The sequence below is a fragment of the Megalobrama amblycephala genome, linkage group LG19 (assembly GCF_018812025.1).
Source record: "Megalobrama amblycephala isolate DHTTF-2021 linkage group LG19, ASM1881202v1, whole genome shotgun sequence".
Taxonomy (NCBI): Eukaryota; Metazoa; Chordata; class Actinopteri; order Cypriniformes; family Xenocyprididae; genus Megalobrama; species Megalobrama amblycephala.
In genome coordinates, this window is record NC_063062.1 from 15,712,832 (window position 1) to 15,857,010 (window position 144,179).

The 144,179-nt window shown below is 36.5% G+C and overlaps 3 protein-coding genes across 7 annotated transcripts; 1 reads left to right on the forward strand and 2 right to left on the reverse strand.

Annotated features, from left to right (window-relative positions):
* Positions 1-1,732: 1,732 nt before the first annotated feature.
* Positions 1,733-83,942, reverse strand: slco3a1a (solute carrier organic anion transporter family member 3A1a). Of its 2 annotated transcripts, XM_048168243.1 has the most exons (11): positions 83,748-83,942; positions 78,450-78,658; positions 49,032-49,470; positions 17,629-17,727; positions 15,407-15,682; positions 11,807-11,971; positions 10,282-10,480; positions 8,390-8,561; positions 7,553-7,725; positions 5,383-5,447; positions 1,733-4,130 (listed from the first exon to the last, which is right to left on the reverse strand). In XM_048168243.1, the coding sequence occupies exons 3-11, from the start codon at positions 49,303-49,305 to the stop codon at positions 3,754-3,756; spliced, it is 1,800 nt and encodes a 599-aa protein (XP_048024200.1). In that variant the 5' UTR covers positions 49,306-49,470; positions 78,450-78,658; positions 83,748-83,942; the 3' UTR covers positions 1,733-3,753. The 2 variants fall into 2 exon arrangements, with proteins under 2 accessions (XP_048024200.1, XP_048024199.1); XM_048168242.1 differs by lacking the exons at positions 78,450-78,658; positions 83,748-83,942 and adding an exon at positions 58,802-59,353.
* Positions 83,943-85,940: 1,998 nt separating this feature from the next.
* si:dkeyp-59c12.1 (Ras-related and estrogen-regulated growth inhibitor-like protein) lies at positions 85,941-88,657 on the forward strand. 2 transcript variants are annotated; one of them, XM_048169117.1, is made up of 4 exons: positions 85,941-86,098; positions 86,210-86,263; positions 86,345-86,421; positions 86,665-88,657. In XM_048169117.1, the coding sequence occupies exons 1-4, from the start codon at positions 86,026-86,028 to the stop codon at positions 87,088-87,090; spliced, it is 630 nt and encodes a 209-aa protein (XP_048025074.1). In that variant the 5' UTR covers positions 85,941-86,025; the 3' UTR covers positions 87,091-88,657. The 2 variants fall into 2 exon arrangements, with proteins under 2 accessions (XP_048025074.1, XP_048025073.1); XM_048169116.1 differs by having other exon boundaries at positions 86,662-88,650.
* On the reverse strand, positions 88,587-114,135 carry plin1 (perilipin 1). 3 transcript variants are annotated; one of them, XM_048169114.1, is made up of 9 exons: positions 113,897-114,135; positions 112,103-112,167; positions 111,650-111,845; positions 107,850-107,932; positions 107,185-107,449; positions 100,856-101,046; positions 99,598-99,738; positions 98,623-98,814; positions 88,587-89,629 (listed from the first exon to the last, which is right to left on the reverse strand). In XM_048169114.1, the coding sequence occupies exons 2-9, from the start codon at positions 112,145-112,147 to the stop codon at positions 89,285-89,287; spliced, it is 1,458 nt and encodes a 485-aa protein (XP_048025071.1). In that variant the 5' UTR covers positions 112,148-112,167; positions 113,897-114,135; the 3' UTR covers positions 88,587-89,284. The 3 variants fall into 3 exon arrangements, with proteins under 3 accessions (XP_048025071.1, XP_048025072.1, XP_048025070.1); XM_048169115.1 differs by lacking the exon at positions 113,897-114,135 and adding an exon at positions 112,631-112,973; XM_048169113.1 differs by lacking the exon at positions 113,897-114,135 and having other exon boundaries at positions 112,103-112,330.
* Between the last annotated feature and the right edge of the window lie 30,044 nt (positions 114,136-144,179).

Consider the following 144,179-nt stretch of genomic DNA (forward strand, 5'->3'; position numbering starts at 1 on the left):
AGTTTAATTTTGAAAGACCATGGTGATTGTGCTTTCCACTTTCATATCCACAATAAATCAAGCAGTTTCTTTATTTCAGGACCAGCTTAAGGTTATATGAAAAAATGTTGTGTCCTTAAAAACTGGAGCTGCTGGTTGTAGTAGCTCAAAAGAAAGTGAAGCAAGGTCTATAATAGAAGCAGAAGCAGACAAACAGAAATGCAATAAGCCCATTCTGAATCTCTTTTTCCATAAAGTGGAAACTTCACACAAGCAGTCAAATGGCTTATAGTCATCTTCTTTTCATTTTGACCTAGATTTTATAAATAACCAAATTGGGTCCATTTACATCTAGTATAATACATCCTGTATTGTGATGTTTAAAAATTCAGAGAAAAAAAATAATATTAAATATTAATATAAAAAAACATGTTATTACTAAAAAAGTGTAGGGCTGTATATATACTGCTTTTTGCTACATGTGTAAAAAAATAGCATAATTTATTACTCTAAAATAATACTCTCTAAATAAAATGCTGGGTTAAAAACAACCCAAGTTGGGTTGAAAATGTTTGGCCAACGTGCTGGGCAGCTTTATTTAACCCAACTATTGTTTAAAAAATACTGCACTCTAAAAAATGTTTGGTTAAAAACAACCCAAGTTGGGTTGAAATTGGACAAACCCAGCAATTGGGTTGTTTTAACCCAGTGGTTGGGTTAAATGTTTGCCCAACCTGCTGGGTAGTTTTATTTAACCCAACTACTGATTAAAAATGACTATAAGTCTGGCTTAAAATGAATCCAAAATAGGTGAGAAATTAAAAATCAGACACATAATTACTAGAGGTAACAATAATAATCAAAAGGTGTACATTTATTAATGAGAAATTTAATAAATGTTTATTGTTTATTATTTATTATCTTATTAATAAATGCTCATTTATTAAACATATTAATAAATGTTAATTTCCAGCATATTTTGGGTTCATTTTAAGCAAGCAATACAGTAATTTTTATACAACAGTTGAGTTAAATAAAACTACCCAGCACGTTGGGCAAACATTTAACCCAACCACTGGGTTAAAACAACCCAATTGCTGGGTTTGTCCATTTTCAACCCAACTTGGGTTGTTTTTAACCCAGCATTTTTTAGAGTGTGTATTGCTTGTTTAAAACGAATCTAAATGTGTTGGAAATGACCATTTAATTATATATTTAATGAATAATAATTAAACAATAAACATTTATTACATTTATTATTAATAAATGTGTCTGATTTTTAATTTCCAACATATTTTGGGTTCATTTTAAGCCAGTCATATAGTAATTTTTAAACAATAGTTAAATAAAACTGCCCAGCACGTTGGCAAACGTTTAACCCAACTGCTGGGTTAAAACAACCCAATCGCTGGGTTTGTCCATTTTCAACCCTTGGGTTGTTTTTAACCCAGCTTTTTTAAAAGTGTATACGAATTTAAAAACTAATCTTATACAGAAGGGCATCTATTTATCAAGTTTAAATTCTTTTATTTGAACTTTATTTAAACTTTTTTGTTCAAAAAGAACCATAGAGATTTGATTTGTATTATATATTATATATTATTAGTATTACCTATTTTTATATATTTATTATTATTATTGTTATATTTGTATGTGTGTTTAATTATTTTGGTGGAAAGGGTTATTGTTTAAAGTTATAACTTTAATTTTATTAATGCTTTGGAAAAGTTTACAAAAACCATAGAGCCAAATCTGAGATTTTCTGAAAAATAATTTATTTGCAGAATAAAATAAAAATTATTTTGGCATAAAAAATGATATGAAAAGTACACTGCTTTTTTTGTTGTTGTTTTTGCACTCTTTTGTATACAGCACTATAATCTGTTGAAGAACCCACAGTGCCATGTCTTATTGCAGTGAAGTGGGGAAAAATCATTTAATCTCAACCCAAAGCTGAAACACACTTTACATGTAATATTATAAGTGTATAAAATGTCATTCTTCATCCTACTCATAAATACCAAGGCCCAGCCTGAATGTTATTTGCTCTGCAGCGAGAACAGAGCACTACTTCTGAATGACAATGGTCTTCTGCCATTTAATAAAATGGCCTTTTTCCCCAAAACTTCTCTGATGTCAGTCATACTGTCTCCCAAACATGCCATTATTGTCATCTGAATAAAGAGGCATTCTTATATTCATTAATAAAACTATGCATAAACAGTCTCATTCTCTAGTTGTCTTCATAATCCAAAACAAAATCTAATGACAAACATCTTACAAAGAAAAAAATATATTCATAATAGACAAAAAACTTTTTTCAGATACGCTCTCCAACTATTGCACAAATGTATAAAGATGCTAATAATACAGTATCAATAACCGTTACAAATTAAGACATTTTAGGCCTTAAAGGGGCTATATGTAGAATTCAGAAACACTTGTTATTAGTGACACCGGTGGCCGTTAAGTGAACTGCAGTCAGCAACTTATTGCTCGTGCTCGCACGCGTAACGTACAAGAGACTGAACGTGATTTAAGGCCCAGATGTAATCACACGGCGACGTTCTTCGCATAAAAGTCAAAATTTGGAAGTACCTTTGTTTGCAGCAAAAATCACGACGCCCACGCTGCTGAGAGTGACGTTAAGATGAATACGAATATGTGCTGTGCAGTTTTCCTCTCAATAACAAAATATACACACCTAAAATGACAGCGAGAGAAGGCGGCGGTTAAGAAAGCATCTAGTAGCGATGTGAATATGTTTGTATGAGCTCTGCGATTCACCGGCATCAGTCGACAGTTGATAGTTTGATTATAACGTATATTTGAGACTATATAGATCTGGTTATGTGAGACTATAGTTTGAATAACACTTTTCTTTGCATGACACACTACATTACAGTACAGAATAGCTCTTTCGGATTATTGTATAAATATTAATTTCATGTGTCACAGAACGGAGGAGAGGCTCTCGGGAGCGTGCGTAACCGTCACATCCTTTGAATTTTCCCGGTGAAACCGGCCCGAGTCCTTCACGTAAAAATCAGTTTACAGGCTTTCATAGACAACCTAGGAAGTCGTTAAAGGTGTCGTTTCTTAAGTTTAAGTTACAAGATGGTCACACATTGGCAATATAAAAGCGATTAACGCATGAAAATTCTTACATTATAGCCCCTTTAATAATCAATATAAATAACAGCAGAAAGCAAACGCTGCAAAAAGCACTTAGAAAGAAAAACATCTCTTAAACACCCCTTTGAATGTTTTGAGAAATAATTGATATTGTTTTTTATATATAAAATTGCAGTATGCATACAATATAATTAGTATTGATAATTGTGATGTACTAAACGATCCCCAGACTGGGATGGAGCCCGACAACATGAACATTATCAACTAGCCTGATGATGGATGATGAGTTAAACTTTTAAAATTTTAGTTGTATATATATAGCTTTACTTGAAAAATTGTAGAAACAGCCATTTTGTGGCTGCATTTGTGTACGACGTCAGCTAATTTAACAAATTTAACAGTTACCAGTCAATGACACAGTCAGGTAACGAAGTACACGCCTTCAACTAACTACTACAACATTTTACTGGCACTGGAGAAACAGTACTTCTAAAAACAAGATGGACCCAGTAGAACAGTTTGAATGAGTTTACAATAAAGTGCAACAACAGTCCTGCACATCCTGGAATAAGAGCTGAACTCATAGGATGATCGTTCAGTAGAAAGATGCTTCAGTTAGCATGTGGGTGTCTGAACCCACTATAAAACGGACTCCATGTTTTCACACCACTCGTGATCCTCCAGGTTATATATAAATTTAGTCCTGTTGACTTGGCTTTGACTGCTGTCCTTTCCGATACTGTCCAGATTCACGCTGGACGAGAACATTTCCGTGGGCGTAAGGTATCCCTCATTGTTTTTAATGTATTTCTTGTAGTTTCTGCGCAAGCATTGCCAGGTGGTTGTGTAGAGGAGGAACGCCACGACCTTGAGGACGATGGCCATGCTGACGTACAGGTGCCGGTAGGTCACGTTGTCGTACAGCAGACATGCACCTTTCTCCCCGCACTCGGTGCTCCAGAATAGGCATGTGGAGTCGATCCCCGCACCAAATATCAAAGGAGGGGGAATGAACCCTGCAAGATGGTTTATGTTGCTGTCATATGCATAATACATTTTGAATTACATTTTAACTTTACTTAGGGTGTGTTCACACTTGGCAGGTTTGCTTCGATTAAAACGAACTCTGTTAGTGCGGTTCATTTGAATAAGTGTGAACGCTGCCATCCCAACCTTGGTGCGCAGCAAACATGTGAACCAAGACCCACCTTTTCGGAGCTTCTAAATGAACTCTGGTGTGGTTCGGCTTAAATATGAACGCAACATGGACCAAAGACATCTAAACGAACCAAAAACAGGATGTGATGTCACAAGATGTGACCTTAAAAAGGACAGAATGCTCAAGGATGCATGTTTCTTCTCATCATAGGAGATACGTTGCCTAATACAGTTCAGTATAGACGTCAGAACTGAAGTCTCCTTGTGTGTGCAATGGAGGAATTCCTGACACTTTTTAACTACTTTACACATTTTATAAGCTCTTTGTGAGTTCTAAGCTGGTAAAAATATCACACAGCATTGTTGCAGTGTGAACCTAAGCGAACCAGAACATTTTCTTTTTTAACCCAGACCAAAAGAGAACTGAACTACAAGTGTGAACACACCCTTAAAGGCATCTGCTTCTACACATATTATGTGTTTTGCTATATCATGTATATGTGAAGGGAATATACAGTCTTAGGGCCAGATTTACTAACAGCTTGAGCCAGCGCAAACCCTATTTTGGCGTTAAAAAACTGCTGTCAGGATTTACTAAAGATATGCAGTGCAAAATTAGCACTGAAAGGGCGTGGACTGAGTTGTTTTTGCGGCTGACCTTATTGCATATGCAACGTGATTTACTAATCTTTGCGCTGCTCAGTTTATTGGTATTTGCGGCATTATTTAACGCCCAAAAAAAGCATGTCTTAACCCATTTTGCGACATGGCTGCGCATGAGCAGTAGATCGCGTGCAAAACTTGCCACTCTCATCAGCGCATTTGTGCAATTGCGCTCTCACGCTAATTTGCCCCGTTTAGTAAATCTGGCCCTTAGTTTTGTGAAAAATAGGGCAATTTGAGAACTTTTATTGATAGAAAACTATTGTTTTTTGAACAGAAGTGGCAAATAAACTTGTCCTTGTTTCACAACACTTTGGACTGCAAGGAAGTTGAATCTTTAATGCGCTTCTTTTAGCCTACTTTCGGTTTCAGTGAGGCAGATGGATTACCCTACTGAATATACTGTTTCAGTTGTAAATGTGATTGTGCTGTGCTGTGATATCTCACCTAACAGCCGCAGTAACAGAAAAAGAACTCCAAGGGCGTATGACTTCAGCTCTGGGCTCACAGTTCTAAAAGAACAAGAGATAAGTCGACATACTGAGCACAAAAACATGCCAAAAATCTCACACACACACACACACACACACGTCTGCTTTACTATCCTTGTGGGGACTCTCCATAGACGTAATGGCTTTTATACTGTACAAACTGTATATTCTATCTCTTTACACTAACCCTACCCATCGTAGAAAACTTTCTGCATTTTTACATTTTCAAAAAAACTCATTCTGTATGATTTATAAGCTTGTTTCTCCATGGGGACCTCAATTTAGGTCCCCACAGTGACACGAGTTCCCATGAGTCTGTGTGCATTCAGGTTTAAGTCTCCACCAGGATAGAAAAACATGTACACACACACACACACACACACACACAGAGAGAGAGAGAGAGAGACATTACATCCATTCAAACTGAAAATGTCCCCTCTTATTTTTGAACCAATGAGATTTGAAAAAACATTTGAAAGTAAAATAAATAAATAAGCAATATAAACACATGACTGTTAAAACGTTTCAATTTTTTTCTTTAATACTTTTATTAGGCAAAGATGCATTAAATTGATCAAAAGTGACCATAAAGACTTTTATAATGTTACAGAAACATCAAAGAATCTAGGAAAAAAAAAATGTATCACATGTATCAACTGTTTTCTACGGAAAAGGATTAGGGCCAAGCAATAATAAAAAAATAAAACCATCTCGAGATTAAAGTTGTTAAATTTCGAGAAAAATCTCGTTAAATTTCGAGAAAAAAGTCGAAATAAAATGTTGAGAATAAACTCGTTAAATTACGAGAAAAAACTCGTTAAATTTCGAGAAAAAGGTCGAGATAAAATGTTGAGAATAAACTTGTTAAATTTCGAGAAAAAAGTCGTTAAATTACGAGAACAAATTCGTTAAATTATGAGAAAAATGTTAAATTTCGAGAAAAAAGTCGAGATAAAATATTGAGAATAAAGTCATTAAATTACGAGAAAAAAGTCGTTAAATTACGAGAACAAATTCGTTAAATTATGAGAAAAATGTCGTTAAATTTCGAGAAAAAAGTCGAGATAAAATGTTGAGAATAAACTCAATAAATTACGAGAACAAATTCGTTAAATTACGAGAACAAATTCGTTAAATTACGAGAACAAATTCGTTAAATTACGAATTTGTTCTCATAATTTAACGACTTTTTTCTCGTAATTTAATGACTTTATTCTCAACATTTTATCTCGACTTTTTTCTCGAAATTTAGCGATTTTTTTCTCGAAATTGAACAACTTTAATCTCGAGATGGTTTTATTTTTTTTATTATTGCTTGGCCCTAATCCTCTTCTGTAGTTTTCAACATCGTTAATAATAAAACATTTTTCTTGAGCATTAAATCATCATATTAGAATGATTTCTGAAGGATCATGTGACACTGAAGATTGGAGTAATTATGCTGAAAATTCAGCTTTGTATCAGGAATATCTTTTTATCACAGGAAAAACAACGCCTTCCGTATTCAACTGACGAAAAAAGCATAACCGATGTTTAACTTTGACTGGCGCGTAACTTTTTTCGTAGTTTGAATAGGGAAGGTGTAGGACGTAGCGTAAGCATTTTGAACTGCGAGAGTTTTACACTTTCTTCGTAAGTTTAATACAGAAGGTGGTCTGGCGGACACTAGAATTTTTGCTTCATAACTTGTTAAATGCGGATATTCTTCTTACACAAATGCATCGCTTCGCTTCAGAAGGCCTTTATTAACCCCCCGGAGCCGTGTGGAGTATGTTTATGATGGATTGATGCACTTTCTTGAGCTTCATACTCATTGGTCCCGTTCACTGCCATTATAAAGCTTGGACGCGTAACAATATTTATTAATATAACTCAGATTGTGTTCATCAGAAAGAAAAAAGTCATATACACCTAGGATGGCTTGAGGGTGAGTAAAGCTTGGGGTAATTTTCATTTTACAGTGAACTAATCCTTTAAAATAGAAAACAGTTTTACTGTATTTTTGATCAAATAAATGCAGCTTTGGCAAGCATAAGAGACTTCTTTCAAAAACATTACAAGTCTTACCAATCCAAGACTTTTGAATGGTAGGGTAAAATAAATAGACAGATCGTCATCAAAGTCACCTGATGAGGATGATGACGGAGGGCGTCTGGGCCATGGCTCCGATCATACTGCAGGCACAGATCACACACAGGAAGGTGAGAAAGGCTTCCTGGCAGCCGGGGCGTGGGCATTTTCCTGGCACCGCTGTGGCAAACTCATTGTATTCGGAGATGCACGCGCATCTCGTCAGGTTCTGTAAGTGTAAAAGCACGTGATCATGATCACTACACAGCCAGCAAATAACTTACATGTTCATATTCTCCTCATACAATAAAATAGTAATTATGCTAATAATTTTGCCTTCGGATTTGTGCAAATATATTAAAATGTTCTATATATGCCACCATTCAACACTGAAATAAAATTAAGGTTTATTTAAAAAAAATAATAAAATAAATGAGAGTTTAGTGAACTGGTCATTATTAGCTGTCTAAACATACTATATTCAATTTTATCTACAGAGAGCTGACGAACCCTGGCAGGAACAGGCTCATTAAACCCACCAGTTGGTATATTCATGTCGTGAGCCAGTGCTCAATTATGATAATGTTTGTGACTGTTGTCTTGGAATCATCTATTCCAGTTTGAACCATTCGCTTTGTATGGTAATGAGTGCAGAGGCCCATATTGCAGTGGCCATTAAGATGCCTGGCAGGCAGAACGCGGTGTCCTTTTCGACATACTGTATATCTGATGAGCGATGTGGGCTTCAGTTCTAATGACCCACGCTGGACATGTGCTGTCCAGGAAATGAGCAGAGAGCGAGAAAAGCAGTCATACAGGGAGAGAGTGTGACAGCGAATAGGAAAGAAAGGGAGAGAGACAAACGCTGTGTTGGAAATGAGATGGGTAATGACCTGAGAGCGAGGAGGTGGTGGTAGTCCAGGACTGATGGTTCTGGTGCAGCCAGCGAAACAGGAGGACAAGTAGGTCACACCATTGGAGCCACAAACGGGGCTAACGGATGAAGTGTAGCAGTTGCAATGACTCATGCAGGGGGCTTCCGGCTTCTGGCCTACTTGCAGTGTCCTAAATACACACAAACACACATTCACCTGTCTGAGTCGAGTTCCTTTGTATTGCATTGTATATATTTAGTGTCACTGAGTTCATCTAAGCACTGACTGAGCTTCAGGATTTACACCCCTGTTTGTTTATTAGCAGGCCCAGATGGAATTGTTTGACTTTTCTTTGCAGTTTCTTCTCATTTTGAGGGAAAAGCAATTAAAGTGCAATATTATTCACATAAATATTGAATAAATACTAAATGAGTCTGAGTTTTGAGTCTAAACAAATTGGAGCGGCACTGATATCTTATCCGTGAGTGAACTGAATGAACTGGGACAGCTTGTTCGTGAACAAACTGAATGAACAAAACATTTGCTGACTAACCGATCAAGAGGAGGCATGTAGTTCATTCAGTTCGCTTCAGGAAAGAATTATGAAAAAATGTGTAAAAATGACTGATGATTGAAACTCCTAATTTAAGTTAATATTGTCGTTTTTTTAAAATCTGGGATTCAAAAAATGTTCACAAAAATGATTCTGCTAATAACTAACAATAAAATAAATTGTGTTAGATTAGAAAAAAAAGCAAAAAATAGAACAATTTACTGATAAATAAAACAAATTTAATTAAAACAGCAATTAATACATTTAATTAAAAAATAGGGGGTAAAATAGACAACTTTTCTGCTAATAATTTAAAAATCTGTATTAGATAGATACATAGACACGTAGTAACTATAATAAAAAATAGGAGATAAAACTGACAATGTTTCTGATAATAATTTGGGAAAAACAATTTGTATTAAAGTATATAATAATAAAACAAAAAAAATTTTTGCTAATAATTTGAATAATTTGCAATGATAAATTGTATTAAACATAATAAAAAAAAAACATTAGTATTAAAATTAAATTACAAAAAAGATTTTTTTCTGCAAATAATTTGCAATGGAAAATTGTATTTAAAAAAATATTTTTTTAAATTTGTATTAAAATTAATTACAAAAATAAAAATATTTTTTCTGCTAATAAATTGCAATGAAAAATATAGACCTGGTTGTCATTTGAGGGGAACATGCAACAAATCTTTTAATAAAAAAAGAAAATGAGGTATAATATATACAACCTTTCTGCTAATAATTTGGTGGAAAAAAATATTTGTATTAAAGTATATAATAATAAAAAAATGAAAACAAAAACATTTTTCTGCTAATAATTTGCAATGAAAAATTATATTAAAATTTGTAGTTTTTTATATTTGTATTAAAATTAAATTCCAAAAATAACAAGAAGAAGAATTTTTTTTTTCCGCTAATAATTTGCAATTAAAAAAATATAGACCTGGTTTCTTGTCATTTGAGGGGAACATGCAACAAATCTTTTTGATAAACAGATTCAAACATTAGGGTCACTGAAATAAATCAAAATCCACACCACTATTGTGAGTGATGGGTGTACAAACTCTATGGAAATCTGCAGAGTTTTAGAAGCACATATTCCATGTGGGCCTGGAAAATAAATTAGGATGTAACACTTATCCATTCTCTCCTATTCCCCTGAAATACTCAATAAGAAAAGTAGTGAATTCTATAAAATGCTAAACCTGACTCATACATGCTATACTAAAATAGAGGTTTCAGCATGGAGACTTGTCATCCTCTACCCTCTCTGCAAAGACTGAATAAATGGCACAAAAAATAACAAGGCTGTGAGGAGAAAAAAGCAGCTGAGCCGTCCGTACTCGTTGCCATAGGCGACGGTCACCCCAGCGACAGGTCCTGTGTCACAGCCCAGGAAGAGGAAGGACACGTAACAGGCAGTGGAGATCAGATTGACCAGCATGGCCATTCGTATGGCTCCCAGAGCAGACAGGTTCAGCTTCTTCACCAGCAATCCTCCCAAAAATATGCCCAGACAGGCACACGGGATGGCTGTCATCCCTGTTTATGAAGAGAGAATAATGTGGCAGAATAATGTGTTATTTAAAAATAAAGCATTGCTGTACAGTATATACCCTTTATCTTTGTACTTTTATCTTGTATTGTGGCACTTCTGATTCTGTTTATAAAGCACTTTTGTTGTAGTATTCCTCATTTGTAAGTCACTTTAGATGAAAGCTTTTGCAAAATAAATGCAAATTTATGATTATAAATTTCAGTTTTATTGTCTGTGTGGCAAAGATAAGTGTGTCAAGATAAAGAGATAAAGTAGATAAAGTAAGTTTCAAAAGTCTGAGAAAAATCTGGGATTCAAAATCGAATTTGCAAAAAAAAAAAAAAAAAAAAAAAATCAGAAACATTTTTCTCGCAAAAATTGTTCTGCTAATAATTTGAAATAAAACTATTAAATTAGATAAATGAAATAAATTGTATTAAAAATGAGAAAACAAATAGGGAAAAAGACAAATTTTCTTCTAATAAAAAATTATAAATTAAATAAGTAAATAGTAGTACTGTCAAATCGATTAATCGTGATTAATTGCATCTAACGAAAGTTTGTAAATATAATATATGTGTATAAATAATATATATATATGTGTGTGTGTATATGTATATATATATATATATATACACACACACACACACACACATTTACAAACTTTCATGTTAGATGTGATTAATCGCGATTAATCGAATTGACAGTACTAGTAAATAATAATAATAAAAATAGGGGAAAATATAATTCCTTTTCTGTTAATAATTTGCAATAAAATTTATATTAGAAAAATATAATACAATTCATTTAAATTGTAATGAAAATTTAATTAGCAAAAAAATAAAAAAAAAAATAGAAAAATACATTTTCTGTTAATACTTCTCAATGAAAACTGTATTAGAAAAAAATGAATTGTATTAAAAATGAAATAAAAATAATTATAAAAGTAAAAAAAAAAAAATGCAATGAAAAAACAAAACAAAAACCACCATGCATTTTCACAGAATTTTGTTTGTGTGTATGTGCGAGGTAACCACGATTTTGCCATGTTGCTGGATCAACATATTTCGTTGACCCTGGAACAACATTCTTTTTGCCCTAACACCTATCTCTACCCTTAAACCTAACCCTTCCCAACTTATCCCTAAAATCAGAGGGAAATTAGGTGAATAACACTGATATAGAAACACCTAACCCAAGACTTGACATAAACTGTAAACTTGTCACTCAAATCTGATTTGTTGATTGGTATGTTGTTCCAGGATCAACAAAGATGTTGTACTTGAAATCAAGTTCACTGTATACGCATACAGTATGTTTTTTATACACACCCAACAGCTGGTTCGCAGAGGAGGTGGTGAGGTTGAACTGCTGCTCCAAATATTTGCCCAGGAAGGCAGCAAAGCCAGCGACAACAGCAATCTCCATACATGCAGCTAAGACGATACATGTGAACACTGGGTTTGACAGCAGGTGCTTGGTCACCTTGGGAATAACTGGAGTGGAAAAGGAACAGACAGAAATGAGGAGCGTAGAGAGGGGAGGGTGGAAGAGAGACAGAGAGAGTTGAGTTAGTGAGTCCAAAATACAGAGTAATGACAGACTACTCTAGTCTATAACATTCCCTAAATGTGAAGATTGACGTTTGTTGGACTTGAATGAAGAAATAGATGATTTATGATGCAATCAACAGACAATCACCCCCTAATTTCCTGTCTAAAATGCTGCAGAGATGTGGCTACATTCTGAGGAGCCGTCATTTTGATTGATTTATTTGACAGATGTGTCTGGAACATCCTGACGGAGAGTGCATTCACACCAGATGGCAAAACCTTGAAAAATGCATCAACCATTTTGGACAAAACAGCTGCCTACATTATTGCTGCACTGTCTTGAAAGTATGCCTTTAGCTTGTGCTGCCATGGCTACTGTGCTAGTAATGCATCATGTTAGCTAGTATGTAATCAGATCTTACATGATTGATGGCTGCTGTTGTACAAGATGAGAGCCTTACAAGAATAGCACAATACCAGCATAACAATTACTCTATTTACAGACAAACAGATGAGACATGAGAACGGCAGAATGAACCCAGAGAGTGACAGGTTAACATGTAAAAAGTCTTTCAGGCTGAAAGCTGAAAGCTCATGTCTAGCTGGAATCATATTTAACTCCAAAAACAAGACTGAAAACAGAAAATATAAAATAAAATCTAATTCAAAAGATGAACAAAAACTATGATATTATAATCACTGATACTAAAATAAAACTGACGCTGATTTTGGAGGAAAATCTGGAATTTAAAGGGGACCTATTATGCAAAATTCACTTTTATAAGATGTTTGAAAACAGATGTTTGTCCACAGTGTGTGTAAACAACCAGCCTATAATGGTAAAAATCCACCCACTCCTTTTTTAATAATCCCCATAAATCATAAATAGTCTCTCCAAAAGTGCGGTTCCAGATTTACCCCAATTCTTTCGTAATCGTGGACACCGTGGTTGAATTTCATTTATGAAGTAAATGTGCCGAAGAAGGTCGGTAAAGTGTTAAATATTTGCGCGAATCATTTTACGCCGGACTGCTTCAAAAACGAGGGTCAATTCAACACTGGATTTGCACAAAAGTTTAACATGACGGCACATGCTAGTCGATAAGTTGAATCAACTCCACAGCAACTACATAAATTTATCCACTAACCATTCAGAAACATCCAGTTTCATTCTAAAAGTTGTAACTTTTCGTCTCTCCATCAGTGTCGACTCCGGTTTGAACAATGTAAGGCTGAACACCGTTACTGACAATCCTCATTTTGGCTGCGTGAGATTCTCCAGCTTTGTCGTTGTTGAGCAACCGAAGCGCGAGCTGTTAAAGCCCCACCCTCTTCTGGAAAGCAGTCTGAGAGCAGCAGCTCATTTGCATTTAAAGGTGCCATCGAACGTTTTTTTACAAGATGTAATATAAGTCTAAGGTGTCCCCTGAATGTGTCTGTGAAGTTTCAGCTCAAAATACCCCATAGATTTTTTTAATTAATTTTTTTAACTGCCTATTTTGGGGCATAATTAGAAATGCGCCGATTCAGGCTGCGGCCCCTTTAATTTCTCGCGCTCTCCGCCCCCTCCCGAGCTCTCGACTCTATCATTGCATAAACAAAGTTCACACAGCTAATATAACCCCCAAAATGGATCTTTACAAAGTGTTTGCCATGCATGCTGCATGCATACATCGGATTATGTGAGTATTGTAATTATTTGGATGTTTACATTTGATTCTGAATGAGTTTGAGGCTATGCTCCGTGGCTAACGGCTAATGCTACACTGTTGGAGAGATTTATAAAGAATGAAGTTGTGTTTATGAATTATACAGACTGAAAGTGTTTAAAAATGAAAATAATGACGGCTCTTATCTCCGTGAATACAGTAAGAAACGATGGTAACTTTAACCACACTTAACAGTACATTAGCAACATGCTAACGAAACATTTAGAAAGACAATTTACAAATATCACTAAAAATATAAATGTTATCATGGATCATGTCAGTTATTATTGCTCCATCTGCCATTTTTCGCTATTGTTCTTGCTTGCTTACCTAGTCTGATGATTCAGCTGTGCACAGATCCAGACGTTAATACTGGCTGCCCTTGTCTAATGCCTCGAACATGAGCTGGCATATGCAAATATTGGGGGCGTACATATTAATGAGCCCGACTGTTACGTAACAGTCGGTGTTATGTTGAGATTCGCCTGTTCTTCGGAGGGCTTTTAAACAAATGAGATTTATATAAGGAGGAAACAATGGAGTTTGAGACTCACTGTATGTCATTTCCATGTACTGAACTCTTGTTATTCAACTATGCCAAGGTAAATTCAATTTTTAATTCTAGGGCACCTTTAAAGGGACACACAAAAATGGTGTGTTTTTGTTCACACCCAAATATGGGCAAATTTGACAAGCTATAATAAATGATCTGTGGGGTATTTTGAGCTGAAACTTCACAGACACATTCTGGGGACACCAGAGACTTATATTACATCTTGTGAAAAGGGGCATAATAGGTCCCCTTTAAATAATATAAAATATCTTTTATCAAAATGCAATGACTCAATCAATCAAATTTTCACCCTCTCCTCACTGCTATAAAATGGCTTAATTAGTCTTGTTTTTCCCAAAAAAACAAAAAAACATTTGAAAACAAGCCTTAAAGGTACACTATGTAACTTTTTTGGTTCAAAATTAACAAAATTTAAATAATGAGTCAAAACATCATCAATCCTTCTTTGAAAATTGTGTACATATGTCACTCGCCCGTGCTTGTTTCGTCATATCTTTAAATAGAAAAAAGTTGCTTTGAAGCACAACTAAAACAATGTTCTTCCACAAAATGCATGCAGTTTTGTTTTTTAATCGCTAGAGTTACATAGTGTACCTTTAATATCTCACACAGTCAGAAGAAAATTCTGCAAAAATACTCTTAAGAACATGATTTTTTACAATGCTCCAACCACCTAGCTTCATTCTGTTATGTAACAACCACTTTTCAAGTCCAACTTATTCCTGAATTCTATGGAAATCTGCAGGCGTAGATTCTGTGTGGGCCTGCTAATAAGTAAGACTTAACTCTAATTGTCTAACTGCCTCCTCAGTGTACCATTAAGTATAATTATACTTGTGATTAGAGGAACATGTCCGGTACAGTTTACACAGATTTAAGCAGACCAAGCCTTCAATTTAACATACGCATGCCATTTAAGAAAAAGACCCACATCAGGCTAGCATTTCTTCTTATTCTTAAAAGAAAAGTGTAACCTCATTCAGCTAAAACAGACTAATCTCAATATGAGTGCATAGAACATCACATGGTGAATGTGGAGGTGTTAGATTTGTTGGAAAGGAAGCGTTTAGCGGTTGTGTAACTGTGTGCTGAGACCTCGGAGCTGTTGGCAGCAGGACAGGCTGTTGCTGTTGGGCTGGTAGTTCTGCAGGACTCCATTGCTGGGCTTGGATTTCTCATAATCCTGGGCTAAAGATGAGGGAAGCATGGCCTGTTCACTCTCAAGACATCCCTCCACCTCCTTGCAGGGCAGAGACTGGGGGAAACCAAACATGAAGAGGGACGAGAAGAAGAGTAAGGCACCGCAGAGGAGAAAGCCGCCCCACCATGCACCGATCCAGCGGGGGTCATCAGGAGTGATGTTCAGCATAGCTGAGAAAAGCAAATACAGAAAGGAAAATACATAAATAATATGCAGAGGAATGATCATTCTCTCACATATGTAGACATCTGAGAAAATCTACTTCAAAAACAGCAAAACAAAGTACATGATGCAATTCACAGACATCTGACATCAAAACAGTCATTGAGTTATTCTGTCTTATTCTGCTACAAATTTTTGTCTAAAGAGATTTCATGGCTATATTTGATGCAGTGGGTCAGGTGAAATGAAAATGAATTCATTTTTTTAGTATACTTAAGTATATTTTAAGTATACTTTACGTAGTAAGTATACTAATAGCAGTGTACCAGTGGTATATTTGTAAGTGTTCTAATTCAAAACTACTTGGGACTATACCTTTAAGTATACTTTAAGTGTAACAGTAGTAAACTTTGAGTACACAACTACATTTTCCATTAGCTGCAACTATATTACAAGTGAACGTACAGGTATACTGATAGTTTACTAGTTAATATTTGTAGCACATTTTTTAAGTTTATGAAAGTACACTTTGAAGTATACTCTCAGTAAACTACTAGTTTAGTAGTTTTATACTGCAAATATACTTGTAAGATTTCTGAGAAATACATAAAAAGTAGACTGAAAGTATACTTTCTTAATTATTTTTTATTTTTTTTTAAAGTATACTTATACCACACTTGAATAAACTTCTTTTTAGTGTCCTTAAATTACACATGCAACCTGTAACAGGGATACCCTAGTGAAAAACAAGTATACTAAAATGTCTTTTAAATACTTCATTTCATGCTAAGTATACTACAAATACATTTATTATATTATGTACTTAATAAAAAATACCTTGCAATTGTACTTTTGGTATACTAAACTGGTATACTTAAAGGGTTAGTTCACTCAAAAATGAATACTTTACGTAGTAAGTATACTCCGAACCACTGATTCGAAACAAAAGATTCGTAAAGCTTCAATGCTTCATGAAGCAGTGTTTTGAAATTGCCCATCACTAGATATTGTTAAATAAAGTTGTTATTTTGTTTTATTGGTGCACAAAAAGTATTCTTGTCGCTTCATAACAATAAGATTGAGTCACTGTAGTCACATGAACTGTTCTAAATATGTCTTTATCAGAAATATCTTAATTTGTGTTCTGAAGATGAACGAAGGTCTTAAGGGTGTGGAACGACATGAGGGTGAGTAATTAATGACAGAATTTTCATTTTTTGGGTGAACTAACCCTTTAAGTTTGCTAAATTGGAACAACTAATTTTGTATTTAATGCACTTTAATTGTGGGTAAGTAATGCCAAAGTCCAACTAAAGATACACTTAAGTATATTTGATTGTGGTGAAGTGGAACAATTGCAAGTATACTTTTGGTACACTTTAAATATATTGTATTTAAAGACATATTTTATCCAAAGATCACAGTGATCAACAGTGCCATTAAAACACATTTTAGGCTTAATATTAAGAAATGTGCATTGTGCACAAGTAGTATTCAAAATAAAGTTTAATTATAAGTTTTATATCAGTAAGTCTTAATCGATATGTCAGTAAATATGTTAAACTATACTTAGTATGAAATAAATGTATTTTAAATATATAACTTTTTACTAGAGTAGCCAAATATAAATAGCATTGTCTGAAATAGAAAGAAAATGCTATTTACTTTTGACAACATAGTGTAGCAGCAAGTAAGAATGTGCATCCTAAGTGTGAAGGTGTGCACTTGATGTGTAAAATGAAAGCCAAATTCTTTGTATTTTTCCTTTTCAGTTGATCCACTCACTGATTATTGATCATGACAGTGAGACAGAATTTGAGTCCTTGTGCTTTCATTTATTCAAAAGATGCAAGAGCCTTGTTGGTAGGAAACAAAATGCCTTGCAGCAGTTTTCTATTATTCTAAACTGTGTTTGTGGTGTATTTGGATATACAGAGTGTGAACTGACACTTACTTGTGTCGATGAGCAAAACATCCACATAAAAGTTGGTACAGACAGATCCCAGGATGAAACCACATGCAGGTCCAAACACTAGTGTGGAAAAGAGTATACCTGAAATACAAGAATAAAAACGCTCAGGAATCTTATTTCGGAAACATAAAAAGTGAAAAATCAACATACATAAATTGATGCTCATTACACTATCATACAGTTACAAAGTAAATTCCAACAATTGTTGCTATATATATATATATATATATATATATATATATATATATATATATATATATATACACATAATAAACAATTAGTTTAACCCCTTTGCATTCCTAAGGTCTCTTTTGAATGGTACAATGGAACGAGCGGTACAGTGGAACGCTAACAGGATTAAATAGAATTATATAATATAAAACAATCATATTTGTTTTGTATTATTACTTAAATGGTATTTTATAATATACAAATATTATATAAAATGTATAAAAATATTACATTTATATATTATATAAATGTAAATATTTTCTAATTAAGTTCTTACTATAAACTAACTGTAATAAATCTTTCATAATTGCAATCGAAAGAAAGGGTTTAGTTTTTCCACAGCCACAAGGTGGCGCACTCAACCCAAGGAAAAGTCTCATCTAAAGAAGACAGATGATCTCATTTGCCATCAGAAATACATGAAGGAACAAAAACATCCTGCAATGTAATATACAGTGTGAAGTTTTCATTCTTTTCCCATGTTTTTCTCACATTCCAAGATAATATTCAACAAGCAGAGGGTCACATGTCTATTCCTTGATGCCATCGCTATATGAAGTAATTGTATATGCTGTTATTTGTAGATATTACATGTTCCAAGATTAATTAATAATATTGTTAACACATTAAGTTAAATTAATAGTATGTTTTGTAATACTGAAAACACAGTATAATAAAGATGAACATTTAAACACACAACCTTCCCAAACTATGAGCTCAAGCTGCCTGAACAAATATTCCAAGTGAAGAATGAGAACTAAATTCCACATAGCCGGAGTAATTCACCAGTTCCTGACAGGTTTGCATACAAAGCAAGAAAAAAAGAGATTTGCTTTGGAGCAGAGCTATGAACAGACGATGCTGTGCTGGCAGACATCTGGGGCACAAATCCCTATTAATATGCTGTCAAAAAGTGTGACAGCAGCCCAGCAATAGCCCTGTGGGTCACATGCAGCTTCTGAGATTATGAAGCCTTTATCCAGGCACTCTCATCAGCTTTCCCCATCCTCTGCCATTCTCTTATTAAAACACACACAATATTGTTTCATTAAGTGTGCTGTGCTATCACAAAAAGTGGTCTTCCCCTTCTGAAAATGTTCCCAACACAATTATTCAGCAAAGAAAAACATTGAAGGTTCCAGTGAATGTGCCAAATGTGTCTCGCAGAGTGTTACGGACAAAGCAGAACTGGGATTCGACAGGGCAGCAGGACTGAAACTCAAATTCAGTTGTAATTTATGACAATTTATGAGGCAGTGGGGTACAGCTGGCTGAAAAGATGATGACAGAGAGCTAAAAAACACAAAAGGTCAGCCTGTTACAGGTTGCTTGTGTCATTTAAGGACTCTAATATGTGTTCTCACAAATAATAATAATAATTATAATTATTTGTGAGAGTAAAATAATAATACACCAGGGGTTTGTGCAAGGAGACAAGGGAGGGATATATATAAGGGTTATATATACTGTATGTGTGACCCTGGACCACAAAACCAGTCATATGGGTCATTTTTATAAAATTGAGATTTATACATCATCTGAAATATTAAAATATTGAGAAAATCACCTTTAAAGTTGTCCAAATGAAATCCTTAGCAACGCATATCCACCCACAAAAATACATTTTTGACATATTTATGGTAGGAAATTTGCTAAATATCTTCATGGAACATGATCTTTACTTAATATCCTAATGATTTTTGGCATAAAAGAAAAATCGATAATTTTGGCCCATACAATGTATTGTTGGCTATCGCTACAAATATACCTGTCCAACTTATGACTGGTTTTGTGGTCCAGGGTCATTTTATATGTGTATATATATATATATATATATATATATATATATATATATATATATATATATATATATATATAAATCTATAATTATATTCTAGATCATTGACATACAGTATCAGATTGTTTTGTTCTGTTCATTGCTCACTGTTGGTTGTCCATTTATCACTGTCAAACAGATTCAATCGTGCATTTAAATACGGTTGTCAGTCCCCAAATGAATGCAGAATAAACATGAAGGAAGTTTATTTTTAAATACATTTTCTTTGTTTAATTATTTTTAATGGCAAGTGTTATCAAAGCCATATCGCTATACCAATACTGATAACAATATGTCTATTAAAAGGATTATTTTGCCATTATTATGAAATATTAAACTAAATTATGAAATATATATATATATATATATATATATATATATATATATATAATTACACATTTTAATATTACATGCAATTAATTACAGAAAAATGTGATTCATTATTTTTTTCACAGCCCTAATTAAAATAACCTAGATAATAATTTGACTTATATATTTTAATATTTTAAATAAAAAAAAAAAATAATAATAAATTCTTACTTTTATAACAATCAAAAATATTATAACAGATTTATACTGGAAATGCATATATGCCACATGAATTTATATTCGACAAACAACCCAAAACCAATCCTTTCACACCACTGAAAACCTCAATCAACAGCTGGTGACCTTTGAGCAGTGAGCTGGAATTCATCAAGTGCTGCTTAATGTGCCTGATACTGAGACAACTTTGAGTCTCTACACTGGAAAACATTACAGCTCACACATCAACATGCAAACGGATATGCATCCTTAACAAGACCCACACCCAAAACCCACAGTGAAACCACATGCAAAGATATGTCATATCTGAGTGCTGCCTCTGCATCTCAGTGTCTGATGGATGGAGCTGAAGCCACACTAAGGTCATTTGCCCTAGAGGAAGAGGCCTCACACCGAGCCAGACCGACGCTTGAACCGCTTACAAGGCAGAAGCACAGCAGATGTGGCTCACTATCCTCCAGCATCCAATTAATGAGTCTTTCTGGGAAAAATGAGTCACTTTCACCAGTCCCTACATTACAATCCCTCAGATCAAAGCGAGAGTTTAAATGTGTGCATGAATGCTTGTTTGTGAGGACTGTTTCCTGAGCTTCTGGCCATCTAGGTGAGCGTACTCACACATGCACACGTACACACTGCAAACCGCGTGTCCCGTTGGAAACCGCAACCACAAGGTCTGTTCTAGATTTACAGAACATCTTCCAGTTTTCAAATAGGAACAGGTTGTTGTGACATGTTTCCCTTCAGCTTCGATAGAAATGAGTGGTTTTGAAATGTTTTTTTGAAAAAGTAAAAATGCAGAATGTTTTCTGTGATGGGTAGGTTTAGGGGATAGAATATACAGTTTGTAGAGTATAAAAGTCATTACGTCTATGGAGAGTCCCTACAAGTATACTGAACCAGACGTGTGTGTGTGTGTGTGTGTGTGTGTGTGTGTGTGTGTGATTTCAAAACCAGTCATTTCTATCGAAGCTGAAGGAAAACATTTCTTTTGATGGTTTAAAGACATGTGTGTGATATATATACGCATAAAATGTATATTTTGCTTTAATAAAATGTATACATTTTTAAAATGTACCACATATATACATTTTATGTACACGCACACACACACACACACATATATATACACACACACACAAAAAAAATACAAATTGTATAAAATATATATACATTTTATATATATAAATTTTATATATATGTATATCATATATACATTACATACATATATACATTATATATATATATACAGTACAGTCCAAAAGTTTGGAACCACTAAGATTTTTAATGTTTTTAAAAGAAGTTTCGTCTGCTCACCAAGGCTACATTTATTTAATTAAATATACAGTAAAAACAGTAATATTGTGAAATATTATTACAATTTAAAATAACTGTTTTCTATTTGAATATATTTCACAAAGTAATTTATTCCTGTGATGGCAAAGCTGAATTTTCAGCATCATTACTCCAGTCTTCAGTGTCACATGATCCTTCAGAAATCATTCTAATATGCTGATCTGCTGCTCAAGAAACATTTAATGTGTACAATTGTACAAAATATTTGTGTACAATATTTTTTTTCAGGATTATTTGATGAATAGAAAGTTCAAAAGAACAGTGTTTATCTGAAATCTAATCTTTTGTAACATTATAAATGTCTTTACTGCCACTTTTGATTGATTTAATGCATCCTTGCTGAATAAAAGTATTCATTTCTTTAATTTCTTTAAAAAAAAAAAAAAAAAAAAATTCTTACTGACCCCAAACTTTTGAACGGTAGTGTATAATGCTACAGAAGCTTTGTATTTCAGATAAATACTGTTCTTTTGAACTTTCTATTCATCAAGGAATCCTGAAAAAAAAAGTACACAACTGTTTTCAACATTGAAAATAATCATAAATGTTTATTGAGCAGCAAATCAGCATATTAGAATGATTTCTGAAGGATCATGTGACACTAAAGACTGGAGTAACAATGCTGAAAATTCAGCTTTGCATCACAGGAATAAATTACTTTGTCAAATATATTTAAATAGTACACAGTTATTTTAAATTTTAATAATATTTCACAATATTACTGTTTTTTACTGTATTTTTAATTAAATAAATGTAGCCTTGGTGAGCAGACGAAACTTCTTTTAAAAACATTAAAAATCTTAGTGGTTCCAAAATTTTGGACTGTACTGTATGTATATACACACCAGTAAAACCAGTGTGGAGGATTCACAAGAAACAGCTGCACAGTTTCCATCCCAACTGTTGTGCTGCCCAGTGTAAGGCACCGCAGTGTTTTTACAGTGTGTTGCCTAAGAGACTGTGTGTGTATGTTTGTCTCTATGTATGCTGATTACTCATAGCAACGCTTCAGCACTGACTACCCTCACAGGAAACCTCAAAAAGGCAGAAGAAATCTTGCAATCACCTTTAAAGAAGTGTGAGAGTTGATCTGGGTCTGAGGACCCTACTACATTGAAAACAGAAAAACTTCCCATTAACTCCTTCAGAATGCAGTTTGTCTCTATATAAAAAGAAGATAACAGTCAAAAGGTTTCTTGTGATTGATAAGCATCACTTCTAGGGAAACAAACATCATATTTATCGCAATGGGGTTGGATGGTTTTGATAAAAGAAAAAGACATGCCCTAATAAGGGTTTGGCTCATAATCTATCAAAGTGGAGATAATTTGATGGTTTAAAGGCAAAAAGGGGGTGTTGGAAATATGTATAGTGGCAATCACTCTTCTTTATCTCTCCATCCCTTTCTGTCTTTCTGTGGAATCTCCAAAACTGTGTCTCATTCTGAGTGTCCTTTCATTTTTATTTCTCATGGGGACATGTAACATATAGGGTTAATAAAAACCTCCTGACTTCCATGAACACAAAACTGGGCCTTTAGTCACTGGAGGAATGGGCTACTTCCTACATCCTGTCCTCTAATCATCAATGTGCAGGTAATTACGTCCAATTTACTGCACAGTACAAATTCTGTGGTAAGCATTTTTACCTTTACGACTTGAATCTTCATTAAAGAAAAGAGCAGGTATTAAAATGGCATGCTGGGTAAGGTCCATGATTCACTTAAATACCTTTGAAATTGGGTTTTCTTCCAGGAAGTCTTGTTTGTGTAAGAAAAAACATTTATGCGAAGCCTATTCCACCGGCACATTTTAACATCCTTTAGAGCACACTTTCATGGAAAATCTCGACATAATGGGATACTTCTGCCTTTTATTGCCTGAAATGTCTTTAGAGTACAGAAAAGAATGACATTTACTGAGATCTGTGTTCAGCCCTTCAATACTCTCTTATAAGAGATCTTTATAAAGCATTAAAATATTAGGTAAATTGTGTCTATTCTTGGTTTATATTTAAAATCTGGAAATCTTGTTAAAAAATGCAAGTCAGGCAGCAAATGCATACAAACTAAAAGAGCATGTCAATATTTCTAATCATAATTTTTTAAACAGAAATTCTCAAAATATATGATAACTTAATTTTTTTGTCAGTGCATTAAAGGATTAATTCACTTCAGATTCAGAATAGGGCTGTCAAACGATTAATCGTGATTAATCGCATACAAAATAAAAGTTTAAGTTTGCCTAATATATGTGGGTGTACTGTGTATAATTATTATGTATATATAAATACAAACACATTCATGTATATATTTGAGAAATATTTACAATTAAATGTATTTATTTATATTTTCATATTATATATAAATACAAATATTTTGTACATAAATAACATATTTCTTTTAAATATATACATTAATTTGTGTGTATTTATATATATATATTAATTACACATAGTACTCACACATATATTATGCAAACTCAAACTTTTATTTTGTATGCGATTAATCGCGATTAATCGTTTGACAGCCCTAATTCAGAATTAAAATTTCCTGATAATTTACTCACCCCCATGTCATCCAAGATGTTTATGTCTTTCTTTCTTCAGTCAAAAAGAAATTAAGATTTTTGAGGAAAACATTCCAGGATTTTTCTCCTTATAGTTGACTTCAATGGCTACCAATGGGTTGAAGGTCCAAATTGCAGTTTCAAAGCAGCTTCAAAGGGCTCTACACGATCCCAGACGAGGAATAAGGGTCTTATCTAGTGAAACAATCAGTCATTTTATGAAAAAATAAAAATGTATATACTTTTTAAACACAAATGCTCATCTTGCACTGCTCTGCAATGAACTAAGCATTACGTAATCATGTTGGAAAGGTCACACGGTGACGTAGGCGGAAGTACCGATCCAGTGTCTACAAACCGAACGTGCAAAGACTAAGTCAAACGGCCTTTACAAAAAAAGGTAAAACGACAATGTTGGATGATTTTCAAGTTGGAGGACGATTTTCGGATGATTTTCCGCCTACATCACGCGTGACCTTTCAGACGTGATTACGTCATGTGTGGGCACATCGCGGAGCAGTGCAAGACGAGCATTGGTGGTTAAAAAGTATATAAATTTGTATTTTTTTTAGAAAATGAACGATCGTTTTGCTAGATAAGACCCTTATTCCTCGTCTGGGATCGTGTAGAGCCCTTTGAAGCTGCACTGAAACTGCAATTTGGACCTTCAACCCATTGAACCCTGGTGAAGTCCACTATATGGAGAAAAATATTGGAGTGTTTTCCTCAAAAACCGTAATTTCTTTTCAACTGAAGAAAGAAAGACATAAACATCTTGGATGACATGGGCGTGAGTAAATTATCAGGAAATTTTAATTCTGAAGTGAACTAATCCTTTAAAAGCATATGGCAGTGGGTGTTAGATGACTTTAATGAGGTCTAAAATGACTGCAAGAAGCACTACAGTGTGTTAAATTGTCATATGAGACAGTATTATGTGACAGTATTGCACTTTATGATATATCACTAACACTGTATTGCATTTAGGGTGATAAATAAGATAGATACTATTCAATATTCTTATTCAATATCCAAAACATTTGCTCAATTTTATAAAGATCTCATTGAACACAAGATGTTTTTTGTACATCACACAACAGACCGCACACGCACATCTCAGCAGTTCTTCAGCAGTTATCAATTCAATCTTATATTCAGCGTGAGACAGAAAGGATAAATATGCAAAGTGCAAAGAAAACAAAATAGAGAATTAACGTCATTCTTACAGAAGGAGAGTGATAAAATAATGGGCGCTCTCATACTGAAGATATTGCTAACCCTGTTAGAAACAGCTGTTAAGTTGTTAACCAAAGATCTACTGTGTTCTCTGGTTGCATGTTTCACACAGTTCATGCTTAACTCTGGGATAGTTATTCCTAATGTATACTTTTCCACCATCCTACTCAGGTCTGCACAACAAAAGAAGCCCAAAAATATCTCATTACAATCTTCTCCGTCGGGGGGCTGAATTCTCCACTCAATTTGTACGTCTGGGACTCTGGGGGATATGTACGGGGGTGGAAATCAAGCCGCGGAAAAAAAATTAACCGACGGTAACAACTTATTGCTGTTATTTTATTTTATTTGATTTCATTTCAGCGCAAAAACAAAGCATGCACAATATATATATAGGTATTGTTATCAGTCAATGTTTGGTCACACTTTAGATTAGGGTCAAATTCTCACTATTAACTAACTATTAACTACGACTTTTGTCTCAATAAACTCTTGTTATTACTGCTTATTAATAGTTAGTAAGGTAGTTGTTAAGTTTAGGTATGGGGTAGAATTAAGAGATGTAGAATATGGTCATGCAGAATAAGGCATTAATATGTGCTTTATGACTATGAGTACTAATAAACAGCCAATATCCTAGTAATATGCATGCTAATAAGCAACTAGTTAATAGCAAAGACTATAGATATAGAAAGATGCGCAAAATGGCAGAATATGTCCCGCCTTCTAAGTAAAAGAGCCAATCGCTGATTGATAAAGTCATTGCGTCACTGCAGCTGTTGTTAGAAGCTCCAGTTCCCATAGAAACCCGAGACTCGTGCTTAGGACTGCACATGCGCATTGGCTCGTCTAGCTTGAAAAATGTGCTTTTTTAATGCTATTTGAGCATAAGAATCAACATTTATGAGACAGTTCATGTCAGATTTTGTTGCCGTTTTGAAATATGTTATTTAATTGTAAGTTCGCCAAGCAGTTTTTGAGATTTCAGGATTCCCCCATTCAAATAGATATGACGTGGTCTTGCTTGGTCATGCCCGAAATAGCTGCCCGGAGGCATTGCAAAAATGGCCACCGAGTGAACAGACTTTCCTTGAAAGGGACTTTGTTAATAGTGAGAATTGGACCCTAAACTAAAGTGTTACGGAATGTGGTCATGTATTGTATTTTATTTATCTTTGTCTTGTTTTAAAACACAAATAATTTAGTACATCTCAAAATGAACAGCTTTTCATAATGCTGTGATGCCTAAATCCACTTGTAGTATTTAAAAGGATTGATTTTAGTTCCTACTTTTAATTTATTTAGACAAAAAAGTATTTTAATAGGTACCATTTAATGGTTATCGGCCATAATGTGAACATAATTATCATCTTTTTGACATTGGCCACAATTTTATTATCCGTGCAACCCTAACAAAAACAGATTGTTATTATATGCTATGTTTTGGATTGAACCAAAAACGGATTTTTCAAGCATGCAAATAAGTGTTTCTTCAACTTCAGCTATTTTTTGTACAACCCAAGGGTTGTTTAACACTTAACCTTTCTTTAACAGATTTCAGCCTTTTCTTTTTGTTAAATGAAGATCTCCTTAATTGTACAAAGAAATTTTAGTTGAGCTTCAGTGAAGAGTTTTTTGACATGCTTATTATAACCTGCTGCAACAGACTTTTTAGTACATATAGAGTAATCCAGAGCGAGCTTACAAAGCAACTCCACCTGTGTGCATAATTCCACTTGAGCTTACGCGGCATGAACACACACACACACACACACTCCCACAAAATGGCACGGGTAAGCATGCACATATACTGTACAGCTCTAAAAAGAATTCAGTTAACAGATAGACATGTACATACTAAGCACAGTGTTCTGCCTTATTTCAAAAACAATAGATTGTGTGGAATCAAACTGTTGTCTAGAAATTTAACCCTCAGGTGTCAAAACATCTGACCAACACGAGAATGTTTTCAAAAATGGAAAGCAAAAGGAAGCGAGGGAATGAGTGCTTTCCTGTGCATTTTTCCAGTATGTTATGTGTGCCCTTTAGAGTCTGCTGACAGACTGACAGTGAAAAACATCCACAGTGACACTGAAGCGATTAGACTAGACATCTATGCAACGAAGGAATGCAAGAATTACACAAACATGAAGTCAGTTCAGGGACTTATTCATGTAGTCAGACTCAAATTTTCACTTTCTGTTCCTCCTGTTTCAGAATGTGAGTGTGTAAGACTTCGATTTTCCGTAGGCAAAATGAAGATTGTTGCAACGCGGGGTGATTTGTAACAATGTCAGTTCAACCAATGAGTGACAGGGATGAAATCACTTTCAAACGTGACCATTATATATTTTTAGACTGCTGTTAAATGTTTAAGGAGAGTCAGTCTCTTAACAGAAGGGCAGTTTCAAAGGCAAACAGCAGGATAGCGGCAGATGGCCAGTGTGTCCGATGAACTTGATATGATATTTATACCAAAGAATTAAGTAATTAAGTAATACTGACCGGAGACCATGCATTGTAAATCTATATAGAAATCTGAATTCATGTCTAGCATACCAACTAGGAACATAAAGGGGATGGATGGATGGATAAATAAGAACAAACGAATGAGCAAACAATGTAAAAAGTATAATAAAGGCAAAAATACAAATCCTCCTGATCAAATGCATGTGTCCCTTCTCTTGATTTCTCCCCTGCTGTTCAAATATATCAAACTGTCTGTCACTCACAGACTAATGCTACACGCCACTGACCAGAGGGCTGTCAGTCTGAATCTAAGCTCAGATGCTGACGTTGAGTTTTTGACAAAACTATCAAAGATTGTACTAGATATTTTTCCGTTTTCAAATATTGTCAGCCTCAATCTCAAACATTATTACAGTGCAAAAGTGCAAAAAAAAAGCATGTATGTAATGGAGCCACAGTCATGTCAAAGCAAAACCGGTCAAACCCAGCAACCCAGTACAAACAAATAATTTTAAGGTGAAACCAATGCAAATACGTGCTTTTCCTATGGTGCATTATACACACACAAATGCACAAAGACACAAACATCTTTTCCGAGGGACGTTCAGAGGCCAGGAGGCTTTTGATTTCTGTCCAAGTGGTTTAGGACTGTTTGGTTTTCCCAGGGCGTGGGAGGAATTTTCTCAAATTCCCAGTCTAAGACCTTTTCTCAGCTGGCATCTGGAACATGTAGTGAAAAAAGGCGCAAAGGCATAAGCAATCCCTCAGATTATATAATTCACAACCTGCTTGACACACACATTCTGGTTTTATCTGAAAATGGATTTCTATTTTTGACTATCCAGGCTGTTTGATGCTTAAAGATTTATGAGTCAGCCGCCTATAAATAAAAAACCAGAATGCGCACAGATGATAATAATGATTATGATTGTATGATTATGCAACTATAGCTTGTCATGTGATGTAATGGATCTGAAATACAACAGGTCTTTTATTTTGCTAGTCAGATAAGGTGAACCTGTCCACAGCTTGTCAGTTTTTGTTCAACATGCCTCGCATTATCAAAGTGACAGTGAGGAATGAATGTTGGTATTCAAAATAGAAATGTATTCTCTGCAGGGGAGTCAGAGTTTATTGTCCATCAGAGAGATTGGGAGGGGTCGCCGAATGTTCTCCTCTTTAACCAGTCCAGGAGAGACACGCTTCAGGTCACTTTCCACATTTTAACAATCAGTTACTGTGACAGCATTGGTGGGCTCCTGTGGTTTTGTTCTCTTAACTTGTTTCCAAGAAACAAGATCTAAATCAACATCTGAAGATCTAAATCACTTTTACAGACTGACCACAAACTATATTTTACTAGAGCATTGTAAAATAATCTGTACTTAAAGGTGCAGTAAGCAATTTCTGAGAAGCCAATCAGCAGTAGGGGGCACTCAGGATGGGGGAGGGAGAGAGTGAGCAAGAGGGATATTTGAAGAAAGACTGTAGAAAGAGAGGCTGAGAGACATTACAAAAGAGAAAAGTTCAGAGGAATATCACTGGGAAAAGAAGGGTTATGATCAGGCAAGAGCTTCAGGACACACAGAAAAGCTTTCCAGCGCTGGAGAGACCTAAATGGGAAGGCCTGAAAGTGACTGCTAGTGGTGCAGCTAGTGACTAACAATGATCTCTTGCTTGTTCATACTCTTGTGCAAGTTCATTTTTGTTCTTCCTTGTCGTTTGTCATCTTTGCTTTATATTTATCAAATCATTATTTTGCTTTGCATTATTTTGATTAAGAGACATCAACTCATGCACTGTGTGTTTGTGCATTATGGGGGCGTAGCAATGATTGAAGGGGTGTGTTTTTTGGGGTTGATTTCAAATATCAACAGTGTTTCTCAGAAATCGCTTGCTGCACCTTTAAGACAACAAAATATTATGGCTTCAGTGTCGTTATGGATATAAATGTATCAGAAAAGTAAAACAGTGTAAATATATGGCTGTAAATGGGTGTTTTTTCAACTTTAGGTACTTTTGTGACCCAAGGGTTGTTTTTTTTATTAACATTTAACCTTTCTTTGTTAACAGATTTTAGCCTTTCCTTTTTGTTTAATGAAGATCACACCACAACTGCAAAACTTTTTTGTTTATTTCTTTATCATACAAACCTGATTCCAAAAAAGTTGGGACACTGTACAAATTGTGAATAAAAAATGAATGCAATAATTTACAAATCTCATAAACTTGTATTTTATTCACAATAGAATATAGATAACATATCAAATGTTGAAAGTGAGACATTTTGAAATGTCATGCCAAATATTGGCTCATTTTGGATTTCATGAGAGCTACACATTCCAAAAAAGTTGGGACAGGTAGCAATAAGAGGCCGGAAAAGTTAAATGTACATATAAGGAACAGCTGGAGGACCAATTTGCAACTTATTAGGTCAATTGGCAACATGATTGGGTATAAAAAGAGCCTCTCAGAGTGGCAGTGTCTCTCAGAAGTCAAGATGGGCAGTGGATCACCAATTCCCCCAATGCTGCGGCGAAAAATAGTGGAGCAATTTCAGAAAGGAGTTTGTCAGAGAAAAATTGTAAAGAGTTTGAAGTTATCATCATCTACAGTGCATAATATCATCCAAAGATTCAGAGAATCTGAAACAATCTCTGTGCGTAAGGGTCAAGGCCGGAAAACCATACTGGATGCCCGTGATCTTCGGCACTGCATCACATACAGGAATGCTACTGTAATGGAAATCACAACATGGGCTCAGGAATACTTCCAGAAAACATTGTCGGTGAACACAATCCACCTGCCAGCTGTTGCCGGCTAAAACTCTATAGGTCTAGAAAGAAGCCGTATCTAAACATGATCCAGAAGCGCAGGCGTTTTCTCTGGGCCAAGGCTCATTTTATATGGACTGTGGCAAAGTGGAAAACTGTTCTGTGGTCAGACGAATCAAAATTTGAAGTTCTTTTTGGAAAACTGGGATGCCATGTCATCCGGACTAAAGAGGACAAGGACAACCCAAGTTGTTATCAGCGCTCAGATCAGAAGCCTGCATCTCTGATGATATGGAGTTGCATGAGTGCGTGTGGCATGGGCAGCTTACACATCTGGAAAGGCACCATCAATGCTGAAAGGTATATACAAGTTCTAGAACAACATATGCTCCCATCCGTCTCTTACAGGGAAGACCTTGCATTTTCCAACATGACAATGCCAGACCACATACTGCATCAATTACAACATCATGGCTGCGTAGAAGAAGGATCCGGGTACTGAAATGGCCAGCCTGCAGTCCAGATCTTTCACCCATAGAAAACATTCGGCGCATCATAAAGAGGAAGATGTGACAAAGAAGACCTAAGACAGTTGAGCAACTAGAAGCCTGTATTAGACAAGAATGGCACCACATTCCTATTCCTAAACTTGAGCAACTTGTCTCCTCAGTCCCCAGACGTTTGCAGACTGTTATAAAAAGAAGAGGGGATGCCACACAGTGGTAAACATGGCCTTGTCCCAACTTTTTTGAGATGTGTTGATGCCATGAAATTTAAAATCAACTTATTTTTCCCTTAAAATGATACATTTTCTCAGTTTAAACATTTGATATGTCATCTATGTTGTATTCTGAATAAAATATTGAAATTCCACATCATTGCATTCTGTTTTTATTCACAATTTGTACAGTGTCCCAACTTTTTTGGAATCGGGTTTGTTAAAACAGATAAAAATAAACTTGTCCATAATACATAAATCTTTATATGGTAGTGTATGTATATACACTGTTGGACTTAGTGGACAAAGTAAATAAAATAGTGAGACTGTTTGGCCCATAGCTGAAGAAACACCCATATATGGTTATATACAGAACACATGAAGAGGACAAAGTCAGATAATCCTTTAATCTATCTGAGCCACAGAATTTAGGGTCCCAACAGCCAAAATGGGAGTAGATGCTTATATAGATTATGCTGTCTTTCATTATTGCTGATGATTATGGCATGGGTGCATCGTAATGAAACATTTGACATGACACAAAACAAGTTGGTATTTTAAAAAGAGGTCTTTAAATCAGAAATAAACATCTAAAAAATAAGATTCTGTACTATTTGCAACATGACTAGATTAGTTAGCAACAAACAACACAAAATCAGAGGGATATTCTACTATGACTCGAAAACCAATCTCAACTACGAGGCAGCATAAGACGCTTAGAGCGAGTGTCTTTTTTGGAACATTGTGGGTTATCAGGGATCATATGTTAATTAACTTCCTCTCATTAAACTGACAGTGTTTCTGTTCTCCACCATACTGACCTAAATAATCATCACAAAGCCAAAGAGAGTTAAAGCAGGAGCTGAATTCATAGTTAAATGCATATAAACTTAAAGACAATGCTAAGCAAACAAAGAGTGCTTCCTGAGCCAATTGTGTGGAAACAAAGCCAAGTGCATAATGCATGTTACAACATACTTAAAAAGAACACTTTTATAATCCTAAAAAAGCAACATATTGTGCAGTGTTAGCCAGGACATTTAACCAAGAAACTAATAATTGTTTAGTGACATTTATGTAAATATTCAAGAAATTTAAGCATTATGAAATCTTTTTACGTTATATATACTATGGTATACTGGTCTTTATCTAATATTCATGCAGTTACACACTTCTTGACTAATGCCTTGGTGGGATATAAACCTCTTTTAAGGTTGCGACCTCACATTAGACTTCAGTATGAAAGCTGATGGCTCTTTAATGCATTGCCGCTTCAGCGCTGAGCACCGTAGCCTGAAACCGTGACAAATAGCACACATTGCTGCAGGCAAGCATGTAATAGTAACAGCAATTATACTTGAGAAATGGGGTCTTTCAAGTACAGCAGATACGGTTAGGAGCACAAGTGCTCTGCATATCCAAAGAAAACATTGTTTAAAATGAACAAAAACTATTCTTTTATTAAATTCTGGCCTGAGTGTTTCATTCAAGGGTATTTTGAATGCAAATATAAGCAGGATAAATTTGAACAACATAGAACCACATAATGTGATTATACAGTAAAGATGGATCACCTAAAAAAGAAAACATTATTAAAAACAATATGTAGCCTTTTAAGCTTCACTATATAAACCTCTAAATGGTCCAGAGGAAGAATAAAAAAACTATTGTAAATACCCTGCTTCGAACTGATTTGCTTTCTACTACAGCTCATATTAGCTATATTTATTCAGTTGGACTGAAAAAAATCCAGCTGTGTGCTGATCCTGGCTTATCAGTATTCCAAATCTTCAACATCTTCATCAAAACAGATTAGCGGACACACTTGGAAAAGATGCAGTGTGCCACCATCATCGCAGTCCAATGTTAACCTTAAGTCGGGTTCGCAGGAATAAGATAAGCCAACCTGCCTTTTGAAGAAAGATAGAAATCTGCACCTGTGCTCTTTCTTTGACTCACTTCAAAGGAACCCAAACTACCCTGGGGTGGCAAAAACAACTAAATGGCAGGCTTATATGTTCACAAACAAACAGATGCCAAAATATGAATAAGTGGAAAAATGCTCTTGTGGAGAAAAATATTTTAGTGAATGATGATGATGAACATCCATACCACGTCATTCTGTCTTAGTCAGGAATAATAAATGGAGAAAACTGTCAGTTGGTCCATTTCTCACAAAACAAAACAAAACGAAAACAAAACAAAACGAAAGCAAAGCAAAGCAAAGCAAAGCAAAGCAAAGCAAAGCAAAGCAAAGCAAAGCAAAGCAAAGCAAAACAAAACAAAACAAAACAAAACAAAACAAAACAAAACAAAACAAAACAAAACAAAACAAAACAAAAAATAGATTTTGGATGTGATTAATCGTGATTAATCACATCCAAAATAAAAGTTTGTGTTTACATAATATGTGTACTTTGTATATTTATTATGTACATATATAAATGCACACACATGCATGTATATATTTAACAAAACATATATTATATATACAATATTTATATTTATATATATATATATATATATATATATATATATATATATATATATATATATATATATATATATATATATACACACATGCACATATATACAAAAAAAATCTTAAAAATATACATGTATGTGTATTTAAATATGCATAATAAATATACACAGTACACACACATATTGTGTAAAAACACAAACTTTTATTTTGGATCCGATTAATCTTGATTAATCGTTTGACAACACTAATTTGAAATGAATGAATGAATGAATGAATGAATGAATGAATGAATGAATGAATGAATGAATAAAAGAACCATTCTAACCAATCAAACATTGGCCTATCTGTCTTATCAGATGATGGTCAATCATTACATTTCTAAATGAAGTTCAGTAGAAGGAAACTGATAATGAATTTCTCTGCATCTTCTGCATCATTTCACTTTCTTTGTAGCAGTTGGTTGTGTAATAGTAGCTTCACATAACCACAAATAAGATAAAATTATAAAACCAGGGCTGGCATGTTTGCAAACAGACCTGTCTGACTATTTATATTGCACCACAAGGGCAGAGAGAGATGGACAGACACAGAGAAAGATGCAGTGACAGATATACAGTAGAGAAGGCCAGTAGCTATGTCTTGGCCACTGGCACAACTAGCACACTTTAGCTGGTGTGTCAGATGTTTCCCTTGGGCTAAGAGCCAAAAACACAAAGAGCCCTGAGAGCAGATAAGCAGACAGAGGCCTTGAAGGAGCAGCAGGCCTGAAGTCTCCATGGGCCTATTGGTGAGGAGCTCCAGCTGCACTGGAGGAGGGGGCCGCAGTATTGACTACAGCTGGTCCACCTTTCTTCAGCAGGTGCCTTGGCCTAATTACCAGTATGACGGTGCCAACAGCGGGTCTCCAGATACTTCCAAGCTGCATCCAGAGAGGAACCAGGCCACTGAATAAAGAAGCCCCTTAGAGCAAAGCATGCCTGCTATTCGTAATTAGGCACTAATTGTACTGCATGCGGAAGGGAAGCTGTAAACAGACCAGATCTGCCAAGTATAAACTGTAGCATTGGAATAAAGTTTCAGTACTGAGCCTTCAAATAAACATGACTGTGATGAACTGAACTAAGGATGAATTGTATATATACTATGCCATGTCCTGACTAATGGGGTCTGGTATGGGATTTTTATTGGTGGTTGCTAATGCTGATATCTAAAGCCTGGGACACAACAAGCCGATGTCAAAGAACTTGCGGCAAAGAAAGCTGACTGTGTTGTCGCCTCTTGTCGGCTGTGTCTCGTCCAAAACTAGCTAGACTGTCAACTAGCATGTGCGTCTGTAAATATCTGTCTATATCAGCAGGTATCAATATTCTATTTTAGTCATTCAAAAAGAGAAACCGATTCTAGGACTGCAGATATACAACCCATAAACAAAGCTTACCACATCGTAAAACCGAACAGTGAAATTAATTAAATGAAATGAGTTTGTTTCACAAAAGAAAAAAGTTGTGTGAACTCAAAATTTGATTGTAATAAGCTGAACTTAATATGATTGAGTTGAAGCAGATTTCTATGTATAAGGAAAATAAATGTTGAAATTAAGTGTTATTTTGAGTGTTTTTGCACAAGATTAACATAAGTTAGTGTTTAATGTTGTGTTATGTTGGGATTTCTGTTCTGTTATGTTAGTTTTGTAGGATCACCATTGTGGTGGAGAGTAGAGCCTGTGGTTAGGTTGAGGATGGGCGGCAAAACTTTTAAGACCAAATATACTGTATGTTGTTTGATTATATACATTCAAGTATATGATGACAGTTTTTTTGATAGTTATAATAGCATGTGTTATTTGCTATCTAACATTTAACCAAGATCTGAATGTGATGTTTATGTAAATGAACTGTATGTAATTAACATTATGATGAGTTGGGCGAGGCTGAGAACTGTGGGAGTGAATGGAGGCCGGTGACGTGATTGTTAATGAGAGACACCTGTGCACAACACTGGTCTTGCACAGCCAATCAGAGTTCTCTCTCTCACCGACGGCGCCGAGTCACCGATTCAATATGCTGAATCGGCCCAAAAAACCCAGACGGTGTCTGACTAGAGCCAACGGTGCGGAACACAATGAAAAAACTAACCTGACCGATGATCAAAAACGGCCCGACACTGCCCGACCATTGCTTGCTGTGTCCCTGCCTTTAAGATGAGTGTCACATCGCTGATAAAATGGCTATATATATAAACATAGCACTTTAATGAAAACATATAAGACATCTACAATTCCAAATATACCATAAAACAGATGGCGTCTTTGTGAGCATAAGAGACCCAAACCTTTGAATGGCTGTGTATGCAAGAATCTCATCTTTTAATCATGTCAAGATGGTCAAAATATTCTTGATTTATTGGCCTGACCAATATTTCAATATATTCATATTTCAATTTAGCCATGGTCAGTACTGATTTTATTCAATCACTGTAAATAATCTCTATTGACTTAAACTGTGGATAAATAGTGGATTGTGGTTGGAAACCTGAGCTGTGCATTAGCTCAGAGGTGTATGATGTGCAATCCCATCTTGCATATTTACTACCAGTAGAGCTCGTGTTTCTCAGCTAGGCATATTCGGAGCATAGCAAAATGGAGGATGTTTCCTAACAATCAATAATATGAGTGAACACTGAATGTTATAGTTACAGCCAACCCTTATTGATCTACACCCATTTAATTAGACAATCTTATCCTGCACCTCAAATAAAAGTGCTGAACACACAGGAGGGGGTTTAGAGAGCTGCTACTTACAAACCACTCAATCAATGAGTCCAGGTATTTACACTAATGCCAGGGGCAGCATGAATCTGTAAGAACAGGCTATTCTAATCAAATCATCCCTGATTTGAAGTGCCAATGTTCCAGTGTAAGACAGAGATGTCGTGCCTTAGGAGGGACTGAGCATCTCAATCCGATAGTTTCAAGGCCAGACAAGCCACTGATGTGTTGTATTTTATAATGCCGCCCTCCCCCTACGTTTTTCACCCAGCACCAAAAAAAATCCGCTTTGTAATCAGTCTTGTGACCCAGATTTCAGCAGCGACGGGTTATCAAGGTCATGGGGATTGGAGAGTAACTGGAAGATGATGCAGCTTGAGGACCACCATCAGAAGATTCAGCTCTCTGGACCTCATGAGATATTCAGAGCTGCCCTGCTTGAAACTTGAAACTATTTGTTGAAAAGCCAATGCAAAAATTACTCATGCTATGACATTCATTCGATTGGTGTGGCTTAAAGCTTACAAGTAGTTACTGTAGGTCATCACATCTCATGAGACATTTCCAGCAAAATATTCTGGAAAGGGCTGAAAAGCATTGTAGAGCATGTAAACAGACAATCAGCCAGCAGGAGACGTAGGTCTGGCTTGTGTCTGCATGTAACAACACTTGACATTGTGTCCTCTGAGGCTAGTAGAGTAGGATGGAAGAAAAGAATGGAAATCAATGTGCAGAGTCTTGCAAGAAAACAGAATTTTCCACATAATGATACTCTTTATAAAAGAAACAAAATTATATTTATAATGAATAACAAATTAAGTGGTTATTAAACACGACATAAATATGGTCTTGGATTCAAATGCTGTATCCTGTTCCTCCCTACATGGCTGAATGGCAGTTTGTGGTTATAGCACAGATTGTTTGGAAGGGAAAGTAGCTCTTTTCTATTACCTAGGATTTGTTTAGTCTGATTGGCGAGCAGGATTGACTAATGATAGGATTAAGTGAGTGAGTGACGCCAGATGACCCCAGTGATGTTACTCAACCTCATTTTAATGCAGTCTTAAAGCTAATCTTGAAGTCTGCCTATGTTCCATTTAAATTAATCACAGTTTCCTCCAAGTTCAAACGCAGTGCCTTCTCTAAGGTTGGACACACTCTCCTCAACATAATCATCTTAGCGCAACTTTCTGCCCACGTAATTAGTTTCTCTCTAAGTAGCATACATCCCGTCTTTACCTGCTAATATCTGTCTGCATCATACAGATATTATACCCCTTCAAACTACACAAACCCCTCAGGTTTCTGAGCAAAGTAATATTTTATAACACAACTCTCCCCCCAAAAATATTAAAGGTGCTAAAGAGGATGTTTTGTTTTATACATTTTTGCAATATTACTTGAAACTGTCTTTACTAACTGATAAAAGACTATTTATTAGGTGCACTGAAAGAAATAATATTAATATACATCATCTGTGCACGAGGTAGGGCCTTAAAAACGTCAGCCAATCGTTTACGCGATCATCGCGTAAACGATTGGCCCTCTGGCTTGTCAATCACTGCCGTGACGTTCCTTTTGAGAGACGAGCGCGGCTGCACTCTCCAGTAACTTTCCACACTCTACAGGCGCCGCATGCAATGTTTTTATCAGGAGACAGGAGTAACAACTGCAGATTATGAGTTACCAGCGGTGAGTCCGACTTAATGAATCCAAAAAACACGACACAGCGAATGCTGATGGTAAACACTCGTGTTCCAATACGAGTGTTTACGAGTTTTGGGAGGCGTTCCTTTGAAATGTGTTGTGAAGGAGGGGGGTTGTTCTTACGCATGCGCTCATTTCAAAAACTCACTAACAGTCTTTGGATTCTCAGTCGACGAAAAAATCCTCTCTATCACCTTTAAGTAACACAAACATGTCTAAAACTCTGTGATAAATATAACACATTCATGTGTAATTTGGTATATCCATTTGAGTCGCAGATCATTTGCTTTGTCCTCATCTGCTGTCCGTCATGTCAATTAAAGCTCATGGAACAGAGAAGCGTACTACATAGTCACTGTTTGGATTTAAATAGGCAAATACTTTGGAGTCTATGACTGGATCATTATTGCAGGGATTAATATGTTTCTAGCATGTTATATGTTTGGGAAGCTTTTTATTTCTTAAACAACCATGTAAGAAGACGTATCATGGCCATATTACAGGATGACAAAGCCAAGATTCACCTCTTCATGCATCTCTTGATGGAAATAAATGTTGTGATGTTATTTCCATTAAGAGGTGGATACATTTTTGGTCAAGATCTAGTATTGACAATGCAAGAGTTGAGCAGTCTACTCCAGCACATTCAATGAATTTCAATGAATTTAAGGTCTGGACTGAGAGGTGCCAATTCATGTGTGAAAACGGTACTTCATGCTTCCTTCCAACGATTCTTTCACAATTTGAGGCTGATGAATCTTGACATTGTTATCCTGGAATATGGTCATAATGCATCTTCCTCCATGGTTGTTTAAGAAATGAAAAGCTACACTCTCCATCAATTAGAACTGTTCTCAAACATATAACATGCAATAATGATCAATCATGACACCCCTGACAATGTGCTACTGCAAATTATTCTGAAAAAATAAGCACTAAAGCACTTGAGACTAACTTAAAGAGAGGGTTGGATAAACTGATCTTGCAAAATAATGCAGGAGCTGACAGGAGACTGAAAAGAATGGGTTTGTCAGAGTGAGGACTGCTGAAGTCTGTTCTCTCACCCCTGCAGAGTGAGAGATGACAACATTCATTGTTCTCAAATTAAACAAACGGGAGTTGGTAAGGCGCGGTCTTGGCACGGAGCTTATCGGTGAGATGGAAAAACCCATTTAGAATCTAATCCTCCAAGATGACATTACATGTGCAGCGTTTAAGTGGCTTATGAGCATGCGTGGCTGACGGCAGGGGGTGAAGTCGAAACACTGCAGCAGCCACGCTGATATGTCTCTTAAGGATGCATCTGAGATCTCTCGGTTTCAGATAAACATCAACATTGCAGTATAAAGTTCAATGTTCAAAAGATTGTATTTTATTGCATTTGTCAATATTGTTCATTATTATCATAGTTATCTTTAATAACTTCAGAGAGAAGCATCTGAAGACCTGTCATCTGAGTGAAACAGCTTCTTGAACGAGAAAAAAAATGTAGGGCGGGACTTGATTTTGTCCATCAGGATTGATTGTATGGTTGTGGTTTGCTATTACTGTGATCTCATGTGAGTGACTGTGTGCCACGCCCTCACGCCAGTAAACGTCATCAGAGAAGAGATGTTGCTGCGAGAGTTATTTTAATGAAAGTTTATGAGGGCACATGAATTAAAAAATAAAAAATCCATAATTTGATGGCACTCAGAATTTTATCGTTTATGTAGCGCTGACCGGAATGGCAGCCATCTTGTATTTTCAGCATGGATCAAACAAAATTAAAGTTTTCAGTTTCTAATGCTGTTGTATAAGTGGTGCTCAGATTTATTGGCACCCTTGGTAAATATGATCAAAGATGGCTGTAAAAATAAATCTGCATTGTTTATCCTTTTGATCTGTAATTTATAAACTTAGCAAAAATCTAACCTTTCATTGAAGAAAAAGAATTGAAAGTGGGGGGAAAGTCAGATTATGAAGTAAATGTTTATATCCAAAACACATTGGCCACAATTATTGGCACCCTTTTATTCAATAGTTTTTGCATCCTCCTTTTGCCAAGAAAACAGTTCTGATTCGTCTTCTATAATGCCTGATGAGTTTGGAGAACACCTGACAAGAGATCAGAGACCATTCCTTCATGCAGAATCTCTCCAGAACCTTCAGATTCCCAGCTCCATGTTGGTGCTTCTTCTCTTCAGTTCACTTCACTCATTTTCTTTAGGGTTCAGGTCAGGGAACTGGGAAGACCATGGAAGAAGCTTCATTTTGTGCTCAGTGACACATTTTTGTGTTGGTTTTGATGTTTGTTTTGGATCATTGTCCTGATGGAAAATCCAAACATGGCTCATTATAGGATTTCTAGCAGAAGCGGTCAGGTTTTGATTTTTTATCTGTTGATATTTGGTAGAATCCATGATACCATATATCTGAACAAGATGTCCAGGACTTAGGCCCACAGCATTAAAGATCCAGCAGTATATTTAACCGTGGACATGGGGTACTTTTGATCCATGTGTGCACCAAACCCATCTGGTGGGTTTGCTGCCAAAAAGCTCTTTTTTTTTAGTTTCATCTGACCATAGAAGCCGGTCCCATTTGAAGTTCCAATCATGTCTGACAACTTCTGGAGATTGTTTCTGGATGAGAGCAGAGGATTTTTCTTGAAAACCTCCTGAACAACTTGTGGGGGTGTAGGTGCTGTTTGATTTTTTTTATCGCTTTCTGAGACTCAAATTGAGATGGTATTCGGTGTGTTTCGACTGCAGGGACCAGAGCCTAATTGAAGTTCTGGGTAAAAATTCTCCCCTCAGAAAGTCCCTGCTCATGAAGTAGTACTTTTTCAAAGTTCAGGAACTTTCAGGGGTGGGACTTTGTTGCTGAACATGCTGATTGGTTGAAATCGCGCACCATTTTGATTGGTTGACGCCACACAGCATTTTATTTCAACCACCATTTTTAAAAGTCTGTAGCGGTGCGTGCAGTAAGATTTGTTTGCTATTCGAATCAACAATGGAGTTTAAAAAATCCGACCGATGCTTAAGCTTATATGGGGGTTACTAAATCCAGCGGGAACTGGAAAGTTGCGTGCAGTCCTACGTCACTGGACTTAATCTTCACAGTACTTTAACCAAGATGGAAATGCAGACAGCAACAGGTCTGGGGGAAAAAAAGCCCTGGGACAAATTGTTCCAGCTAATTTCGATGGAAAAGCAGCTTGAGAGTACCAATACGTAAAATGAATCCTATTTAAAAAGGACACACATATTAGATGTTTAACAAAAGGCACAAAATGTATTTTTTATGTAAATTAGACATGCCTCAACAAATTGCATTATGTTAATAAATGTTCACATCGTGAATACGATGACTGTGGTTTGTGTTTTATAGACAGTGTCCTAGATCTAAACCAGCAGAAAAAAGCGGGAACTTTGTCTCCCCTGCTTCCAACAGCCACTTGTCATATCATCTTCTGCCTGGGCGGTGTGACGAGGCCCAGAGCAGGTCTGGGTTAAGTCTTCCCAGAACCGCCTAACCAGAGACAAAAACAACAGCATTCACGTCTGTCACTGTGATAGTTACAGTCTGCACTTGACTACATAAAACTGCATATATACTGTAGCTGACTTATTTTATCTTCTGCCACAATTTTTGTTTTGGTGATTCTCATCATCAAATCAGAGTTTCAGTACCCATAGTTCTGTATTGTAGATTTCTGAGAATTTATTGATTTTTATCAGTAACTAAAAATTGCATATTCAAACATGAGCGTGCTAATGTGTTTGAATAAGCTCTGTCTACAGCTGCTGTCCCCTCACTGTCTTTGGGCTACATGAATCCAGTCAACTGAGTCAACATACAGGAATCATGTTACTGACACTGTAAAAGCTTGTAAAGCATGGAGAGCCAGTTCGGTTGGGTTCAAGCATTCTTGACTGTCATAGCAATACCCTGATCCCTGCATGTACATGCTGTGAATTTCTGCAGTCAAGCCCCTGTGGGAAGACCCAAAATTAGCAATGGACTGCAAAAGGCTCTGGGAAACAGCGTCCATTTTAAGTCCTGAACCCTGTCTGTATTTGTATGTTTTAGTCAAATGATCAAATGTTGAGGCACTAAAATCAAGACTATCATACAAATGCTTTGTTTAATGCAAATCTGCTTTAAAAGTCAAGTTGTTCAAAGTTCAAAGCTGATCTAAACCTATACAAGTTTATTTCTTCTGTTGAACACAAAAGAAGATATTTTGAAGAATGTTAACCAGACAGTTGACGGTAGCTATTGATTTCCATAGTACTTTTTTTCCTACTATGGAAGTTCTGGCAGGTCACGTGAGTCAAGCTCGCATCAGCTGATCCACCTATAGGAATATGACACTATCACAGCTTCCATTTATAAGGTTCATTCAGCTAGCAGCTTATCGTGTTGTTCAGGAGCAAATTACCCTCCTCCATCCCCAACTCCACCTCTCATTTACAATCAGGACCTCTGATATTCCTTCATAAGACTCATTTATATTGAATTATGTTACACTAAAATGTCATTAAGAACTAATGACATCTGTTGTTCTGTTCTGTTTACCCTAAGGGGGGTTATTGCTGCTCTCCCTGCTCTTATCCATGCTAGGCTGTATGGATGTGCAGGGAGGTTTTTGCCCAGAACAGAACCATACCGCCAGTCCAAACTGTATGCTGATTGTCGATCACATTTGACGATAGTGGTCCTGACAGAATAATGAGAAATGGAGCTGCAGTTGCGAGATGTGAAGTATGTTTCATGCAGCATTGCAGAAATAGTGTTACAGATGACCTCTAACATTTTGTTCCTATTAAAGGTGGCTACTAACACACCGCTCTGTATACACTGTTTCTTCATGTATTCAACAAATAAAATGAGAAGCGGGGCTAATAGTGACCTAATAGCTTAAATCTGTGCATTTGCTGATGAAAAGCCCTTGGCACGGCGGGCAGATTTGTGGGAGGCTTACTGTAAGGAAGCAGGAAAAGCCAAGCTCCCCCTGTGGGAGTTGTTTTTCATAGGGCTGTGCGGTATGCATGTGCTGCTGGGCCAGTTCAGACCTACCTCATGGCCGGCTGGTTAGCATTCCTGCCTCATTCTGTAATTACGTCTTCACTCATACAGAGATCACCCAGAAGCCTGCTCTAAAAGCACGCATGTCAGTCATTTGAACAACAAACACATGTAAAACAAAGTGCTTATGCCATTCAGGATGGTTGATTGTACGTTAAAATACTTTAAAAATGACTGCTACAGTGACGATGAGCCAAAACATTATGACCACCTGCCTAATATCAAAGACTTTACATATAGAAAGATGGTGCACTTGTGGTATTATGATGGGGAGAAAGTGCAACAAGCAATATGGCGGAATAAGTCCCACCTTCTAAATAAGAGCTAATCAGCGATTGATAATGTCATTGCGTCACTGCAGCAGTCGTTACAATGATTTGAGCATTTATAAACAAAATTTATGAGACAGTTGTTGTCAGATTTCATTGGTGATTTCAAATATGAAATTTAATCAAAAGCTTGGCGAACAGCTTTGGAGAATTTGATGTTTCCCCATTCAAAAAGCTGCACTTGCATGCCCGCGAGGAGTTATAAAGATGGCCACTGAGTGAAATGACTTGTCTTTAAGGGACTTTGCTAATATGCTGTTGGTCCAACGCATACTGCCAATACAGCATCTTCCCACCAATGGACTCTACAAGACTCCTAAAGGAGCCCTGTGGTATCTGGCACCAAGACGTAAGCAGCAGATCCTTCAAGCCCTGTAGGTTGCAAGGTGGAGCTGCCGTGGATCGAAATTGTTGGTCCAACACATCCCACAGATGCTCAATTGGATTGAGATCTGGGGAATTTGGAGGCCAGAGCAACACATTGAACTCTTCAACATGTTCCTCAAACCATTCCTGAACAATGTGTGGAGTGTGGCAGGGCGAAAGAGCCACTTCCATCAGGGAACACCATTGTCATGAAGGTGTGTACCTGGTCTGCAACAATGTAGGTAGGTGGCACATGTCAAATTTGCATCAACATGAATGGCCGGACCCAGGGTTTCCCAGCAAAGCAAGCATCAAACTTTTCTTATTTGGGTATATGCAAAGACATATGCATATGGACACAAATTGCCCTAATTCATTATTAGTCTTGTTGCATATTCATATGAAGTTGTTTATCGAAGCAATTTGCATCAGATAATTCCTCTGTTGCTATGGCCAACAGGTGGTAATTGTCTCATCCAACATTAACATATTTCTCAAACAGCTTTCCTGAGGATAAAAGCTCCATTTAGTGTTCTTTTCAGATTTCAGCAGAAAAAAGTAGGCTAGCACTTATCTTAAGTATAGTACTTGATGGATAATTATAGAGACACTGAAAGCTAAGGTGTGTAACAAAACATCTTTCATAAAGGTTCTTTCCTTCCCTGCTTTCTTTGAGAGCGTTAAAACGCTGAATCTACTAATGAACCATTTTAATAAGATCTCACTGTGTGCTCCACTAATGAAGGCTTTTCACTGTGGAGAGTGCATAGGCGTACAGAAACATATGACTGCAATGTGATGTTCAGGCCGCAGGAGTGCAGATAAGAACGGCAGTCTGGGTTCAGACCGACCTGGAAGCCACATTCAATGATGCTGACAGGCAATAAAAGACACAATGATGTGGTCTGTCCGAGCTCATTAAAGGTAAAGGGTAACTGTGCTGTGTGGTTTTCTATATATGATCTATATAAGGTCGCTTAAGTTCAGAATACAGCTGGGTGATTTAGCAGAAGAAACATTCTCTTTATTGACCCTTTTTTCATATAAAAAATAATAAATAAAATAGAACTTTATAAATAATAACTATATATAAATACATAATGTATAATATTCTAATCAATATGTATATATATATATATATACTTTTATTCAGCAAGCATTAAATGTATCAAAAGTGACAGTAATAATATAATGTTACAAAAGCTACCTTAATATTTACACAAAAAATATTAAGGAGCACAAACCGTTTTCAACATAAAAAGTTTCTTGAGCACCAAATCAGCATATTAGAATGATTTCATGTGATGCTAAAAAAAATTATGCGGAAAATTCAGCTTTGCCATTATAAAAATTACATTATATAACTTTTTTACTGTATTCTTGATCACATAAATGCAGCATAAAACATTTTAATATTTTATGCTGTCCAATGAAATCACTTTCAAAAACATTTTTAAAAAATCTTAGCAACCCCAAACTTTTGAAAGGTATATATACTGTATTATAAAATACCTATTCATTAACCTGATGCCATTTTTATTGTCAAAGTTCATCAGAGTTATTAAAAATGCCTTAACACTCTCATACTATGAGATATGGAACTACTCTTTAAGTCGATCTTTTGGAGACTTAATTAACAAAAGTGTGAATTAAAATCATTGCAGTATTCACAGTAGTGTCCAATTTTGTATTGCCAGCAAAAGGGCGCAATCTTTTCAATAAATCATAGTCCAGAGCTCTCTCAAACACTGAATGAAGGCAAACATACCTGCAGCTACTCTGAAAATATCTTCACAAAATGGTAGACCATTAATCACGTGGCATAAACCACAAACACTAATATGATATATCAAAATGCACTGCTTCAATGTGCATTTTGATTGTACAACCTAACAATGTCTTGTAAGACTATGCACTATTTATATTAAACACGTCATTTGAATCAAGCATTAAGTTTGTGCATTGCAAACAACACTGAACAACAAGAGGAAAAACAATTACACAAGCTATGTTGTTGTGTTGCAAATTGAGAATCTATTAGCAGTACGTAAAAAAAGAAATCTTGGTTGATGTCTGAACAATCTGGCCCATTCATGCAGCACATGCCATGCCTGCAGCACAGGGATTTGGACGATCAGCTGAGTGCAGCCTCCACTACAATATAACATTGTTCTCAAACGAAACGCTGCTTGTTTGCCTTCAAACTCTGTTGTGCGGCTTATCAGAAGAGAACAGCTCCAAATCTCCCTCTGAGCTTGCAAACTGAAATCAGTGTGTGTCCATTTCCTACTGCACACTGTCAAACAAGCACTGCGCTTGCCCAAAAGCCTTTTGAAATGCTGGTTTGTTGCATAAAGAACTTTGAACTGGAGCTGAGGTAAGAAACAGAGATGAACGGGAAAAGGAAGAGAGGATCTTGCACAACTTGAGAATAAACCTGACAGAAAAATACTAGCAATGCCTTATACACTTCCAAAAGAGAAAGAATGAAAGAAAAAATCACTGTGAAACTGTCTGCACAATGTATTTAGAGTGGACCTTTATGTCAAACCTAAATGTATATTTTACGTAACCCGCTCTAAGCGGGACTCGAACCCTGGTCCGGAGTCGTGCGCTCTAACAAGGAGGCTAAACATTTATATAAACCATATGACAAACTATCAAGCAGATATGCTGTTCAAAATGAAGAAACCTTATGATTTTTCACGTATTAGCAGTACATGAAAATGTCTATGATCATTTGTTGTGATATTTTGTATAATGCAATGACGTGACTTAAAATCTATCATTTTAAATTCCACATCCCTTTTAATGTGGAACCTGTGAAGCATCACAGCATCAAACAGGGACTGAAGGCACTTCTTCCTTTTCAACACTTATCGTCTCTCCCTCATCACTGAGCCGCATGCATGTGAAACAAACCATGGCCCGCCTTCTTTGAGACTTGGAAATCTGTGTGTTTTGATAAGATTTGCTGCCTGTACCTATGAGATATGTTTCTTGTTATTTGTGAACATGAAATTAGTCTTGTTCGTGCCACCCTGACAACTACAAAATCAACCAAGTGAACTACAGTCACTCGCTTTTTGTACTGAGAACAATACTAAAATCATGTTCTGTCTTGTTTTTAATTTATATCTAAGATTGTCTATCAGAATTCTCTGGAATTGCAAGCTCAAAAGTTCAGTAATGGTCAGTAAGATTTTTTTTAAAGGGGTCTTTGATTATAATTTCACTTTTTTAACTTTAGTTAGAGTTTAATGTTGCTGTTTGAGCATAAACAACATTTGCAAAGTTCATTGCAAAAGGAGATATTTTCTTTTACAGAAATCGCTTTTTAAGGACTACAACAAACCGCTGGTAGGGACTACAACGAGCTTCTTCCCAGGTTGGTGACATGCATCACTAACCCCAAAATTTACATAAACCATGCCCCTGTGACAACACAACAAAGGGGGCGAGGCCATGTTGAGCTGCTTTAGAGTTGTAGTAGAGTGTTGTTGCCATGCCGTCAATTTACGCCGGACTGCTTCACAAACGAGGGTCAGTTCAACGCTGGACTTACACAAAAGATTAACATGACGGCACATGCTAGTGGATGAGTTGAATCAACTCCACAGCAACTACTTAAATTTATCCACTACCCGTTCAGAAACGTCCAGTTTCATTCTAAAAGTTGTAACTTCTTCCTGAGTCTCTCCATCAGTGTCGACTCCGGTTTGAACAATGTAAGGCTGAACACCGTTACTGACAATCCTCATTTAGGCTGCGTGAGATTCTCCAGCTTTGTTGTTGTTAAGCAACCGAAGCACGAGCTGTTAAAGCTCCGCCCTCTTCTGGAAAGCAGTCCGAGAGCAGCAGCTCATTTGCATTTAAAGGGGCACACACAAAAATAGCGTGTTTTTGCTCACACCCAAATAGGGGCAAATTTGACAAGCTATAATAAATGATCTGTGGGGTATTTTGAGCTGAAACTTCACAGACACATTCTGGGGACACTAGCGACTTTTTACTATTACTATTATCTTGTAAAAAGGGGCATAATTGGTCCTCTTTAATATTTTTTGAAGCCTTTTATGCCCACCCAGGCTGCATTTATTTAATCAAAAATACAGTAAACAAATACAATTTTTGATTTGAATTCAATTTTAATAGTTTCACAAAAATAAAAGTCATATTGTTAAAATATATAACTGTTTTGGCAGCCATTACTCCAGTATTCAGTATCAAATGACACTTTGAATGCTGATACCGATTCTTATTATTATCAATTTTGTTAAAAGCTGTGCTGCTTAATATTTTTGTGGAAAATGTTTGTACTTTTTGTACAAATATTTTTCTGTATAAACGTAACAATTTCTTTTACTGACCATAAACAGCAGTATATATGATATATATTGCTGCACACCCCCAAAACCTGCTATCTACTGCTCCCATAGAAGTCATTATATTGTGTTTTAAGCTCTTTTTCCATGACCTTCTTCCCCACACATACAAAATAAAAGTAATTATGTTTAAAACCCTCCCAGCACTGCTCACCTGCTGATTATAATTGTTAAAGCCGTGGTCACAAACAATATAAAATAAAACACGCTTGCCCACACGCACATGCTTTTTTCTTATTGACTTAGTGGTTTTGTGCACATGCTGCTTTCTGGTGCATAACAGCTCAACCTTTTCTTATTTGCTGTTCCACTTTAATACATCAGTGGTTTTTGGCTTGCCATCAGAAGGCCTGAAACCACAATGAATCACCCTGATAATCATCTACTTTTTTTACTTACTAGGCCCTGGAGGAGATACATGCTTTTCCTTAAATAAAACTGGTGCAATTTACTTATGCATAAAAACTGATGCCTGTGGCTATGTAAACTAAATGCATTAAAACCCCCAGCTTGTAGGAAACATGATGCTTACTTACCTATATAAAGAGAGGAGTCTTTCTTCCGCACATGATCATCTATATAGGACACACCCAGGGGCTGAACAGGCGTTGCACCGATACCCAGCAGCACCTGGGCTCCAATCAGAAGCAGGTACATCATGTTGGTGTTGGCTCTATTCCCACACGGTTCATCAGCTTTAGAGGTGTTGGAGCACATGTCTCGCCCCTGATCCTTGCTCCATGAGTCTGTTATCATGTATTGACTGGTGAGGAATTCAGGTAGTGCAGAGAGTAGCGCTCCCAAAGCCATAACAATGCCTCCGCAGCCAATTAACCGAGGACGGTGGGCTTTAGCACCAAAATAACTGACGAAGAGAATGAGGGCCAGGTTGCCAATCTCAAAGCTGCTGGCAATGACGCCCACATCAGCGCTCTGAAGATTGAAGCGCCGCTCCAGTGTGGTCAGCACGCTCACCTAGGAAATAAAGGAAGCAGAAGAATTACTGTGATGTTAATCTAACAATATTGGAGTTTTAGGTACAATATCACCATTTCACAAATTTCGTTATCTGACCCAGAGGATGATTATATTCAGAACAGGTTGGAGTTCAGGGCAGGCAGTTTGATGTAAAGCGTAAAAGTCAATGTGACATTATAACGGTTTCATTCTGTAATTTTATTTTTAAATCAAAATCAGATGGGATGATTAACAAACACAAGTCATTTCACTTCTTTGTATGGAATAATTTCATTATCGTCAAAGATTGTATAAGATTGTATGAATGATCGTTTTTTTACATTTTTTTTTTTAACAAAGTGCTAGAAACTACTGTTTATAAAGTTATAATTATGGAAATTATTCTTACAAAAACGCATTTCTTCGCTTCAGAAGGCCTTTAATAACCCCCTGGAGCCATATGGATTACTTTTATGATGGATTTTTGGGCTTCAAAAAAAAAAAAAAAAATGGCACATTCACTCCCATTATAAAACTTGGAAGAGCCAGGATATTTTTAAATATATCTTTAATTGTGTTCGTCTGAAAGAAGAAATTCATATACACCTAGGATGGCTTGAGGGTGAGTAAATTATCCCTTTAAACAATTTAACACCAAATCTAATTTAAACTGCGAGTCATCTTGGAGAGGTAACGTGTCACAGTAAAGCTCAGCAGTGAAACTGTATTTATCTTCGCTAATATTTACACAAGATCAAAAAATGAGAGTAATGCTGCATGCTATATAGAAATAGCATGTCAGATTAAAGTTATCAAATCCCCAATCAAACCAAACACAGCTATTCCAACTAGGGTGGAATACAAGGACATTAAACCCATGATAAAGAGAACTAATGACACAGTAAAACAATTGTTTTGACAAATCCTTTCAGTCTGTAAAATCATCAACATGCTACTTGTCACGCATTCATTAACAAGGCTTATGACAGTAATAGCTGGTGGAAGTGAAATAATGCCACCAGGCAGCCTTGAAGAGGAATCACAGGACTTTAATGAAGCAGCTTTGAGCTGGAGCAACACAAATATGCCTTGGCTGTGAAAAGAGCATGTTACTGAGGCCACGCTCTTTACTATAATCCTATTCCTCAAGAGTGAGCCAACTCCAGGCCTTCCTCAGATGCTGCGTATAGTGGTCTCTGCAAATCTCCCCACACTGCACAGATTCCTTTAACTGGAGATTCCTTTAATTTCAATTTGATGGAAAGATAATATTCACTCGATTAGTTACACAGCTCTCCGGAATACTTCATTCTGATTGGTCAGTCGTGGCATTAAGAAATGTTATTAAGTGGAAAAATACTTTTGTATTTTGGCTGTTAAATTATATTTCACTGTTGTCCATGGAAATATAACAATGCCTTTTCCTTTCTTGTTTCATTTCAAATGATGTTAGATAGCTAAATGTAGGCATTTTCTGCTGCTGTTGATTATTGCTGCTGTTACAGAGCAAGTATGGATTGCTATTGCTAATAGAAACAAAGACATGCTGCTGTGAGCATGTAAGATATGCTGCTGCTGCATGAATAGTAGAGATGCACCGATCAACCGGCCAGGGATCGGCCAGTTTCCCACATGGTCGGCCCAGGTCAGTCTCACGTCTTTCCAGTTCTGAGCCGATCCGTTTTGTTACCAGCGGAGCAGGCAATAACGTCAGCTGCATGTGCGTTCTCGCGCTCTTATCACCGATGAACTGACACACACCCACCTCCTCTCTCTCACTCATCTTACTGCACTTAAATGATCAAATACATACAAAATTATGTCAAAATGCCCAACTGGGTGAGTTAATTATAGTTCTTAGAAAGAACTAACTAACAAAAAAAATCGGAACTCGGAATCGGCCAAGAAAATTGCAATTGGTGCATCTCTATTGAATAGACATACATAAATCCAGTAGCAGATCTAGGCAGGTGGAGCTTGGGGAGGCAGAGGGTTTCAGAGGAAATGCATTAAAAAAATTACTTGCATTGCGTATAAATAAATAAAATTATTAATAATAATTAATGTTTGTCTTGTTTTCATTTCAATGAATTACATGTCTTAGCTAAAGCCTTAAGATAATCTACAGCTAAAATGATTTTTTAATATCCATATATTCATTTTTTAGTAATCATGCATTTATTTATTTGCTAACTTGCCATGTAAAAGATGGATAATGTACAGTCAATTAAAAAATGTGTCCAAAAAGGATAGCAACCACTGTACATGCACTTGATAATGGTCTTTACCAGTCTATCCAGTGTTGTTTATAGGCCTCTTTGTGAATAATGGCAATTCTGGGGTCAAATGAACTTCTGGATAACACAGCTCAATGAATTATTTGACATAAACGCAGAGTAAAAAAGCACAATTTCTCTTACCAAATCATCTGTATAGCATAAACTGTAACATTCTGTAAACAGTTAAAATGCCTGATGTGAATAAAGAGTTTAATGTGAGCCTTAGAGATGTGATGTTGTGGTCATAACTATCTGATAACTCAATTTGCTCTAACTCAATTTCCTGTAGTTAGCCTGGTGCAATTTAATTGGAAAGTACCTTGGACTGTCTAACAGACCACTCTGTTTTGTGCAGAACTGATGTCTGTGACACATTTGCACTCCACTACAAGCCTGCCTTAAAGGTGTCTTGTGTTTCATGCAATACACATTGCACTCACTTACTGTTAAACTGCTGGTATATGACTTAGATAAACTGCAAGAAACAAAGTACTGTTCATGCATATACTGTCGACACAATTTGAATATCAAAGTTACTTGCTCAATGTCCATAATCATGCTTTACATTTTATCTTTCTAACAAAAAGGGTAGAGAAGACGACTATACAAGGCATCTGTCATAATATACTGTGTGTGTCATAATAAAATTTGAACAAAATCGCAATTTATGAAATAATAAGAGATTATATCTAACCAGCAACATTCCCATTGTACCAGTAGAGCACTATTTTAAAGGGTTAGTTCACCCAAAAATGAAATTTCTGTCATTAATTACTCACCCTCATGTCGTTCCACATCAATAAGACCTTCGTTCATATTCAGAACACAAATTAAGATATTTTTGATAAAGTCCAATGGCTCAGTGAGGCCTCCATTGACATCAAGATAATTAACACTTTCAAATGCCCAGAAAGGTACTAAAGACATATTTAAAACAGTTCATGTGACTATAGTGGTTCAATCGTAATGTTATGAAGCGACGAGAATATTTTTTGTGCGTCAAAAAAACAAAATTACAACTTTATTCAACAATATCTAGTGATGGGCAATTTCAAAACACTGCTTCATGAACCTTTGAAACTTTTGTTTCGAATCAGTGGTTCTGAGAATTTATCAAACTGCTAAAGTCACGTGATTTCAGTGATTCACATGACTTTGGCAGTTTGATATGCACGCTCCGAACCACTGATTCAAAATAAAAGATTCATAAAGCTTTGATGCTTCATGTGTTTTGAAATCGCTTATCACTAGATATTGTTGAATAAAGTCTTTTTTTTTTTTGGTGCACAAAAAGTATTCTCGTCGCTTCATATTCATAACATTAAGGTTGAACCACTGTAGTGAACTGTTTTAAATACATCTTTAGTACCTTTCTGGGCATATGAATGGTGGCCTCACTGAGCCACTGAACTTTATCAAAAATATCTTAATTTGTGTTCCAAAGATTAACGAAGGTCTTATGGGTGTGGAACAACATGACCTATGACCAATGTCCTATAAAAGTCCCAAGAGCCTTGCCAACATTAGCAACAAACCCAAAAACATTAATCAAAGTTTTTAGGCTAAGAAATGAATATGTGAAATGAGGCATTAAAAAATGTCTGCAACTGTGAAGTCTTTGAAGAAGAAGAAGAAGAAGAAGAAAACTTTTTAATTCTAGTCAAGCAATTTTTTTTTTTCTCTTGAATGACTATGTGTGTGTTCTTTTGTACTATTCACACTGACTCTGGTCAGTTGCCAGGCCCAAAGATATGTGCCAGCCTACAAGTTCTGGAAGCATGACGAAAGGACAGGACAGGCCACATCCCTCATCTGCCTCCACATTCTGCTGGCCTCTGAGTCTGTGCCATCCTGCTGAAACCTGTTGACTGAATAGCTGGGTCTCTCTGCATACATCAGTGCCAGGGCGATAGGGCACATAGGCTGCCACTTTAATGCCAAGACACATTCAGCATGTCAACGCAGTCAGCTAATGCCAAACCTGTCGACTCCACCCTGACATGCTCACACCCATTGCCCTTTAATCCCTCAGCATGAAACCCCATTATTATAGTAGGACTATGAATTATTGAACAATGAGACAAAAATGTCTATCAAGTTATTGTTGAGTCAAGTCACGCTTACATAATAAGCAATGACAAATTGTGTAGAACAACCAGTCTGTATCATTCAAGCATGAAATGTTTTCAAAAACATGTGCAGCTACCAGGCTTCCTTCTGCAATCTGTGTTTGATTTTGAACATGAGAGAGACTCAGCATTGCCTTATCAGTATGACAGGAAACAGATCAACCGTAGTACTTACACTTTCCATGAATTGAGGTTTCTGCAAAGAGACGGTGGACCAATAGAAAACAGTAACTTTTCAGACATTATTCTGGGTGCGGCACAAACCTCTGTTGTTAATTTTATTGATTTTGTTCTTTAGAACGAATTGAAGCAGGAGACTGTATCAGTAGGAAAATCAATTTTTAAACTAACAACAACATTATAAAAAAAGAATAAGGAACATTATAGTATTATAATATTGGTATTATAACGAAGCATGGTTGAATATTGAATACAATAATTTCAAAGAATGAGATAAATAACTGACAGTGAAATATCTGGCTGGTCTCACTGCTAACAGCATCCATCACAACAGTTCAAAAGAAAATGTGATGGGAAGCTAAATGAGGGATGTCATTTACAGTGTCAGCCCATTGTTTGCTGTCAGGCAGAGACTGATTTTGAGTCTTGCACTGTCAACACAAACACATTCTTTTTAATCATTAAAACATTTCACCCATAAAGAAATTAATTACACTTTTGAAAAACAACTCAGTGCACTCATATGAGATGAAAAGTCTGCTCATATCAGGAGCCTAATAAAAGCTGATTAATTTAACTCGGAGCGGGTCGCCTCATGGAGGCTACCTGCTCAAGTTGATCCAAACCTGTATAAATTTCTTTGTTCTGCTGTACACAAAGGAATATATTTGGAAGAATGGAAGAACCAAGCAGATCTCGCCCCCTATTGACTTCCACTGAGTAAATTATGACAGAATTTTCATTTTTGGGTGAACTATCCCTTTAAGGTCAGGAATCGGATACTTGTTAAAAACTCAAATTTCGATTATTGATTCCTTATTCAGTCCTTGTGTATTTTCATGTGTTTTTTGAACCATTCAAGCACAAGAAGACACGAAAGAGAATTCAATTCGACACTCGCGTGCTATTTTCTGTCATGTGCGCATCAAGAGCGCGCACACAAAAAGCCGCCTCTCAAGAATAATTGATTCCTTCTTGGTCCAATTCCGTCTTCTTGCACTTGAACGGACAAATCCACACAAAATTATGTCAAAATATCCTTGTAAACACAGTCGCTTATGTCTTAAGTGAACGTAAACAGTTGAGAAAGAAAACGTATGTGTAACAGTATATTGGATCTGTGCATTCGGTTTTAAAGAGACAGCAAGCTAATAAACCTGCTGATGTCTGTGTATTACTGCTAATCATAGAAAAAAAGAAAAAGAAAATCACTCACTGATCTTGGCTGAATAACTTTAATAAGGATTAATCTATTTGTTATTTATAAAAAGATAATTATTAAGTGTTATTTTACATTTGTTCAGTTGTATTTATTTGTGCTATTGCTAAATTGCTTATCTGTTCTTATTGTATTGCTAACTGTATACTTGTCTTTGATAATGTTTGAAATTTATATTAGTTAATCTAGTTTTTATTAGTCTAGTTAGTTGTTCTTTAGGCTGCTGATTTTTTGTTCATGGTATTCAGCTGCAACAGAATGTTCTGCAAAAAGACAGAATAAATGTGTTTGATATCTAAATGTTTGACTTTTTTTTTACCATATCGGAAACTGGGAATTGATAAGAATCTGAATTGATAAGCAGAATCAGAATTTGCTTATATTCAAACGATACCCAACTCTAGCGAAGTCTGTCTAAAGTCCAGTTATGATTAAACATTATGAGGTGAGACAAATGTAAAAATGAAACACATGCACAGATGAATTGTTCACGATAAGATATATAACACGGATTTAGAAAATAAAATAAAATTAAATTTATTTCATGCAGACTTTAATGGTTCTCTTAATTCCTAACAGAAGAATATTAACCATGATTAACTATGAACTATGAAAGACTACATGTAATTTACAATGCACCATTTTGTTTTACATCATCAAAACCTTTCGTGACTGCTGCATTTAAAGCTGTGCCTAACATCACGTATTTGCTTTTATCCTATTGAAACAGCTAATCTCACAGGCGGAAATATGGCGGTCATACATGTCACACATGCGTCTACATGTTTCTGCTGAGTACTGTATCAAGTACAAGCAAACTGAGCAAGCACAAAGTAAATGAGATGAGGTTAGATGAACAAGATATTTGTTTGGATATGTCACGTGGCATGCCTGCCAAGAGACATTTGCAAATACTGTCCCAGCATTTTTGCATTACAGTCAGAGTACTTTCATATATGCATATTGAAAGATTTACACAAGTTGTGAGAGCTTTCAGGAGATTAAAAAAGACACTGGCTCTCTTAGCACATGGGGGAAGTCCAGACTGCCTATGAAGTCAAGCTCGGGCTGGGGCTAACTTAGGAAACTGACACAATGTCCAGGAATGAGCCACTGAGTCAGTCTATGACAGAGGGTGGAGACTGCATCTCAAAATGGACAAGAATTATAGTTGCTTCTGAAATAATCTAAATTAATCTGTTCAGTATTACATGGAAAATTTCAAATGCCACTACATGACCTGCATGCTGATAATAATCGTGTATTATATTTTAAACCTTGAACAAATAAAAGTGGATTTGAAGAAAACATTTTCATTCATCTCTTGCATTCTATGTATAAATAACCTAATGACCTAGACGTTAAACAAGCACTCTGAGTATACAAACGTCTACTGTTTCACACAAATGTTTGCTTCAATAAGACGTATTTGGAAATATTTTGAAGCGATTTGATGGCTGGTTTGTCTATGTAAAACCCCCAGGGAGGATAAGTTTAGTTTAATGCCCTATCTATCTGTCAAAATAAATCTGGGCAATCTCTACATCTTCCAGTCCCACAAACCATTTTTAAATGGTTTCTAAACATCACAATTTCCATAAGCTGGGAACAAATCCAGTCCACAACAAGTGTACCCCTTTGAGACTGTTCCCATGATGTATTGTGGCTTTCTGGCACAAAGCAAATGATTGTTTCCTTTCCAAATATGGTCTGAACTTGCACAGATATCAGAGACGTCCCATGGGTATGGAGGACATGGCTGGACAAATCTCATCCTTATCAAAAATGCTATAAAGTGAGCTATCCAGCTCATTGACAGCTAGAAATGTGAGAATTTTCTTTTAGATATCGGAAACTATTCAAAAATGCAGAGGCAACTTAAGCAGCACTGTTGTGTTTAACATTTATATGTCGAGTCAAAATAGAAAAAGTAAACAAATCTTGAATGATCGCCAAAATATTGACAGATAAACACTTTGACATTCTCTTGCTGCGTAGTAACACTTGTTTTGTCAGGGATATATGTGACCCTGGACCACAAAACCAGTCATAAGACGCACGGGTATATTTGTAGTAATAGCCAACAATACATTGAATATGTATATGGGCCAAAATTATAATTTTTTCTTTTATGTCGAAAATCATTAGGATATTAAGTAAAGATCATGTTCCATGAAGATATTTTGTAAATTTCCTACCATAAATATATCATAAATTTATTTTTGTGAGTGGATATGCAATGGACAACTTCATTTGGACAACTTTAAAGGCGATTTTCTCAATATTTAGATTTTTTTTTGCACCCTCAGATTCTAGATCTTCAAATAGTTGTATCTCGACCAAATATTATCCTTAACCATACATCAATGGAAAGCTTATTTATTCAGCTTTTATGTGATGTATACATCAATTTTTTAAAAAACTGACCCTTATTTTTTGTGGCCCAGGTTCACATAATTGAGTTGGCATTTAATAAAATAAATAAATAATGACAAGATAAAGACTTTCTCTGTTCCTGTAAATATTAAAGAGGTTATCATCAAAAATATCTCTTAAAACAGATTGTTCATGTCCTGGATTCTGTAATAAGCATCCATCATTATTTTTGCTTCATATAGCACTGGTTTTGTCAGGGACTGTATTTTTGAGATAAAGTATGCCACTTAATAAAATAACTATTTAATAAAAGCTTTCTTTTTATGTAGTAATGTTGTTAAGCAATAATCTGCTGCACTGTATTGTCTACATTCACAATAAAAGGAGCGGTTTTTGACAATCGAAGCGTCTTTTTTTAACTCAATCTCTGGAGCGGCTCTCTATAGTGAACTAGCTAGTGCGATATATGTAAAACCAGGAGTGGATCTACAGCAACGCTTAACAGAACGCTTTAACCCTCGAAGGGAAATTGTCTGTCGCTCCGTTCCACTAATTTACTCTAACCGTACGCTGTTCCAACCCGGCTAAACTCAGTACAGTCTTGGTCACACAAAAAGCTTGATGCTGTTGCTTCTTTTGGGAACTATTTTCATTCCATATCCAAACTATCAGTTGTCTGAAACATAAGTTATTCTATATTAATTACTTTTTCATAGAACTGTTAATAATATCACACTCGCAATCGTATTATATCAGCAGGTCTGTGATCACCTGCCGCAGAATTACAGCAGTCCACTTCCAACAGTACTTTTTGCTCGTGTGATATTGCTTAAAGTTGTTTTATACTGACGGGAGATTTAAAATGACTCATACGGTTATCTGTCATACTAACACACAGCTTGCCAGGCAACTTATTTCTCAGAACCTGACGAGCTTATGACTGAGGCAGCTATGCTTTATTACATGAACACTATGTCACATCCGTGTCACGTTTCATGCCATGCACTAAGTTGCACTCAAGAACAAGAAGGTCTGAAGATTAGTGCAAACCAAATGAGCCTAACTTTAAGCCAAATAACTTCAGTAAGTTCAATAAGAACAGTCATTTCCAGAGCCTGACGTGTAAAACTAATCCAAAGCCAAATGAAAAGCATCGTTTTACTTACCAAGTATGCCCCAACTGTGCCCTGTGCCAACATCAGAGCACATTCCGCCACTAAAAATATCTTAATATTTGAGAAACATGAGGGCTTCTTATCATCCCGCTGAGGGTCCTCGGAGCCCCTCTGCTTTTTCACCTGCATCCTGAACAATCCGACAGCTCAGAAACGCAGCTATAAACTATTGTAAAAGGAGAATAAACGCTAAGTCAAGCGTGTCTTGATATATCTGTAACACTATAACTGTTGTTTACAGTCAGACTCTGTGCCGTGTGACAGACTTTTCATTGAAACTCCGCCGATGAATGAAGACGAACTAAACTCTCCTCCTATGCTCTCTATCGCGGAAACAGAGGGTAAAACGTCGCTGTTTTTTACTCCAAGCATCTTTCTTTCCCTCTGAGACTGTCCGAGCACCCGTCGTGTTAGTGTTTGCTCGTAATATTCCGTCACCATCGCTCTAGTCCGCAGGCTTGATTCTCCGCCTCGGTCATGACTGATATGTGAGCGTTTCTACCGGACGGCTGTCTTGTACAGTAAAGAGACATGCCTCGGTAGAGGCGCTGTGCTGCTGATACCATAAGCTGAATGCTTTACTGACTCGTATATTCAAAATAAAGGCACATTGAATGGCAGATAATTCTGTCAGTAATTTTCTGGGTGCGTTCTGTTCGTTTCAACACTCTTTATCTTAAATATGTAAACACAACTAAAGACTTTTATGATATATTTTTGATGTGTAGACTACATCATAAAGTGATAAATGTCTGTAAGTGTAACTAGGATTATATTATATCACGTGACACATAAAAGCGATTTAAGTTTGCGAGCGCGAAAGTACGGATCACGGACATGACATGCATGGGGAAAAATAGCGAAATCGTGTGCACGATTTACTAATTTGTTCGCTCGATTTACTAAAACGTGCTCACGATTTAGTAAATCGAGGGAACGAATTAGAACATTGTGTGCACGATTTGGTAAATCGAGGGAACAAATTAGTAAATTGTGCGCATGATTTGGTAAATCAAGGGAACGAATTGGTAAATTGTGTGCACGATTTAGTAAATCGAGGGAACAAATCAGTAAATTGTGCGCATTATTTAGTAAATCGAGGGAACGAATTAGTAAATTGCACGCACGATTTGGTAAATCGAGGGAACAAATTAGTAAATTGTGCGCACGATTTAGTAAATCAAGGGAACGAATTAGTAAATTGAGCGCACGATTTAGTAAATCAAGGGAACGAATTAGTAAATTGTGCACACGATTTAGTAAATCGAGGGAACGAATTAGTAAATTGTGCGCACTATTTGGTAAATATAGGAAACGAATTAGTAAATTGTGCGCACGATTTAGTAAATCGAGGGAATGAATTAGCAAATTGTGCGCACGATATAGTAAATTGAGGGAACGAATTAGCAAATTGTGCGAATGATTTAGTAAATTGAGTGAACGAATTAGCAAATTGTGCGCACAATTAAATTTTTTTTCTTGCATATCATGTGCGGGGCTCCATATAAAAGCATTCAACATTAGTGAAACATTTTTGAAAATCCTGTAGAAAACCCATACATATGTACATGACGTTAAATAAATAAATATTTCTTTCTTTAAAGCTGCTGTCCTAACATCAATTTCAATATCAACTTTTGAGAAAGTATATAACCAGCCAGTTATCAAAACTAATTCCTTACCTTAGCCCGATTCACAACAGTAAGCTTGTAATAATGTTTTTTAATCTGAATGTGGGTTTTCGCGGGAAATCCGAACATGACAGTAACTGTATTTTAAATTATAGAATTTGGCTCCCTCACATGAGGATGATCATAATTTGGGGTACGTGGTATCTAAAAGATTGAAAACCCTTCTTTTAAACTAGGCATATCTTTTTAAGTTCTCAATAGAACCATAGTAATACAGTATAAAATCAGGTAACCAGTTCACATACAGTACTGCCCTTATGGGTTTTCAACATTTTAACTTTTTTCCTGAATTATTATCAAACAGGAAATGCAGATGATTCATCAAAAATATTTTAGGCTATTTCATTCCAAGTCAACATGACATGTTTAACAGCTTCATTACTCAACAGCAACAGAAGTTTTGAGAGACAAGCTTTTTGTTTTTGATGAATCATTGGCGAGTTTGATCATTTCATATTATATTACTGCAGCAGATATGCCTCACAAATTGTCTCTGAGATCCAGCTGGTAGTTTCATGACTTTGAATGGCAGAAAGGCAGCTGTGGTCACAGTACGAACACACTGTTCTGGTCAGAGTTTTGAGGAGGAAGAGTGTGAAATTCTGACTCAGTGCCACAGCAGAGGCTGATGCTCGCCACACTCACACAGGCCTGATGGCACACTGCTGGGTTTGGTTACCATGGCAAACGTGCTGCAGCTGCTGTTAAGTCACGAAGACCTGTTTTCTTTGCTCAACTTTTCTTATTATTTAACATGCATGGATGTCTTGTTTAGATAGAATCAATGGTAAATAGTTGAGTTAACACTTGGTTGAATGTTGGCTTGACATAATCTAACTGTACATTAAGCACAGTTATTACACTGTAAAAAATGAATGTGTTTTTAACGGTAAAATATGGTAAAATGCTACAGAAAAAAATTGTAAATAGGTTAACAGTAAGTTCCCGTATTATATACAGGGAAAAACTGTAAAAGCTCTAACCAGACATTCATGCAATTTTCACAGTAAAATGCTGTAAATTTTACGATTTTTATAAGTAAAAAAGACAAGTAAAAAAGTAAAAAAGTCCTTGTGCATTATTATGGTGGTTGTCAGTATATGTTAAAGGTACAAAACAGATTTTAGTAGTAGTGTGCATTGTTGAGTTTAGTGGTTTACATTCAAATTTTCTTAAATTACAGTTTTATACTGTAAAATTTACAGTTTGTTCTGTAAATGTGTTTACAGTTTTTCTGTATTTCTATACAAAATTATTCTGGCAACCACAGCTTGCATCTTTAACTAAAACCAAAACTATTAAAAACATTTTTGTTAATTGAAATTGTTGAAAAGGATACAGTTTACTCAAGCTATTAAACCACTTTTCAACCCAAATAGGACAAAAAAGCATCAAAATACTGCTTGAAAATGAATATGATCCCAAAAAACATGCTTTTACCTAAATGCATAAGATATGCAAAGACTCACCATGCAGTTCTTTCATGTACTAGTCTAGTGCATCATGGAAAAAATCTAAATCACTGTTTCGGGCAGAGACTTGACATGTTAGCATCCATTAGTAGATGCAAAACATGCATTAAAGTGACTTGCTAGGGGCGGAAAAACATCTTTACAGTATAAACAACCCCTCTGACAACGTTCCATATGGCCCATGCATTTTTCATGTGGATTTGAGAAACAATGGGGCAAAAAAACAACAACATAAAAATAAAATACTGCTTTAATTTTTGTAGCGAATTATCGTAGAAATTACATTGCTAATGATGCCATCAAGAATTAGCCTATATGTTTTTTATATGGACCACTCATAAAAATGACTGGGAGAAATTGTAATGCTCAATAAGGCAGCTGAAAATTAGCTTACCGCCTTTTTTCATAAAGTCATTGTCTGTTTGTATAGTGTTGAATGCTTATGTACATTAGCTGGATCAGCCTGAAAAGTGAGATTTAGCGTGTTATCAACTAAAAAGGCACAACTGCAACCAAGGCTAATTGGAAGAGCATGCATGGCGACATTTCTGTAAAACGACATTACGTTGCTTTTTGCACAGTCGCACACTTTCAAAGTGAAATGTCTAGTGAGTGGTGCTAAAATCTTGTTTAGTTTCATTCGAAACACATGAACGTGAATCTGGCGATGTTTTAGTACATTGGTTGTTGTATGGCAGCCAATTTGAAGTGAGTCAAAAAAGGTTAAAAGTTTAATTTTCTTATCTGATTTGGAAATAATGTACCACATACATAAAATTATTTTGTGTTAACGAAAGCAATTGTGAGATAAAAATGAATTTGCATAAGCAACCATGCCATTTTATCTTGCTTATACAATCTGAGTTCCTTAATCGTGGCTCGAGTTTTACGGGGTTCATACCTGAGTGGTCTATTGGTGAGCTATTGAGCAAGTTTACTATGCTAGAAAAGTTATACATTTAGAGCTGGTTATGTGATGCAAACATCAAAATACACATCAATCAGGCATAACATTATGAGCACTGACAGGTGAAGTGAATAACACTAATTATCTCTTCATCACGGCACCTGTTAGTGGGTGGAATATATTAGGCAGCAAGTGAACATTTTGTCCTCAAAGTTGATGTGTTAGAAGCAGGAAAAATGGGCAAGCGTAAGAATTTGAGCGAGTTTGACAAGGACTGAATTGTGATGGCTAAAAGTCAGAGCATCTCCAAAACAGGTCCCGGTCTGCAGTGGTCAGTATCTATCAAAAGTGATCCAAGGAAGGAACAGTGGTGAACCGGCGACAGGGTCATGGGTGGCCAAGGCTCATTGATGCACGTGGGGAGCGAAGGCTGGCCCGTGTGGTCCAATCCAACAGACGAGCTACTGTAGCTCAAATTGCTCAAGAAGTTAATGCTGGTTCTGATAGAAAGGTGTCAGAATACACAGGTTGTTGCGTATGGGGCTGCATAGCCGCAGACCAGTCAGGGTGCCCATGCTGACCCCTGTCCACCGCCGAAAGCACCAACAGTGGGCACGTGAGCATCAGATCTGGACCACGGAGCAGTGGAAGAAGGTGGCCTGGTCTGATGAATCACATTTTCTTTTACATCACGTGGATGGCCGGGTCCGTGTGCGTTGCTTACTGGGGAACACATGGCACCAGGATGAACTATGCAAAGAGGGCAGGCCAACGGAGGCAGTGTGATGCTTTGGGCAATGTTCTGCTGGGAAACCTTGGGTCCTGCCATCCATGTGGATGTTACTTTGACATGTACCACCTACCTAAGCATTGTTGCAGACCATGAACACCCTTTCATGGAAACGGTATTCCCTGGTGTCTGAGTCCTCTTTCAGCAGGATAATGCGCCCTGCCGCAACAGAAAAAATGGTTTAGGAATGGTTTGAGGAGCACAACAACAAGTTTGAGGTGTTGACTTGGCCTCCAAATTCCCCAGATCTCAATCCAATCGAGCATCTGTGGGATGTGCTGAACAAACAAGTTCGATCCATGGAGGCTCCACCTCGCAACTTACAGGACTTAAAGAATCTGCTGCTAACATCTTGGTGCCAGATACCACAGCACACATAATATTATGCCTGATCAGTGTTTATTAGTTAACTTACCAATCATGACTACATCTCACTAAATGCACAATGTCCAAATCAGCCCAGCACTGAGTACAAAAATGATTTGAAACTGATGTCTTCTAAGGAATTAAAGAAGCTAAAGGTGTGTTTACATAATTACATTACATAAAAGAATGCACTGTATATCAAAAGACACTATTATTTGGCATCAAAGGCAAATATGCATCTGTTACTATATGTATAAAATGATGACCGCCAAGTCACCAAAACAACAGATACAGACACTCCTTGCTCTCCTGAAGTTATTTCCACTCTGCAATCCATGGAAACTCCCTTTATACAAACAAAGACATACAAATACTGGACATGTTTCCGTTATGGGTTCTGTTCTCATGGAACTCTTTTGTACTGTATGTGTGCACATATAATCATAATATAGCCTATTGTATTTTTACAGATTTTTTTTTTTCCTTTTCAGAAATAACCAATTCAATATTAATTACTGAACAGCAATTTTTTAAATTAAGTAAAGTATTTAACAGCAAAGTTTTATATTTATAGAATCGTATCATTTAAATTGAAACATCTGTAGACTTTATCATATCTTAATATCTTACAGGTTGGCAGTTGAGGGATATGAAACCAATTCAGAAGAAATGCAACGTGTTTCCAGAAGCATTAGTGTTCTCCAGATGCACATATCTAGGCACTTCAGTAACAGCTCACATTATGGGGAAGGCAGTCAGCAGGCTCTATCGACTATAATGACTTCTCTGTGCACAACGAAGGCTTGCTCATTACACTAATGTGCTTTATGGTGCATAAACTGCATGATATTATGACAACAACCAGTGGCCCTATATTTTATTGGTGAGCACAAATGAAACACAGGCTCCCACAGCTAAAATCAATTTACATTTAATTAAATGGCCTGTCTATTGCTTCATAATGAAAAGTGGCACTGTAGTTTTCAAATAGATGCAGCAATAACACTGTTTTGGTACAAATGGAAACGAATTATAAAAGGAACAAATTGATAGTTTGGTGTCATTGTGCCTCATTTGAGCTTTACTCATGGGCTGGTGGGAGTAGACTGTATATATATATATATATATATATATATATATATATATATATAAGACAAAAAATGTTGGGAAACTGCATGGTTTGGAATTTTCCACATTGTGCTCCTGGAGGTGATATTTCAGTGCTGTACTTGAACCTATCAGTCAGGTGCAGAGGAATCTGGCCTGTGGCGCAACATAATTACTCACACCAGCGGGCTGGAGTTTCACCTGGAGACAGAACATATGTGATGTGTCCAGATGCCAGCATTTAGTAGATACCTTGCTGCAGGATCCCTACAGATTCCACTGACCATGAATGGAAGCCAAAATCTAAGTACATTTCCACGTAGTTCAAAGTGAAATGTAGTTTGCCCTAAAATTTAGAACTAAACGAAACCATGTGTAAAAGATTGCATGCAAGTGGTGGCCTTGAAACAAGTATTGTTTCTTGAAACAGAGCAAAACTGTTCACTGTGTTTTGCGAATGGTGCAATTTGCTTTATGTGAAGACATTGCTCTGAGGCCCTATTTACACCTGGTATTAAGATGTGTTTTGGTTGATCGGATCATGAGAACTATTTCTGTGCACATAAATATGAGAATTATTCACAATTATTACTGAATGACATCAAGTATATGACGCTGATCAGCTTCTGCCTTTCATACATTAATATTTATGCCATTCTCCTCAGGTGTCTGAGAGTTGGAAGAAAAACCAACAGGTAAATCTGCATAAACATAAAGACACACACACAGCATTCATTCTTCTCATGAGAGGAATATTTTAAACATACGGTACTGTAACATACAAAGAAAACGCACAAGAAGGTGGCTAATAACCTCAGGGTCTAGCCTTTTATACTCTCAAACAGACATGATAATACCTCTGCCAAAAAGCAACAGCACCCTTGGGAAACATCCTGATTATAAAGATATCACACTGGCATTTAAAGGCTTAGCAGATGTTGACTGAGAAAATGTCAGGCAACGTTCTTTTTTTCAGTTTTACTGTCCTAGCTATTAATAGAGCATCAGTATCTGTTCTGTGTTCAACACACACACACACACACACCGAGACCTCTACCATCTATTTTTACCCCGGTATCAATAGAGCGGCCAGCATGTGCTTTAAAACTTCAGTGGCACTGCAGTGAGAGGGTTTCAAATATAGAGCCTTCCACTTGTGGAGTGATGGACAAATCACAACATGGGTTATACTGTCTCATGCTCTCAGAAAGAAAGAATGACGTTAAACTTTAACAATCCAAAATGACATCGGGAGTTCTGTAGGTGTTATGTAGTAAGTATTCAGGAGTTCAATAAACTGGAACAAACTGCTTTTTAACTGCTTTCCTGGAAGCTCCTACCATGCATAATTGTTGACTCTGAACCGAATCTGCACCTTTACTTCTGGGAAAAACAATAAAGCCACACACTGGTGCAAGCAAGCAAAACAAGCTTTAAAGAGAGCCTATTGATTCTCTTACTTACAAAAGCAGGCAAGACAAAACTGAAAGGTGTTGAAGAAGTGACAAAGAATCTTCTTCAGGTGCAGTTCTATGCTACAAGACGGGCCGGACAAGTTTAACCATTGTCTAAGTTTTAATAAAGCTATTCAGTCATTTGTGAACTCATCTGCAAGTGAGAGAGGGAAAAGCCGCAGAAACACAAACAGTGCAAACATTAGTCATTCAAGCTGACGTGCAGCAACAGATAGACATGTCAAAGAGCAGTATTTTCCCATAATCCTCTCAATCTCCTATTTCTATGAAATCTGCAACTGAAGTTATTTGACATTTGGTGTTAGTTTTAAATCCCTTTTCTGGTTTGTTCAAGTTATTCATTTCGCTGCGACAGTTGAAAGGAAGGAGCTTTATTTCTGGCAGACATTCCCACTGGAAACAAACACAAACAACCACCAGAAAGAACAAATGCCACATATTTCAGTTAGGGCTGTGAATCAGTGAGGGAAGGAACTACAATCCCATGAAGCATTGTGAACAGTATAATCAAATTAAAAAACGATGAAGAAATATAAAACTACTCTTTTACAATGTTGATTATATATGTAAAAACTATTTATTTTAGGTTTATTTTAAAATATGCTCATATATACAAATATTTAAAGGGTTAGTTCACCCAAAAATGAAAATTATGTCATTAATGACTCACCCTCGTGTCGTTCCAAACCCGTAAGACCTCCGTTCATCTTCGGAACACAGTTTAAGATATTTTAGATTTAGTCTGATAGCTTTCTGTCCCTCCATTGAAAATGTATGTACGGTATACTGTCCATGTCCAGAAAGGTAATAAAAACATCATCAAGGTAGTCCATGTGACATCAGAGGGTCAGTTAGAATTTGTTGAAGCATCGAAAATACATTTTGGTCCAAAAAATAACAAAAACTACGACTTTATTCAGCATTGTCTTCTATTCCGGAATCCTTTCCATTGAATTAATTCCATTGAATTGATTCCATTGAACTGATTCCATTGAACTGATTCCATTGAATCCTTTCATCTGTCGGCGTTGCTAATGCACTTTTACGCCGCCGTGGTTGTTTTTAGCGATTAGGACATCCGCTACATTTTGAAGCATCGAAAATACATTTTGGTCCAAAAATAACAAAAACTACGACTTTATTCAGCATTGTATTCTCTTCCGGGTCTGTTGTCAATTCGCGTTCACGACATGGACAGTATACCGTACATACATTTTCAATGGAGGGACAGAAAGCTCTCGGACTAAATCTAAAATATCTTAAACTGTGTTCCGAAGATGAACGGAGGTTTTACAGGTTTGGAACGACATGAGGGTGAGTCATAATGACATTTTCATTTTTGGGTAAACTAACCCTTTAAGTATTTTGAGAGCATCGGAAGATCAACTCGATCACTCGATAGGCGGAGCTAGCTTTTTTCAACTCTCTGATTGGTGGAAGTTTCTGTACAGCATCATGGGTAATGTAGTTTTTCACCACAATTTATGCCGTTCAACATGATTATTTCAAAATAAGTTGAAATAATGTGGGTTCAACAGAAGCAAATATCATCAATTAACAACCTCGTAGCTCACAGCAGGGCTGTCTTTAAAAGTTTTAATTCAAAATCAATTTCCTTAAGGAGTGAATGACTGAGTTTTTACTTCACAAACCCAACTGTTACACTCTATTAACATGGCAAATCTGTCATGTAAACAATATCTTAAAAAATAAGTAATAAAATCACAGGGCACCTATTATGCAAAATCCACTTTTACAAGGTGTTTAGATATAAATGTGTGTTGGCAGTGTGTGAACACAACCACCCTCCAATGATAAAAATCCACCCACTCCTTTTTTAAAATCCCCATTAAACCAAAGCAGTCTCATTAGACAAGCCGTTTTGATTCCCTGAGCAATGTGACATCACACTGCTCAGGCCCCGTCCACGACCGCTGACTGACAGTCCTGTAGTTTCCGCCCTCAGCAAGCTGTAGACTGTCTGCCATTTTCTCTGCGCTGGAGCAGCTGTAGCAACAACAATGTCTTGTAAGTAATTGAGATGTTTTGTTGTTGGATGTAAGAGTGAACATAACAGTCTTCATTTACTGACATCTAAGTCACTGAAAGCAATGAATTAGTTTTATTTTTGAAGGGAATGCACCACAGATCTAATATTCACATACGATTTCTGTAACATTGCCTGTGCTTTACGTTCACACACATAACTGACTGTGTTTATGTGAACTGTGTGTGTTTTTTACAGAACCTTGTGTGTATTTGACAGTTTAAACAAAACAAAAAATGTGAAAGAAGTTACTCATGCGCTTTAGATAAGTGCGCTCAAAAAAAGATCCATTAGAAGTTTAACTGATATAGCTTTAAAACACGTGGAAATAATAAACAATGATGAAAGAAGAACTATGCTATAACTATGCTATGCAATATAGATAATAATCAAAACCAAGCAGAAGTCTTGTTGTTAATATTTGGCAGAGAATCCGATTGAGGCAGGAACTGTGATCGTAGAGAGGGGGCGGGGCACAGCAGCTCATTTGCATTTAAAGGCACATACACAAAAACAGCCTGTTCTTGACTGACATGGATTTATAAATTATCTGTGAGGTAGGCCATTTTAAGCTGAAACTTCACAGACACATTCTAAGACTTCCACAGACATGTCCACAGACTTAAAGCAGAACTAAGTAACTTTTTTACCTTCATAAATAGTTTTCTAAGTCCTTACGATGGTTAATTGACTTGTAGTGGTGTGTTTGAGGCATGCACTAACCCCCTCTGGCACGTCTATGCCAGAAAACAGCACTTGCAAGTTGAGCTGCGCCGACCCGACACAATCTCGCCTCATGTTCACGTTCACGCGAAAGTGACAAAATGCTTTACGCTAATTCAAAAACAATGTATATATTATGACTTTATAAGACAATTTTGAAAATTACCCGCCTCCATCAAGATTTCTTGTACTGTATTTGCAAAACTACTGCGCTGGTGAGCGTTATAGTCGTTGTAGTCCAGAGCTGTGCTTGAAGTATTTACAACAGTGTGATTCACTGAAGGAACCTGTAGGGGGAGCTTCACAAATCTTACTGAGTTCCTGCTTTAAATTACATCTTGTAAAAATGGGCATAATAGGTGCCCTTTAATACATTTTCAACCCGATCCATAGAATAGCCCCCTAAATCAGGACAGATAATCTGCAGATTCTGCACATTGCAAATTCAACACACAAATTACCATCCATATCAGGGAGCGATTTACTTCATTTGATGCGTCGTTTGACAGCTAAATTGTCCTCAAAGTGACAGCCTTTAAAGCCCAACACCACTGTTCTAATGCTCTGTGCAAACTGACTTTAATAATCCAGATATTTATGTGACGTCTATATTATGACCACAGAAGTGACACAGGATTAGTGATCATTAGCTGGGCACTTTCTCATGAACATGATTTGTGCTTTGATTTTCGAGCACTGACAGTCTAAAATTGCACTTTATGATTAAAAGATTTCGGTAATGAAACTTCAGTTAGATGAAAAGCTGGTAGAAAAAGACTAACGCTGAGCCGTCACCGTTGGCGCTTCTGCACTCTAATAGCATTGCTAAACTTTGAGTGTTGGATCAACCCCCAGTTTTAAATTTCACTGGGTAAATAATCCCTTTAATTAAACCTTCCCACCCAGGCGTTATAAAAGCTGGCAACTAGAAATAAACAGACATGCTATCAAATATCTCCACACAAGGGCCTATACTCACAGAAGTCTTAAACTTTATACATGGAGTTATTTTGCCATTGAGAATGATTGAAATTCTCACTCCGTTTATTTCTACCTGTAATTAAGAGTTAAAAATGGAAAAGTGCCAAAGTGCAAGCAGTAGGCTGCTTAAAAATTCATAAGGGTATGTAGATCCAAATGACTGATGTCTAGTAAATGTTTATTGCTGTTATTCACTCTTAGAAAAAAAAGACATATAATCATGACATTGTGATAAAAAGATATGAAATTTTTAAATAGCAATTGTATCCAGTCTATTACAAATATTATGAGGACATGAAAATGTATTACATATTACTTTAAAACGGACAGAAAACCCAACAGTTCAGACAAATCATACTGTTATTTGTACTGACAATATCTAAAATTTATTCTGAGAGATTGATACTACATATTTATGGTGTCCTCTCCATGACTGATACAGCTTTATGGGTGTGATGGATTTTATAGCAAGGGACAGACAAATTGCCATAACCTTCTTTCAAGAGCACATAAAATACGCTAAAGGGCCTCTGTTCTTTCTGCTGGCACAGACTGGTGAGTTTACCACCATGGATAGCGATAGAGAAAATAAACAGCATGTTTAGCAATTCAGAGGCTCTCGCTCTGGAAAAGTCCAATAAATTCAGCTAGAGTTGAAAAGCTGCTGACTGTGCTTTCATTGGCCTGACTGTGACAGCAGTTTGGAGACAGGGTGCTGTGCCACCTCTCAATTCATTACAAACTCATTGGAAGTATGGATAGACAAGAATGCGCTGAAGGGCAAACATAAATATCTGTCACGTCATGATAGGAGACACATCTTTTACTGTGGCACAGTTGTAAGCAGTGCATCTTAGGGGAAAAAAATACCAAAAGTGTTGGCCAGATTTGTATGTAAGCAAATAAAACAAGAGGAAATCCATGCACAGGGAGATGTAGACGAGTAAATCAGGGAAAGGCAGGCAAAATCAGAACTGACAAAAACACACCAGACATACATCCACACCAGACCCTGAACAAGGGGAACACTTGGGCATAATGCTGGGCATAAACCGGAATTTTGAGATGACAACAATATTCGGAGCTGTTGACGTCCTCAGACTGGGAATTATGCATTTCTATGGCACCACTATCAAGGCCTAAATGAATATACAGTGGTCAGGTGGTACACGTGTGAGCTTTCAGAAAACTCCCAGCTTACAAACTGTAATTACGAGCTATACAAGAACGTGAACGCTTTTTACGAGCCAGAATCTTGTAGTTACAGTAATTACGATATGGCGTGAACGCACCTATAATACAAAGGATAAGGAGAGGCTAGCTAGGAACAGGTGAGGGTAATCAATCACTATAGGCTAACTATAGAAACGGGAAAACTAAACACAGGATGTGAACACTGGGAATCATGGGAAGAGATAATAAACTTAAAAATAAAAGTCCAATATATACACACTATATTGACAAAAGTTTTGGGACGCCTGCCTATACATGCACATGAACTTTAATGACATCCCATTCTTAATCTGTAGGGTTTAATATGGAGTTGGCCGACCCTTTGCATCTATAACAGCCTCAACTCTTCTGAAGGTTTTTCACAAGGTTTAGGAGTGTGTTTATGGGAATTTTTGACCTTTCTTCTAGAAGCACATTTGTGAGGTCAGGCAGTGATGTTGCAAAGAAGGCCTGGCTCGCAGTCTCCACTCTAATTCATCCCAAAGGTGTTCTATCGGGTTGAGGTCAGGACTCTGTGCAGGCCAGTCAAGTTCCTCCACACCAAACTTGCTCATCCATGTCTTTATGGACCTTGCTTTGTGTACTGGTGTGCAGTCATGTTGGAACAGGAAGGGGCCATCCCCAAACTGTTCCCACAAAGTTGGGAGCATGAAATTGTCCAAAATGTCTTGGTATGCTGAAGCATTAAGAGTTCCTTTCACTGGAACTAAGGGGCCAAGCCCAACCCCTGAAAAACAACCCCACACCAAATTCCCCCCTACAAGTACCGTTCTCCTGGTAACCGCCAAACCCAGACTCGTCCATCGGATTGCCAGACAGAGAAGCATGATTCGTCACTCCAGTGGCGGCGTGCTTTACACCACTGCATCCAATGCTTTGCATTGCACTTGGTGATGTAAGGCTTGGATGCAGCTGTTCAGCCATGGAAACCCATTCCATGAAGCTCTCTACGCACTGTTCTTGAGCTAATCTGAAGGCCACACAAGGTTTGGAGGTCTGTAGATACTGACTCTACAGAAAGTTGGCGACTTCTGCGCACTGTGCGCCTCAGCATGCGCTGACCCCGCTCTGTGATTTTACGTGGCCTACCACTTCGTGGCTGAGTTGCTGTTGTTCCCAATTGCTTCCACTTTATGAAACCACTAACAGTTGACCGTGGAATATTTAATAGTGAGGAAATTTCACGAATGGACTTATTGCACAGATGGCAACCTATCACGATACCATGCTTGAATTCACTGAGCTCCTGAGAGTGACCCATTCTCTCACAAATGTTTGTAGAAGTAGTCTGCATGCCTTGGTGCTTGATTTTGTACACCTGTGGCCATGGAAGTGATTGGAACACCTGAATTCAATGATTTGGAGGGGTGTCCAATACTTTTGGCAATATAGTCAATGGGTACGTCTCAATCAGCTCCCTAGTTCACTAGTCAGGGCACTGATCAGGGAATCAGCCACATTCATTTACATGATATACTGATTCATGACCTAGGGAACTGACTGAGACGCAGGGTATATATAGGAGCACACTTGGCTCCTTTGCAGTCAAAAATGGCAGACATAGGAAATGAATGGGAAATATGAAAACTCAGATAATCTTTGATGGTAGAAACTACAATTCAGCCACTGTGCAGAAAAGTCATTTTTGTTACACTTTTATTGTATTTTGATGTTATGTGTAACAATATGTCCTCCTCTGTGTTCAGATTTGACTGTAATAAAATTAATGTAAAAACTGACACTTCAAATCAACATTTCAAACAACAACAACAAAAAATCTAAACCTTGACAAAAAGTAGTCTTTGAGAATGTCTAAGTATAAATCCAAATCCACAACTTAATAAAAATAAGCATTTATGTCTAAAAACCACTAGAGAATTTATAAGCCAAATTCTATAGAACTATATATGAATCTAGTGGTTACAACATGGCATTACACAAGTTTTTCTTTTTTTACACCCACCAGATGGCACTAATCTACCTGTTTTATTTTCAATGGGGAAAAATAGCTTTTTTTTTTTTTTTTTTTATTGCGTAGTATGTGTGTGTGTTCGGTATTGTTGTATTTTCTAACTACACAGAAAAAGATAGATTATAATAAACTGGATTATTACTAAAGTTTCTTATATCTTTTTAGATATAAGTAGTGTAGTTAAAACAAATTCTGTAGTTTGTTTTTGAAAATTGCTAGTTTGTGTTTGGCATTTTGCACACACCCAGTTGGCTCATATCCTGTGCAGCTCTAAAGAAGGAAAAGACTCCTTGATTTCATTTGTCTTTTAAAACAATGCAAGCCAGGCATGTACTCACACTTTCGTCATGGCAACCGCCTCGGCTCTCATTCAACCAGTGACATTCTAGAGATATTTATATATGTTAAATAGTTCTCTCTGTGGATACAGTCAGGGACGTTGCAATTTAAATAGGGTAAATGTGTCCTCTGAGAGCAATATAGAAAATACAAAAAGCATCAAGTCATTCCACTCTACATGATAATGAATACCGCTAAATGCATTGGTGCATTCATCTGAGCTGAGAAAGATAAATTTGAATCTGTCTAGCCAATTCCTGTTTACACAGTCACAAGTTTTACTGGCAGGTCAAAAGGGGAAAAGTCTCTGAATGTCCAGTTAAAGATCTCGCTATTCCAACAACCTGAATGAGATTTTCCTCCAATATGAGAACTTTCTTAAAGCTCTTGTGTCTGTATTAATTTACAGTGTTTAATAATAAAATAATAGCAGTATTGTAGTGAATTAATCAAGCATGCAAAGTACATACGAGCGAGTATAAAGTGAAGGAGCAGGGGAGTATTGTAGTAGCTTTGGTGAGCGTTTAGGGACCATTTGAAAGCACTTACCATATTTATGCCATGAATTATTCATTTGTTTCTTTTCCCTCAAGCATGCACATATGCCAAATATCTAGAGTCAAATTCAGCTCACATATAAAAGCAAAGCATGAAATCACACAAGCCACAGTTTGTGTCTCCAGACAAACGACTGGATATTGCATATTCATGCTATAATAGTTTTATCTACAGCATTTTTATTCATCTGATATCTTGTCTTGCTACAGTGTCATTTTACATTTAAGTACTGAGTAATATTAATTAACAACATTTAGTTACTATATTGTTAGGGTTAGGATTATGCTTTGATTTAGGGTTAGCTGAATGTACTGTAATTAAGCATAATTTTCTTGTAACAAGGACACTGTAAAATTAAGCGTTACCAAACTTTTTCTGCTCTCCCAGGCTACATTTATTACATAAAAAAAGAGTAAAAACAGTAATATTATTATTACAATTTAAAATTTTATACATCTTTGCTGAATAAAAATATTCATTTCTTTAAAAAAAAAAAACATTTAAACTGTAATGTATATCAATAAATTTTATTGAAACATTTCAAGTTAACATTAGTTAATTATTGAATGAATATGAATTTGTACATGAACAATAGTTTAAATAAACACTAAGATATAGTAATAAATACTGTAAAATTGTTGTGCAGTTAGTTTTTTGATTAACTTATGTTAACAGATTGTAACTTAAAGTGTTCCTGTTCCTTTTGTTATGATTCCATCATGAGGAAAAAAAGGTTCATCCCTTCCAAACAAGGGATGAAAAGTACAAATTACCCTTTCAGAAAATTCCCACTAACAGACATAAGCAGCAAGCAACAGGATGTCTCATTTAAATTCAGCCGCAGCTTCTCGTTGATATACACACAGTGATAAAGGGATGGGTAATGGAAAGTGAGACACATGCATTAACGCTAAACTGATAACATTTTCTGGCACATTGAGAAATGCAGGGAGCAGCTTCCACCCCCTTCCCACCAAAACACATCTAGTGGCACTACAAGCAGCTGTTTGTGAAAGGCTGGGGAGTTTGAGTCTGCCTTCTCACTGCACAGCTTGTGGCTCTACAGCAAAGTAGCTCAAGCGTTTCCTTCCTGAGGGGGATATGAAAAAGCAATGGTCTCATCTTTCCCTTTTGTAACGGTTCCTCTGCAGATGTCTAATGAGGTCTAATGAAAGCTGTGTCTCACAAAGGACAGTGGTAATACCAATTTGAGACAGATTGCTAAACGCACGTTCAGGGATGGTACAGGGATGACGCAATTTTGTAGGCCAAAACCCACAAACAAGTTAGCATTTTAGCACTTCCGATTCCATCGTCCTGAAGTCAATGGGTTTTTTGACTTGAAATAAGGTCTGTGGTGGACAAAAGCTGAAAATATTTTTATGTTTTATTCTATGACATCTTTAATACCCTCTTGTCATTTTTTAAAGGTGCCCTAGAATTCAATATTGAATTTATCTTGGCATAGTTGAATAACAAGAGTTCAGTACATGGAAATGACATACAGTGAGTCTCAAACTCCATTGTTTTCTCCTTCTTATATAAATCTCATTTGTTTAAAAGACCTCTGAAGAACAGGCGAATCTCAACATAACACCGACTGTTACGTAACAGCCGGGGTGTACGCCCCCAATATTTGCATATGCCAGCCCTTGATCAAGCCATTAGACAAGGGCAGAACATCTGGATGTGCACAGCTGAATCATCAGACTAGGTAAGCAAGCAAGAACAATAGCGAAAAATGGCAGATGGAGCGATAATAACTGACATGATCCATGATTACATTATATTATTCGTGATATTTGTAAATTGTCTTTCTAAATGTTTCGTTAGCATGTTGCTAATGTACTGTTAAATGTGGTTAAAGTTACCATCGTTTATTACTGTATTCACGGAGACAAGAGAGCCGTCGCTATTTTCATTTTTAAACACTTGCAGTCTGTATAATGTATAAACACAACTTCATTCTTTATAAATCTCTCCAACAGTGTGTAATGTTAGCTTTAGCCATGCAGCATAGCCTCAAACTCATTCAGAATCAAATGTAATACATCCAAATAAATACTCTACTTACATGATCCGATGTATGCAAGCAGCATAGAGGGTTATATTAGCTGTGTAAACTGTGTTTATGCTGTTCAAGGCAAGCGCGAGCTCCGGGGGAGGGGGAGCGAGAGATTTAAAGGGGCCGCAACCTATTTATCGGTGCATAGTTAATGATGCCCCAAAATAGGCAGTTAAAAAAATGAATTAAAAAAAATCTATGTGGTATTTTGAGCTGAAACTTCACAGACACATTCAGGGGACACCTTAGACTTATATTACATCTTTTAAAAATAAGTTCTAGGGCACTTTTAAAAGCTTTTACTTGTCTTGTAAAAGGCAGTTGCTAACAAGTGGCTAAATGGGACTATAGAAGTTGTTGGGCCGAAGAGGTAAACAGGAAAACTTTGTTACTTAGTTGTTTATTATCGTGCTCTTCCAAATTATTATAACTCGAACTTTCTGGGAAAATGTTTTTTTTTTTTTTTTTTAACAGAAAGACTGAAAGAGTTGTCAGAAGCTTAGTGATGGTGACGTTGAAGTCATGTGACTGTGTTTATTAGTAGCATACGCTTAGCTTTTGACCTGGAAATTGTATCTATGCTTCAAAATTCAAATTGTTTTCATTGGTGAATATTATTACGATGAAGAAAATGTGTAAAATCATAAGGTTTTGTTTGGCCACAGACCTTTTTTTCTGCAGTAATCCAAAAGCCAATGGAAAAATCCTACTGGGTTTTTGTCGAGAAAGCCACAGTGATGCTAAAAGGTGGCCTACAAAAATACATCATACCTGCACCACTCTATAAATGAACAAAAAATTTTACCTTTCCAGACAACTTTGTCCCGTATCTATCCCTAAAAGGTGCATACAGGGGTAAATGAGTTGTCCCTTGAAGTTACTGCCTAATGTAATCTAGCTATCACAACTTAAAATTTTGTGTTAGAACAACTTCCCAGATTTAACTTGTTGAAATAACTCAAATATCAAAGTTGGTACTTAATATAACTTCACATTTCAAGTTTACTAAATTTAGACATTTTTTGCTTTGCAGTGACAAGCTGTTGTACCCCTAAGGATTAAATTTTTGCACATTTTTTTTTTCTGAGAGTGTTAAATAGTCATACAATTGTGAAGTTACTGTACAAAATTCAGTATGCAAAAACGATTATTGTGGTTAAAACATATGTAAATTATATAGCCCTAAGTGGCTGAACCAATGGTGTGATTTTGGGGTGGGGCTATCCTAAAGTTTTTAGCTACACTTTAACTGCATTTGGAGTACATTTTACAAGAAAATACTACTTTAGCCTTTCTGCTTCAATATTTCATAGTTTGATTCAGTGATTTTAAATAATATTTTCGACTTAAATACTGTAAATAAATTTAGATGTTACCACATGAAGCAAATGTTCAGTGTAGCGTTAAGCGTATACATTTTATTTATAGCGGACAATTTTATGGGGGGTGGGGGGGCAGTCGTGGCCTAATGGTTAAAGAGTCAGACTAGTAACCCAAAAGTTGCAGGAAATGACTGAGTTCCCATTGAGTAAGGCACCTGACCCCAATCACTCCCCGGGTGCCACAGCAAACGGCTGCCCACTACTCTGTGTGTGTGTGTCCATGGTTTGCAGTGTGTGTATGTGTTCACTACTCCTAAAGTGTGAGCACTAACTTGTTAAATTCGTGGGACAAATTCCGAGTAGGGGTTATCATACTTGGCCTTCACATGTCACTTTCACTTTTATAACAAAAAGATATTAACTCATAATTCTCCACATGATATGTCTGCATAACATAAACCCACTGTAATAAAATAGCAGAATGGTTTGAAAAAAATACGATTTAGTGGCTTTTGTGCAGAAAGAGCCAAACGCATTCCTTTGAAGATTATCCTATTGGCTACTGAAATGGCATTAAATCCCATCACTCACAGTTCAAGGTGAGCAGCATTGGACGGTTCCTTAAGAAAATCCATCCAGCTGAATAATTGAAGTGTCTGAAAACCATCCATGAATATGCAAGAAGGTGAATCAAAGTGTCTCAACCTCTCTCTTCCATTGGCCTCCTCTGGGATTCAACAGCACATCTGGGCTGCACACATTGTACAGCAAAGACCTCTGCCTCAGCATGATGGGTGTTACTGAAATGAAATTCAATAAAATTTAATCAAATCAAATGTGCTAATGGGTTGATAGCAAGATATGTGTGTGCCACTGCTTGTAATAAACACGTAATAGCCTTGCAGGAGATTTAACCAGCATGTTGACCTATTTGATTAGTCTAATGCAATCATATGTAAAAGCATGTGCATTAATTATAATCATTTTTTTTTTTGTATAAATTTGTAAGCCACATTGTATAAATTCAAACTGTAAAATCATCAATTACTGATGGCTATTTTAGTATGTCTTGATGTGTTTCACTCACATTCAGATTTTTGTTTCACAGTTGCAAAACGATTGTGTAATTTTAAATAAATTGAACATAATAATGTTTAATGTATACAAGAAGCTGTAAGAAATTAAAGTCACTCTTTTGGACAGTTTTTCTGTAGGAGAAATTGCAAATCCAATGTAAATTTCAGACAGGCCTTCCACAAGAATGGTCTAATCCCACACCTTTACTCACACAGTGTGCTATAAGCTTGAATCGGGAAAGAGTGGAATTTTCAAACGTGGAAGAGAGTTTAGATTATTCCATAAGGAGGTTCATTTGCATAAGCACACGTACAGACTCAGCTGCTTTACTTTTCATGAATAAATGTTTGCAATAAGTGGAGGTTTAGGAGTATTGGGTTTGTGATATGAACGATCATGCAAAATCCACCAACTGTGAATCATTAGTCTGGTGTCTGTTATAAATGTAATGCCCCACATTTTCTCAAATGCACACTTGCTTTTAATCAACACTTATTATATCCGATGCTCTCAAATAAAATGACATGAACTATAAAATGGACAATATTCTCAGATAAAACTGATTAGCAATTTAAGATTTAAAGTCTCCCTGTGGTGAAAATCAAGTTTTTAATGTTGTTTATATGTCTATGTGGTGTTTTTCATATGCTTTAAGACAAACCATGTGCAAATTCATAAGTCAACACCATTGCTGAGTATTTTGTCTATAAAACTGCAGTGATCTAAAGACACGGTCAATCATATTTAACAAAGCTAGTAAAGAAGTAAAGTAAAACGCTGAAGTAAATTACACTAGCTCACCTGTGCAGGATATATGATGTCTCTAAGACAATCCCGCAGTATTTCACGCATTAGTGTGGAAATGAGAGCAAATATAACCTCTGACAGCTCAGAAATTGAGGAACTGACCCTAGGGTACGTACAACATTATCTACATTCCCTTTGGTGCCACCATGTACAATATCTATATTTCATTTCACAAGACATTAAAACATTTTCCTAAGAGAATCGTAACGACCTTTCACGCTGTGCACTTCTAACCCTGCAGCGAGAAGGCAGAACAGAATACCACATTTTACTGTCTGTCAAGCATGTAATGAGCTTTATCACATTGTCTATGTGTTCATATGGCCCATTTTTTGTCATTGCTTCGACTTTTCCAGACTTTTTTAAAAAAAATATAGATGGCTAAAAATGGAAACATTCAACAATTCAGGTGAGACTAAGCTGTGCATGGATCGTTCATAAGTAGTTCATACATGTATGATTTCAGGAAAGCTGTTTTCATGTCATTCATGTCATTTTTTTTCATTTCGCCAGCCTCGAATTAGGTTGATAGTGCTTTTTTGAAGTCAGTAAGGAGATAATAACCATGGATTTGGCAATAGGAATAGAGAAATTTGAGATAACATTACTCTTTTATATTTAAAATTAAATAAATATTCTGCTCACCTGCAGTAGCCAAATCATTTATTGCAACTGCACTTTTAAAAAAATTGCATGTATTAAAAAAAAATTTTCTTACAATATAAATAGTTTTAAATATCCAAGAATCATATTATATAGCCTATAAAAATAAAATGAAGGGATGTTAAATTAATAATATATTGCTAATTAGCTATGATGAATAATTAACAAACCATACCATGTTTTGACTGGTTCCATATGTTAGCCTTAATTACTCATAACTATAATCCATTCAAGCGTACCATGCTTTAAAAACATGAAACATGTGATGTGACAAACCTTTTAAGCAGAGGCTAGACTGACAGGTTGCCATTTTGAACCAGTACAATGCTGAGTTATGAGCTGACCCTTTTTAAAGGGTTAGTTCACCCAAAAATGCAATTTCTGTCATTAATTACTCACATTCACGCTGTTCCAAACCCGCAAGATCTTAGTTCATCTTCAGAACACAAATTAAGGTATTTTTGATGAAACCCGAGAGGCTTTTTATCTCCCATAGAAAGCAATGAAATGACCACATTCAAGGTCCAGAGAAGTAGTAAAGACATTGTTAAAAGTCAGTGGTTCAACCTTAAAGGTCCCGTTCTTCGTGATCCCATGTTTCAAACTTTAGTTAGTGTGTAATGTTGTTGTTAGAGTATAAATAAAATCTGTAAAATTTTAAAGCTCAAAGTTCAATGCCAAGCGAGATATTTTATTTAACAGAAGTCGCCTACATCGAACGGCCAGTTTGGACTACATCCCTCTACTTCCTTCTTTAATGACGTCACTAAAACAGTTTTTTGACTAACCTCCGCCCACAGGAATACACAAGAGTTGCGTTTGTAGAGTGTGTTTGTCGCCATGTCGTCGAAACGCTGTTATTTTCATCCCGCAGTCCAATCACCGGGTCTGATTCCGACTCAAATTGATAGGGTAAAATTAAAGACATGTTTACAAGAACACTGAGCGCGTGCATCTCCACGTTATGGTAAGAGGCGTGACCTTTCCGGGCAAGGTTCGCTAAGCTGCTGTCGAATCACAACACAGGAACCGCTGGCACAATCAGAACTCGTTACGTATTTCTGAAGGAGGGACTTCATAGAACAAGGAAGTCATCAGCCCGTTTTTATGACAGTGGAAACAGCGGTATACAGATAAGTAAATTATGTGAAAAATACTGTGTTTTTTTTACACGCGAAACATGAACACATGTTATATTGCACACTATAAACACAATCAAAGCTTCAAAAAAACACGAAAAACGGGACCTTTAATGTTATGAAGCGAAGAGAATACTTTTTGTGCGCAAAAACAAAACAAAAATAACTTCCCTGTCAGTACCCTTCTCTAGCCTGTCAGAAATTTCATTCTTTGGGTGAACTAACCCTTTAAGATCCCGACTTAAAAGCTGTTTTCTCTTTTTTTTCTGCCCCGGTCTGAAAGTGTTAATGCTAGATGCCAAAAACCAGAGCCAGTCTGCAGATATTAGGCAGTTGAAGTTGACAGATTTTGCAGAAAACTGCACTGCATGATGGGCACAAACTCCTTTTTTAGCTTCAGACTATAAATCTGTCTATTTGGTGGATACTTTAAAGTACTACATTTTTGGAATCTGTTTACATAATCCATATTACATGCCTATTTACTTCTAGTACTAGTTTATAGAAGGTTAAATATTACTACTACTACAAGGTACTAATATGCACCTTTTTGGGATAGATTGGGTACAAAGTTGTCCATTTAAGGGGACTGTCTCAGTGACAAGCTGTTGTACCCTTAAAGGATTAGTTCACTTCAGAATTAAAATTTCCTGATAATTTCATCCAAGATGTTTATTGTGTTTCTTTCTTCAGTCGAAAAGATTTTTCTCCATATTTATATAGTGGACTTCAACAGGGTTCAATGGATTGAAGGTCCAAACTGCAGTTTCAGTGCAGCTTCAAAGGGCTCTACACGATCCCAGCCGAGGAATAAGGGTCTTATTTAGCGAAAGGTCATGCGTGACCTTTCCATCATGATTATGTAATGTGTGGCACATCACAGAGCAGTGCAAGACGAGCGTTTATGGTTAAAAAGTATTACTTTTTTTTTTTTTTAGAAAATGACCGATCGTTTTGCTATAAATAAGACCCTCTTTCCTCATCTGGGATCATGTAGAGCCCTTTGAAGCTGCACTGAAACTGCAATTTAGACCTTCAAACCCCAGTGAAGTCCACTATATGGAGAAAAATCCTGGATTGTTTTCCTCAAAAAATGTATCCTTAAAAAAATGTATTTTATTAAAAAATAAATCCTTAATTTCTTTTCGACTGAAGAAATGAAGACATAAACATCTTGGATGACATGGGGGTGAGTAAATTATCAGGGAATTTTAATTCTGAAGTGAACTAATCCTTTACTACGGAAGAGGATTAGGGCCAAGCAATAATAAAAAATAAAACCATCTCGAGATTAAAGTTGTTAAATTTTGAGAAAAAACTCGTTAAATTTCGATAAAAAAGTCGAGATAAAATGTTGAGAATAAAGTCATTAAGTTACGAGAAAAAACTCGTTAAATTACGAAAACAAATTCGTTAAATTATGAGAAAAATGTCGTTAAATTTCGATAAAAAAGTCGAGATAAAATGTTGAGAATAAAGTCATTCAATTACGAGAAAAAAGTTGTTAAATTACGAGAACAAATTCGTTAAATTATGAGAAAAAAGTCATTAAATTATGAGAAAAAAGTCGAGATAAAATGTTGAGAATAAACTCATTAAATTATGAGAATAAAGTCATTAAATTACGAGAACAAATTCGTTAAATTATGAGAAAAAAGTCGAGATAAAATGTTGAGAATAAAGTCATTCAATTACGAGAAAAAAGTTGTTAAATTACGAGAACAAATTCGTTAAATTATGAGAAAAAAGTCATTAAATTACAAGAAAAAAGTCGAGATAAAATGTTGAGAATAAACTCAAACTACGAGAAAAAAGTCGAGATAAAATGTTGAGAATAAAGTCATTAAACTATGAGAATAAACTCATTAAATTACGAGAAAAAAGTCGTAATTTAACGAATTTGTTCTCGTAATTTAACGAGTTTTTTCTCATAATTTAATGAGTTTATTCTCAACATTTTATTTCGACTTTTTTCTCGAAATTTAACGAGTTTTTTTCTCGAAATTTAACGAGTTTTTTTCTCGAAATTTAACAACTTTAATCTCGAGATGGTTTTATTTTTTTATTATTGCTTGGCCCTAATCCTCTTTCGTACTTTAATGGTACAATTTTTTATAAATATACGTTTTTTTTTTTTTTTCTGACAGTGTATTTATGTGAGCAACTGCACACTTCAGTCACAGATGAAATGAATCACACATACCAGCTCAGTCAGGGTGGTACAGCAGGATGTCTTCAGGATCAGGTGAAGTTTATGAGGACACCCTAGATACTGAAAGGTTTCTGCACAGGCACTATTTAAAGCATCCCATCAGGTAGGATTACGGCCTGACATGGCAGCAGAAGAACTCAGGACGACAGATACGTGCAGATGGTCAGCTAAGTGTATGTGTCAAAAGTTTGGAATACTTTTTTCTTTTTGAATGAATTTATTTGTGAATATAGTAATAGTGCTGGGACAGGGGTACTGTATGGCAACACCTTTACCAAATTTAAAAATATACTGTATAATAATATTGTTATTCAGCAGGGAGACATTAAAATTGATCAAAAGAGACAGTAAAGACAATTATAATTTTACAAAAGATTTCTATGTCAAATAAATGATGTTCTATTGAACTTTATATTCATCAAAGAACGTATGGTTTCCAAAAAAATAAATATTAAGCAGCACAACTGTTTTCAACATTGATAATAATAATAATAAATGTTTCTTGAGCAGCAAATCAGCACATTAGAATGATTTCTGAAGGATCATGTGACACTGAAGACAAGAGTAATGATGCTGAAAATTCAGCTTTCCATCACAAGAATATATTACATTTTCTTTTAAAAATATTTCTTTTTTTAAATCTTACCGACCTTGAACTTTTGAACAATAGTGTATATCAGTCCTCCAGAATGATTTATATGTACTTTGCTTTATTATAGGCAAGAGACGTATGTATAACTACAGTATATGTACAGTAGGTCACTGCCTGTTGAGTTTCATGTTGGTAAAGGTGTTGATGTACAGTACCCCTCTGCCAGCGCTATTACTATTTCACAAATAAATACAGCCTTGGTGAGCATAATAACAGCTGACCATCTGCACGTATCTGTCGTCTGAGTTCTTCAGCTCCATGCCAGGCCGTAATCCTACCTGATGGGATGCTTTAAATAGTGCCTGTGTTGAAGCTTTTCAACACTGAAATAAGAAACATAAGAAACATTATTATTTTTTAAACACCAATGATAATTGTTAATAACTGAGCACAGCACCAAATCAGGATCATGTGACACTGAAGACTGGAGTAATGATGCTGAAAATTCAGCTTTTTACATTTAGAATATATATATATATATATATATATATATATATATATATATTCAAATAGAAAAAGTTATTTTAAATTGTAATAATATTTCACAATATTATTGTTTTTATTTCTATATTAACTGTGTGTTATTTTAGAATTGGTATGTATAATTATTAGTATTAATTTCGGTTTTATTATTTAGGGACATATTTATTTAATGGAGAGATTTTTTTATTGTCTTGTACACAGAAGATGAAAAATTACACAAAAGCACTCCATGTGTATAACACAACATATAAGACAAACTCACACACTGCACTGTTTTAACTAATTTAATCTAAATTCTGTAGACAACCTTTTTTTTTATGTCCTATGCCACTTCAGTCATGAACAGTCACATTATTTTGATTATACTGAACCCTAGTGGCCAGATATGGACAATACATTTTATTTTGCATTTCAATTTTACCTTTCCATTAGATGATTTTACCAAAGTAAAACATGTCAGTGGTGATCCACAGATCATTTATTACCATGAAAAAACACAAATCTATTTTAGTTAAAACTACAGTGCTGACAGTATTTATCATGGTAAAATGAATCAAATCATTTTACAAACATTAGGCTATTAAAATTTAAGAGTAAACAAGATTTTTTTTACCACTAGCTAGAGAAAACGTGTGCGACTTTTGACTCAGAACTCTATAATATAATTTATATATTACATATAAAAGTACATAAAAGTAAACTAAGCCTCAATAGCCTACTCACACCACCTTGTGGCCTTATGCTGCCTTCACGTGCTATCGGAAATTTGATAATTCCGTTCTGAAGTCGTAATTACGAGCTAATTGAATTCAAAGGCGTTTATGTGCAATTTTTACCTAGGAAACTTGAGCTCGTGAAGGCAGCATAAAACAGGTTAAACTTTTGAATAATCCATGTAAACTATGACTGCAAAAAATATTCACAATTCAGTTTTAAGTATAAACATTTTGGTTATTTACCTCTTTTATATCATTCAAGCCAACGGTCATGCAATAGGCTATTTGATGTGATTGTTTTGAGACTTCAGTTCATGAAGCGTCACGGGAGCGAGCACGTCTAAGCTCCGCCTTCTCCTTAACTTTGTTGACTGCTGCGGACGCGCGCCAGTTCACTCTCAGCATCTTTCTAAAGGATATGACTAGACTAAACGGACAGAGAATGGATGCAAACGTCGTGGTACTCGGCACAGACAATGTTGGAAAATCTGGTAAGTTTTTTTTCTTCTTAGAAAATATACTATACATCCATAAAATGCATTTTGTCACTTTTTAAACATTTTTGCAATATAAGCAAATGCTCATACAACTTTGTTTTGCAGCACTCACTGTCCGATTCCTGACTCGTAGATTCATCGGGGAATATGGGGATATTGGTATGTTGCCCCATTCACTGACTGATTTGTACGTTACCTTTAATATTTCACATTTTAATATAACTTCTACTCTTTCTCTAGAGTCGCTTTACACTCACAATGTCGTTGTGGATGGACGAGAGCAAACTCTGAATATATGGGATGCACCATATTCACAGGTGAGTCAGTGTTTCAGAACCTGTTTTTTTTTTATTGTCAACTAAACCAGCTAAGATGATGTGTTGGTCTCTTAGCCTGGTGGTCTGTTGGCTAGATTTTAAAGAGTTTCGGACACTTCTCAGGCTGGGTAAACCATCCTAAACTAGCTAAAACCATCAATTCAGCTTAGGCTGATTTCTATTGTACTGTTTGAATAACATCTGAAATGTTGAATAAATATGCAATGGTTGTCTTCTCAGCAGGACCAGTCCTTCGTGTCCTTGATGTGTGAGAAAAGAGTCCAGTGGGCAGATGGCTTTGTGCTGGTCTACAGCATCTGCGACCGAGCCAGTTTCAACGCGGTCTCCAGACTCATCCAAACAATCAAAACCACTAAGGACTTTCTGGGCTTGGAGAAGATGCCCATAGTTATTGTGGGAAACAAGAGAGACCTTCACCATCGGCGTACGGTCCTCAGCGAGGAGGGCAGGCTGCTGGCGCTTTCTGCAGACTGTCAGTTTTATGAGGTCTCGGCTGCTGAGAACTACCACAGCGTCCTCATGGTTTTCCATGGGCTGGTGGATCGCATCAGGGAGTCCAGGGTGTCTGCGAAAAAGTTAGCAGGCATCAAGGGTATTGTGAAGAGCATGTCGGCAGTGTTCGCCCGCAGGCGAACAGATTCGTTGTGAAGCTGATAAGAGCTCTGGAAATAAAGCTTACAGTATGTGGTCTGATATGACCTATTTTAGACCCATTGAAGGGGTCGAACTGTTGCTGTGGCTCCTAAGAGAGTCCAGGATTTCTCACGTGACTACAGCTGGACCTTCCTCATGAGCAACTAGGGAATTGCTCTAGTATGTCGTCTGCTAAGTTGATGGCTTTCATTGAGAATGTGTTGAAAGTTGAGATTTCTTAATAAAATGCTATGTGGCAGCAGATTATATCAATCAAAAGTGGATTTAATATTCCATAGTGTGAGGAGAAATAGGTCATTTAATCTCATTTGCTTACTTTAAGCAGGACAGATTTCAGTGCTTCTGCAAATAATCATGATGAGTGTTGGCAACAGGTACACACTGTGGCGGTGATGATGACGGCAATGGGAATCATTCGTGATTCAATGCTGTGGTCTAAAAATATAAGCAGACGCATGACAACATTGTCTTCTGCTACATTTATCAAATACAAAAGTCTCCCACAGTATCATACCAAGGAGTTGTCATCAGCTCAAGGCTGTCTTGCAGTTTAATCTCAATGGACTGTTTGACGATTGCGTCAATGTGCATTCAGATAACAGCAGTGTTTTTTTTCCACCAGCTTCTTTTCTGAGGCTGTTCAAGTGCTTTATGAAGAACAGACCAGTGTAATTGTGCTACAAAAACTAATAAATCACATAAAGACTTCCTCTGAATGCCAACGCACAGTGCAATGTTACAATCATCAGCACATGAATATGCGTTTTTTTGTATTGAATGCACTGTTACAGCAAAATCATGTATTCAAAGTATGTTAACTTTAGTTGATGAAAGGTTGCAAATAGAAATCTGGAGGGAAACAAATGCAGTGAAACAGCTGACAGTTAAATGTGTATTTATTTGTCATATATTTATAGACCACATTGATATTACAAGTATGCATTGTAAATTCATTCTGATATAACGACTAAAGTGGAGTAGCTCAGCAAATGTTGTAATTATTCCTGTTATTTGTATTAAAATATGAAAAAATTCAAGCTCAAAACACTGTCACAGGCAATTTTGTTTAATAAGTATGCTGTATTTGTGGCATAAATCATCTAAAACAACTGAATAACCTTTGCTGTGATTATTTGCTGTGACTGTTATTCTGGTATTTTTGAAGAGAGAAAAATCTGAGGACTTTTCCATCTAGCACATTGTCCATTCAAAAACTAATAGAGGCAGTGACATGGCAAAAAATGTGATTATGAAGTAAATAATTTATTCTCGTATGGTCACACCTGTGCTGTTGTTGTGTAATGATCACATCTCATGCTTCACATCTTGGTTTTGCAAGGGACGTCTTTTGGAAAAAGTGTATGATCACCAATTGTTGTGACTGTTGATAAAATAAAATATAAATGAAAAGTAGCCAGGCTTTGCCCTGTGTCATTAATGACATTTGCACCAGCTCTGTAATTACAGTTAGTATTTATAATCAGTCACAAATAATGCAGACATTTGTATAATTGTTATACTATGCCTTGAATTCACATTTCATTTCATTCATTATTACTAATAAAGATATTCAAGTAACACCGCAATTTTTATATCTGTTTTTTTTTCTTTCTTAGCTACACAACGTAGCTAAAAAAAAAAAAAAAAGTTTGGGGTCAGGAAGATTTTTTTGTTGTTGAAAGAAATATTTTTATGTAGTAATGATGCATTAAACTGATAAAAGTTCAAGTAAAGGTTTATTTATAATGTTTTAAAATATTTCTATTTTAAATAAATGTTCTTTTGAAGGTCATTTAAAGACTCCTGAACAAAAAAACATAAGGTTTCCACAAAACATTAACCAGCACAACTGTTTTCAACATTGATAATAAAAAAAGTTTCTTGAGCACCAAATCAGCATATTATAATGATTTCTGAAGGATCATGTGACACTGAAGACTGGACTGCTGAAAATTCAGCTTTGCAATGAGAGGAATAAATTATTTTACATTCTTCTTTCAAAAACATAATCTTACCAACCCCAGACTTTTTTAAAATAGTGTATATCAGTTCTCCAGAATGATTTACATGCACAACAAAATAACTTTGCTTTATCATAGACAAGAAATGCCAAAACAGTTCAGAGCCTCCATATGTATAACTATATGTAGGTCATTGACTTGAGACGTTAGAAATCATTGCTACATTCTCACTCGGCGTTCCTGTTAGAAGAAGAGGAGGAGTTCTGGGTGCAATCTGTCAGACTCTTCCTAGAGGATATGTGGTTGGATAATTTCTTGTTGCTACCCCCAAGAACTACTTTCTGCTGCATAGGAATCTGCTTCATGACCTTCTTCTTCAGCTGACGGGTCTCCTCTGATATCTCCTTGGGCTCTGTTGTCTCAAGAGGCTGCTTTTCAAAGTTGTCATTGGGACTGTGCATGTGGTCTCCTACACTGGACTCCAGCACCAGGGAGCCACTCACACATTCTTCTGCTCCATCTTTCCCAGCCAGTTGGGAACCTCCTTCTGGCCTGGAAGATCGCCTCGGAATCTGTTATGAAAGACAACAAAGCCATTCTTTAGTTTTCCACATGTGAAGGATCTCAAAGGTAGCAGAGATTATGGAATTTGGCAGTCAAGTACTGTTCATTCATTAAAAACCAGCAAATGTCCTAAGAGCTGTATAGCTGAAATGAAAAACATCAAATATTCTTTGTCAGACATTAACATTAAAGAGAGCCAAAGTATATACTTATTGCGGAATATTGTGGAAAAACTGCTTTGTTTTCATTGGCTAGACCTAAATGTGGTTGGCCTTTCTCTTTCACTTTTTTCAAACACCATTTTTGACTTGACCATTTTGACATGATTCTCTAAAATTCCCTGAAAATACCATCGTGAAGGAACAAGTCACACTATATCTCCCCACATGTGGACTGATAGCCAGCTGCTAGGGGCAGAGTAACTTTGGTGCCAGACCTATTGGAGTCTCCTCCTTTTGTCTAGCTATTTTATGGGATCCCAAACAGTCCCAGGCCAGGGGTTAATTAGGGAGGGATGTGTCTGTCTGTGGCCAATTACAACTCTTTGTCACATTCCCTGACCTCTACTGCCTCCAAAGTCTAAGTGACTGAGCCACAGTGAAGATCAACCTCATTAAATGGATAGTTCACCCAAAAATGAAAATTCTGTCATTATTTATTCACCCTCAAGTTGTTCCAAACCTGTAGGACTTTCTTTAATCTTTAAACACAAATATTTTTGATATTTTGAAAATTGTCTTGGCTTTTTGGTTTTGTCCAATGATTTGGACCACGTTCCCTTTTATTTAGTGGACAAAAAAAAAAATCCTCAAAATATCATCTTTTATGTTGCACAGAAGAAAGAAAGTCACAAAAGTTTGAAACTACATGAGTAAATGACAGAATTTTCATTTTTCTTTAACCTATCCCATTAAGACTTCAAAAAGCACCTGTCTTGTGTAAAGAGAAATTGGAAAAGATAACAACAAAACAAAACCAAATATTAACCAAAATAAAATGCAAAAACAAAACGAAATTGTAGACAAGGCAAAAGATTATGGCACAGGGCCTAATTGGCAAGGTTCTGACACAGGAATTGGAAAAGTAAATGAAATATCGAAATCATCAAACAAAATCGTAGACTACACAAAGGTTTATGGCACAGCACCTAAATGAGTGGTTCTGGCACAAAAATCAGAAAAGAAAGGCCAAAGAAAGATTTTGTGGAATTTTCCGTAGCCAGGCAGAGAAGAGCACCTTATCTACTGCTAAGAACATGAAGAAACGAGTGTCCTCGGCTCTTCACTGTTAACACTGTGGTGCTATCAGAGATCTTCCACTCCAGATTTTCCACTCAGTTAAACTCTCCTCTAAGAAACATGCAGACACAAGCATCAACAGATCTTACCCTCTCACTTCTACAGATAACCTCATGAACAAAAACAAAGAAACTCTCAGACAAAACAACCCAGATATCTATAGGGGATAAGATCATCTGTGAGACGTGACACAGTTCTCAGTCTATCACAATCTACACAAATTTTTAAAACAACATTACGCGTAACAAAGGTACCAAGGTAATAACATGTTCCCAAAACTCTCTAAATGTGTTTTAATACAACTCTAAAGCAAAAACATTTTGCAAGTGAACTACGGAGGTAAAGATGAATAAACCTGGGCTCATTTATCAGGTTTTAGGTAAGAGATATAGCGAGGACATTATTAATTAGAAAAAAAAAAAAAAAAAAAAACTGCCCCAAAGACGAAAACTGTACATTTTAGACAACAATCTGTCACAGGACAAAGAACGAAGGGAGAATAAATGAGGAGAGGAGAGAAAATGAGGAAGTAAATAAGGGAGAGCAGGAGGGACAAATAAACCAATAATCAGGTAACAAGAGGGGTGGGGTTAAGACAATAGACAGCAGAGCACATCATATAGAAACAAAAAAAATAAAACAAAGCCATGTGAACTAACACTCAACTTGTCCTTCACAACAAGAGACAAAACATGGAGCATGAATGTATGAATCCCGGCACTGAACCAAAACCGAACTATATAGAAGTGTCAGAACCGAACACCACGCTCTGTACATACAATGTATCACACGGACGAAAGAGGGCACGGTCCGAGCAAAATCAGAAACATAGACATAGGCCGGTAAGAGCTGTGTGTGTAAACCTCACTCCCCTTTAACCTCTTTGTTAGACCTCCAGACTCCCATGCTTGCATACCTGGGTTCAAGTCCCGGCTTAGAGCAGGCGGTATGAACAGGAGCGGTTATATTGGTGCCGTGACCCGGATGGGAGTGAGGTTTAGGGGGTGAGTGTAATGGACGTAGACTGGTAATAGCCGTGTGTGTAAACCTCACTCCCCTGATCTCAAGAGGTGCTCTAGCGACTGATGCTAGAGACTGCATTCTTTAGCCTCCTTGTTAGAGCGCCCGACTCCCATGCCAGCAGACCTGGGTTTGAGTCCCGCTTAGAGTGGGCGGTTCGAACAGGAGGGGTTATACTGGTGCCGTGACCCGGATGGGAGTGAGGTTTAGGGGCTAAGTGTAACGGACGTAGACCGGTAATAGCTGTGTGTGTAAAACTCACTCCCCTGATCTCAAGAGGCACTCTAGTAACTGACTCTAGAGACTGTGGCCTTTAACCTCCTTGTTAAAGCACCCGACTCCCATGCCGGCAGACCTGGATTTGAGTCCCGCTTAAAGTGGGCGGTTCGAACAGGAGGGGTTATACTGGTGCCATGACCCGGGTGGGAGTGATATTTAGGGGAGTGAGTGTAACGGACGTAGACCGGTAATAGCCGACTGTGTAAACCTCACTCCCCTGATCTTAAGAGGCACTCTAGTAACTGACTCTAGAGACTGTGGCCTTTAGCCTCCTTGTTAAAGCACCCGACTCCCATGCCGGCAGACCTGGATTTGAGTCCACCTTAAAGTGGGCGGTTCGAACAGGAGGGGTTATACTGGTGCCATAGCCCGGATGGGAGTGAAGTTTAGGGGGTGAGTGTAATGGACGTAGCCCGGTAAGAGCTGTGTGTGTAAACCTCACTCCCCTGATCTCAAAAGGCACTCTAGTGATTGATGCTAGAGACTGCGGCCTTTAGAGTTGTTGACTGTTGACTGTATGCTTGTTAGAGTGCCAGACTCCCATACCGGCGAACCCGGGTTCGAGTTCCACTTAGAGTGGGCGGTTCAAACAGGAGGGGTTACAAATGAACACTCACAATGCCCAATTTACAGAGACAAGGATGGGAGAACAGCCTATGAAGTCTCTGGAAGGTCTGGAGCCCAGGCAAATGACCAGGGAGGGATAGGAGGGCTGAGCCGGGGAGGATCCAACAGGTCTGGAGTCCTGGCAGAGTGGCAGGGCGAAGCTGGAGGGATGGACCGGCGAGGCTCTGGCATGTCTGGAGTCCTGGCAGAGGGCCAGGGTGTAGCCGGTAAAGCAGGCAACAACGGTGGAGCCAACAGGACAGACAGAGTAGCATTCAGGATGAGGACAAGAGTCTTGGTGGAGTAGTCTTAGGGCTTAGCAGAAGACTCTGGAAGCTTCAGAGCTGAAGTGGACTCTGGAGCGGACTCCGGCTGGCGAGCAGGACTAGAGGAAGCCAGCCGAGAGACGTGTGCTGCCCAGACATGCAGGACAACCACAAGACAAGAGAGCATGGCGAGTGAATGACCACTCAACCAGAGCGCTCACAACAAGAGACAAAACATGGAGAATGAATGTCCGAACCCCAACACTCAACCGAGACCGAACTAGACAGAAGTGTAGGGATCCGAACACCACACTCTGCACATACAATATATCACATGGACAAAAGAGCGCACAATCCGAGCAACAAGACAGCCAAATTTAGAATAAACCAGACCGAAGTGACAGAACCCTGACATTTTGCAACTGCACTCATTAGCATTTGGTCAAATTGCTTATGCAATTCGTTGTATCACAGACGTCATCTTCCAGCTGCTTTCTGGGTATTGTGATATAATCATCAACACCTCTGTGCCCATTCCTTTCACTTCACATGTGTGATGTTTGTGCTAACGGTCTGTGGCTAATTACAATATCAGACCATGTTTCCTAGAAGCAACCAGTGGGGTTTGTCCTAATGGTGGACATCTTCCAACGATACTCGCCTGCTGTTTTTCAAGGAACCCAAGACCAATATGGCAAGAAGAAAAATGGGGAACTTTGAATGATTCATTACGTTTCTCTCTGATCTCATCTGCTATACACATTGCAATATAATTAATCAAGGACAGGGATCAAAACATCTTTTATTACTCGATGACTACTAGGTCAAAGAATCCACTGCATCTAGGAAAAGGTATTCAACATGTCATGAGAAAATAAAGCTCTGCAGGCTGGAATCGGTTCAGGTCTTTATGAACCTCTAAATTTGAATGAGTATTACTAAATGTCACATGCACATTTAAAGTCTTTATATCCTATATTTTGCAGTGACACATGGCCAAGTGTCATACTGTGCAATTATTAATATGAATGATAAAGAATGAAAATTTATTGCAATGATTGTTTTATGGCTGAATTAATTTTAACATTGTGCTCAGTTCCAGTTTGAACTGCATAAGAGCAAGTTACACAAACCAATACTTCAGTACCATAAAATAAAAATAAATTCTGCTTAACCTCAGAGAAGCTTGACACTACAATCAGATTAATTCGATTAATTCTTTATTCTCATTCTGGCTTGGATTTATTTTCTAAGGATTTTTGAAAAAAGTCTCTTATGCTCACCAAGGCTGCATTTATTTGATTAAAAATACAGTAAAACGGTATTTTTATGAAATATTATTACCTGTTTGCTATTTTAATATATTTTAAAATATAATTTATTCCTGCGATGGCAAAGCTGAATTTTCAGCAGCCATAACCCCAGTATTCAGTGTCATGAAATATGCTGATTTGGTCAAGAAACTTTTATTATTATTATCATCAATGTTAAAAACAGTTGTGCTACTTTTAATATTTTAATGAAAGCACAAGCATAAACTAGACAGAGGACAGTTAGACAGTGCCAGGATGTCACTCACACACCCTGATTCCCTGAATAACATCAGTCCACGTTTGACAAGTCACCAAAAGAACATCCAAGAACGCACTGTTTCGTCATGATATAAATTATTTGTCTCTGTGTCAGCTGACTTCTCGGATATGCGTGGTTGTCTGGCATTGTCATTACCTACATGTTTGCCACTGACTCTCTTTGTGAATAGAAAAAAAATAAAGAAATAAATCTGACACATCTGATGAATGGTTAACATTTGATAACTGACAACAAAAGAGATGAGCTTGAAAACATTTTGATTATTAACCAGATTTACCAGAACAAATACCACAGAGAATCTGATTTTAAAGTCAATAAGTAAATATGAAAAATCAGTATAAGATTGTCACAGAGTGCCCTCAATGGTATTCAAAATATTAAATACCATTGAGGGTACACTATGACAATCTTATATTGACTTTCACATAAAGACACCGTCAAGCTCTGTGAGGGTCTGGAATGTGTAAACTATAAAATGCTCTATGCTCAAGTGGACCATCTTGCTAAAAAAAAAAAAAAAAAAAAAAAAAAAAAAAAAAAAAAAAACTGCATAAAGAATTAAGTTAACTGTAAAAAATTCCAGTAATCCAATATCCCTGTACCATTCCTGAGATCTCCAGTGGAGCCTAAAAAGGCCACTGGCCGATCTGATTTCCAAACATATTTCTAAACATGGCCCTTATACTTGTTATGCAATGCATCACTTTTTTTAACAACATAATGTGTTGTGTTATTGTTTTTTGCACTTTTATTTTGTTCAGTATCTCATAGTAACTGCAAATGCTCTTAATCAACAAATAATCCACTCCATTTTAAACACTACTGTTTTAATATAAAGAATTATTAATAAAATACAATTAAATAATAAAGTAAATTAATAATAATAACAACAATAAATACACACTACAGTTCAAAAGATTGGGGTTAGTAAGTCCCTTCTGCTCACCAAGGCTGCATTTATTTGATAAAATTTTTTTGTAAAAACAGTAATATTATCACAATTTAAAATAACTGTTTTCTATTTTAATATATTTTAAAACATAATTTATTCCTGTGATGGCAAAGCTGAATTTTCTGCATCATTACTCCAGTCATCAGTGTCAGATGATCCTTCAGAAATCATTTTTGGTGCTCAAGAACCATTATCATTCTGATTATCAATCTTGAAAACAGTAGTGCTGCACAGCATATTTGAAGAAACTGTGAAACTTTTGATCAATTTAATACATCCTTGCCAAATAAAAGTATGCATTTCTTTTTTAAAAAACTATTTTGAATAGTATTATAAAAAAACTAAAATAAAGTCAAGTGATCCCATTCAATTACTGTATTTCAGTTTAAAGCATTATTAAAAGATGTTAAATCCAGACAGGAACAGTAGCCCCTCATCTGCCTGCAAAAACAGTCACATCTATAATACAGACGAGCTCCACCTCATCTGTTTTTGATTAAATCCTCATGTGGGCATCTCGTTTTCACACAATTCTTCATAAATGCGTAGAAAACATGTCTGCACACGTGCAGACAGTGACATGGTTGCTCCGTCTTCCCAAAGAAAGTGAAACTTAACCCATTGACAATAAAATACAAGTAGGATTAAAATGTATTTCAATTAAATGCATCCATTTGTTTATATTAGAATGAATGGGTGTAATTTTTAAGAAGTTCTCAAGACTCCAGTGACATGAATTAATTTTCACACATGAATTGGCACCTCTGAGTCCAGACCTTAAATTCATTGAAAGTCTTTGGGATGTGCTGGAGTAGACTTTACAGAGTGTTTGACTCTTGCATTGACAATACAAGACCTTGACCAAAAATTGATGCACCTCCTATATTGATGGAAATAAATAGTATAAATATCACAGTCTGATAGTATGACTTAAACACAGACACAGACAAGCATAGTGATATGAAACTGTTGAACTGTATTTTAGCTACTTGACTAATCAGATTTGAGAAATGGAACTATACTTGAAAATTTCAGCTCTGTGAAGTACAAACCCGATTCCAAAAAAGTTGGGACACTGTACAAATTGTGAATAAAAAAGGAATGCAATAATTTACAAATCTCATAAACTTATATTTTATTCACAAAAGAATATAGATAACATATAAAATGTTGAAAGTGAGACATTTTGAAATGTCATGCCAAATATTGGCTCATTTTGGATTTCATGAGAGCTATACATTCAAAAAGTTGGGACAATAAGAGCAATAAGAGGCCGGAAAAGTTACATGTACAGTTGGAGGACCAATTTGCAACTTATTAGTTCAGTTGGCAACATGATTGGGTATAAAAAGGGTCTCTCAGAGTGGCAGTGTCTCTCAGAAGTCAAGATGGGCAGAGGATCACCAATTCCCCCAATGCTGTGGCGAAAAATAGTAGAGCAATTTCAGAAAGGAGTTTCTCAGAGAAAAATTGCAAAGAGTTTGAAGTTATCATCATCTACAGTGCATAATATCATCTAAAGATTCAGAGAATATGAAACAGTCTAAGGGTCAAGGCCGGAAAACCATACTGGATGCCCGTGATCTTCGGGCCCTTAGACGGCACTGCATCACATACAGGAATGCTACTGTAATGGAAATCACAACATGGGCTCAGGAATACTTCCAGAAAACATTGTCGGTGAACACAATCCACCGTGCCATTCGCCGCTGCCAGCTAAAACTCTATAGGTCAAAAAAGAAGCCATATCTAAACATGATCCAGAAGCGCAGGCGTTTTCTCTGGGCCAAGGCTCATTTAAAATGGACTGTGGCAAAGTGGAAAACTGTGGTCAGACGAATCAAAATTTGAAGTTTTTTTGGAAAACTGGGATGCCATGTCATCCGGACTAAAGAGGACAAGGACAACCCAAGTTGTTATCAGCGCTCAGTTCAGAAGCCTGCATCTCTGATGGTATGGGGTTGCATGAGTGCGTGTGGCATGGGCAGCTTACACATCTGGAAAGGCACCATCAATGCTGAAAGGTATATCCAAGTTCTAGAACAACATATGCTCCCATCCAGACGTCGTCTCTTTCAGGGAAGACCTTGCATTTTCCAACATGACAATGCCAGACCACATACTGCATCAATTACAACATCATGGCTGCGTAGAAGAAGGATCCGGGTACTGAAATGGCCAGCCTGCAGTCCAGATCTTTCACCCATAGAAAACATTTGGTGCATCACAAAGAGGAAGATGCGACAAAGAAGACCTAAGACAGTTGAGCAATCTAGAAGCCTGTATTAGACAAGAATGGGACAACATTCCTATTCCTAAACTTGAGCAACTTGTCTCCTCAGTCCCCAGACGTTTCCAGACTGTTATAAAAAGAAGAGGGGATGCCACACAGTGGTAAACATGGCCTTGTCCCAACTTTTTTGAGATGTGTTGATGCCATGAAATTTAAAATCAACTTATTTTTTCCCTTAAAATGATGCATTTTCTCAGTTTAAACATTTGATATGTCATCTATGTTGTATTCTGAATAAAATATTGACATTTGAAACTTCCACATCATTGCATTCTGTTTTTATTCACAATTTGTACAGTGTCCCAACTTTTTTGGAATCGGGTTTGTAAAATGGCAAACTTCTTAAATTATGAACCTCTTAAATTAGCATTTTTCTTAAATTGATGTATCCAATATTAAAGTGATCTTAAACATTTGTGAAGAGAGGTCACCATTTATTAAAATAATTCAAAGTCGCTCTCAGTCTAGACAGAATCCATGAAGGAAATATTCCCCTGCTATGCAGAGCTGGGTGTGTGATCACAGCAGGCGTGGGAGATGGGGTTGAGGTGTGTGTTTGTTTGTGTACGTATTGAAGGAGGTCTATTCACATGTGAAGAGTCCACGTGAACTAGATTCCAGATGCATCAAAGCACGTGAGAGGCCAAATCAAATCAAACCTGAGGATGACCGACTCACTCACTCACTCACTCACCAGCCCATTATAAGAAAGGTTGTGCAGTGCTCTCTCCATGACTGTGCCAAGGGAACCCAGGACAATGTTGACTCCATCCTTAGCCAGGTTGAAACTGGTTTGGGAGGGTTTCTCTACATTAGCCACCACAGATTCATAGACTTTAAGTAACTGCTGCCCTAATCCACTGACTAGACTTGGCAGCCCATTACTCTGCAAGAAAAAAAAATAGCATCTTAATATGAATGCGCTAGAATGATTAAAGGATTGTTCACCCCAAAATGAAAATTCTGTCATTAATTACTCACCCTGATATCGTTCCACACCCGTAAGACCTTTGTTCATCTTCAGAACACAAATTATGATATTTTTGATAAAATCCAATGGCTCAGTGAGGCCTCCATTGACAGCAAGACAATCAACACTTTCAATGTCCAGAAAGCTGCTAAAGTTATATTTAAAACAGTTCATGTGACTACAGTGGTTTAACCTTAATGTTATGAAGCAACGAGAATACTTTTTGTGCGGCAAAAAAACAAAATAACGACTTTATTCAACGATATCTAGTGATGGGTGATTTCAAAACACTGCTTCATGAAGCTTCGAAGCTTTACGAATCTTTTGTTTCGAATCAGTGGTTTCAGTAAATGAGGCTTTGTTACATCAGAAACATTGAAACATTTTGAAATTTCAATGGTTCACGTGGCAGTTTGATACACGCTCTGAACCACTGATTCGAAACAAAAGATTCGTAAAGCTTCAAAGCTTTTTTTTTTTTGCACAGTTAATTCACTAATTAATGACAGAATTTTAATTTTTGGGTGAACTAACCCTTTAAGCAAACAAACTATTTTTCTTATGCTTTTATGGAGATCTGTTTACTACTCTCCTCATGAACTAAAGAACTAAAGTGAAGCAAAAAAGGTCAATAGTTTAAGTTTATGTAAGTGGTAAATATTTGCAATGATGCTACAGATGCTGAAAAGACCCACTAACCTTGAGCTGCTCATGCTCATTATTGGTCACCTCCTTCTGAGGACTGTGCTGTTGTCCATCTTTCAGAAATGCTGCCACAGAGCTCGGGAGTCCCAGTATTACACCTCCTAAAGTCTTCATTGTCTTCATGGTATATTCAACCTTAAAAAACACAAAATCAATGTTTACACCACAGACATCAAATTTTTTTTTTTATGTTTATTGCTTTTAAATTATTTAGTTTTTGTACAGGCGATAGATGTGCGTATAAAAAGTATATACTTTCATGCAAATAAAATGTATACACTACCTACCAAAAGTCTGGAGGGTTTTTTAAGGAAATGAATACATTAATACATTCATTCATACAATTAAATAAATACAGCAAGGATGCATTAAATTCATCAAAAGTAACAGTAATATAACATTTATAATGTCAAAAGATATATCAAGCAGTACAACCATTTTCAAAATTGATAAATTGATAATTTGATAATTGATAAAATGATAAATCAGCATATTAGAATGATTTCTGAAGGATCATGTGACACTGAAGACTGGAGTAATGATGCTGAAAATTCAGCTTTGCCATTACAGGAACAAATTACATTTTAAAATATATTAAAATAGAAAACATTTATTTTAAATTGTAATATTATTTCTCAATATTTCTGTTGTATTTTTGATAAAATAAATGCAGGCTTAGTGAGCATCTTTAAAAAAAAAAAGATTTTTCAAAAAAAAAAAAAAAAAAAAAAAAGTTGAAATGACTTGTACAGCCAATTAATTCTTTGGCTGTATAATTTATTAATGATTTGTACAGCCAATTTATTATTATTTTTAATTTATTATGCTAAACTGGGCTTAAGTTTTTAAGTTGAATCCCTGAAAATCCCTGGCTTGATCAGTCCTTACAGCTGTGTTTATAACTGGCCATTTGACAACACTGCCATAGCGAAATAGGGAGTGAATGCATGTGCTGGGTCATGCGCCGAGTTACCGTGCTCTCTGTTTGAGTCCACTGGCTTGGCAGGGTGTGGATACATAGTAATTTGGTGTACTAAGTGTACTAATTGAGCGAGCCGTATGCAGAACTGCGGTTTCCAAAACGAGGGAGACGTACACCACAGATGGCCCTTAATTTGCTGTGGGCTCTGTGAAGAGCTGTAGAGAATTACATAACCAAGCACTTCAAAAAGAAACATGTGCTCAGCACTGAAGCCACATTTTGTACTAGTTGGAAGGACAAACTAACACTTGAATACTGTTTGCTGCTTACCAGGGGACTCACGCCAGGGATCTGTGTGACCAGTTCCTGACCTTGACGTTTGGAGCGCTGAAGCTGTGCAGCTGTCTTCTCAAAGGCACGTCTGCAGACGGTGCCGGCCAGCTCTCTCAGCCTGCTGAAGCTGGGCTTCGGGCCAGAGGCTCCAACATCAGGCGCCTGCCCGGCCATACTCCCATCATCCTCTGGAAAAAAAGAAAAAGTGCTCTTACATCTTATGCGAGGACACAATAAGGGGAAGGGAGGTACTTAGACTGCTTTTATGTTCTCTTATCGAGATTCAAACACACACATCTTATTTGTTCACTCTCTGTGACAACAGATGACTGCGAAAAGGATCACAGAGCGGTTAAATTCCTTTATGAAATGTGCTGCTTAATATTTCTGCTTAATATAAAGAAAATTAATACTTTTATTCAGTAAGAAATTGATCAAACGTGTCAGTAAAGACATTTATAATGTTATAATAAAATATATAATAATATTATATATTATAAATAATAGTATATATATATAATATTTAATAATATAATAATTGTTAACCCATTTGTGCCCAAATTTTTCTGAATGGTTTCATGCATATAGTCCTGTTAATAGTGTCCTATGTGAACATGTTCTGCATTTATTTTCCCCAGGTTTTTGTTTTTTTTTCTTAAAAAACGTGTTTGAATGTGCGGCAACTATAGTTGCCGGTGGGCAAATATGTTGTATGCACCCCTCAATGTAAAATTTGAATAGGAGGAGAACATTTATGCATCTAACTCAAAATAACTGCTTTCAACAGATCAACAGATCAATCAAAGTTGAAGATCATTCGAAGTGAACACAAAAAAAGCTGCATCTAACTTATAATCTCTTGAATATGAAAACAAAACAAACAACAAATTCATTTGTTTTAAAGTGGTGGAACAAAGTGCAGAACAAAGTGCAACCATTAAGTTGCTCCAACAGAGCATTGTAAATTAAAAAGTTAAATTACATTGTTCATTAGAAAAAATTACATCTATATGTGACCCTGGACCACAAACCCAGTCATAAGTTGCATGGATATATTTGTAGCAATAGCAAACAATACATTGTATGGGTCAAAATTATTGATTTTTTTTCTTTAATACCAAAAATCATTAAACATGATCTTTACTTAATATCCTAATTAAGATATTTTGTAAATTTTCTACTGTAGATATATAAAAAATTCTTTTTGTGAGTGGATATACATTGTTAAGGACTTCATTTGGTCAACTTTAAGGCAATTTTCTCAATATTTCGATTTTTTTTGCACCTTCAGATTCTAGATTTTCAAATATCTGTATCTCGGCCAAATGTCATATCATAACAAACCATACATCAATGGAAATCTTATATATATATATTCAGCTTTCAGATGATGTATAAATCTTAATTTCAAAAAATTGACCATTATTACTGGTTTTGTAGTCCAGGGTCACATACAACAAACAAACAAAAAATAAATAAATTAAAAAATAAATAAGTTAACAAATAAAAATATATAATATATAACAATATCAAATATTATGAAAGCAAAAAGCACTAAACAAGACAAATAACCTTGATTTATTAACCCATTAAACACAGTATACCCCATTTCCCCATGATATATGTACTTACAAGTCATTTGCCCACCGGCAACTATAGTTGCCGCTTGGACTTTTGACTAAGTATACAAAAAACTATAGATCTCTTGTAAGATTTGTTTTGTTTGGATGATTCTAGAGACCCTCATGATTACGTAGATATATATATGTCAACAAAAAATTCCTAATATTAACATGAAAATTACTTTTATTTGGGAGGGTTTGCCTTCGCTATGCTTCCTGGAAGTAGGGGTTGGAAGTTGACAGCCTCATGTCACAGGAAGGAAGTCAATACCTTTTTTTTGTTCTTGAAATCCTTTATTTGGATGTTTTCTTGCATGTCATTGAGAAATAAAACATGGAAAACATCTAGAAAAAAACGTACAAAAGGAAAAGGACAACCATGCACTGCAGCAACTATAGTTGCCGGTGGGCTAAAATGGGTTAATAATTGAGCATCAAATCAGAATGATATTTGAATGATTTCTAAAATATCATTTGACACTGAAGACTGAAGTAATGATGCTGAAAATTGGGCTTTGACATCACAAGAATAAATTACATTTTAAAATATATTAAAATATATATATTATAACAAATTTATTTTAAATTGTAATAATATTTCACAGTGTTACTATTCTTACTGTATTTTCGATCAAATAAATATAAAAATATATACAATTACTAATTACTTAATTTTTGTTGACTACAATAATGCTATGATTTTTGTTTTTCATATTTTTTCCATGAATTGTTTTGTGCAGGCTTCACTGTGACAATATACCCTATTCCTGCAGGCTAGTAAAATGACAAAAACAAAAAGATGACGGAAGTAAAGAAAGCACTAAATCTTCAGATGATCTAAGGGTTAAAAAGAGAAATTCCTCAGGAAGCACTTCCTCTATGTGTATAAACAGAACAAACATCACCCAGTTTGATAATGACACACATAACCACTAAGCTCAGGGCTACAGAAGCATTCAGGCCTTCTCGCTCAATATCCAACATTAAATGCAATCCAATTCAATTTACAAAGGCAGACAAAACACACACTAAACAGATTCCCTCTGCTGAATGTACCATTAAACATGGTCACAGAAAGACACAAGCATGAATAAAATGTTCTAACTGTATTGGGATAGAAATAACCGGCAGCGTGCTGCTTCTTTACGGCCACGTGAAGAAGAAATTACCACAATCGACACACTTTCACACTCATGGATAAACAAAGGATAAACCAAAGAGAGCTGTGCACAGGAAACTTCACATTTCCGTTTCTAAAGAATTAAAGGAATCATTGTCTGAGCAGAAAGGTGTTGTCGGGTTCACACTGTATGACTTTGGCCACAATTTGCAGACCAGGCCATCCTAAAAGATTCCTCTGTGCCAAAGTCTTTGATTGCTAGTTTGACATGTTTGACAGCCGATTAATGACCACTGTGAACAAATTTGACCTCAGAAAAAATTCTGGCAGTGTCAGAAGTTTTGAGGCACAGTCCGGGAGTGTGGCTTCTCCTATGTCAACCGTCAAAATAATAAATAAATAAGGAGCACATATGCAGGGTTTTTACAATTATTTTCTACACACCTGCAACAATTATTTTCTACATACCTGCAAACTCAAAAGAGGTTAAAGGTGCAATATGTAAGAATTTGGCAGTAAAATATCCAAAAACCACTAGGCCAGTGTTATATATTTTGTTCACTTGGTTGGCCAGCCACTCCTGGACACCACTCTTCCATGTTTTCGCCATTTGTGGATAATGGCTCTCACTGTGGTTCGCTGGAGTCCCAAAGCTTTAGAAATGGCTTTATAACCTTTTCCAGACTGATAGAACTCAATTACTTTCTTTCTCATTTGTTCCTGAATTTGGATCTCAACATGATGTGTAGCTTTTGAGGATCTTTTGGTCTACTTCACTTTGTCAGCACTTTTTCACACCACTGTATATATATGTATATGTATATATATATATATATAGACACTAGGGCTGGGCATTGACACACATTTCACAATTGGATTTGATTTCGATTCAGGAGCTTGTAATTTGATTTTGATTTGATTACCTTCGATTCAATATTGATTAATTTGGGGCCTATAAGGTAGGCTACATGGCAAATTTCCTCAAAGAAAAAAATATCTAATGCTGTAAACAGGAGCAACAGTTGGTACATCATTATTTTTTTAAAAGGTTAAAATTAGTCGATTTGTAAGCTAAATATAAAAACATAATTTGAAAATGATTTTCCTTCATAAACATTTCACATTTCCTTCATTAAACATTTAAATAGTGGCTGTCATAAAACGGATTTATTCAAACATACATGTTATGTTAAGTACAAATAAGGGACATAGCCTGTAGTGCATATATTTAGCAAAATGCTCCCCCATAAGTTAATTTAGCTGTAGTTTTTAGACACTGAACGGCTTTTCTGAGGTAAATGTGACATTTTTTACAATCTGTTTTATTGACGTATTTCCGCGGTTGAAACACTCGTTGAGCGAATACATGAGACATGATTCGGATTTGTTAAAGTTTTACTGTATCTTTCAACATACCTTCAGATGTTCATTCATGTTTATTTCATGTTGTAACAAAGCAGAAGAGATGATCGGTTCGTGCGCTCTGCTTGAACTGATGGCGCTGTCACGCGCCACAGAACGTGATGTCTATGATCTCATTCCAGTTTATGGGAAAGTAGCCCATTTTCGATTATTGTGTGGTTTATCGTAATGCTTGCCTTGATTTAACTTCTCGCGTCGACTGTGCAGCGCAACGGGGTTGTAGGTTGCCAGGTTGAGGTTACAAATGGGCAAGGTTTGGGCCATACAAATTCCAGGAGTTTCCCAGGAGAAATAGCAAAACGGGAGGGAGATTGGTGTGAAATACGGGAGACTCCAGGGAAAGCAATTGGAAAGAAAGATCGCGACAGCTCAAAAGACATCCATGGTCTCACTCCAGTGTATGGGAAAGTAGTCAGTCAATCCTCGTATTTGATGAATAACAGGTGAGCCGAGCCGAGGGATAGCACAAAATTACATAAATCGCTAAAATTACTACGCAATAGGCTAATGTGTGTGTGAAGTGAATGAGTGTAAACTGAGCACAGTGCAAATCAAATAGCTGTTTGTCTCTCAGAAATCAGATCTTTGACAAAATTAGTCTAATACATCAATAAAATACTAAAAATCATAAACATTTTATTATTATTTGATATGTATTTAAATGTTTAAACTGTGAAACCTCTTATTAGACATCAAACACTGAGAGTGAAGCACTAGGGACCAATTCAAAAAGAGCCAAAGTTCAAAGCCTGAATATTTCAGTTCTGTCAGACATTGAGGACTATATAAAAATAACCATTTAAGTACAACAGGAAGAGATACTAAATAATGATGTGATGAAACACCCTATTTAAAACATCCAATTAACAGATGCCATGAATTTGAAGCCATGAATGCGAATACGTGCCACCGGACACATCTCCATTGAGGAACAGACACACAGTGGACACTTAAAGATGAAATATTACAATAAACAGACAGCAAAGAGGAAACAAGGCTACTATAGTTCTTCCAGGCAATGAGTCACTAGACTAGATGAACACTTATTCAATCCAGAGCTCTATATTAACTTTATCTGTGGCTCTAATACTTGAACCACAACAATACAGTCCACAGCACAGTAAAACATTGTTACTGTGCTTGACAGAAAAAAAAAAAAAATAGAATTGCAAAGACAATGTTTACATTTAACACAATAGAATTGCTAAATGGATGGTTTAACCAAAGACTATAGAATAACACAAGACGTTGTCACTCGTATTGTTTTGAATGGGAGAAAGTGTAACGCGCAATATGGCGGAATAAGTCCCGCCTTCTAAATAAGAGCCAATCGCCGACTGGTAAAGTCTTCGCGTCACTTCAGCGGCCGTTAGAATCACCAGTTTCTATAGAAACAGTCAGACGCGCGCCTCCGAAAATACGCGCATTTAGGTCTGCGCATGCGCATTAGCTTGATCCAGCCTGAAAAATAGTTTTTTTGTCATGATTTGAGCGTTTAGAAACTAAATTTATGAGCTGGTTGTTGTTAGATTTCATTGTTGATTTCAAATATGAAATTTAATCGTAAGGTTGGCGAACAGTTTTGGAGAATTTGATGTTTCCCCATTCAAAGAGATTGCATGATGCCCAGGATGCCCGAGAGGCGTTTCAAAGATGGCCGCCGAGTGAAATGACTTGTCTTAAAGGGACTTTGGTTTAACTAGTATGGAAGCATATTTCTGCCACATAAGAAAAAATCCTTTAAGGAATCATGACATAAAAGTTGTGATTATGGTAAAAAATCAATTATGACATAAAAATGTTAACTCTACGTTACTTTTTGCCATCTCATAATTATGACATCTCGTAATTTTAACATTTCATAATTATGATTAATCAAAACATGCCTTTTTTTTTCTTATGTGGGAGAAATTACCGTCCTTAAACTAGACATGGTTCAACAATAGAGAGAAAAATAGAGTGAAACATATATCCAAAGTTATCTAACAAATCATGTTGTGGCGACATCTAGTGTCTAGCTTTAAAAGCACATGCATTGACATTATTTGATATGATTTTCTTCCGAGCACAAAAGGAGAAATTGAGGAACATTCACACAAATGTACACCCATATTCTGCAGGAATAAAAGGGCTATAATAAGCATAAAATATTATTCAAGTACCTGTTTCAGCTGAAGATACAGGAAGGACATATTCAAACAGGTTCTCCGTCACACTTAGAGCCCTGTTGGCTCTCTGCTCGGCCAGGTAGACAAGCTTGCTGTTAAAGACATACTGTATGCCGTTACTTATAGCATTCTTGCTCTGCTGGTACCCAGTAGACACCTTGCCCAACATAACGTTAGAGGTGTGTTTGATTGGACCGGCGATACCATCCTTGGCAGTTTCCAAAGTTGAAGACATCAGCTCCTTGATATTTGCTGTCAGCTGTTGTAGAGGAAGCAAACAAAGTTCCTGCATTTTAAATGTCTGCCCACAGTTAAAAGCAATCCAGTTAAAGGGTTAGTTCAGCTAAAAATGAAAATTCTATCATTAATTACTCATCGCATGAATTCTCATCGCTTCATAACATTAAGGTTGAACCACTGTAGTCACATGGACTATTTTAACAATGTCTTTTCTACCTTTCTGGGCCTTGAAAGTGGTCATTTTGTTGCAGTCTATCGGAGGCCAGAAAGCTCACAGATTTCAAGATGAAGATGAATGAAGGTCTTTAGGGTTTGGAGCAACATGACGTTGAGTAATTAATGACAGAATTTTCATTTTTGGGTGAACTAACCCTTTAACAACTTTAAAGCAGTATTAAGACAACAGTTTTGGACATTACCTCTGCAGGTGGAGACTGCAAGGCCGGTACCTTCTCCTCCAGGCGGTCCAATCCTCTGCAGGCCATTGAATTGGCTGCTATAACTATGAATAAAACATGCAGAGAATTAACATTTTATTGCTTAAAGGGTTAGTTCACCCAAAAATTAAAATTCTGTCATTAATTACTCACCCTCATGTTGTTCCACACCTGTAAGACCTTCATTCATCTTCAGAACACAAATTAAAATATTGTTCATAAAATCCAATGGCTCAGTGAGGCCTCCATTACCAAAAAAAAAAAAAAAAAAAACGACTTTATGACAATATCTAATGATAGGCGATTTCAAAACACTGCTTCATGAAGCTTCGAAGCTTTACGAATCTTTTGTTTAAAATCAGTGGTTCGGAGCGTGTACCAAACTGCCAAAGTCACGCCCCCACCAGTGGTGAACCACTGAAATTTCGAAACACTTATGACGTAACGAAGCCTCGTTTACTGAAATCACTTGACTTTGACACTCAGAATCCCTGATTCGAAACAAAAGATTCGTAAAGCTTCATGAAGCACTGTTTTGAAATCGGCCCATTACTAGATATTGTTGTTATTTTGTTTTTTTTTGGCGCACAAAAAAAGTATTCTCATCACTTCTCACTGTAGTCACATGAACTGTTTTAGTTACGTCTTTAATAGCTTTCTGGGCATTGAAAGTGTTAATTATCTTGCTGTCAATGCAGGCCTCACTGAGCCATCGGATTTTATCAAAAATATCTTAATTTGTGTTCTGAAGATGAACAAAGGTCTTACAGGTGTGGAACGACACGAGGGTGAGTAATTAATGATGATTTTTGGGTGAACTAACCCTTTAAGGGTGAAACATATATAGGTTATTAACACATCTTTCATTAATGCAAATATGAACAGACTCTTTCTAAATGTTTTCCAGCTAATGCTAAGCCTTATTAACTGCAGAATTCATGAGGCTGACCTTCAATTTCTGAAATAACTGCTGAACTGATTTGGAACTTAATGAACTCTTATGCTCACCAAGGCTTGATCAAAAATACAGTAAATATTGTGAAATATTTTTACAATTTCCAGTAATTGTTTTCTGTTTTAAAAATGTAATTAATTCATCATTACTTCAGTCTTCAGTGTCACATGATCCTTCAGAAATCATTCTAATATACTGATTTGCTGCTTAAGAAACATTTTTTTTTCCAGGATTCTTAATGAATTCATTATTGATCAATTTAATGCATCCTTGCTGAATAAAATTATTTCTGACTCCAGACTTTTGATCAGTAGTGATTTCATTCATGAATATAAAAAAAGTCAAATAAATCTGATATAAAAAACAGAATAGTGTAATTCAGTTAAAATACTGTATATATAACACAAGTTTTCATAATGCTGCTGTAACATATACTGAATGTGGATTATGCAGCACCAGACTATGAAATATTTATCCATTAGCTCATTACAAAAGGAAATCAGTGGCGAGTCAGAGTGCTAGTAACATGTAATTACATCTCTCAGCAGATTAGTCTTGTGTAATGCTCAAGTGGGTCCTTAAAGGGTTCAAATATTTAACATTATTGCCCAATTATTGATCTAATCACAAACCAGAGTTCAGTTTTGCAACGCCAGACTATAACCCTGGCTGCATTGCATTTCTCAACTTGTATTTGAATTCAAGTTATAAATATATTGGTACAAAATTCACAGGAGGACAAAAACAGACAAAGACATTTCCAGGGTTACTAATATTTGGAAACCAAACTTGGCCTATATTTATTAGTAACCTATTGTTCAAATATGTTACCGTTATCTTTTAATATAAAATAAGATCACTATTAAATGAAATCGAATTTGTCAAGTAAGAGACATCCAGTGCAATAAACAGGTCACTAAACTTATAGACATTGACCTGAAAGCACAGCATCCACTAGTGGACATGACAGAAGTAATTGATGAGTCATACTGTGTCTAGACAGAGTCTCCCTCACAGGAGCATCAATATCCACTTTTGAAGTGGATATCACCCTGAAACAGACTTTTATTGCAATACAAAAATAAAATATTAGGCTACTCATTTTTTTCCCCCCAATATTCTACTGACTGATTTATTGCCAAACTAGAAACTGAACTGCAGTCTCCATTCCTTTTCTTACTGATCACCCCAAAAAAACAAATACATTCTGTAAAAACTGATCATTTTACTTACTTGCTAATTGTTTTATTTGGTATTAGACACATTGCACTGGCCTGTGACAACAAAATCATATATATATATATATATATATATATATATATATATATATATATATATATATATAATGTACATACATTTTAAAAAAAAACATTCATAGTACGAAGATGAAATTTTGTAGGCCTAGTGTGTTAAGATGGTTAAAATACACACACACACATATATGTATATATTCACACTGAAAATTCCAAAAAGAAAAAGTACACTTCTAAATACCCGGATGATGCACTAAATTAACGGAAAAACGTAGCGTGGAATGTTGGACACTTCATGCACTCAACTGTCACAGCTTTATTACGTAGCAGAGGGGGAGGGGGATCAGACTCCAATGTTAAATGACAAAATAACCATGTACAATTCACACGCTACATGGATGAGTACTTAGTGCATAAGTACATTGTGTATAGTGCGTCGTTTGAGACGCAACGTTGGTCTTTGGATGCCCGAAATAGCTGCCTGGAGGTGTTGCAAATACGGCCGCCGAGTGAACAGACTTTCCTTGAAAGGGACTTTGATTTGGTCGATGAACTTTTGCTCTACAAACACATTAATATATTGTTTGTCATTTTATTTTAATTACAGAAAAATGTGTGTGTAAGTGTAGGAAAGAGGCTAAAGTTGCATCCCAAATGAAGCACTATATATCTTTTCTTGCATCACACTGGTTTTAATGACAAGTTACTGATTAGATACACTTTGTTTTTAGTTGAAAAATATTAAGTTATGTCTGTTTTATAAGCTTCCACTGAGTCCAAACACACCCTGGAATGTAAAAGGTGTATATAAGGTTTTTTTTAAAGGTCCCGTTCTTCGTGATCCCATGTTTCAAACTTTAGTTAGTGTGTAATGTTGTTGTTAGAGTATAAATAAAATCTGTAAAATTTTAAAGCTCAAAGTTCAATGCCAAGCGAGATATTTTATTTAACAGAAGTCGCCTACATCGAACGGCCAGTTTGGACTACATCCCTCTACTTCCTTCTTTAATGACGTCACTAAAACAGTTTTTTGACTAACCTCCGCCCACAGGAACACAAGAGTTGCGTTTGTAGAGTGTGTTTGTCGCCATGTCGTCGAAACGCTGTTATTTTCATCCCGCAGTCCAATCACCGGGTCTGATTCCGGCTCAAATTGATAGGGTAAAATTAAAGACATGTTTACAATAACACTGAGCGCGTGCATCTCCACGTTATGGTAAGAGGCGTGACCTTTCCGGGCAAGATGCGCAAAACTGCTGTCGAATCACAACACAGGAACCGCTGGCACAATCAGAACTCGTTACGTATTTCTGAAGGAGGGACTTCATAGAACAAGGAAGTCATCAGCCCGTTTTTATGACAGTGGAAACAGCGGTATACAGATAAGTAAATTATGTGAAAAATACTGTGTTTTTTTACACACGAAACATGAACACATGTTATATTGCACACTATAAACACAATCAAAGCTTCAAAAAAACACGAAAAACGGGACCTTTAATGCATTAGGAGGGTTAACCCAGTGTAATGGCATAATGACTTTTATAAATAGTACAAAAGATTTGAAGACTTACGCTGGGGCTCCAGTACATGGAGGGCAGGTTGCATACTCCATAAAGCCAAGCTACCAGCCCTACTCACACCCTTCTCATATAGCCCACACACAGACCTTATGATGGGATGAGACTGTTTCGTACTGATGTACATCTTCTCAATGGATTCAAGAGCAGCATTGACAGATCGAAGATTGAGGATTCGAAGAAATACATTCTGTAAGGAAAAACGTCATGCTTCTTGTTCACTTGTGCATTATAGTCATGAATATGAATAATAAAGTTTCTTATTTAACTTTCTACCGCAGTTTTTAATCCATTCATACTTTTGTGAATTGTATACCTTCTGCTGATAAACAGCACTGACCCTCAAAAAGAACACATGCATTCATAAAAAAAAGTGAAAGACAATAACCTTAAAAAAGAAAAAGCTATCAGCAGGAGGACACCACCTGACACACTTTGAAGCATTACCTGATCCTTCAAAACTACACCGGTGTCCTTTTTTTCAGATGCCATCTCCAATAGCCTTCAATGAGCTGGTGAAATACGTGGAGAGAAACTTCAGCTGGTCTAATCCCACATGTACACAAACATCTTGTGACAGAATTATTAGACCATGAGTAGGCGACTGCTGCATTCTAAAGCATGTGCAAGTCTAGTAATCTCACAGTGAAGCTCAGTATATAAGGCTGTCATCAACAAATCACAGTGATACTCTGAGTCTGAAATGGACTACACCCACTGGCAACCCTGTCATGATTTCAAAATATCTCCCTAAATTATTTTATTTATTTTTATTGGTAAAATCCAAAGTCTGTATTTACCATGACAAACTGTACTCAGTTCACATGTGCAATGGACTATGAAGAAAAAAAAAAAAAAAAAAAAAAAAAACGTCTCTTATCAGCCTGGCTGATGGTTCTAGGCATCACCCTGATGAAAAGGGTCTAAACAATTAGCATATCTCTCAGCCTGACCAAACTGGTCTCCAAGCCTTACCTGTGGAAAACTGTTATAAGAGTTAACAAACCAGCCTAGCAAGGATAAGACCAGCAAACCATCTTAAACTGGTTTGGGATGTTTTGTTGTTGATATTTTCAGCAATTGCAAATGCAGTGGTCTACTATTTGATAGAGGCTTACAAAGATGGCTGAAATGTGACCACCACAGAGCTGCATTTCATGGAAATATGAAACATGTTAAGCCTAAATTCTAAGATAGCGTGATAACACCAACTACTAATCAGCGTTGTTTTTGCACGTTTTCAGCTTTAGTGTATTCTGTGATGTAATAACATCTACAACCACTAGATGTCAGTGTTCCACAAGCACTTGTTACTTTCGCTATATAACTATCGCCACTAGATGTCAGAATTTCTCCACCTCCAGATACTATCACGTTCAGCCTGAAAATGAGCCACTGATACTTATTGAGTACTTGTTGATTCTTATTAAACTGGTTGAATGTATTTGCACATGCAAGAAATGTTTTCTATACTAGCTTTCTAGCATTTGAGATATGTATAGTTTACATAAATTGTCTAAAAATATCTGTAAATTGTCTGGACAGAACAAAAATTTGTTATAAAAGTTTTGCAAAACAGATTTACATTAGCATGAGTGATTGATGTCTCAGTGTATTCATAGCAGTGTTATTTTAACATCTCTGATATAGTATCATTGATATAGTTTTTGTTAATATTTTGAATTAGATTTTATTGTTTTAGTAACTTTAGTACTGTTTTGTATTTTTTTATTCGTTTTTATAATATTTCTATATAGATTTTATTATTTTTTAAGCTTATTTATTTTTTAGCTATTTTACTAGTATTTCAACAAAAATTAGAAAAGTTGCCTTTGCAATTAGATAAAATAAGTTCAAATGGGCTATATGTATAATTCAAAAAACCCTTGTTATTAGCGATACCGGTGGCCGTTAAGTGAACTGCAGCCAGGAACTTACGCTGCCTTCACGCGCTATCGCAAATTTGATAATTTCCACTTATGAAGTCGTGATTATAAGCCCATTGCATTCAAGTTTCGAAACTTGAATGTATGTTCATTCATGTGCAATTTTTACCTAGGAAACTCATATTTATGAGAATTCCGAGAGCACGTGAAGGGAGCATTATTGGCTCGCACCTGACATAACTTGACATCATTTACAAGAGACTGAACATGATTCAAGGCCAGCCCAGATATACTCACAGCTAAGTTCTTTTTCGTTCTTTGTTTAGAAGTAATCAGAATGTGGAAGAAAAAATACCTTTACAGAGATATACTGTTAACGAACATCCAGCTGCCATCTACGCTGCTGAGAGCGACGTTTAGATGAATATGCAAATATGTGTCGCTCTTCCGTCTCAGTAGCAAAATAAAAACCAACATGACAGAGGTGAGAAAGCATCTGATCATAGCGATGTGAATATGTTTGCATGAGCTCTACGATTCACCGGCATCATGTCGACAGATGAGGTAATTAAAATTACACTGTTATGATAGTTTAGTAGCCTAAATTTTCAGACTATAAACTATATAGATCTGGGGCCGTATTCACAAAACATTTTATCTTACCACTAAGAGTTCTCCTAAATAGCAGTAAAAGTTCTTAGCTAAGAGTTTTCTCTTAAAACCTATTCACAAAGCTGCTGAGACAAACTTTTACTAAGGAATAGACTGAAGTCTTAAGCTAAGAGTAAGGGCGGGGTTGACCTCGTTGCTATGGAGTATACACACAGTGATTGGCTGATGGGGAAGAGTCAGTGATTTAATCATAGAAATATTGTAGAATGATGTGTCATGTTTCCATATTAAAATAAAGGTTTTAAAATACAAATGTTGCCATAGTCAAAATAAAATGTTGCCATATTGTTGCCATAAAGGTTTTAAAATGTAAGCTGAGTGTCACTAATTAAACTAGTATATACAGTATATATATATATATATATATATATATATATATATATATATATATATATATATATATATATTACTCTATTCAATCATTTGTAAGTGTGAACTCATGAAAACCACAGGTAATCAGACAATATTTATTTATTTGTTAAAGTTTTTTTTTGGCGCCTCATTGTAGATTCACATCTATAAATCAAAATGTATTGCATTTATGAAGAAAAAGTTCAGCACCCAAGGCTCTATCACTATTGCCTCAATGGTGTACAGTGTCTTTGGGTGGATTTGGACTGTCTGTGATTTGGTCTTAGTGACTTAGGAGTCCTCTTGACTACTCCTAACGTTTCACAGACTTAGGAGCTAGTTTTAGTGCTAAAATGCTTTGTGAAATACTCTTAGAGCAAAAATTTAGGACTCCTAAAATTAGGACTGACACACCCATTATTTTTAAGAGTTTCTCCTAAATCGGCAAGTTAGGAGCTACTTTTAGCCTTAAGATGTTTTGTGAATACGGCCCCAGGGTATGTGAGACTATAGTTTGACACATTAAAGGATTAGCTCACTTTCAAAAAAAAATTCCTGATAATTTACTCACCCCATGTCATCCAAGATGTTCATGTCTTTCTTTCTTCAGTTGAAAAGAAACGAAGGTTTTTGATGAAAACATTCCAGGATTTTTCTCCTTATAGTGGACTTCAATGGCCTCCAAACGGTTGAAGGTCAAAATTACAGTTTCAGTGCAGCTTCAAAGGGCTTTAAACGATACCAGATGATGAATAAGGGTCTTATCTAGCGAAACAATTGGTTATTTTCGAAAAAAAAAAAAATGTACATGTATATGCTTTATATAAACAAATGATCGCCTTGCACGTGCTTCTGCCAAAACCACACATTCATATTCTTCAAAAAGCTTACGCAGTGTGTCCTACGCCTTCCCTATTCTACTTACGGAACGAACGCAGCGGCAGTTCCATTTTTTTCCGTAAGTAGAATAGGGAAGGTGTAGGACATACAGGGGTGGAGAGACAGAGTTGTGGGTAGGGTTAGGGTAGGATTAGGCTGTGGTTGTACATTCGCTCCTCCTCGCTGGACGTTAGCTCCCCCTTGCTAGACATCCAGTCATCATGTTTGCAACTGTGACAACGTGCGTTTACCAGAATCAAATAAACGCTGGATTTTCAAATTGTGAAGTTTGCGGCTCCATTGTTGCAGTAAACTTGCACAACGTTCTTGAATGAATAATTTATTAGATGCAAGCTGGTCTGTTATTGTAGGGACATCGACAATTTTAATTTTCAGGCCCCTAAACCTGGTGCGGAACAAAACGAACTGTGATTGTTTGCGTTACATGCCAGTCAAACGTCTTCTTGGGCGTTCCTTGGCCAATGAAAGCTGCGATAGAGTCCAGACCTTCTGCCGTCAGTCTGAAGGTCTGGATACGCAAGACTAGGGCGAGCCATAAACTTTAAACATGGCAGAGGGGAGAACGATTGCTGCTGTATTCTTTTAGTTTTTTTTTCTCCAAAACAGCTACATCGCCTTGTCTTGTCGTTAATGTAATGCATATTTATGTACATGAATAATCGTTTGAAGTAGGGCTGGGCGATATATCGCATGCGATTGTCAAGCGCATTTCGTCAGTAAAGCCGGTTCCCTGATTACCGCGAAATCGCCATCACCTGCTTTCAAATGGAGCGCCATTTAATAGACAGAACCGTAGATCACTGACAAGCTACGCAATATCGCGTTCATTATCGCAGATGAATCGCCTTCGAAAATGAACGCAACATTGCGTAGCTTGTCAATGAACTACGGCTCTGTCTGTTAAATGCCACTCCATTTGAAAGCAGGTGATGGCGATTTAGCGGTAATCAGGGAACCGGCTTTACTGACGAAATGCGCGTGACAATCGCATGCTATATATCGCCCAGCCCTAGTTTGAAGCATATTGAATGTACTATACACAATAAAAAATAGTCTGTATTTGACAAAAATTCCAGAATCGTCAGCAAGCTGACTATCTAGATAAGCATTGTGAATGTTTATATGGTTGTCAATGAATGAGACGCTAAATATCATTTTGGCTTTAATAAGATTTTCCCAATAAATAGACAAGAATAATCATGGTGTCCTCCATGATTCCTGTTCTTTCCGACAACAAAGCACTTGAATGCGACAAGCTCGTATGCACAACTTGGGAAGTAGGAATTTTCCACTAGCAAGTGAAAGCAGCAATAGAACACAAGGCTCTTGGGAGCATGCGTAAACGTCACATCCTTTTGATTTTCCAGACAAAAAATCTGAATCCTTGACTTAAAAATCAATCTCAAGCTTTATAAGGCAAACCAAGAAGTGGAGGAAGGTCTTGTTTTTGAATTTCCATTACAAGCTGTTCACACATTGGCAATAAAAAAGCAATTAATACATGAAAATTCTTATAGCCCCTTGTATTTTTTTATAATTCATTTTTATTTCAGTTGACTTACTAGTTACAACTGTTTTTATGGTTTTAGTTTAATAATAGGGGTGTGACGAGATCTCGCGAGACTAAACTGTGACGAGATTTCTCGTCGAGGCGAAAAGTAGTCTTGTGATGTTGCCATGACAGAGTATTAGGATGATAAGGAAAGAATATGCCACCGCTACCTATACATTACGCCTCTCCTGACGTTTTGCTTTGTATTTAAATAAAAAAACATTTAATTCAGTTGGAAAATGGTCACCGCTGCTCCGTATTCACAGAGTTACGCGCGATCGCTGAAAGTGAAAGTAAACACAAGCGCGCATTAAAACGCGATTGAATACCCCGCATTTTGAAAGCTGCTCCCTGATGAATGCAAGTATCTCTCAGTATGAAAGCTATTTTAGGCTGGGCAGTGTAGTTGTAACCATCTCTCAGCTCTGTATCAAAGAAAAAATTGGTCTTATTTGCACTTTGAATATTGAGAGAGTGCGATTATGGTTGCACTTAATGTAAAGTGTTACCATGAAAACGAATAACAGTTTTCTCTTAATCTTATTAAGCACAAACAGTAAGGTTTCATTTGTTAACATTAGTTAATGCACTGTAAACTATGAACTAACAATGAATGACTTTTTATTAACTAACATAAACAAAGATTAATAAATAGGCTACTGTAGCAAATATATTGCTCATTGTTAGTTGATGTTGGTTAATACATTAATGTTAATAAATGAGACCTTTTATTTATACTGTTTTATTTCTATGATCAGTTTGTGAAAAGGAGTTCAGTTAGGAGGTCAAAGGTTGTAGAAGCTCATAAATCATGTACAGTAAGGTCTGAAGAGACTGAAATCATACAGAAGAGAAAGTCAGTCAGTTGAGTTAGTGGCAAAACCTTTTACAGTATTGAGTATTGTTGTCTTTTACTGCATATGATAATTCATACTCAGAAAGTAGAACTGAAATGACATTCATTACAAGATGATTAGTTAAAACATTTCAAATACACCTGCAGAATATTATTTCTAGTCATGTATTTCACCACTGAGGATTTCTTAAAAATAGTGTGTAAAAATCTTGTCTCGTCTCATCTCGTCTCGTCTCGTGAGATACCCGTCTCGTCACACCCCTATTTAATAATATTTTTTTAATAAAAAAACTGATTAATGTGTTTTAATTAAAAAGGAAAAAGCTAATTGTGTCTGAATCAGCCAAGCTGACATCAATTACAACAACTCTTATTTGTTATCTCAAACATGCATTATATTGAGGTGCTTTATCAGTATTGTGAAAACCTTCATTTATGTAACTAGCACTTGTACCATAACAACACCATTCATCATTTAATAGACCCTTTTCACAGACTGTGATGACACATTTTAACAGTCATCAGCACAATAAATCTTGCAACTTTTTTTATATTTTCATTTTTTTTTTTTAATGTATGTATATTTATAACACTATACTTTTGTACTAATTGTTTTACCTTTTCATCAAATTACAAAAAACTAGTTAACGCTGCTGTGAGGATGTTTCTAATACAGTGGCTATGGGAGTGACTGTAAAGTTGACATCTTTCTCTCTTCTGACTGCCGTTATCAATATCTCTCTATTTTTTTCATCTGTTTGAGTGTTGTGAAAACACTTGTTGTTGAGTTTTTCTTTTGCTATTTGAGCAAATGGGAACACAAAAAATATATTTAATGTATTCTCTCATTCACCATTACAGAATTTTACCTAACTATGACGACTTCTACTTCTGAGAAACCCGGAAATGTGGAAAGGGTCTATATGCTTTCAGTGAACCACTGCCATACAGTTCAGTTTAAGTAATAGACAAACTTTCTTTCTTCCCCAAGGTCACGTTAAACAAATGTGGTACATACAAAAATTGTTGGTTTCTGCTTGTTTCTGCTTGTTGCTTGTTTCTGAAGCATTTGGCCGTTTCTTCAACTATGGGCACTTTTGGCCCTGTAGACTTTTAGAAAATAAACTTTCTTAAATGTGTGAAAATGCATTCAGAGAATATTTAATTTTGATTGCGTTTTGAATATTCATGCCACTTGTACAAAACTGGATGATATGCTTCAAGGTTACTCTTAATGCCATTCTTAAAACACACAAAATGCAAAACAAGTTTGTGAATTTGCAAAAAGACAGCCTTTTAAAAGGAGCACACATCTGTTGCACTGAGGCTCTAAACTGATAATAAAAAGATGAAGTGCTGCTTTTGAATGACTACATTAGATAAAATAATTTGAATTAGACTCTTCAGGATATTTCAGGAAAACAGTATTTTCAAGTTAAATTCCAGTACAAACTGTTTAGGCACAGACAATACAGTCACTATGCAAGTCTATATATATATTCACAAAATGTTTTTTTTTTTTTTTTTCTTAAAGCACAAATTCTTCTCTCTTGGACTAATTTATTCTTAGAATAGCATTTTCTTACATTTCCCCAGGTTATCAGGCATTGTAATTCAAGTGACAGAATCACATGACCAAAGCTTTAGTATGCTTTAGCAGTGCTTTTCAGATAACTCACTGAGGATTTCTTCAGCTTCTTTAGAAATTGTATAGGCTAAGCTGTACACAGAAATTTCAAAACTGTGTATTGCTTAATACTTCAACTGAGTCTGAATCAAAGACCGCATTTGTGAATCACTATTTGTGTTCATGTATATATATGTGTGCATGCTAGATAAACGGCAGGGGCCTCATCTATACAACTTTTGTGTAGGTTTTATCCTATAAAACCTACACAAAACACCTTTTATACCTAAACATGGTTGAACTGGTATACTTTTACAAAGATGCAAACTAAGGTCATGGAAAGGTTTTCATTGCATATGGGTTTGTGGTTAGGTAGAATAAACAACTCATTTTACTTACACAGAGCTATTGTACATGGGGTTACAGTGTCATCTGTCCAGAAAAGGGAGATTTCCATAGAGAAATGTCTGGTAATGTCAGTCATTATGCTGTCTTGCCACACCATCGCATGTTAGACTGATCTTAATTTGACTGAAAATGTCAATTTTTGCATTTTACAACACAATTGCAGAAGATGGCCAATGGGAATTGATTTGATTTTAAGCCAAAAGTTCCTCTCTGTCAATAAAAACAGGTTCCCTTCATGGATTGTTATGGAAAAGTCTTCCAAAAGCAGCACAACCATTACCAATGTTTCTGTTTCGTAGCTTATAGTTTTAGTGGATCATTTTTAGTTTATTACTTGTCACTGAAGTTGCACAAAAAAAGGCTTTTAGGCTGTAGACTTAGAATGCATGTGATCAGCCACATTTTTATGCAGAATCAACCCAAGACTGAGCTTTAACGCACACCACATTTTTTTACTCGTAGATATGATTTATTGTCAGGTCACTTAGTTGTTTCTAATAATGCTACACATTAAAATCACATTTTTATGATTTTGAAAGCAACTGATACAGTAGGATTATAGCAAATTTTTGCAAAGCAACCTTTTAAATCAATCCCAACCATTTTTACTTCACTCAGTTAAGGTGCGGTCACAGTAGTGAAATGTCGTGTCTAAAAATGTTCATTGTCTGTTGTAGCGTTGTATGAAGCACAGTTCACACAGCAGTCACTTTCAAACCACAAAGCTTTCTGTTGGTCAATGAGGCGAAGCTGTGTGGCCAGCTTGAACCTGTTGTGAAATCTGTGTGTGGAAGTTTTTCACTGTCACATGAAATTCCGGATTGATTCAATTCTTGGATTACAGCCACAAAAATTCACAGAACAATTGTAAATGTGTCCGCTCCACACTTTTAGGCCTATCCTAATCCTTTAGGGGCTGTTCGCATGACATGCTTTTACATTCCACTGTACTGCTTCCATTGTTTGTCCAAGTAAATATGCACTAGATGGACCATTGTATTTAATTGTGTATATTGTCTCTTTTGCAGCATCTCACGCATGACATGGTGTTCTAAAAAAAAACAGGATAGTTAAAAGACTACATTGTTAAAATAAAATAAAAAAATAAAATAATAATAGTAAAAAAAAAAAAAAAAACATAGAAAAACAGAAACAGTACTGGTAATTTTTGCCAGAGCATTATTCATTACGTTTACGGACATTTCCCAAAACACAATGCAACCATTGCCACACAATGCCTCGCCCACCAGTGTTGCTAAGTTTGGGCTAAAATTGGGCTACTTTAACACTGTTGCCTCATGTTTTTTTTCATGTTGCAGGTTGAAGTGACCCCAAATAACATGATATTTAGCTGCTGGAATGCAAATTTTATCAGGGGAAACCTCGCAAAATAACAAATTTTACCCCCCTTGATACACGATTGTGCTAGTTTTGGCCTAGGTTTGAGTAGTAATTGGGCGGGTTTTGTTCTGAAAACTTGGCAACCCTTTCCCTAGCATTCAGTCGCTTGACAGCTGACATTACTACACCAGATGTGAGGGTTGCATCAAAAGCAAATGGAACCCGTTATAATCACTGACGCTGTCTATACTGGATACAGAATACAGATGTGCATTCAGTTTCTGTCATACTCCATGCACTTAAGTCTGTCGACAACAGGACAAATGGAAGAGTGAATGAACGTTCGCTTTGGCGCGTCCAGTTTAAATCTCATTTGCGTTTCTGTACAGACTTCAGAAGGATCTCAGCGTTGGAAACAAGTCCGAAAATAATAATTTTCAGCATATGTATTTGTTTTTTGAGCAATAAACTTTATTAAAGGTGCCCTCGAATGAAAAATTGAATTTATCTTGGCATAGTTAAATAACAAGAGTTCAGTACATGGAAATGACATACAGTGAGTCTCAAACTCCATTGTTTCCTCCTCCTTATATAAATCTCATTTGTTTAAAAGACCTCCGAAGAACAGGCGAATCTCAACATAACACCGACTGTTACGTAACAGTCGGGGTGTACGCCCTCAATATTTGCATATGCCAGCCCACGTTTCCAACATTATAAAAGGCATTAGACAAGGGCAGCCAGTATTAACGTCTAGATCTGTGCACAACCAAATCATCAGACTAGGTAAGCAAGCAAGAACAATAGCGAAAAATGGCAGATGGAGCAATAATAACTGACATGATCCATGATAACATGATATTTTTAGTGATATTTGTAAACTGTCTTTCTAAATGTTTCGTTAGCATGTTGCTAATGTACTGTTAAATGTGGTTAAATTTACCATCGGTTATTACTGTATTCACGGAGACAAGAGCCGTCGCTATTTTCATTTTTAAACACTTGCAGTCTGTATAATGCATAAACACAACTTCATTCTTTATAAATCTCTCCAACAGTGTAGCATTAGCCGTTAGCCACGGAGCACTATCAAACTCATTCAAAATCAGAAGTAAACAATATAACAGTATACAATACTCACATAATCTGATGCATGCATGCTGCATGCATGACGAACACTTTGTAAAGATCCATTTTGAGGGTTATATTAGCTGTGTAAACTTTGTTAAGGCACTGTTTAAGGCAAGTGCGAGCTCTGTGGGTGGAGAGCACGGGATTTAAAGGGGCCGCAGCATAAAATCGGCGCGTTTATAATGATGCCCCAAAATAGGCAGTTAAAAAAATTAATTTAAAAAAATCTATGGGGTATTTTGAGCTGAAACGACACCTTAGACTTATATTACATCTTTTTAAAACATAATCTAGGGCACCTTTTAACATTATAAGTGAACATTAAAATAATACTAAAAAAAATCTATGTCATTACCCCTTTAAGAAATCATTGAAATGTAGTGGTTTTTTATTATCTTAGCACAGTTAAAAATGATTGTTCTACTTCGCAATACAGTGTTTCACTTGCTGATGTACGTTGTCTACACTTGCATTTTTAAAGTTACATACCAGTTTTGGTATCAGAAATGGTCTTTCACTATAAACCCATCTGTCTGTTCCTTTGAAAGATGAAAGCTTTTTCATGCAGTAGTGTGCATTACTGTCTTGAAAGAGGAAAGCAAACCAGGACAGAGAGTGAAGTAAATGGGCCAGATGCACACTAAAAAGGGAACACAATACTGTACATTAGAATCTCTTCAAACCCTTCAATGCTGCTCAGCGGACAGCTTCATTGAACATTACACATCAAACAACAGTTTCATATGCAATAGTGAAGAGAAGACTCTGAGATGCTGCTGGCCTTTAGGGAGAGTTTCAAAGAAAAAGTCCTATCTGCAACATGCAAATAATAAGAAACGTGTAATGACAACAGAACATAAATATCTGAATATTTAAATAAACTCAGCTAGAATGCATAAAGTCTGAGCAGCTGTTAATTATTTTGGCATTTATTCACAAATTAAAATAAAATAAATGCAAACTGAATTTATAAAAATATGATATATAATATAATTCCCCATGTTTACACAGGTTTTATGCACAAATGAAATGGTTAGTGAATGAGTTGATTTCAATTAAATGGTTTTGGCTGAAGTCACTTGTAGTTCTTGTGTTTCACTTTTCTTCAGTTATTCTGCTTGTTAACAGCAGGTGTTCATCATTAATTTTCAATCATTCCTTAATTAATAGCTTAATTATCCCATTAACTTTAACTCTGCTTCAGTGTTATTTTAACACTATTCAGAGAGGGACCAAATGTTATCTGAGCAGAGTTGATTTAACTCTGTGGATTTTACTGTGAACCCATTGGTATCTGTTGAAGTCCACTATATGGAGAAAAATCCTGGAATGTTTTCCTCAAAAACAGTAATTTATTTTCGACTGAAGAAAGAAAGACATAAACATGCACTTGCAGTCTTCACGCCTACTTAAACACTTGGGCCAAACACAGGAAATACGTCATGCAAGTAGACAAGTGCTCCAGTGCAAAGACCAAAGGTTTTGGTATTTGTACAGTCATAAAAGTCTCTTTAAGTACACTTAAATTGCCTTTTAGTTCATTAATCTATTATTATCATTAATATATATTATTAATCTATTATACATTGGTGCCGTGACCCGGATGGGAGTGAGATTTAGGGGGGTGAGTGTAACGGAAGCCAGCTAGTAGCCACTGTGCAGCTCACTCCTCTGATCTCAGATGCTCTAGCGACTGAAGCTAGGGGTTGCAGCCTTTAGCCTTCTTGTTAGAGCATCCGACTCCCAGGCTGGAGACCCAGGTTTTTTTTCTAAATATAGAATATAAAGATAGACTACAAGTGCACATTCAATACAATTAAGTGCACTTCTTTTTCACAAGAGTATCCACCCATTTCTTTCGTTGTTTGGATGTTTTTCAGGTAACCTAGAGAACGAGCAAACCTTGTTCATTTACATATGCTACCGACATTGTAACAACACAAATTGGGTTGAAAATCTTCAAGGTTACACTTTAGTCAAAGTATTATAATTCTATGAAGCTCTTACTATAAAAAGAAAAGAAAAAATAAGAGAGAGGTTTTGCTTTTATCATTTGCTCTGTAACCCTGATCAGTCTACAAATGTAGACCGATAGCAGCAGGACTCTGCAGCAGCTTTCAAGACTCATTATTATTGAATGCACCTTTCAGATCCATTTCAGTCTCAACCACCCACAGTCAGACACATGCTAAACTGACATTTCTATTACTGAACGTTATTTAACAAGTTATTTTAGGATCTTTTGAGAACCCATGTGTGCAAATAAATGAGCAGTCAGAATTTGATGGTTATGTTTAGCAGTTAGCCGAATTACTAATACGTAGCTGTTGTGGGGGACATTTTTCACTATTGATAGCCATTCAAAAATTGCTGTCTTCTTACTAATATATTTGCAAACATTTCTTTACATTTCAGTATTTATCTCAAAAACATCTGCTGCTTTTGACGGTACAGTTAAGCTAATCAGTGTCTTCATAATTGCTAGAAAGCTACAGGCAGGTGAGTTTGATCACGGTTGGAGTTTGTCCATGATTTCTTTTGTTGTAGGGGAGGGGTCGAAAAATAAGGTGTATTACATTTGAATTAGCATTAGCATTAGCATTTTATTATGGAAATTAGGACACGATTTATCGCACGATACGAAAAAATAACATTGAACTTGAATGCAATTATCACTTAAATGCAATTCTTAGTGCGATTATGAAATCGGAAAGGCTGCAATTATTGTTTTATGCGCAGCTCGTCAATGAAGTATGGCTCCAAATGCTAATCCATCTGAAAGCACTGCAAGTTTGAGTCGCTTATAATGTACATTATAAAAGCAACACACGTCAAACATCTTTCCAGACATGAGAAGCATTTATTAACATCTTGTCCAACAAAAGACAACATTGTTTTTACTCCAAACTTACTTCATAACAACATTTGAGCATCTTTCTATGAGATGATGTGGCTTCTTACACAGAATAAGGCAATCTTGTGTTTATTAGTCAGTTTAATCAATCAAAGCGTTTCAATCTTCTGTTTATTCAGCTACAGCAATATGAGGCATGTTATCTTCTTCTGCAGCAGGGCATATTTGGAGTTTCTGCGCAAGAGCGCCCTCTGGCTTTCAGATGGAGAAGCATTTACTACTGATTACAGAGCTTTGCAGAATCCCATGCAATGTAATCATGATAAATCATGCAGCCATAATGGAAATTACTTGCTAAAAGAAATGGAAAAGAAAAAATATTTGGAAAAGATGTCATAAATAGGTATTTTGGACTTTGCAGTCAGAACAAGTGTAGTAGACCAGTAGATTGCCCAATTGAGTTCTATGCCAAATCGAGTCTTTAGCGTGTCATCTATTCTGTAACAGATGCATTTGGTTCCATTTTGCTCAGATTCTGAGGAAACAGGTTGTGGAAATAATATAAAATCAATCAAAATTCTATCTAAAATCTTTTAAATCATTTTTCTATGTTGGCATAGTTTCTTTGTGGAAAATTAGAGAGTGCTTGTGGCTGACTGAAGCATTTTTGATCATGTGACTGAGCAGCATGATCTGGCATGGTAGCTAACTAAATAACATATGTGAAAAGTGGGAAATCAATGTGTTGTAACTAAATGGTATAATTAAATTATACTGTTACCTTGTTTGAGTTGACTTTTGACCTTGTTTGTGATTGGCTGTGAGAGCACGATATAAAAAGGGCGTTCAGAATAAGAGAATCCTTCATGTGAATGGTACAGAAGTTCTTTTATTGGTAATTCTTTTAGTTAATCAGCAAATAAATATTCATCAAAGTTAATCCATCATCGTATTTGTTTTTTCTAGTAAATACATGACACAATGGAAAGCTTTTGACTAGCTAGATGACCAAATATTGACATTCAGTCCAAACTTAATTTTAATTGAAAATGGATTTGTATTGCAAGACATCCATGAAAGTGTCCAGTGTCATCTGCTTCGCTTCATTGGCATTCACAAATCCTCTTCCATGGCCTCATGGGAGACTGGATGCATACAGAATCTCTATCTCAAGTCATTCTGGTACTTTTTGCCTATTGTTCTAAGAATACTTTGAATTTGGACACACTTCACTTTTCACATAGCCTACTGTTTTTCGCCTATTAGGGAAGTACTGTAGGCATATTCGGATGCAGCCAAGGAGAAAGAGATGTAAACCAACAACAACCACTAATGCAATTTTGAGCCACATCCTATCACTCCCAAGGTTTAAGACATGGACGTGCAATCGATTTGACATGCGCAAAAGACAAACAAATCTGTCCCCAAGGATACATTAAAAAGAGGCTTATCCAGAGTGAATAGACGGCTCAGCATACATGGATAAAGAATGAACGGCGTTTAATTTCTTTTTCTTCTTGGCTGTGTATCAATATGAAATGGAAAGAGGAAAGGTCAGCTGTGAGCATATTGCTTCCACTGCACTCTGCATACAGATAGCTTACATTTACCAATGACCTTGAAAGAAAGGCCCAGACCACTGTAAAATTTCTCTCTATTTTTTCCCACTCTGTCATGCTGCAGATACATATCCGATTAGACAGCAGCTCCTGCTGTGTAATTTGCTTTCAGGTGTGTTTGTTATGCAGGACTGACTCCCAACTAATGACACGGCTTTCCAGAGAAACATTACGGTAAAATATGAGTGTTCTGGTATTTTTTAATAAGTGGCAAGGTGAGCAGTGCTCAGTTTAGTTCATACCTTTATTTTATGATACTAGGGCAGATTATTGTATGATGTATCCTCAAATTTTTTCATATACACTACCATTCAAAAGTTTGAGGTCAGTAAGCTTATTTATTTATTTCTGGAAGACTTTAACCCTCAGGGGTCTGAGGATTTTTGGGGCCCTGGAGAAGTTTTGACATGCCCTGACATTTGTGCTTTTTTCAGTTGTTCATAAACATATTAATGGAAAAAGTGTCATTACACTGTATTCAGCACAAACTAGGCTACAATAATATGTGAGGAACATGTATGTACATGTTTGTATTTTTGAAGGAATAACGTTTATGCGTGGTTATTGAAAAAACAAAAAACTTAAGTCACTGAAATAAAGCCAAAAAATATATATTAAATTTGTGTTCACAAGACTTCTGGGTATTGGAGGTTGTAGACTAGAGTTTTTGCTTCAAAATTATGTAAAAATTATCCTTCCTACTCCTTCATATAAAACAATAGAGAGATTTAAATTTTCTAAAACATCTTTGGTCAAGAAACACAGTATGCGTGGAGGCATGAATCATCATGAATAATGGGTGATTCTCACCTGAGAAGACAAAAGAATCGCATAAAGAGCTCTAATGAGCTGCATAAATAATGAGCTCTTTCAGACAGGTAGGCTGTGAAAAAACCCTCTGTTGATCATGTCTCAAGCTCATCATAATGTAAATCAAACATACAGAAAAAACAGCAATACTGTGAAATATTATTACAATTTAAAATAATGTATTCTATTATATTCTTTAAATTAGAATGCATTTCTATGATACAAAGTGTCTGAATAATTAACCTCTATGGCATTTCATATAGGCTTTTAGCTCAAAAGCATGCACATTTGGAGAAATATTGATGGATTCTCATGTTTATGTCAATTTTCTATACAGAGGAGTAATATTTATTCAGGATTTATTGTCATTACTATGAGTGCTGGATACTGTGTTTTCAATTCATACTTGCAGCCGGAGGGCGCTCTGTACACCTTTAGTCCACAAATGCCTGCTAAAGAAGAATAGGCAATCCAGGAACTAACCGAACAGAGGCCAGAGATCGCTAACTATGGCTATTCAAAACACTTTTCAAGACAATAAATACACGATTGCGACGATGTATGCATGTAATGACTGAATTTGCCTCTGAATAGCGCTCCCTCCGTGGGCGTGGCCGCATTAGCGGATAATGAGCTGAATCATGGTCTTCTGACATGGCTCTCTTTTCATACAGATTACATAAACACAGAATTTTTGTTTTTGATTTGACTAACACGATTTAAAACCTGACATTTCAACGTTTCTTTAGACACAAGTCTAATTTTTTTGTGATTAGTATTCACCAAGTTACAGTTCATTTTCTGAGAACTATCAGACTGGACTTCGTTCAGAGGGAGACGAGAGATCACGCATCATGTTAGTTTTCTTTATTTTACAAAAAGCACAACATTTTGTTTTTACTCTGAGTGTACACAAATAAAAGAAGATATTCCACAGATTAAAATGGTGTATAGCTCTTAATTGTATGTGCAACATTGACGGAGTATTTTGAGTCTCTTTCACACTGGTTAGAAAAAAAACGCGGTGATCACGCCAGCGTGACCGCCGACCCGAGGGAGTTAAAGGGGTGGTTGATTATGATTTTACTATTTTAACTTTAGTTAGTGTGTAATGTTGCTGTTTGAGCATAAACAACATCTGCAAAATTATGATGCTAAAAGTTCAATGCAAAAGGAGATATTTTCTTTTAAAGAATTTGCTGTTTAAGGACTACAACAAATGGCTGGTCGGGACTACAACGAGCTTCATCGCTAACCCTAAAATTTACATAAACCCCGCCCCCGAGAACATGCAACAAAGGGGGTGAGGCCATGTTGTGCTGCTATAGAGAACAGGAAGAGTTGTTGTAGTAGAGAGTCAATTCAGTGCTGGATTTGCACAAAAGATTAACATGACGGCACATGTTAGTCGATGAGTTGAATCAACTCCACAGCAACTACATAAATTTATCCACAAACCATTCAGAAACGCCCAGTTTCATTCTAAAAGTTGTAACTTCTTCCTGAGTCTCTCCATCAGTGTTGACTGCGTGAGCTGTTAAAGCTCCACCCTCTTCTGGAAAGCGGGCCAGGGGCAGCAGCTCATTTACATTTAAAGGGACACACACAAAAACAGCGTGTTTTTGCTCACACTCAAATGGGGGCAAATTTGACAAGCTATAACTTCACAGACACATTCTGGGGACACCAGAGACTTAAATTACATCTTGTAAAAGGGGCATAATAGGTGCCCTTTAATGCTTTTATTCAGCAAGGATGCATGAAATAAAGTTAGACTAGACAATAAGACATTTATGTTGCAGCATTCTATCATCAAAAAAGTCATAAAAATGTATCACAGTTTCCACAAAAACATGTTTTCAAATGGTTTTCAACATTGATAAGAATAAGAAATGTTTCTTAAACAATGAATCAGCAAATTAGAATGATTTCTGAAGGATCACGTGACACTGAAAATTCAGCTTTGCAATCACAGGAATAAAGTATATTTTAAAATATATAAAAATAGTTATTTTAAATATTTCACAATATTACTCTATTTTTGATCAAATAAATGCAGCCTTGATGAGCATAAGAGACTTGAACGATAGCATATCTAAAAAGTTTTATTAAAATAGTCTTTTAGATAACATAGAATATTAAATGGCCACAGCAGGTGGCCTTCCCTCTACAAGGACCTTGAGCACATAAAAAAAGAAAAAAAAACTTCCTGGAGGTCACAGTGAGTGTTCAGCATTTGAGCAATTGCTTTTCATCTGTGTTTGGGTCTAAAATTGTCTCTCCAGTGTCTGATTACAATCCTCAGCATGTACTTGAATCATCGGTAGCTTGTGATTAATCCTTATAGAGATGTGAACTTCCTTAATGGGATGATTTTCTGTTAATTAAAAGCAATTTAATGATATAACCATAAACAAAAAAAACCTTTGTATGCAAGAAAATGAAAGTCGAAGACTGAATGCAAAATGAATCTTTCGATCCTGGTCGCATGATAATATGTTTTGGAGATAACCCTGAGGCTTTGCTGCTGTCAGCTCTTTCAATTCTGCTAGATGACTTTAGGCTGTATAAAAGTCGAGAGTGAGTGTAGCAAGTGTAGCAGAAGAACTGATTGTGTTGTAAGCGATAACTGTCTAGCCTCAATCGTTGGTGTCAATATGAATTCACTTCTGCAAGGAAAAAGGTTAATCTGATTATTCAATTTCATTTGCTTTATCTCTCCACTCTGTGGGCAGATTTCCATGACAGTGAAGCTGAAAGCACCTTTTGGATTTAATTAGTGGTTTTCTTGGGCAAGTTAGACACATTAGTTCAATGTATATGCTCTTTGCTTTCATAGTCCATGTGAATCTCTCTTTCCATCTCATTTTACTTCAGTAGTGTGACATGTTGAATATGAAGAAAATGTCATTTTAATTTTTTATCCCGATGGATAAAATTTGATTGTAGTATTGTAGTTGTATTCTGTGGTTGCTGTGGAAATCTAGAGTCAGTATGTCTTTAAAGGTGCCCTAGAATTTAAAATTGAATTTACCTCAGCATAGTTGAATAACAAGAGTTCAGTACATGGAAATGACATACAGTGAGTCTCAAACACCATTGTTTCCTCCTTGTGTAAATCTAATTTGTTTAAAAGACCTCCGAAGAAGAGGCGAATCTCAACATAACACCGACTGTTACAGTCGGGATCATTAATATGTATGACCCCAATATTTGCATATGTCAGTCCATGTTCAAGGCATTAGACAAGGGCAGGACGTCTGGATGTACATAGCTGAATCATCAGACTAGGTAAGCAAGCAAAGACAATAGCGAAAAATGGCAGATGGAGCAATAATAACTGACATGATCCATGATATCATGATATTTTTAGTGATATTTGTAAATGTTTTGTTAGCATGTTGTTAATGTACTGTTAAATGTGGTTAAAGTTACCATTTCTTACTGTATTCACGGAGACAAGACTGACATTATTTTCATTTTTTAAACACTTGCAGTCTGTATAATTCATAAACACAACTTTCTTATAAACTTTCTTTCTTATTCTTTATAAATCTCTCCAACAGTGTGTAATGTTAGCTTTAGCCATGAAGCACCACCAAACTCATTAAGAATCAAATGTAAACATCCAAATAAATATCATACTTACGCGATTAGACATGCTGCATGACGAACACTTTGTAAAGGACAATTTTGAGGGTTATATTAGCTGTGTGAACTTTGTTTATGCTGGTAAAGGCAGTCGCGAGCTTGGGGGCGGGTGAGCACGATAATTTAAAGGGGCCGCAGCCTGAATCGGCGCATATTTAATGATGCCCCAAAATAGGCAGTTAAAAAAAATTAATAAAAAAAATCTATGGGGTATTTTGAGCTGAAACTTCACAGGCACATTCAGGGGACACCTTAGACTTATATTACATCTTTTGAAAGCACGTTCTATGGCACCTTTAATACTGTCCCATGTTCATCTTCTAAGAATTTGTAAAGTCTGGGTTATTATTAAATGTTGCTTTTAAGGAAATTCAGAAGCATGTGGAACGTCTGTTACTATGTCAGAATAAAGAAAATGTATTTTTTATTTACACTCATGGTGCATTCAAGTCCTCCTGGGAAGTTTATATTTATGAGTTGGTAAGTCGTGTTTATGTCGTCAGGTGCATTTGAGTCACTTTTTTTGGAGCAAGATGGCAGTGTGCCATTTAACTACACAAAAATATAGCAAGGTTTTTAAACTCCACTTCTAGAAAATTAATGCATTTTTATGTTTTGCTTTTTATGTTTTGAATGTATTTACGAAGCCACTGTAAACTTTATCGTTATATTATATTATATTAAAATGCTGTAAACCCAAACAGTATAACTAACTTATAATGGAAAGTACTTTTTACTTAAAATGTGCCAAAAAGTTTAACTATCTATTATTTTTGAGTTAATTCAACATCTATAAGAGATTTAAGTTAACACTAAATATTTTTTTGAGTTTTTACAACTCCACTAAAGTTTAGAGTTCAGGGAACTTGAAAAAATAGATCCAACCATAATCTAATATTTTAATATCATACTTATGCCCTCTAGTGGTAGTTTATTACCAAAATGTGACATCATCGCTGAACGTGCACTCAGACGCTTTCCCTCCACACAGATACCCAGATGTTCGCAAGGCAGTTGGATTTGACAGCAGGTCAATTCAAGTCCAAATACATGCATTTTTATTTCGATAGCTACAAAAATATGCAAGTATTCAGCTGTTTATAATAATGTTGCAGACTAAAAATTGGTATCGGCTACACTCATCATCCGCCCACAGGTTAGTTTATCACGAACCAACCTCTTCCAGACCTCAGCTACAACTACAGTGTTTGAGGGTGGGTCAAAGTAGATGTCTTTCGCAGGGAGCCAATGAAGACCACAGGCAATATGTTACATTGTTATGTAGGTATATGGGAAATGAGACTGAAATTGCTCATCCTGTTGTGATCCTGTCTTTTGGGAAACAACTTTATTTGTCGTGCATTTTGACTTTTGAAACGTTGCAGACCTTTTACATTCACAAACAGCTGTATTACACACTGCATGAAAGGTAATATCTGAAAAAGCATAATAAGGCCACTTTAAGAAATTTAGATATGGGTCATTGACTAATAAGGTTTTTAAAAGTGTAAAAAGATATAATTTATTTTGATAACACATATTTTGCTTGTTGGGAGAGGGAGTTTGCTGGATTATTCATTAAATATAATGAATAATTGTGTGTCTGATTTGGTCCAGACGCTACAGATAATTATGAAGAAGCCTCTGACATCAAATCACTGGACCATCACTGCTGAAATGAAAGAAAGAATAAAGATGTGGTGGCTTGCTTTTCAGAAATCGATCAAAGTCGAGCGCTGAGAGTATGGATGTCACCACAGTTCAGCAGAAGTGTCAGAGCCGCTGCTGTCACCTTTAGCATTTCATGCAGAGCACAGGTAGACACTGTGTGTTCCAGATCTCACTTTCATGTAAAGAGCAGCACTAGTTGTCATATCCCATCATGTACCCAAAGTGCTTAGAGCACAAAGAGTTCCCACAGTTTCTCTTGAAATTATTCAAAGAGAAAACTTGACACTAACTTCCAAAAAGAGGTTAGGTGATCTTTGATTGGTGCACCTGTTCTTGTGGAGTTTTTTAAGGGGTTGACTTCATTCTTTTATTTGAACTGGAATTAAAGTATAAAAGTGTTTTGTGACTCGTCAGTTCAGAGGTCGTCAGTTTGTCTTAAATTAAAGGAATATTTTCCTTTATATTCATGCCAAGAACTACTTCATCAGAGACTCACATATTAACTCCGTGACATCCATTAGCCCTCTTACAAAGCTTTTGTGATTTATGGAGAATATTGTGGAATTTTAATCTGATAGAGATCAAAGATGTCAAAATAATGGAATTGGGATGAATGTCACCAGTGTTTTGCAAAGAATGTAATAACTTAATCTTTGGTGATTAGTCGTTCTGGATCTTTTGTGTGAGATTTTGCATGAATGAATAAAAACATCAAATAAAGTCCAATCAAAAATGTTCACTTTAAAATCTTTAAACTTTATACCCTCTTCAGCAACACTAAAATGTTCATGCATAATTGCATAAATGCATATTTAAATGCATTTTATCTGAGAAATAGGAGCTGTGAGAGACTATGGGCATAATTTATCAAACCATTGTTTTGGTCAATGGAAACTGTAATACAAAAACATGATGATTTTGGTTTTTAGTTTGGAAGACAGATATTACAATGTAGCTACAATTTAAGAGATAATTTTAAATGTAGTTATTGTTAAATCTATCAAAAATCATTTCTGTTACTTGAAATTGTCACGTCTAAGTTAAGTCTTTCTAAGGAGTTTTACTTTGTTAGTTCCCGTTTCCTGTTTTCCGATGTCTAGTCAGAGATTGGCTGCGTCCGAAAACTGAAAAATGCTGCCTTCGGAGGATGAATTCCAAGGTAGAAAGGCATCAAGGCATCACGTCCGAAAATAAATTTATCTTCACTTCCTGTCTCCTGCGATACCTTCATCTGATTGATTTTTGAAGGCAGCATAGATGTATCCCACAATCCTGTGCTTTTCATTCTGACAGCTGAGCTAAAAAATAAAGATGGCGTCTGAAAGTTGCAGTTGGTGTTCAGTTTGTGTGTAAATGTATGTTTGTGACCAATGTTTTCCACTTTTGATGTCATTTCTAGCAGAAAATTACTACACTGTCAGAAAAAGGGATACATTGTGAGCATTGCAGTAATTTAATATTCACTTAGTTATCACCAAAGCTCTCTCTATTTTGCTGTAGATCATTAAAAGTTACGCTGCCTCTGAAGTCTGTCCTAAATCAGTTTCGTGAGGTGCCTTTCTTGCGCAAACGCTCCCTGCAAAGTCATTGCAACAAGTCAGCTACCTAAGTTTTTGGATACAGCCATTGTCATATTTTTGGGAGATGAGAGGGTCTGTGGGTCTTACTATTGGAGAAAGTGGAACAGGCAGCTAACATGGATCAAGTGTGCCACATTATAGCCGTGACGTCACTGAATTTCATGCATAGTTGTGCAACAGTCAGTCACTATTTGTGGATATTATAGAAATTAATGACATGTGTGGACACTGAATCATACCTCTCGCTCAATTGGCCGTGACTTCTGTTATAAAACAGCATTTTTTTAGTGTAAAGATTATACTGATTATACTTAATAAGCTGACAAGGTGTGTGGTCATGTACACATGCTAAACCGATTCCTTTATTGCTGTATGGTCACAATAAACTGATCGACACAGTTAGATTTTTGCCCATTACCCCAATTTCACCCGGCATGTAAATGCCTTAACCTGCATTCTGTCATCTAATTGAAGTGCACGTGTGTGATATGTGACAGGAAAACGTCTTTATGGCAGATTCAAGAGCATCCAGCTACATTGAGTGTTTTGCAGAAGGGGAGGAGAAATATAGAAGAAATATAAAAAACATTAAAAAAACAAAATTTTCTTATCTCGTGCAGGACAGTTGTAGACACTTCTCCACGTAGAAGGTGACGTTCTCAGAATCTTGCGCAACTTTAAGGTGATGAAAATTCCGAACCTTTACAGAACATTCGGGATGTTCCTAAAATGCCCTCTTTTGGTAATGAAAGTGCTGCAGTTTAAGGTTCCTTATATGACTTTAGGGGGACATTCCAATTTGGTTATTTTATGGTGAAAAAGAATGTTACAAAAAAGACATTTGAGGCATTAACAGAATATTCCCACAGAACATTTTTATGCATTATCATAGAACTACAACAACATGAAAGAAATACAATATTCAGAGACGAGTGAATAAAGTGACTGTATGAATATAAAATCACCAACAACTAGCAATTAGAATAATTTGGTCAGACTTTTTTTCTCACTTTTTTTTTTTTTTGGATCACATGTGCTTTAGAAACACACAGTTATAACAATTGGAAAAAAAGTAAAGTCAAACTGTTAAGGGTCAGGAGCCCAACTAAAGCAAGTGCTTACCTTCGTAACGGTGACATTTATAAATTTTGATAAAACATCAACACCTCATTAAGAAGATTTGAAAGTTCTGTTTCTTATATCTGAGTTTTGTGAGGTTACCATTGTGCTGGAGAGTAGCGCCTGTGCTTCAGTCAGTGATGATCCAGAAACATTGATGTTATGCTTCATGTTGTGTTATTTAAAGGTTCCTTATATGACTTTAGGGGGACGTTCCATTTTGGTTATTATCTGGTCAAAAATGTTCCCACATGGTCCTCTATTGGTCATTTAATAACGTTCCCGATATGAGTTTAGGGGGATATTCTGTTTTGGTTATTTTATGGTTGTGAGAGAATGTTATAAAGAGGACATTTGGGAAGTTAACAGAATGTCCTATAGTAATAGTCCCCTAAACATTCCCAGAATGTCCTGAATGTTCCCTGAAGGTCCACCAAATAACATTCCCCAAACCTTAAAAGAACTCAACATCGTGACCTTCTCTGAACGTTCTGGGAATGTTACTAGGTGACAGGTTACCCCACTAGAAATTTTACGTTCTCAGAACATTCTCAGAACGTCCACTGGTATTAAGGATGTTGTCTAGTAACATTCCCTGAATGTTCAGAGACGGTCACGATGTGGAGTTCTTTTAAGGTTTGGGGAATGTTATTTGGTGGACCTTCAGGGAACATTCAGGACATTCTGGGAATGTTTAGGGGACTATTACTATAGGACGTTCTGTTAACTTCCCAAATGTCCCAAACTTTGTAAAGTTCTCACGCAACCATAAAATAACCAAAATAGAACGTCCCCCTAATGTCATATCGGGAACGTTATTAAATGACCAATAGAGGACCATGTGGGAATGCTCAGTTAATGTCCCAAATATCTAGCCTGGTAATACCAGACTCTGCTACTTCACTTTGCTTCGTAGACAGAGTCTGGAATGGCATAATAGAGAAGTGTTTTCTCTCTCGCTAGGGGACGCTTGTCTGAAGTTTAAAATCATTGGTTACCCGTAAGCCAATCAGATACGTTTAGTTATGACGTATGTTATCCGCCTGTACAGCCGCATCGAAGCACAGACATCATGCATCGAACTCAAATCTATGATTGAACTTCCACTGTAAACCTGTTGTAAACACATGATGATGTGAGCGAAATACCGGAGTGAACATGGCTGTAAACGACTTTTGCAGATTATGCGAAGTTAATGCATCCCGAAGTTTGCATCCCGTGTCTCGTTTCCCATTTCCGCGGTCGTTTCGGTTTTCGATTTCTCTAACCTACAATGTAAAACTCGGCGCTTAGCATCTACGTCACGGCTCTCAGCCCGCCCTCTGTTCGTTGATTGGCCCGGCTGTTTCCAGACCGGTGGCGAACACAAAGCTCTGACGCTGTATCAGACTGAGTACAGAAGCGAAATGAAATTGAGCGGAAGTAGGAAGTCTTGACGTAGTCAGGCTACCAAATATCCTCATTGTAACGTTCTTATGTGACCATAAAATTAACCAAATTGGAATGTCACCCTTAAATCACATAAGGAACCTTGAACTGCAGCACTTTCATTACCAAAAGAGGACGTTTTATGTCCCAAATGTTCTTTAAAATTTCAGAATTTTCATCACTTTTAGAGAACTTTTAGGCAAAGTTGCACAAGGTCACGAGAATGTCGGCTTCTGCGTGGGTGTTTTATAAAAAAATAATAAAGTTTGAAGTCACCGTTATGGAGGTGAGCGTTTGCTTTAGTTGGGCTCTTGATTCTTGAACTTTCAAAATTAAATTTTCTCTGGCTGCTTTGACTGTGTTTTCAAGACATGCTTGTTATGACAAAAGAATGCAAGGGAAGTTCTGATCATATGATTTGGGTTGTTTATTGCTGGTGATTCAATCATCACGGAGTGTCTTGATTCTCTGATCGTCACTAGTGTCTAAACTATGAATATATTAAATACTGGTTTTGCATTAATTTTTTAATGATTTTTTTTTTTTTATTACTCATTATACAGAAAGAGTTTTGAACAGTGTTCTTTTAGACTCACACAGACATCATGAATCAGCGTATGATCCTCAACAATGGTGACAATAAAAATCTTTGTGACTTTAGTAGCTTGTTTTGTGATGTTCAGAGTTAATCTGTTTATCTGAAAATTTTGTCACCATTGTTGAGGATCATACGCAGAATCTTGATGTCTGTGTGAGTCTACATGATAATGTATGATTAAATGATAAAAAAAATCTTTCAAATGATCAATGCAGGACTGGATTTTATGCATTATCATTGAACTACAACAACATGAAAGAAATGCAATATTCAAAAATCAGTGAATAAGGCAACTGTATGATGATAAAATCAACAATTAGCAATAAAATCATTAGATTTGAGTTTTGTTAAATTATTTGTTAATCTAATTTGTAAAATTAGAGATTTGTGAGGTTACCATTGTGCTGGAGAGTAGCGCCTGTGCTTCAGTCAGTGATGATCCAGAAACACTGATGTTATGCTTCATGTTGCTTTATTTAAAGGCTGCAGTAACTGTGTAGTTGTTGATACAGTGATACAGTAGTCACATTAGCTCATGCGCTGTTGTCAGTTAATGACTTACTGCAAGAGACTTGCATTTTAGAGAAAAGGTTTCATGATATTAATCCAGGAATTACCTATAAAGAGCTTTTTTTTTTTTTTTGTAAGACATTTAAGAAAAATTAGTTTTTGTTTGAACAGCCGCTTTTGTTAGTCAACTTAGCTGTAATTTTCAATTCAATTTTTTGACAAGGGCAGAAGGGATGTTCTTAGAACATTTCCAAATAAAATATGGTTTCCTAAACTTTCAGAGAACGTCTTGAATGTTCTGTGAAGGTCCGCCAAATAACGTCCCCCAAACCTTAAAAGAACTCCACATCGTGACGTCTGTGAACATACTGGGAACGTTACTAGGTAATGTCCTTAAAGGGTTCGTTCACCCAAAAATGAAAATCTGTCATTAATGACTCACCCTCGTGTCGTTCCAAACCCGTAAGACCTCCGTTCATCTTCGGAACACAGTTTAAGATATTTTAGATTTAGTCCGAGAGCTTTCTGTCCCTCCATTGAAAATGTATGTACGGTATACTGTCCATGTCCAGAAAGGTAATAAAAACATCATCAAAGTAGTCCATGTGACATCAGAGGGTCAGTTAGAATTTGTTGAAGCATCAAAAATATATTTTGGTCCAAAAATAACAAAAACTACGACTTTATTCAGCATTGTCTTCTCTTCCGGGTCTGTTGTCAATTCTGCGTTCATGACTCCACTTCTTCTTCTTCTTTTTTCCTGTTTTACAGCGGTTGGCATCCAGCTTATTGGTGCATTACCGCCCCCTTCTGCACCGGAGTGTGGTTCACGACTCCGCAGTGACGCTGCTGATGTAAGACGCTGCTGACGTGTTATCCGGTGCGCCCGAGCTTCGTTTACAGTCTGAGGGAGACGCACGCTGTATTCAAGCTATTCTACATTGTTTGTATTTTGGTATTGCTATATTTTTTAAAATGGTCCATAAGTGTGCATGTCGCGGATGTCCTAATCGCCAAAAACAACCACGGCGACGTAAAAGTGCATTACCAACGCCGACAGATGAAAGGATTCAATGGAATCAATTCAGTGGAATCAATTCAATGGAAAGGATTCCGGAAGAGAATACAATGCTAAATAAAGTCGTAGTTTTTGTTATTTTTGGACCAAAATGTATTTTCGATGCTTCAAAAAAATTCTAACTAACCCACTGATGTCACATGGACTACTTTGATGATGTTTTTATTACCTTTCTGGACATGGACAGTATACCGTACATACATTTTCAATGGAGGGACAGAAAGCTCTCGGACTAAATCTAAAATATCCTAAACTGTGTTCCAAAGATGAACGGAGGTCTTACGGGTTTGGAACGACATGAGGGTGAGTCATTAACCCTTTAACGCGTACGATCACACCGGTGTGATCAGTCTTGGCTGGCCCCAGGAGCGTACGATCACACCGGTTTGATTAGAACGTTCAGCGCATTACGTGATCAACTGCCAAATTCAAATGTGTGTGCGCGCTTTAAATGGCGCTAAACCAGAGACGGACGCGCGCAGCGCTTTTCATATATGCAGTGTTTTCAACCAATGGCGCCACCAGGGGGTGGCCAGGGGTGGCCGTGGCCACCCCTGGCCGACTCCTGGCCACCCCACTGGCCACCCCACTGGCCAGTATAAATTTTAGTAGCATCAGTTATGCATTTCATCCCTAATGCACAGCCAGGCAGGCAAGCCGCTCTAGACCTTCGATCACACACAGTAGCCCGCCCCTCCCCCGATGCCGCTGTTGCGCGCTCAGACAGCAACAGGTCAGCGCGTGCCCGTCAGTCAACAATTTCAAAAGAAGTTAGAAGACGAAGAAGACTACCGGTAAGTAAATAAGTAAAAAAATATTCTTTAGTAAAAGAAGACGGGGAATTATGTGTCGTGACGTGCTTTTTAAGTGCCAAATGGTTACAGTATACTGTTACAGCAGCTTTTTGATGTGTCTTTGACACGTTTTGACAAGAGTTAACGTTATCTAGCTAATGTCGTTAGCTGGTGCATGTTATGTCAATTTTCAGACAATGAAGAGAAAGTCCACAGACATCTCTTCTTATTTTAAGAAGAAAAGTACAGAAGGAGGAGTGAAAGAGATGACAGGGGAGCAAGAGAGGCTTAGTAATAGTGAGGATGAGGAGGAGGAGGAGGATGGAGGAGAGGAACAGACAGAGCAGCATGACAAGGATACACAGCCAGCATTAGTGACAGAACACAATGACGAGGAAAAACAGACAGCAGCAGCCCAGGGACAGTCAGCACCATTGGTCACAGAAGTGTGGCAGGACACGGCAAAAGCAGGTGTTAGACGTGTTCCTGGACCAACAGGTGAAGTAACGATCACGTGGCCCTAATAATGAAATTGATGGACTAGCCTAGATAGTAACATCATCTGGAGAAATGTATGTTTTGTTTAGTGTGTTTCCATTAAAATACAAATCATAATCACTTAAAGCGTTTTGATTCATGTTTATTAGTAGTTGAGTTTTATTAGTCTGAATAGAAATGCCTATAGGTCATTATTACAGCTATGATTGATAATTACGAGAGGGGCTTATTATTATTATTGTTATTATTATCATTATTATCATTATTATTTTAATATCAGAATAACTGATTTTGCCTCTTGTTTCATTATAGATATCTCCCAGTCAAGAGCAGAGCAGCCCAAGCAGCCACATCTGAAAATCTTCCCTCGTACCTATCAAGGAGACAGAAGACGATGCTTCTCTAAAGACTGGTACAACACACATAAATGGCTGGAATATTCTCAGAGTAAAGACTCTGCCTACTGTTATGCCTGCCGGCACTTCAGTCTCCCCTCCTCAGGTGATTCAGTATTTACATCTGAAGAGGGGTTCAAACATTGGAAAAAGGCAACCTTCAAAGATGGGGGACTTTTAGGTCATGCCAAATCTGAAGCACATACTAATGCAATGTTAGCATGGGCAGAGTATGAAAAATCCACTGCAAGCACATCCTCTCTCTCAGCCTCCTTAAATGCGGAATACAATAAATTAGTGAAGGAAAATAGGGAGTACATTAAAGTTGTTGGAGAAACCCTGCTTCTCACAGCTACACAGAACATAGCACAGAGAGCACATAAAGAATCAGAAGGTGAGAATAAAGGAAACTTTCTCGCTATTATGGAACTGCTAGCCAAACACAATCCCACAGTCAAAAGAAAAATGACAAGTCAAAGAAATGCAACATATGTTGGGCATGACACACAAAATGAAATAATTGATTGTCTAGCTGAAATGGTCCGCACTTCAGTAACTAGTGAAGTTTCCCAAAGTGAGGCTTTCAGCATTTTGGTTGATGAGACTAAAGACCTAAGCAAAAAAGAACAGCTGTCCTTTGTAATAAGATACTATTACAATGGGTCAGTATGTGAGAGCTTCCTTGCCTTTGAGGCAGCACAGCGCCTTGATGCTGCAGCACTTTCACAGAAAATAATTCAAATTTTGCAGAAGCATGGTCTTCACTACAAAAACCACCTTGTAGGGCAAGCATATGACGGAGCCTCAGTCATGAGCGGAAAACACACAGGTGTGCAAGCACGCATAAAATCAGAGGCCCCATTAGCTTTTTATGTGCACTGCAATGCACATTGTTTAAATTTAGTATTAGTTGACAGTGTGAAATGCATCCCTGAAGCTAATTTCTTCTTTTCTCTTTTGCAGAAACTGTATGTTTTTGTGTCAGGGTCATATGTGCACCAAAGATGGCTTGAGGTACAGAGGGAGATGTTTCAGGGGGCCCCAAGAGAGTTACAAAGACTGATAGAGACACGGTGGGCATGCAGGTATAATGCTTGCAAGACAGTGAGAGACAGACTGTCAGCCATCATACGTCTACTAAAAGAAATATCAGAAGAGCAAAATGGTGACAGAGCTGTAGAGGCAAGAGGTTTATTAGCCCAAATAGATCTCAAGTTTGTTAGCCTCCTTGTAACATTCACCAGTGTTCTTGGTGAGATAAAATATCTGTCAGATATTTTACAGTCCCCACAGCTTGATTTGGGCACAGCTGTCACACTTGTTGACTCTCTTGTTGACACATTGGAGAGTTACGGAGAGGGCTCTCTCTTTAATGACATCTGGGACAATACTTTAACTCTTACTGAGCAATGCAACATCAGTGCCACACCTTCAGGTCGTCAGGTCAGACCAAGCTCTTTGCTTGAAGGGCATTACTTGTTCACTCCAATAGTTCAAAGACAAGAGAGAACAGAGAAAGAGTCCTTTCGGACAGGTTCATTCATTCCAGTTATTGATGTGCTTCTCTCTGAGGTGAAGAGAAGATTTTCTAAAGAAAATTGTGTCATAATGAAAGGGATACAGGCCTTGAATCCGTGCAGTGCCATATTTTGTGAGAAAGATGTAGTGTTTCCATTTGCCTCACAATACAACTGCAGTACTGAGGATCTACAATATGAGATCCCTCAGCTTAAGCGCATTCTTGAGAGGAAGCAAAGTAGTGGTCAGGAAACACCAAAGACATTAATAGAGCTCACTGTCTTTCTGGAGCCATTTAAGGAGGTCTTCCACCAAATGTTTAAACTGTGCAAAATTGCACTTGCACTACCCGTGAGCACTGCATCCTGTGAGCGCAGTTTTTCTAAGCTAAAGTTAATCAAAACTGCCTTGAGAAGTACCATGACTGATGAGCGTTTAAGCAATTTGGGTGTGCTGAGTGTAGAATCAAGAAGGGCTAGGGCCATAAATCTTGATGACTTTGTGGATGTGTTTGCCAAAAAACATAGCAACAGGCGAATAAAGCTATTCTGAAGCCTGGTAATCAGAATCAGAGACTATTGATCCCTGTTGGGAAGTTCTTTTTGTAACAGTAATAATTATTTTTGTTTTACATTAAGCAAATATATAAATGTTTCTTACACATACTGTATAGCCTGGTAATCAGAATCAGGCTATTGATCCCTGTTGGGAAAGTCCTGTTACATAAAGCAAAGATGTGATTGTTTCTGTCCTTGCTTTTATTTGTATCTGCCAGTATCTGCTTTTCCCCAGTAACTGTTTTGTTTGCAATACATGTACACCTTATGCCAAATATAATTGCAAAATAAAACAGAATTGTTGTGCAACTCAAAATGTTAACTGTACTGTTATTAGTCTATGCACATTATATAATTAGTAACATTAAATATAACACAATAAACCAAAGTATATCAGTAGAAGTTTCCTTAAGTCTTTCTGATAGTTTTCTACAGGCCGGTTTACTACACCAGTAGAATAAAATTCTGAAATTATGGTTTCTAGTTTTGGTGTGCCACCCCAAGATTTTAAGTGGCCCCATCTGGCCACCCCTATGAAAAATTTCTGGAGGCGCCACTGTTTTCAACCAAATAATGTTAATTTCAGGTTTCAGACATTTAAATACACATGAGTACTAACAAAACAATATATTTAGAGTTTGTAAAATACACAATGATGTCTATAGAAGCGGAAATAACAACCCTTTCCATTATAACTTGACAACACGTTTAATTCATATCAGATACACATTGTGAAAGTAACTTAAAAGCTTACTCTATTCTTCCCCAGTTCACCGGCACACTTACTTTCATGTATTTCGGGAGAAGTGGATAAATTCACGGGTTGTAAATCCAACAGATCCGATTCTCTGTGCGGCGCAAACTAACATGGCGGCGCCCATCGCTCATATGGCTCAACTAACGCGATCGTTATAAAGGTGTTTAAACAGCAAAACACATCCACTTGCACATATTTGGCAATCGGAATATTAGATATTTCATGCTATAGTTAACAAATTTGTGAATATTTTGAATAAAAAAGGAAAAATCAAATGAAAGCAGATCATCATTCATACAGTGCTGCGGTGTGTCACGTAACAAGCAATGACGCGTCACCATGGAAACCATAAAGTGATACGCT

Bases quoted from the DNA above. Each gene is read 5' to 3' on its own strand.
- slco3a1a (XM_048168242.1), bottom strand. From the start codon at position 58,939: ATGCAGGTGAAAAAGCAGAGGGGCTCCGAGGACCCTCAGCGGGATGAT. The intron at 15,683-17,628 runs GTAAGTGTCAGT...TGCTTTTCTCAG, and splicing joins TGTTTTGCTCATCGACACAA to CTATGCTGAACATCACTCCT. The intron at 8,562-10,281 runs GTACGGACGGCT...GTGTGTATTTAG, and splicing joins ACCGTCGCCTATGGCAACGA to GACACTGCAAGTAGGCCAGA.
- si:dkeyp-59c12.1 (XM_048169116.1), top strand. From the start codon at position 86,026: ATGACTAGACTAAACGGACAGAGAATGGATGCAAACGTCGTGGTACTC. The intron at 86,264-86,344 runs GTATGTTGCCCC...CTCTTTCTCTAG, and splicing joins CGGGGAATATGGGGATATTG to AGTCGCTTTACACTCACAAT. The intron at 86,422-86,661 runs GTGAGTCAGTGT...TTGTCTTCTCAG, and splicing joins GGGATGCACCATATTCACAG to CAGGACCAGTCCTTCGTGTC.
- plin1 (XM_048169114.1), bottom strand. From the start codon at position 112,147: ATGGCATCTGAAAAAAAGGACACCGGTGTAGTTTTGAAGGATCAG. The intron at 111,846-112,102 runs GTAATGCTTCAA...TTTTCCTTACAG, and splicing joins GTGTAGTTTTGAAGGATCAG to AATGTATTTCTTCGAATCCT. The intron at 99,739-100,855 runs GTAAGCAGCAAA...GTGTTTTTTAAG, and splicing joins TCCCTGGCGTGAGTCCCCTG to GTTGAATATACCATGAAGAC.